The 141,378-nt window shown below is 41.2% G+C and overlaps 3 protein-coding genes and 1 long non-coding RNA gene across 40 annotated transcripts; 3 read left to right on the top strand and 1 right to left on the bottom strand.

The window, feature by feature from the left end:
* Window positions 1-5,214: 5,214 nt before the first annotated feature.
* smpdl3a (sphingomyelin phosphodiesterase acid like 3A) lies at window positions 5,215-11,031 on the top strand. The gene is made up of 8 exons (XM_046291529.1): window positions 5,215-5,457; window positions 5,792-6,005; window positions 7,232-7,376; window positions 7,662-7,758; window positions 7,959-8,122; window positions 8,342-8,522; window positions 9,902-10,026; window positions 10,712-11,031. The coding sequence occupies exons 1-8, from the start codon at window positions 5,355-5,357 to the stop codon at window positions 11,012-11,014; spliced, it is 1,332 nt and encodes a 443-aa protein (XP_046147485.1). The 5' UTR covers window positions 5,215-5,354; the 3' UTR covers window positions 11,015-11,031.
* Window positions 11,032-11,312: 281 nt separating this feature from the next.
* LOC123990717 lies at window positions 11,313-12,072 on the top strand. The gene is made up of 2 exons (XR_006830697.1): window positions 11,313-11,376; window positions 11,544-12,072. It is a non-coding gene; the product is annotated as an uncharacterized LOC123990717 (long non-coding RNA).
* A 13,568-nt stretch (window positions 12,073-25,640) lies between these two features.
* LOC123991605 (clavesin-2-like) lies at window positions 25,641-51,033 on the top strand. The gene is made up of 5 exons (XM_046293230.1): window positions 25,641-26,899; window positions 27,563-27,737; window positions 40,832-40,942; window positions 41,387-41,607; window positions 48,600-51,033. The coding sequence occupies exons 1-5, from the start codon at window positions 26,511-26,513 to the stop codon at window positions 48,691-48,693; spliced, it is 990 nt and encodes a 329-aa protein (XP_046149186.1). The 5' UTR covers window positions 25,641-26,510; the 3' UTR covers window positions 48,694-51,033.
* Window positions 51,034-54,185: 3,152 nt separating this feature from the next.
* On the bottom strand, window positions 54,186-133,020 carry LOC123990714 (triadin-like). Of its 37 annotated transcripts, none has more exons than XM_046291502.1 (58): window positions 132,578-133,015; window positions 129,021-129,230; window positions 120,841-120,897; window positions 118,153-118,287; window positions 113,673-113,699; window positions 112,579-112,686; window positions 112,220-112,246; window positions 106,612-107,742; window positions 104,680-104,766; window positions 104,171-104,458; window positions 95,008-95,046; window positions 94,610-94,675; window positions 93,951-93,983; window positions 92,954-92,980; window positions 92,107-92,145; window positions 91,898-91,939; window positions 91,500-91,544; window positions 91,025-91,069; window positions 90,862-90,909; window positions 90,582-90,638; window positions 90,050-90,097; window positions 88,754-89,032; window positions 88,405-88,452; window positions 88,280-88,318; window positions 88,028-88,063; window positions 87,902-87,949; window positions 87,768-87,815; window positions 82,060-82,107; window positions 81,918-81,956; window positions 81,772-81,840; window positions 81,379-81,522; window positions 81,228-81,263; window positions 81,052-81,078; window positions 80,886-80,933; window positions 80,748-80,786; window positions 80,602-80,670; window positions 80,406-80,453; window positions 72,397-72,444; window positions 72,259-72,297; window positions 72,113-72,181; window positions 71,977-72,024; window positions 71,720-71,863; window positions 71,569-71,619; window positions 71,226-71,273; window positions 71,088-71,126; window positions 70,942-71,010; window positions 70,746-70,793; window positions 68,155-68,202; window positions 68,017-68,055; window positions 67,871-67,939; window positions 67,479-67,622; window positions 67,328-67,363; window positions 67,153-67,185; window positions 63,259-63,291; window positions 62,383-62,433; window positions 61,562-61,606; window positions 57,803-57,847; window positions 54,186-57,692 (listed from the first exon to the last, which is right to left on the bottom strand). In XM_046291502.1, exons 2-58 carry the CDS (start codon window positions 129,208-129,210, stop codon window positions 57,532-57,534), a joined length of 4,911 nt encoding a protein of 1,636 aa, XP_046147458.1. In that variant the 5' UTR covers window positions 129,211-129,230; window positions 132,578-133,015; the 3' UTR covers window positions 54,186-57,531. The 37 variants fall into 37 exon arrangements, 36 of the variants coding, with proteins under 36 accessions (XP_046147458.1, XP_046147448.1, XP_046147449.1 ...); XM_046291492.1 differs by having other exon boundaries at window positions 132,601-133,015; XM_046291493.1 differs by having other exon boundaries at window positions 71,569-71,604; window positions 132,601-133,015.
* Window positions 133,021-141,378: the final 8,358 nt, after the last annotated feature.

The following is a 141,378-nucleotide window of genomic DNA, read 5'->3' as shown; positions in this document are numbered from 1 at the left end:
TCCGCCTGCCTGACCCTTCTGCCTGCCCTGACATTGAGTCTGTCTGCCAAGCTTTACCTCTTGTACTCAGTACTGGTTTTGACCTTTTTCCTGTCCACGACCATTCTCTTGTCTACTCTTTTTGGATTGTAAATAAACAACAAAGACTCTAACCATCTGCCTCCTGTGTCTGCATCTGGGTCTTGCCTTGTGTCCTTATAGTACGAACTGGCCATGACAGACCCAGCAGACTTGGACCAGCTCCGCCACGCTGTCTCCCTGCAGGGAGCCACTATTGGGAGACATGAGGAGCTGTTACAGGACCATCTGGATGGGCCCCGTTCCTTGACGGAACGACACAAGTAAGGGTTTAAGGAGATTATGGAGCAAATCAGGGAGTTACCCCGGCTCCCCGAGAACCCCGCTTACCTCCTCCGGAGCAATATTCTGGGAATCCTGGTATCTGCCAGGGTTTTCTGACCCAGTGCTCTCTCATTTTTGAGCTACAGCCATCTTTGTTTCCTTCAGACCGATCTAAAATAGCATATCGTATTACGCTAATGTCGGGAAGGGCTCTTTCCTGGGCTACGGTAGTTTGGGAGTAACAATCCGCCATTGGTTGTCATCTGGAGGATTTCATGGCAGAAGTGAGGAAGGTATTCGATTCTCTGGCATCGGGGAGAGAGGCGGCCAGTATACTTCTTGAATTACATCAAGACTCCCATAGTGTGGCAGATGACACGGTTGATTTTCGCACATTGGCCGCCGAGAGTGCCTGGAATCCAGAGTCTCTTTTCGATACTTTTCTTCGCGGATTATCTGAGGTGGTAAAAGATGAGCTAGCTGCTCAGGAAGTACCGGTGGACCTCGACTCCCTCATCGCCCCCACCATTAGAATTGATGGATGCCTAAGGGAATGCAGGAGTGAGAGGAGGTCTGGTCTCGGGCACACTCGTTCATACGCAGTGGCTTGCACACCTTCGAGAGGACCCGAAGCCACCCGAGCTCCCCCGAGAATCATCGATGACAGGTGACACTAGAACCTGTGGAACTGGGAAGAGCTAGATTATCACCTAGGGAACGTTCACATAGGCTGAGCTCCAACAGTTGTCTGTATTGTGGTGCTGCAGGGCATTTTCATTGCTACCTGTCCAGTGAGGAGACCTAGATCATTAGCAGGTACAAATACTCTGGTGAGTCAGACTGGGAATTCCCTAATTCATATTATCTGTACCCCTTTTGCTGTTATTCTGCAGTGGGGAGACCAGTCAAAGTCTTTTCGGGTGCTCATTGACTCTGGGGCTGATGAAAGTTTAATGACGCTACCCTGGTATCTGAACTAGGTATTCCCACTCAACCCCTTTCCATTACCATGGATGCCAGAGCACTGGACGGCTGTTCCATTGGCAGAGTCACTCACAGCACTGTTCCCATGACTCTGTGGATATCTGGTAATCACAGCAAGTCAATACAGCTGCTTCTCATTGAGTCTCCTCACATCCCTGTGATTTGGGCACCGGATTTATTCCCTGTCTGGCTCTGAGACCAAGGCCATGGAGGAGTATTCGTCCTTTGGCCTCTGCTCCCGGTGCAAAGTTCTTCTTTGTGGGAAAGAAGGACAAGACCCTGTGTCCATGTATTGATCACTGGGGTCTCAATGACATCACGATCAAGAACCGGTACCCGCTACCACTCCTCTCCTCGGCTTTCGAACCTCTCCAGGGGGAAACCATCTTTTCTAAACTGGACCTCCAGAATGCATACGACCTTGTTCAGATATGCGAATGAGACAAGTGGAAGACTGCTTTCAATACAGCAAGTGGACACTATGAGTGCCTGGTCATGCCGTTTGGACTCACTAATGCTCCTGCTGTGTTCCACGATGTGCTCCAGGACATGTTTGTTTTTGTATACTTCGATGACATCCTAGTTTTCTCCCGTTCTGCCCAGGAACACGTTCTCTTTGACAAGTTCTTCAGTGCATTCTGTTAAAACGGAGAAGTGAGAGTTCCACCGTTCCACAATCACGTTTCTGGGATACATCATCTCTGAAGGGAATGTTCAGATGTATCTGGAAAAAGTGAGAGCGTTGGTGGATTGGCCCCAACCCACATCCAGGGTGCAGCTACAGCAGTTTTTGGGGTTTGTTCATTTTTACCTCCATTTCATTCGGGGCTACAGCAACCTGGTGGCGGCCCCCTCTTCACTCACCTCTCCCAAGGTACCGTTCACATGGTCACCAGCAGCAAACAAGGCTTTTGTGGATTTAAAGCAACCACTGCCCCCATCCTCATCCATCCAAATCAAATCAAATCAAATTGTATTTGTCACATACACATGGTTAGCAGATGTTAATGCGAGTGTAGCGAAATGCTTGTGCTTCTAGTTCCGACAATGCAATCCGAATCCGACTCATCAGTTTGTGGTGGAGGTTGACGCTTCCGATGTGGGAGTAGGGCCTGTTCTTTCCCAGAGATCTGTCCAGGACCATAAGCTTCATCCCTGTGCCTTCATTTCCTGTCGTCTCAAATCAGCGGAGAGGAGCTATGATATTGGCAACTGGGAATTCCTAACAGTAAAGATGGCCCTGGAGGAGTGAAGGCATTTGCTGGAAGGGGCGGAGCATCCATTTTTGGTTTGGACCGACCACAAGAATTTGGAATATCTCCGCACAGCTAAGCGCCTTAACTCTAGGCAGGCCCGGTGGGCTCTGTCTTTGACTAGGTTTAATTTCACCATCTCCTACCGCCCAGGGTCCATAAATGTGAATCCGGACACCCTTTCACGCCTGTGCAGTTCCGCTGCCACACCCTCGGAATCAGAGACCATTCTCCCTGCCTCATGTTTGGCAGCTGCGGTTGTCTGGGGTATTGAGTCTTTGGTTCGCAAAGCACAATGTTACCAGACGAACCCTGGGGAAGGCCTGGATAACCTGGATGTTCGCTCCTGATTCGGATTGGTCCCAAGTCCTGGAATGTGCTCATTCCTCCAGGCTTGCCTGTCACCCTGGTGCTCGTCTTACCCTGGCTTTCCTCCAACAGCGCTTCTGGTGGCCAACCATGGCTCCTGATGTCTCGGCCTTCGTCGCTGCATGCATGGTGTGTGCTCAAAGCAAGACTCCGCGGCAAGCTCCGTCTGGTTTCAATGACGGCCTACCAAAAGGCAAAAGGCCTCATGCGGGGACAGGAGGCTGGGATTAATTTTTTTTAAATAAATTCAATAAAAATATAGGACAAAACACACATCACGAAGAGACAACACAACACTACATAAAAAGCATGATAACAACATAACATCACAACAACATGGTAGCAACACAACATGGCAGAAGCACAACATGGTGGCAACACAAAACAGGGTACTGTCAAGTCTGCTCCTGCTCCTCCCCTCCGGCGTACGATGTCGCCAGAGTACTAACCACCGGTCCCGGTCCTGGGATTCATCATTACGCGCACCTGTTAATCTTTATGATTCACATCTGGACTCCATTACTTTCACAATTTCCATTCTCCCATGTTCACTCACCAGTTGGTATTGTTCTTGTGTATCGGCGGTCTACCTTATGTTAATGTTGTGTTCTTTGTTTTGTTGTTTAATAAACGTTTCACCTGCTTCTGACTCACTCAACTGTCCAGTTTGAGTATTTGTTGCAGCTCGTTCCAGTCGCTAGCTGCAGCGAACAGGGATGTGTGTGCCTTGGGGACCTTTAACAGAATGGGTGTTGAATGTGGAGGATGAGGGCTGCAGTAGATATCTCAGATAGGGGGAGTGAGGCCTAAGAGGGTTTTATAAATAAGCATTAACCAGTGGGTCTTGTGATGGGTATACAGAGATGACCAGTTTACAGAAGAGTATAGAGTGCAATGGTCTGTCCTATAAGGAGCATTGGTGGCAAATCTGATGGCCGACTGGTAAAGGACGTCTAGCCGCTCGAGCACTCTTACCTGCCGATCTATAAATTACATCTCCGTAATCTAGCATGGGTAGAATGGTCATCTAAATCAGGGTTAGTTTGGTAGCTGGGGTGAAAAAGGAGCGATTACGATAGAGGAAATAAAGTCTAGATTTACATTTAACCTACAGCTTTGATATGTGCTGAGAGAAGGACAGTGCACCGTCTAGCCATACTCCCAAATACTTCTATGAGGTGACCTCATACAAGACCTTTAAACCCTCAGAGGAAGTAATCACACCAGTGGGGAAAGTGGCATTATTCTTACCAAACGACATTACCTTTCTTTTGGAGGTGTTCGGAACAAGGTTAAGGGGCAGAGATAGCTTGTTGGACACTAAGAAAGCTTTGTTGTAGAGTGTTTAACACAAAATCCGGGGAGGGGCCAGCGGAGTACAAGGCTGCATCATCCACATATAAATGGGGGAGAGAGCTTCCTACTTCCTGAGCTATGTTGTTGATGTAAACTGAGAAGAGCGTGGGGCCTAGGATCGAGCTTTGTTGTACACCCTTGGTGACAGGCAGTGGCTGAGACAGCAGATGTTCTGACTTTATACACTTCACTCTTTGAGAGAGGTAGTTAGCAAACCAGGCCAAAGACCCCTCCCCAGCCAAGCATACGCCTGTTGTATTCGGAGCATGTGATAAATTAAATTCGATTTTGATTCTTAGAAACAAACACACAGAGGAAAGAAAGGCAAACCAACGATGTAATGCAATGATGCAAAACATAAGGAAACTAACGCTAAGGGGATAGACTGTTGATATTCTTCAGTTTGCTGCCATTTTTTATGGTTACACATTTGTCTTCAGTGATCATAAGGTAAAATGTATCTAAAACAATTGTAATTTATATTTACAATACCCTTATCCAAAGGTTTACTCATTTACCTAGCTCTATCAATAGCTCTTCTCAATTTGTAAATTACAGTGCATGGATAATGATGTTATTTCATTGGAAAAAAGAAATATGTTGTTCCACTTGCAACCAACAGTTTGCTAGACCTTATTGAACGTTTCATCTCACATAAAGATAGTGGAATTATGATAGAGATAAATCAAGTCAGAATACAACATATCTGTAGACACACCTCCATTTCTATGATCTCCACCCGCAACGAGTAGCAGGTGAATGGCATGCTATTCTCATGTTAAAATTCATGGTCAGAATAGGAGTAGAGAAAAGTGCACAAAAAGGGAATTACGTTCAATTTACGCGCGTTTAACTCGGGTCAAAATCCCCCCCATGTGCTCTCTTGACTCGCTTTGGAATTTATCACGTGACCGTACTGTTCGTTTCAGACCTGGACAAAGCAGTCACATGAGCGCCGTACTTCCCGTTTGTAATCAGCTGAGAAAACGTCAATGATATATCCAAACAACTGCAATTTGTCTCACTGTTTTTTTTGTTTAATGTGACAATATGGGGGTCGTGTCCAATCTTCTATTTGGGCTGCTGTCCAACGTGCTGCTGATTTACGCGGCGCCTCTTTCACCTGTAAATAGCATTTACCTGCCAAGCATAGGTACGTTGTGTATAGCGTTGATTGCACCCATGGATTATGTTGAGTTGTCAAAATCATTTTGCTTAGAAAATGAAAGCGCATGCTGGTGTTTGCTGTTTGTGTTGTATTATATGCCCGTGTATTCTTGTGTTTAACGTTTAAACCAGATTTTACTTCAGAAAAGTTTTATAACCCAACCTACTAAAATGACATGTTTATTTTCTGGGGGAAAAAATAAATAGTTACCTAGAGTTAATACGTCCTGGTCATTTGATGTAACTAGCATGATTTACATCACCCCCTACATGTTATAAAGTAGATCGATATAACATGCCCAATAATATTTCAATTTCAGGGAGATTCTGGCACATCTCTGATCTGCATTTGGACCCCACGTACCATGTGACTGATGACCACACCAAAGTGTGTTTCTCCTCTAAGGGTGTCCCAGCCTCAAACCCTGGTCTGTTTGGAGATTTCATGTGTGATTCTCCCTACCAGCTCATCCTGTCAGCCTTTCAGCACATGAAACAAGTGGCCCCACAGCCAGAGTTTATGATCTGGACAGGGTTTGTAACTTTATATGTTATGAAGAGCCATATGTAGTGTGCCTGTGGATTTGTATCCCTATTTCACACACAACAACATTGCAGAAGTACAGTTTGAGAGGGTTAAAAAAACAAACAATAGTAAATTGCTTCCTCTTTCCTTTCATTGGATAACAAAAAATGATCTTGTCACCGATGGAATTGTTGTAACATAAGCAACAAATCAGTGATCTTTTGGAGTTAAGTTAAACGTAATCAATGTCTGTATAGCAGGGCTGCCCAATTCTGGTCCTGGACGGCCTCTCCTTCCAAACGGGGACACCATGGGAGTGCAATTAACTACCAGGTAGAAACAAAAACCAGAAGTGTTTTGGCCCTCCAGGACTGGTATTGGGCAGCCATTGTATAGTCATTCAGCTGGAACATTGGTGTAGCACACACTGCTGCAGTATATGTAAGGCGGGCCCACGATAAAATATGAACACGTCATAAGCCATGATTTTTTTGGAAGGGGGGACTACAGGAAATTAGCTTTAAAACTGGAGAAAAAAATCTCAGCCTCATGGCAAAATGTATAGAAAAGCAGAAAATGAGCTCTAAAACAGCACAATTCTTCTCTCAGCCTCATGGAAAATGTGTAAAATATGCTTGGACCTTACATTACGCCACTGGTCTTGAATCAGCTTTAAGCTGTGTGCGTCGCTATCCAAAATAAAATAAGTAATTTGCACATGCAGCCAAATAAACCATAAGTCATCAATACAAGACTTTCTGCTGATATGAAAATGAAGTGCTATAAAGTCATTAAAGCCAATGTGCAACCAGTGGGGGGAAGGACGACTCCGCATCAGATAGGTGTGCATACAGTATGAATAGAGTGAAGAGCGATGCATACGAAAGACTATTAAACATGAAGTAAATACTAAGCTAATGCCTGAAAACATGAATTCTACATCACATGAAGGGTTATGTACTGCATGTGTATGGTGCTTTGTCATTCCAACTCATAAATCTCCAGTTAATCAGTTAAGCCTGACATTTTATTGGCATGTATAATGTGTGTTAAGCAGAATTAATATGCTTTGGTGGAAGGCCCCTGCCACTGCACCTATATTAAAATGTGTGTTTAAAAAGCCAACCCCTGGATTACAGGGATTTAGGGGTAATACATGAGCACATAGTTGTTTTATTTGATAAATTATGTCCTGGGCTCTAATAAGTTATTAAAGCTGGCTTATCCCCTCCAGAGACAGCCCTCCACATGTCCCTGCAGGGGAGCTGTCCACAGACATGGTAATCCAAGTCATCAGCAACATGACTCAAACCATCAGGGAGTTCTTTCCAGACATGCTAGTGTACCCCGCCCTTGGGAATCATGACTACTGGCCACAGGTATTTTATTGACAGTATTCCACTTATGGGGAGGTGATTTGGTGGAGAAGTACCTGTGATGTATAGTCATCTGGCCAAATGCCGATTGTGGTAGACTCTGGGTCAAACCAGAGATTGAGTCTGTACATCTGAAAGATGAATGTTTTTTGGAAATAAAGGAATTTTTAGCATAAATGAAAGATGAGCAGCAGCAGTTTGTCATTTTCTCTCATCAGAATGTTTGTTTCATTTTTGTCAGTCTATATGCCTACTCTATTTCCATGACAGAGTGGTCATTCTTTTCAGGATCAACTTCCAACGTCCACTAATGATATTTACCAGGCTGCAGCCAAACTGTGGGAGCCTTGGTTAAAGCCAGAAGCCCTTGTAACTCTCAGAGAAGGTAAGCGGATTGTGTTTAGAACATGGGAACTAGTGTTAGGCCTGCTGATCAGGCCTCTTGGTGCCTGGTATTACTATGCATTTGCTTTTTGCATTGTTTTTAATCTATATAAACATGTACATATTGATAACCCTTCCAGAACTCACAATAACTTGATACAATAATCTTACTTGACCCTGAATTTGATGTCTTTTGTGAAGGTGGATTTTACTCTCAGATGGTGCAGCCCAAGCTGCGACTGATAAGCCTGAACACTATCCTATACTATAGCCCTAATAAAGTGACAGTAAATATGAGTGACCCGGCTGGACAGTTCCGGTGGCTGCAGGACACCCTGGAAGCATCTGCTCAGAGCATGGAGAAGGTAAATAGGTCATCGCTACATTACTCTGTAGAAGGAATATCTCTGTCTATCCAGGGGAGGATGGCTTCTGAATAGTCCTGCATGGATCCTAAGCAGCCTTCTACGGAAGACAGGATAATATAAAGCAAATAACATGGAAGACTGATTATATCTTTTTAAAAGCAATATTTTTCTCTTCTGATGCCTTAACATGCTGTTCCTCCTGTCGTCCCTCTGTAGGTCATTGTAATTGCTCATGTTCCAGTGGGTTACTTGCCCTTTGCCAGGAACACCACCGCCGTCAGAGAAGCCTACAATGAGAGACTTGTGAAGATCTTTCGTGACTACAGTGACATCATCTCAGGGCATTTCTATGGCCACACTCACAGAGACAGCATAATGGTCTTGCAGGACCAACAAGGTGAGTCACTGGCTAGTGTTAAAGCTCTGTGTTACTGTCAGCAAGAGATAACTGACTGGGTCAGGATGAGGTTTGAACATGATTTTTTATTATCTGAGATCAAATTATTACATCTCCATCCTACATATCAGTTGCCTGACGACTCATACTGAATTTAATTCCACTGCTCTATCACAACATGAATCTGAGACTGCCATCGTAGAAATCCTTTCTGCTGACATGAAATTGAGGGGCATTGTACAAAACATCAGCGATTGGATCATCTCTAACCAATCAAAATAAACACTGTTGAACGTTAAAATAGTGGAATTCACAAGGTGCAATTTCTAAAACTGGTTGTGCATCAGCAGTTTTCCCCATGTTATGTCACTCATTGGCAGTCACTCAATTAGCCCATATCAGTCAAACATTTTTAGATTTGTTAAATTAGTCTAGCTAGCTCTCTTATTTTGTAGTATTCATGGCCGAATTACCTCCAATTACCTTGCCTCCAGGTGGCCCCTATTGATTTTGATAGTCACACTCACTCAGATATCATATTAACATGGCATAAATCATGGCCAAATTTGTAGAATTGCATGGAATTAGCTTTTAAAACTTCTCCCTACCCCATGGCAAAATGTGTAGAATTTCAGAAAATTGGCTATAAAACTGCAACAATAAAAAAAGTTACCTTTTTGTTAATAAAATATTTTTTCTCTTACAGATCCCTTTGTACGTTTTAAATGCTAGGTTTTAATCCTGGTTCTGAGTTAATGTGTAGCGGCTAATTTTAAAGCTTATAGGCTATGTGTGTGTATATTAAGTGAGGTGAATGAAGCTACAGCCTCTAATGGGTTAATGGCTGGGGTCATTTTTACTTGTTTTTGCTGTTCTCCATAGCATTTTCGACCTCAGTATAACTCGGACCCTGGCTACAGCCCTGGGCCCAACCCTTCGGTTTCTGGGACCAATCAGATCGGCTTGAATGTGTTCGCATTCGAGAAGTCATCAAGGAGGAGAACAAATTTAGAATCATTCTAGAGAAGAAATGTTAATGGGCGTGGCGTTTGGCCAGAGCGATGTGGATTGGTAGCCAGACAAACACATCAGGGTGTGAACGAGGCATCATACACTGAGTAATCTTTTGTACCTTTCCAGATATGACGCATTTAGATCATGTTCAACACTGCCTCAAGTTACACAGACAATTCAAATCCACCTTTCATCTCCTATGGGTTCAGTGTTACAATGACTGCCAGTGTTGGCTAGAATCCCCACGGCCACGAAAGTGCATGTTTGTCTTAACTAGTTTAACTCAATGGAGGAGGGACTGAGGAATGAATGCTTTTAGCCAATTATTTATTTACCCAAATCATCCTCATTTGTTTGCTTTGAAGGGGAACCGGTTAATTCCCTGTTTGTCACACCGGCTGTTACTCCAATCAAGAGTGCAGAAGAGCCATACTCCAACAACCCAGCCTTCCGCATGTACCACTATGACCCGCAGGACTACAGGCTGCTGGTAAGTACAACCACCATTATCCAGTGGTTTTGGACAGGCCCCTTTCATTTGAACATGTTTGGAAATATCCATTGATATCATGTATTATCATCCTCATGTCTAACCTTATTAACTCTCTCAAGGGGATGTAGGTAGCCAGAACTATTTCATCATTCCCACGCAGAGGCCGATTTCATTTCTGCATTTTCATTTTCCCTCTTATCATTAAGGTCTGCACTGATCTGTCCTTGTCTTGGTTTATCAAAGTACAGAAATCCCCATGTGATTCTCGCTTATACAACATAGAGCTCAGAGTAGCTTACAGGTGATTTCAGCATCCCCCTTAGATGGGAGCTAGAACATGTTAGCACTGCAGTAAGCTCCACTGTCAACATTGGGGAGGCCATAGCCCTTAAATATCTACTAGCTCTACTTTCTGGGGTAATCTGTTAAGAAAATGCCAGGCGGAAAATAAGAGAGTCAGAAACATCTTGACTAAACTTATTAAAATTGGGACCATTCAGGTCAATGTCATTTAGGTAAATTAGCTCTCAACAGCTTAACCAGCCCCTAGACCCACAGCAATGATGTTCCTTCATGATTAATGGTGCTGTCATACATCACTACTTCTAATCAAGGTACTTTCTCAGAGTGGGGGTTTTACATGGCTTTTCATGGTTTTGAAATAGTCTTTCTCTCTCTGAAGGATATTTGGCAGTACTACTTGAATCTCACCGAAGCCAACCAAGAAAAAAGATCTGACTGGAAACTTGAATATGTAATGACTGAAGCGTTTGGATTAAAGGACATTCAACCACACAGCCTGTTTAAACTTGTCTTGAGTTTTGAAATGCAGCAAAGCAAAGCATTTCAAAAGTATTTTAGCCATTTTATGGTCAGCTATGATGATACCATTGTGTGTGATGGGGCCTGCAAGCTGACTCAGGTCTGTGCGGTGCAGTCCTTAGACCGTGCCTCCTATTCCAAATGTATTGAAAAGGGACATTAAAACAATTCTCTTCTTTTTTTTAGTGTGAGTTCATCTGAAAATTCAGGGATTTTATACGTGTAGAGATATTTCGTATGTTTTCACATGACCATGGAATGTAAATGTATTTTTTGTAATACTCTCAATTGAATAATTACAAATCAAATCAAAGTTTATTTGTCATGTGCACCAAATACAACAGCTGTAGAACTTACAGTGAAATGCTTACTTACAGGCTCTAACCAATAGTGCAAAAAAGGTGTTAGGTGAACAATAGGTAAGTAAAGAAATAAAACAACAGTAAAAAGACAGGCTATATACAGTAGTGAGGCTATAAAAGTAGCGAGGCTACATACAGACACTGGTTAGTCAGGCTGATTGAGGTAGTGGTCCTTCTGTAGCTCAGTTGGTAGAGCATGGCGCTTGTAACGCCAGGGTAGTGGGTTCGATCCCCGGGACCACCCATACGTAGAATGTATGCACACATGACTGTAAGTCGCTTTGGATAAAAGCGTCTGCTAAATGGCATATATTATTATTATTATATTAGGTAGTAGGTAGATATGGTTGAGGTGAATATGCATATATGATGAGAGAGTAGCAGTAGCGAAGAGGGGTTGGTTGGTAAGCGGGACACAATGCAGATAGCCCGGTTAGCCAATGTGCGGGAGCACTGGTTGATCGGCCCAATTGAGGTAGTATGTACATGAATGTATGTATAGTTAAAGTGACTATGCATATGATAAACAGAGTAGCAGCAGTGTAAAAAAGAGGGGTTGGAGGGGGGGCACACAATGCAAATAGTCCAGGTAGCCATTTGATTACCTGTTCAGGAGTCTTATGGCTTGGGGGGTAAAAACCGTTGAGAAGCCTTTTTGTCCTAGACTTGGCGCTCCTGTGCCACTTGCCATGTGGTAGTAGAGAGAACAGTCTATGGCTGGAGTCTTTGACAATTTTGAAACAAATATGTATATGATACCTTGAAATGATGATTATATAATTGCAAAAGGCCAGATATTTTGACAAACTTTCTCTCTGTGAAATGTTATAATCAAAGGGAAATAAATAACTAACTCCTATGCACATTGTCTGTTTATTGCTTTGAAAATATCTGGCAGTTATTGAATAAACTCTAAACTGAATTGCTTTGCTTGCAGTACAAAGCAAATTAGCTCCAAGTGAAACTGTTGCACAGAAAGTGAGGGCATTCATGAGAAAGATGTTTTAATTTATTTCAATGAACAGCTTGTTTATTTTTTTTTACAAATAAAAGATGTCACAACAATTTACTCTGCATTTGTAAGTTGTTCTGATATTATTTCTCTGAGACGCCTATCTGTTTTCTAATGTTACTGAGATCAAGCTCTCTGGATCAAAGGGGCCCTAGTTTTCCCAGCTGTAATGCCGCACTTCTCTTCATGTGCTCCCCAGCCCCTTATATAGCTGTACTGTGAGAGAGGTTAATGTATGAACTCGGAAATGCCTCGCTAGACCAAACCACTCTAGGGGAGATGGGGGTTGAGCGGATGGGAATCAGACAGCCCCAACCCCATTTGACCCCCTCTTCTCCTCTCCATCTCTTCCCCCCTCTCTCCTCTCCATCTCTTCCCCCATCTCCTCTCCCCCCCCCTTCTTCCCTCTTCCCTCTATTCCCTCTTCTTCTCTCCTCTCCTTCTCTTCCCTCCTCTCTCTACCTCTCCCTCTTCCCCTTCTATCATCCAAAAGGCGAGGTCAGTACAGGTGCATCAAAGCTGGGACCGAGAGACTGAAAAACAGCTTCTATCTCAAGGCCATCAGACTTTTAAACAGCCACCACTAACATTGAGTGGCTGCTGCCAACACACTGTCATTGACACTGACCCAACTCAAGCCATTTTAATAATGGGAATTGATGGGAAATGATGTAAATATATCACTAGCCACTTTAAACAATGCTACCTTATATAATGTTACTTACCCTACATTATTCATCTCATATGCATATGTATATACTGTACTCTACATCATCGACTGCATCCTTATGTAACACATGTATCACTAGCCACTTTAACTATGCCACTTTGTTTACTTTGTCTACACACTCATCTCATACGTATATACTGTACTCGATACCATCTACTGTATGCTGCTCTGTACCATCACTCATTCATATATCCTTATGTACATTTTCCTTATCCCCTTACACTGTGTATAAGACAGTAGTTTTGGAATTGTTAGTTAGATTACTTGTTGGTTATCACTGCATTGTCGGAACTAGAAGCACAAGCATTTCACTACACTCGCATTTAACATCTGCTAACCATGTGTATGTGACAAATAAAATATGATTTGATTTGATTTCTCCTCTCCCTCTCTCCCCCCCACTCTCCTTTCTTCTACCCCCCCCTCTTCCCTTCTCTCCCTCTCTTCCCCCTTCTCTCCTATTCTCCCCTCTCCACACACAATCTACTCCAGGATGACTATCTGCCCTTGCCTTTTGGAATTGGGGACAAAATCTTTCCACTCATATGCCCTCAACTGAGTTTAGTCATTAGCATTCAGGGGCAGAGAGTATGGAGGAGCCACAATACCCGGTGGAAGGGACTGTGGAAATGAAGTTAGCGGTTGACATGGTGATAAAGACTACTCCGGGGTAACTGCAGCAGAACTCTGGCAGGCCTCATTAATGACTGAGATCCACTAATGAGCGTGAATCCCTGGCCTGCCATTCAGATAAGCTGTTTCATCTCAAAGAACCAGCCACCGATGGAGTGAAAAAGAGAGAGATGGGTCAATATTTTCCCTGTCGCTGTGACTCCATTTGAGAATAGAATGGGTCTCCTGCTCTTCAGTCTTCACTACCCCGCTAGCCACCCAGGGCTGTCCTGAGTTCAGGCCAGGTTTTAAACAACAGTATAAATCTAGTAGGAGACAGTGACTGAGGGCCCCTCCTATGGTGGGCAGTAGTAGTGAATGCCTGGATTGGCCTCCTGTACACTGAAAGAGAGGCAATAATACCAGTTCTTATACACCCTCTGAACAAGGATTTTGGTAGGGTGGAACTGAGGAGAGAGCGGGATATGGCTGAGCCCAGGAAAGACACTTCAACTGTCAGCAGCATTCTAGGCATCTTATGAGAAGGGAGGCACGCTTTCTCAGGAAGCCTCCAAGCCTCTACATTTCAAACCAAGAATCCACTCAGACAATAGTGACAGAAGGCTGAGTTCTTAAGCCTCGGTGGACTTAATGCCGTTATATGCCTCTGACCTTCATATCACCTTAGAGATACAAGGAACTCAACAGCCTGCCTTGCTTATATAATGGAGAGTATTGCTTTACATCTTTTCAGTAATGTAAATAGTCTATGCTATAAAATGTACAAATCCAGAATAGAACACAAGTTCTATACGTCCATGTTTCTCTATCTGAATTGGATTCTATTTTGTACCTGTAGCCAATGAAGAAAGTAATAAGGCATGGTTAATGCTGTCACGTATGCTTAGACTTGTAGAGTGCTCTTTGCTTCCTGAAAACCTTAAGAGCTGTAGTTGTGAGGGACCCCTGCAGGTCAAGTCTATGCTAATTACCAGGCCTCATTATGGTCAAGTAGACTGTCATCAGTCGCCACACCTCACAGCACTTTTATTTCTGCTGGCTGGGTTTATGCTGCAAAACATTTAATCTGTGGGATTACTGTCAAGATTGTGTACCTGGGCAGGCCCTTGGGGAACTGGAATATTTGGCATATGACTGTTCATTTCAGGGAATGGAGGCAGAGCACAGAACCCACTCAACACAGAATACACTGTGCCACTTTGATCAGGGAGACTGTTGTTACTTTAGAGGCTTTTATTCAACACGGAGAGCAATGACACAATGTTAGGTAATGGTGTCGTACCCAGTCTTAATATCACTTAGAGCATCTGTTCAGTTATTGAGGAGTCCCTAGGGATTATTAAAAACGATTTAACATCCAAACATCCTCATGTCTCTTATAATAATAATACATGAGATTTTAAGTGCCTTTCAAAAAACAACAACAAGGAAGATCAACAGCAAAGAGTATAGAATAAGACAATTCTATAAAAGCTGCTTAGCTAGGGCTGAGTAAGGGGGGAGCTAAAATGAGGGGAAAGACAGACAGACAAACGGTGGGTTTTGAGATTGTTTACGTTAGATTACCTCACCCTCTCCACAGTCTTTCCATCTATGGCCATGGTGACTGAAGTGTTATGTGTTAGAGCCAGCTGTGCATTGTTTTGTTGTCCCATTTATCTTGGCTGTGTCTCCAAGACGCTCCGGGGATGCGGAGGAGGAGGCGTAGTAGCCAGTAATGAACTTGTTCAGGCATTAAAACTGCCACTGGGTGTCTAGTAACAATTGCAGCTCGTGGTTTTAGTGTGCATGGTTATTATGTGGAGGTGGAGTGTGAACGGGTCTCATACCCCAGGTCAATATTTCACACCCTCAGTCTAATGAAGAGACAAGCCATAAGCCATCTTGGTGAAGAGTAGTGCTTATCAGTGACCTGTCCTCACTTACCCTCCTCTCTATCACTTGATTTCAATGTAAGAGATTCTGATCTCATTTTAAAAGGACTTATTTTGCATGCAGCGACTAAAACCCAAAAGGGTGCCATTTAAAGTACAAAATAGCCTAAAAAACCGTGGGTCTATTCCAGCAACAAGTACTTTGTGCTTGTAGACAATAAATTATGTTTCAAATCAATGTTGTAAGTTGTAACATTGTTGGATGACTCAGATGTGACTTTACCACAAAATACCAGCCACATCCAGTAGGGTCCCATTACAGATAGTATAGATGCAGAGCCAGTTGAAGACCAATACAAACCCCTTGAATCATGAGAAGTATTTTTATTTCATCGTAATTTAACGAGGCAAGTCAGTTAAGAACAAATTCTTATGTACAACGACGGCCTACACCGGCCAAACCCGGACGACGCCGGGCCAATTGGGTGCCGCCCTATAGGACTCCCAATCACGGCCGGTTGTGATACGGCCTGGATTCGAACCAGAGTGTCTGTAGTGATGTGTCTAGCACCGAGACGCAGTGCCTTAGACCCGCTGCGCCACTCGGGAGCCCAAGTGTTTTATTACCTACTGAGAGTGAGAGATGGTCTGGATAGACGGTCAGACCTTTTTATAGTCACACCTCTATTGGGGCTCATCTTCAGGAGCTCTGTCAACAATGCATAGCCTTGGTGTTGAATCTGTGTCAGCAAGGATAAGAGGGGTCTGGTCTGTGACTGCTAAGTAACCTCTCTCTCCCCAGCCTGGCAATCCTCCTGTGGGAAATTCCTGTGGTTTGTAAATACTGCTTACTGTTCTGCTTATTGGCCAGTTCACTGTCTCGTTCCCAGCTTTGTGTTTTATTCACCGGAAAGTAATTGAGACTAGTATTGTTGGCCTACAACAAGGCTCAACCCTATGTAAGTGTTGCTTTGTTCCATTCAGGTTTTATTTTATTCATCAAGTATGGACATTGATTAATCACTTTTTACCTTAACTCACAGGAGGTTGAAAATGTTTGTAAATTCACAGGAATGGCAAGTGTTTTATTGTTTTTAAGTGGTGAAATGCAAGATAGCCATTGCCACTTCTATAAGCATTTAGTAAATCAAAAGTAAATCTAAAGTCTAATATAACTCTTTGTATAGCCAAATTCCCCCTGTGGACCAACACAATGTTCTATTCATAGAGTTAACCTCATGTGATGCTAGCTCTCACACCCTACTCCTTCTCCTACAAAATATAAAGAGACTTAGTGAAACAGATTTTCAAAGCCAAACTTGGCACAGACCAGCCATTGAGAGGGAGGCATGGTGATTGTGCAATCCAGCCTATTTCCACAACGATGGGGGTAAGAGGGGGGGTCTGGAAGGGGGAAAGGGCCAGGGGTGAGAGAGAGAAGGGGAGCAGGCAGAAACCCGACCAGGGGGGTTCCTTTCGTCTCATGCTTCAGTGGCAATTTGTCAGCCAGCATGAATGGCCGTCTTTATGAACCCACAAGACAGCAGTCGGGGTTCAGATCTGATTGAGCTCTAAGCCGATTGTACCCCGTTCCTTTGTGGGCCGAGCATAGCCCGTTCCCCCTCAGCCAATCGGCATCCAGCTAGGGCATTACCTCATGATCATATGATGTCTATGCCAATCACCCAGAAAAACACTCCCTCTTTTCCCCTTTGAGAGGAAGAAAGGCACTCTGGGAAAATAATGAAACTCCATCAGGCCTTCCATGAGAACCACTCTCTCCAGGAATACATTGACAACGGAGTGTAGAGAGAACAAAAGACAGATTTCTGCAGGGAAATATTTTACAAAGTGGCGTGTAGGCAGTCATGATTGAGGGAGTGTTTGGAAGTAGGCCAAACATACAGGGAAGATCACCATTATGGAGACTACTGCCAATTAACATGTTCCCCACTGGGCTCGGGCTGGAGATTCCCATGATACACTAGGGTTAAGCTATTGTCTTCAGACACAAAGCTCTGATTATGGAAGTGGGAGCTGTAGGTATGCGTGCAAGAGACAGTGGTCTGCAAGAATGTACAGAAGTACACTGATGTGAATTTAAGTCGTTTCATTTGGAAAGAATAAAACTGACATTCTATTTTGCATGACAGAGTGAATAAAACTTCGAGCTGTGACTAGTTCTCGAACCAATTTGTGGATTGTTTCTTGCTTCATTAACAGTAGGGTTTACACAAAAGTGAATAAATAACATGACACTTACGACAGTAAAATATTTCCAAAATATTTTATGAGACTATGGACAGTAGCTCGAATAGTTTTCAGCCTAACATCATCTGAGAACAACATGGTAGATGTTAATTAATAAATGACCTACAACCCATAGTAGGAATGATCAAATTATTGATAAATCTATTCCTTGTGAGTTACATCTGTTTGGCATCCTATTTTTATTTCCCTCATCAGAGGTGACTTACCTAACAGACTAACATCCTAAAGGATCATGTTCTAGCTACCCCCACCCTGTAGCTTAATCTAAAAACAGTTCCTTCAGAAAGTTCAGCCCTTTACCTTTTTTTATTTTTTTTGTGTTACAGCCTGAATTTAAAATGGATTAAACTGAGATTTTCTGTCACTGGCCTACACACAATAGACCATAATTAGATTTATTTTAATTTGATTTTTTTTTACAAATTAATAAAAAATTCAAAGCTGAAATGTCTTGACCCTTTGTTATGGCAAGCCAAAATAAAGTTCAGGAGTAAACATTTGCTTAACAAGTCACATAATAAGTTGCATGGACTCACTCTGTGTTAATTAATATTGTTTAACACAGGGTTTCCCAAACTTGGTCCTTGGGACAAATAATCAACTAATCATCCAGCTTTGAAAATGTTAATCAGCTGTGTAGTGTTTGGGCAAAACCAAAACATGCACCCCTTGGGATCCCGAGGACAGAGTTTGGGAAACACTAGTTTAACATGATTTTTGAATGACTACCTCATCTCTGTACCCCACACATACAATTATCTGTAAGGTCCCTCAGTTGACCGGCGAATTTCAAACACAGATTCAACCACAAAGACCAGGGATGTTTGCTAATGACTCGCAAAGGGCATCTATTGGTAAAAAAAGCAGAGATTTGAATGTCCCTTTCATCATGGCAAAGTTATTCATTACAATTTTGATGGTGTATCAATACCACCAGTCACTACAAAGATACAGGCATCCTTCCTAACTCAGTTGCTGGAGAGGAAGGAAACCGCTCAGGGATTTCACCTTGAGGTCAATGGTGACTTTAAAACAGTTACAGAGTTTAATGGCTGTGGTAGGAGTAAACTGAGGATGGATCAACAATTGTAGTTACTCCACAATACTAACCTAATTGACAGAGCGAAAAGAAGGAAGCCTGTACACAATACAAATATTCCAAAACATGCATCTTGTTTGCAAAAAGGCACTAAAGTAATACTCCAAAACAATGTGGCATAGCAATGATTTTTTTTGTCCTGAATAAAAAGTGTTATGTTTAGGGCAAATCTAATAGAATACAATACTGAGTACCACTCTCCATATCTTCAAGCATAGTGGTGCCTGCATCATGTTATGGTTATGCTTGTAATAGTTAAGGACTGGGGAGTTTTTCAGGATGAAAAGAAACAGAATGTAGCTAAAACAGGCAAAATCCTCGAGGAAAACCTGGTTCAATCTGCTTTCCACCAGCCACTGGGAGATTAATTCACCTTTCAGCAGGACAATAACCTAAAACACAAGGTGAAATCTACACTGGAGTTGCTTACCAAGAAGACAGTGAATGTTCCTGAGTTACAGTTTTGACTTAAATTTACTTGAAAATCTATGGCAGGACTTGAAAATGTTTGTCTAGCAATGATCAACAACAAATTTGATAGAACTTGAAGCATTTTTAAAAGAATAAAGGTCAAATTTTCCAGGTGTGGAAAGATCTTAGAAACTAATCCAGAAATACTCACAGCTGTAATCGCTGCCAAACGTGTTTTTACAAAGTATTGACTCACGTGTGAATAGTTATGTAAATGAGTTGTTTCTGTATTTAATTTTCCAAACGTTTTCAAAAATGTCTGAAAACATTATTTCACTTTGTCGTTATGGGGTATTTCGTGTAGATATGTGAGAAAAAACAGATACTTCATCCATTTTGAATTCAGGCTGTAACACAACAAAATGTGGAAAACGTCAAGGGGTATAAATATATTCTGAAGTCACTGTATGTGGACAGAAGGACATATTTCGAAGTCAGTAATGATTTTCTAAAGACAGGCCTAAACCGATTGTGTGCCTTTGCTGCAGGTTTCCTTCCTTGGCTTTATCCTTGGTTTGTAGTGGGGCAGAGCCTCAGTAGGCAGCATTAAGTAGTTCAGGGTCAATGGTTTTGCCCAGGATTGAACATGTTGGCCAAGGTCTTTGATCATGGTGGAGCCTGGGGGTCATGACCCCTTTTATTCCACATGATAACAACTTTACTGACCCATGATACTATGTCTGTGTCCCTAATGGCACCGTATTCCCTATGTAGGGCATTATGTTTGACCAGGGCCTGCACTATGTAGGGAATAGGGTGCCATTAGGAACGCACAAAGCCCAACAGATGACCCCGCCTGCAGTTTAGGGGCACAGAGCTGGTTAATTTCTAAAGTCAGGTTTCCTCATTACATTTAGCCCCTGCTAACTGCCTTTTGAACTCTTGATGTTCACCATTGTTACATGCATTAACCAGGCTAGTTTGATATGGATATGAACAATTGCTCTGAGAAACACTGTACAAATAGTACTTGAAATGATTCACAGTAGAAACACTATTCTGACAACCTCAATATTGTCAATTTGACTTTGAATTCCCAAGATATTGTTTTTCCGCCCTTAGTTTACACAGTCCACTGTTGTATGCATGATACAGTATATTTCCATCTTCATTGCAATGGCCTGATGTTCTACAACACAATGGATGGAGATGATGTGGTGTGGGAAGGTTGGCAGGACATACTTTAACACAATCAGACCTGACTTATGCATTCTGCTCATGTGGAAAATTGATGTTTAGGTTTAGTTTTAAACTGGCTATTCAATTGTTTAAACGTACTCATTATGATCATCTTCTGTGTTATCATATTAGCATTAAAACTGTGCAAGCTATCTGTAGTTGCTGACCAAAATGGAATACACTACTCTGTGACAAAGGGGTCTGAAAAGGTGGTAGACTGCAGATTAACTTCTACAACAGTGCCATCATGTGACATTATATGTTCATTGCATCCTTCTGAATAAAATCCTGCCAACAGTTTTGTACTTTTGTTGGTGGAGTGCATTGGTCATCTGTAAATATGGGGGTGTTCTTTTTATTTAATCAGGTCATTTACACCTGGAAACTTGTGATGTGAACATTTAAATGAATGGAATCATAAGAATAACAATAAACATGTCAGAACCTTAATATAATTAAATTACATTCCTGATATCATATGAATGAAGTGGTATGTTTTATTATATTATAGTTAATGTGACAAAGGAGGTAATAACAACGGCAAAGGCTTTTTCAATTAAATATGTTCAAATAACTAATTGAAAAGCACTTCCCTCCCACATAAGATTATACAAGTGATTCTGGGATAAATGTAGACAAAGTGACATATAACCTCATTTTCCCCCTAATGTTCCACAGAAAAAAACAAGGTGTAGGAACAGATTGTAATATTTTGTAACATAATCAGTGAACATGACATTATTGGTCTCCTGGGACCTCATTCATCATTCATGCGTAGGCACAAGTCTGTGTGTAAACCATGCGTGGGATCATTTCCACGCAAAATGCGAGATGTAACAATATGAACGTTGGCTTGAGAGTGTGCCATGACCATGCGTACACACAGTGCCAAGTGGTAGAATAAGGGAACTGTTTGTCAAGCGTAGTATGGGGAAAATATACTGTATGTTGGAAATGTGTGAGCCTGTGAGAGTAATCATGAAATCGTTTTTAAACGTAATCGTATTTCCATTTCCAAAACCCATTTTTATAGGATTTTTGCGAGGATGTAAGACTAACCTTAAAAAAGGCATGCCATTCCGGTGCACATCCAAGTGCTATCCACCCTCCGGGTTTTGGCAACCGGTACTTTACAGCGGGAGCTTGCCAATTCGCATCTCACAGCTCTCGATGAGCCAATGTTTTGGATGCAATCATCAGCAAAACGAACAGTAACACATACCATTTCCATAAACCATCGCACAACAGGTTGACGTCAACAGGGGTTTCTTTGCCATGATGCCATCAATGGGTTCCCAAATACGAACGGATCAATAGATGGCACCCACCACATCGCCATAAAATCACCATCACAAAACGAATTCAACTATGTGAACAGAAAAGGCTTCCACTCTTTATGTGGTGCGCAAAAGACGCTGCTGAATGTTGTGACAAGAAGGCCAGGTGGAATGCACGACATGTTTATTATGCAAAACAGCATTGTTGGCCTGTATGCCTGCAGAACAGCATTATTGGCCTGTATGCCTGCAGAACAGCATTGTTGGCCTGTATGCCTGCAGAACAGCATTATTGGCCTGTATGCCTGCAGAACAGCATTGTTGGCCTGTATGCCTGCAGAACAGCATTATTGGCCTGTATGCCTGCAGAACAGCATTGTTGGCCTGTATGCCTGCAGAACAGCATTATTGCCATATATGCCGACAGAAGGTAGCCGTTGAGGATGGATGGCTTATTGGTGAGTGTTGCTTAATCAGTACCTATATTTTGCCATTGCTAAAGCAACTTGACTTGTCCTAATGGTCCTCTCTTTGTAGCTATGTTTTTATTTTTACTGGGCAAGCCACAACTGAGCAAGACAAATAAAACATGTTGGTTGTACTCACTCTCTGACAGTAGCACCTCTATTTAATGTATTATTATTTTTTTCTTACCTTTTTTTGGGTGCACGGTTGTATTTCATGGTATGGCGTCTTGCAATCCCCACGGTTTAAATGGACCACGTGGTTAATTAGGGCCGTTTAGAAAAGCAAACGGCTACGGTCGTGCTTGAGCACTGATGCAGGGAACAGTTGGTATTTGTTTATCAATGGTTATCTCCTAACCGTGTGCATATGACGCTCATAGGTTTGTTTGACAAATCACACTTTTTCTATGCATAAGACAATTCTAAATTCCGTTCGTAAGTGGTATGCTATGACAACATCCCTCAACCCCCAGACTATTAATTGAACCTGTCGCCACTAATAACACCATGTAGGCTGGGTCTGACAAGATGCCAGATAGTGAGATTGGTTCAGGCCTTAAACACGGGCCGTTGCGCCATATGGCGTGTAATTTATCATGAGTTATACCCTACAGCAGCTCAAGCATATTGCTCCATCTGAACATTAGCGGACACGCGGCCACCATATTGGCAAAGGCCCTGGACAAGCCTCCGATAAACCACTAGTCCATTAGATGGCATCTGAATCTCTGTCTGTACGAGCGAGCACACCCGGCCTGGCAGCACTGATGCTACTTAGCACTGGGCGCCATGTTGAACCCACTCACCCATTTCTCTGAACTTGCTGGGAAGGGGAACTGGGAGGCTAAGAAAAACGTTTTAATGAAAATTCTTCATGACAGTTCTCGAGAATGTTTAATTAAACGGCAATTCGGGTAATTTGTTAACATTTCTGTTGTAGGCCTAATAGGCTACGTGCTTCCATTCCCCCCATAGATTGTTCAGAGATCCACCATTCCCTCCACCATCTGGCTATTGAGATAAGCTCCTGGGTATTGGCTTGATGGGCGCCTGCCCCATCTAATATTGAAGCAGTACCAGACCAGGTTTTCACACAGCCATGCTTATGGACCAGCCAAGGTCAGAGGCAGAGGCAGAGGCCCCGGGCCTATAATTATTAACATGACTGTAGAAAATCAAAACTCAAGCTAAAAGCACTGTCTTTCCATTAAGATGTGCAATTGAATCATCATTGATATTCGAGTTGAATAGGCATGCACTTTACAAAATAGCAACTCATGGCATCTTTCCATGCACTGATGTACTGAGTGTTCTGGACTATATGGTCCCGTGTTGTTTAGTAAGTAGCCTGTTTTGTCTCACTACTGTATATTTGGAATGTTTTAAACTTGACATCTATACCCCAATCTAAACATTTAAAATAATGTTATATCGCCGTCATTTAAACCAGCGACACCAGTTTCCAAATACCTCGCAGAGCTAGAGCATATTCAACAAGGCGCTGTCCACTCACCTGGTGCTGAAACGGCCACCGGGCAGCACTGGAGTGACTGGACGCGTGAGTTTGGTCAAGGTCACTAATTTCATGACACCTTTGTGATCTGGCTCTGTAATATTAACCATTTTGTAAACATCCAACCTGTCTTACCAGGTAGCTGCTGAAGCCTACATCTCCAGTGTTTTGTAGATAGGGGTAATTGTCATCGAGCATAGATAGCCAAATGCCATTCTGAATGCCATCATGCACCAATACAAATACTGAAAACTGAGTTCTAACATCTTAAGCTACGATTTTTTAAATAATCAAGGAATCAACCATCGAAAGACCAAATGGCCTATTCACAGAGCAACGTGAGAGAGCACTTCAAAATGACAGCTGCGCCTTCACAACAAAGGTAATTTGCTATGCAGGTCCGTCCATTCAATTCATTTCCTCCACACACCCGTCAGAACAGAGTGTAATTATCGTCTGCCCATTTCCCTCTCCCTCGGGAGTCTATTTTTCCACCCTGTCACTGCTCAGATGTCAGTCCTGTGCTCCCTCTGGCCCCTCACGCTACATAAAATTAACCACGCGCTGCAGCTTATCTCCCGCTACATCCTCACCAGTGTCGCGCTCGAGCTGGGGGAGCGGTTGAGTGATGTCCAGAATATCTGATGTCTAACTAACACTATGAATCAGTTAACGAAATAACCAATTAATAAACCCCACACAAGCTCTGCAGAATAAGAGACTCCAGAGGAGATTCACAAGCAACAATGCATAATTGGTTCGACTTTGAGTGAGTGGGAGGACATTTCCTTTGTTGCACTAGGTTGATAAGCTCTGAAAATTGAGCCTTTTATATCTATAAGACTTTGAACTGAATGTCTCATCATCGCACATTGCACAAGGAAGTGTATGTGCATCTCAGTCTGACTCAGACAACAGCACCCATTAGATTATTATCCAGGTTGGCAATTAGAATATAGGCCTACACAGGTTTGCGCACCATTATAAGGGCTTCAATCACTAGCCATGATGCGGATGGTACCTCAAAAAATCACATTGATTGGACCCCTGTCAAGTCAAGGGGTCCCCGGCTGTCTGCGCGCGTGTGTGCACCGGTGCGCATGCCAAGTCCTCCTCAACAGTGTGCGCCATTGATCCTCACTATCAGAGCTTGGAAGCAATTTGGGCAACCTTTGTAGCACAACTTGTAATCACATTTGTTTGTACATGGGGAGAGAGCAACAAACGCAACAAATGCTGGAACAGACAGGTTGGTATTTTTTATTCAAATGAGCGGCCAGTGGCCCCGCCCTGAGTGGGAGGACCAGGAGGACAGTGTGCAGCCGTAGACCACCACAAGACATAATTCATTGCCTTACTGAAACAAAGCCCACGTCGGGATACTGCTGCAATCAATTAAATAGATATATCAAACCAATTGTGTTGCCTGTTTGATTCAACATTGTAAACATTTTGATGTAAAGTGTCACATTAATGAAAGGGAGGGCCATAGGAATAAACTATTTAATAAACTAAAGAGAATGAAAATTACCCAAGAAGTCAAAAGACGTGCATTTTTTTCGGTTGTAATTGTAGGCTATAGCCATATGACCTAATGCATTTATAGCCTAACGCAAAATGGGTTCCACAATGCAATGCTAAATGACATAAACATGGTTGAATGGTTGGAGGTCGTTTCAAAAATATTATTTATACAGCACTAGAATAGCCTATACGTTAAAATAAAATAAATAATTCATGAACCCACAAATTGATGACAGATTGAGATTGAGACGACGATAGAAGAGGAATCAGCATAAATTCGAATGTAAAATCAGAGTGGGCAGCCTATGTCTGGTCTGGTCACAGCCAATGAGCAGGTGGTGTTTGGGTGCGATGAATAGAGAGTGAAGAGAGGGTTATTCTCCCTCCTACACCATGTGATGACGGCCAGAGTGACTATAACACTGGAGCGATGGTTTTTAGTCACTTTCAACAGCAACAAAACGGCAACAGCATCACTGACGTAAAGCAACCACAAAAAGAACCGAAGCAGCACCGCGCTCAGAACAACGGGAATTGGACTTGGTCACCCAATATTGGGACCAAACACACAGAATGGAAATAGACAGCATACTGGATGGAGTGAGGATGTCGACGGAATATGTCGCCTTGAGTCTTTGACAGTAATTTCTAGCAGTCGGCGACAGCATCTTTCTGATTCTGAATTACAATGCATTCGGTAAGGAGAGTTATGACAGGAGTTACTGCAGGGTGCCGCATTGCCTGACCGCTTGAAGGTAGCATAGTGTAATGATTTTATGGTAATTGTAATGTTAGATTAATTTGGGTGGGGATGGATGATAACGGTTGTCTCAAAATTGTGTGTTTAGGCTTCCAACGTAGCCAGGTTAGAGATGCAATCGGTGACTGAACATAGGCTATTCATAGACCTAATTGGGAAGTCAGCAACAGCCAGTATTGCGTCTGATTTGAGAGCTATAAATGTCAACATATGAGAAGAAAGTTGGAAACAGAAGTCAGATGTTAGATAGGTACAGGTGGAAACATAATGGCGCTGTCCAAAAAGTGAATGCAGCCAATGTTGCACCTTCTATCACAGGCCTACTCAGGAGGACCCAGGACGATATCTGAAGTCAGGCTTTGATTTTAGGGAACTGATTGAGTGGGTCCAATAGGCATATACGTGACGCATTCATTGTTGGAGGTTTTGGCTCCATCGACGGTAATATTTGACCAACCATTCAATATTGGCCGTGGAAGCAGGGACAATGGCTCACTTGCAAGCGGGGTTGTCTCCAGAAACCCTGGAGAAAGCCAAGGTGGAGTTAAAGGAGAACCCCGACACTCTGCATCAGGACATTCAGGAGGTGAGGGACATGATCATCACCCGCCCAGACATTGGCTTTCTTAGGACAGAAGATGCTTTCATCCTGCGCTTTCTCCGAGCGAGGAAATTTAATCATTTCGAGTCGTTTCGCCTCTTGGCCCAGTATTTCGAATATCGTCAGCAAAATCTGGATATGTTTAAAAACCTCAAAGCAACCGACCCGGGAATCAAGCAGGCTCTCAAAGACGGATTTCCGGGGGTGCTGACCAACTTGGACAGATATGGCAGGAAAATACTGATTCTCTTTGCTGCTAACTGGGACCAGAGCAGGTAATGTCCGTTTGATATTTGGGAGCTGTCCTTTCAGAACTACTGTAACGCCACTTGACAGTTTGCTTTTAGTCGACCATCTATATATTTTCCCACAAATCTGTGGCATTGGCTTTGTTATAGCCTAGTCTCATGAATTTAACCGAAACATAAATTGAACTATTAACCAAAAGGCGAGCCCTGTCAGTGTCTCATTGATGTAGGCAAGGGAATGGGCATAGACTAGGCTGCACAGGTCAGTAAAAATGCTAGCACCCCACTAGTGAATGAGGACTGTAAGTGTTGAACCAGATACAATCAAATTATGTTTCACCACATTACTTTAGAGATTTGAGTTTGTGATTTCCTTTACTTTAGGGGCCCACTCATGTGATCTCCATAGTCACAATGAAAACACATGAGTAATTTCACACAATAGCAGGCTGTGATAAACACACAAAAGGCCATCAGGGGTGTCCATTAACTTAATGACAGCACTCATACAAGTCAATCTGCAATCTGGATCTCTGTGTATTACTCTCCTGAATTAAAAGGTTAAAGAGTCACATTCTGTATTTACTGCCAAACAAGGGTATGCTGGTTACATTTCATTTTTACAGTTAACTATTTAACTGGGATTACAGTACTAGAATAGTCTCCTAATGCTTTTGCTCACCTCTATAGGTATACATTTGTGGATATACTGCGATCTATTCTGTTGTCGCTGGAGTCCATGATAGAAGATCCAGAGCTACAGGTAAATGGATTTGTCCTGATCATCGACTGGAGCAACTTCACGTTCAAACAAGCCTCCAAACTAACACCGAGTATGCTGAGACTGGCCATAGAAGGTCTACAGGTAACAGTCTCAACATTCTTATAAACCTTCTCTTTGCTGGGCTCCACATCACTCAGTTCCTAGCTACTTTTGACAATAAACTCCCATTTACTGAGATTACCCAGATTAGAGGGGTTTGCTACATTTACTGATTTTAGTGAAGCCTAAAACAATAAAGGTTTTGGGGGATTTTGAATACACCAGACACTTGTCACTCTTGCAGTGTGGAAGTGCAGATCTTCGTTGTTGTCATGGTCGGTTATAGAAGTATAGCACTACTGCTACTAGTTTATATGGGGGGAACATTAGCGACAAGCTATATATAACTGCACATGTTTCTGCACACCTGGGATGCTTGCTGGAGTAGTGGGACAAGTCACCGAATCTTACTGAAAAACAGTTTCTGACCAACTTTCTTATCATTCTCTTGGTGGCGTGACAAGCTGTTATAATGTAAATGCACATCCACTCAATAATCACTCCTCTGTACTCTCAGAAATTACTTTACAATCAAAGACTTGCATGAGAAATTAATTATGACATTTCCATTTTTATTTCTGAGCCTATGATTGCAATCTTCAGCAGGTGATGAGACTCAAATTTGAACAACATTCCTTTGACCCTGTTCAATATTTTCTAATGGAATACAAAAGACAAGGTCTCTGTCCAAGTTTATCCTTTGGGAGGTGGCCAACCAAATTATAAATATGATGTGTAGCCTAATAACAAAATGCATACAGCAATTGCAAATGACATTTTTGTCATTTAGCAGACACTCTTATCCAGAACGACTTATAGGAGCAATTAGGGTCAAGTGCCAAGCTCAAAGGCATAGAATGATTTTTCACATAGTCGGATCTGGGATTCGAATCAGCAACCTTTTGTTTATTGGCTCAATGCTCTTAACCGCTAGGCTATCTGCCAACCAATTCCTCTGTAGTCCATCATTCAAATGTTAATGTATGGAAAGTTAAGATAGGCTAGTTCCGTAGCTATGTAGCCATGTAATATGTAGCCATGTAGAGCGTAGGCTGTTATCACCAGAAAGGTTCATTGACTGAATATCAATGGAGGACCATGATCAGGCCATTGCACATTCCACTGCCTCTCCAGACACAGATTAGACTGTGAATAATTGATCACTACTATTAGTATCTCTGCCTCCCAATGTGCCGCTACCAAATCATGCGGGAACACTGTTGTCATCCTTTGAATGGAAAATAAAATACAACCCAACAGAAACATTGTACTTACTAATGGAATCAGCCACATAATCAACAGTTACTGGCTAAACATTTCTCCCTGTCTGAGTCGGAGACGAAAAGCTCCAACAGAAACCCATTTCAATCTGAGCAAGTTTATATCGACAGTACATAATATATGATCATCGGTTCTACAATAGTAGATACTTCATAAGGTATATATGCTATTTATTATATGGTATGGTATCTTCAACTATTGATTTTCCACCTCAGACACAAAATGTGTTGTCCAGTGCCTGACCCTTCTCCTCATAATGCTTCTCTCCAGTGTAATGGATAGTGGTGACATCCTATCTGTGAGCCCGCTTGACACTGAACACTGAGAGCATCTCAGGGTGTTGTGGCCCTCTGGTGGGTTGTGTAATGACATGGAAGGGCTCATGTGTGCCAGCCCGCCTCATGATTCACTATGACTGCCATGAAGGGCCTGATCTGCTAAAGAAATCACACACAAAGAAAAGCACATTCAAGACATCAACATTAGGTTTTCATCCTCAGCTGAGGTTAACACTCGTTGCCTCAATGGGTATTGATTTTTGAAATTGCCAAGAAGTCAAGATGTTGTTGTTTTTTATTGTGAAGGACATGTTATAGCTAATGATTTATCCATATTACATATCATTTGTACTTGCATCAGGTGCAGCTCACTGTTTGCTGCCCACCAGTGTGTTTGTGTGTGTTTATTCCGGATCTCGGTTCAGCTTCTTTGTCATTTTCTGTCAGTACATTTGTTAATGCACGTGGGTGGTGTGTTCAGAATAACATGATGAAATTCAACATTACTAACAACAATTACATTTTTTTAAACACTTTCACTGGCAACAATGAAAGCACTCTGCTTACAGAATTTGAAACAGATTATGGAAGATTATGAAGCTTATCAGAAACATGAAAATTAACCGAAAATCTGAACATACCCAATAAGGATATTTCAAAATGCATCTCCAACTGTGTCTGCTAAATAACTCAATTGTAATTGTCAATGTGTGATAATTCAGTTTCCTATTCCCAAACTGACAGTCCCATCTATTGTTGTTGGAATAGCTAATACACAGAGCACAGCTCTAGTACAGATTTCATTGCATATTGCAAAACAAAGAGAAAGAAATTAACACTTGTTTAGAGTGTGGGTATTCTTGGCAAATCAATACCAAGAGAAACAAATGGTTGAAATGAGTAGAACACTCCATGCTGGCCTTGGTTTCCCCAAGCTATGCTTTGTTATCTTAGAGCCTCTGTTGTTTCCTCTTACTCACCCGTCCGCCCGCCCGCCCTCCCGCCCGCTCTCTCTCTCTCTCTCTCTCTCTCTCTCTCTCTCTCTCTCTCTCTCTCTCTCTCTCTCTCTCTCTCTCTCTCTCTCTCTCTCTCTCTCTCTCTCTCTCTCTCTCTCTCTCTCTCTCTCTCTCTCTCTCTCTCTCTCTCTCTCTCTCTCTCTCTCTCTCTCTCTCTCTCTCTCTCTCTCTCTCTCTCTCTCTCTCTCTCTCTCTCTCTCTCTCTCTCTCTCTTAGCTATGCCTTTTGTCCCTCTTAGTCTAGAGAATAACCTGTGTTCGGCAGCCAATCACAAAAGACCAGTCTTCCCCATCCCATCCCACAAGTTTCCGTGGCAACCTGTCCAACCGCCATGCTATGTACTCTCCAGATGGACTGTGCTGCTAGATGAGAGAAACACACTTCTGCCATTCTCTCTCAGAGTGGGTGATGATGTGTGCATTATTTCTGTGGTTTTAAGACAGATTGGGGGACAAATGTTTTACATGAACATAATTCTGCAGATGTAGGGCTGTAGTCAGTCCCTCTCTTCATATGATCTGCTTCTCCATAATTATGTAATTTGGTGCAATGGTGTTAATTCACATCTTAAAAGGTGACAGCTTAAAACCCATTTAGCCAGGCTCAATCAATTAGTTATATATGATCAATAAAATACATATGAGTGCAACACATTTTTTAAATGCTCTTACATTTTTAAATTTGAGCCATTTAGCAGACGCTCTTATACAGAGCAATTTACAAGAGCAATTAGGGTTAAGCTCCTTGCTCAAGGGCACATCGACAGATTTTCACCTTGTCGGCTTGGATTTGCACCAGCGACCTTTCGGTTACTGGCACAATGCTCTTTAACCGCTAGGCTACCTGCCGCCAAATCTTCATCACTGTTATTAATGATTGTGGGAGATCGCCAGTGAATTAATTGGAACTGCGAGAGGTTCATGCTTGGAGCTATTTTTAGAGCTCATTTTTTGAGCACTCTATAAAGTATTCATATTGCATTGCCATTTTTTTCTAAGTGTATAGTGGTGAAAAACGACATTTTGTTCATTCACAAACGAATGTGTTTTTTCCCCCTGCATATGGCTAATAGACTTATTTCTGTAGCAGCAGATAATGCCGTGTTGTGCTTTGAGGACAGTGGCTGTAGTTATACAGTATATGATGTTCTGTCTGAGGCTTGGGAGAAGGAAAGTCTTCTTTTGTGAAGAGGTGTAGTATAAATATGATTTATGGCTTTATCCTTTACAATTAAAGTGCTAGATAATTTGATGGAATAGTTATTTTTTTGCTGTGCATTAACTTGGGCTTTGCCTGAGCTTGGTGTGCCCTTGAGAGTGGTTCAATTGATTGAAAGCTGTTATCTCTGTCTGTGTCTTTTCCCTTTGTTATCTAACATCTAATCCCTGAGATTATATATCTATTAGATGCCCAGTCAGTCTCTCACCCATCAATACTCTTCTACATACTGTAGCTACACATTGTATATACACTACATGACCAAAAGTATGTGAACACCTGCTCGTCGAACATCTCACACCAAAATCATCTGCAGTAATGTGGAGTTGGTCCCCCCCTTTGCTGCTACAATAGTCACCACTCTTCTGTGAATTCTTTCCGCTAGAAATCGGAACATTTCTGCTGGGACTTGCTTCCATTCAGCCACAAGAGCATTAGTGAGGTTGGGCACTGATGTTGGGCGGTTGGGCCTGGCTCGCAGTTGCCATTCCAATTCATCCCAAAGGTGTTAAATGGAGTTGAGGTCGGGACTGTGCAGGCCAGTCAATATATTCCTCACCAATCTCGACAAATAATTTTTGTATGGACCTCGCTTTATGCACGGGGGCATTTTCATGCTGAAACAGGAAAGGGCCTTTCCCAAACTGTTGCCACAAAGTTAGAAGCACAGAATAATCTAGAATGTCATTATATGCATCGCGTTAAGATTTCCCTTCTTTTGAACTAAGTGGCCTAGTCCTCCACCAAACCTTACAGTTGGCACTATGCATTTTGGCAGTTAGCATTGGTGAAGTGTGATTCTTCACTCCAAAGAACGCGGTTCCACTGCTCCAGCGTCCAATTGTGGCGAGCTTTACACCACTCCAACCAACGCTTGGCATTGCATATGGGGATCTTAGGCTTGTGTCCGGCTGCTCGGACATGGAAACCCATTTCATGAAGCTTCCTATGAAGAGTTACTGTGCTGACGTTGCTTCCAGAGGCAGTTTGGAACTCGGTAGTGAGTGTTGCAACCGAGAACAGACGATTTTTACGAGATACACGCTTCAGCACTCGGCGGTCCCGTTCTGTGAGCTTGTGGGGCCTAGCACTTTGCTGCTGAGCTGTTGTTTCTTCTACACATTTCCACTTCACAATAACAGCACTTACAGTTGACTGGGGTAGCTCTATCAGGGCAGAAATTTGACGAACTGACTTATAGGAAAGGTGGCATCCTATGAAGGCTCTTCAGTAAGGCCATTCTACTGCCAATATTTGTCTATGGAGATTGCATGGCTGTGTACTCGATTTCATACACCTGTCAGCAACGGGTGTGGCTGAAATAGCTGGATCCACTAATTTGAACGGGTGTCCACATACTTTGTATATATTGTGTATGTGTCAGGGTTAGGGTCAATTCAGGATGTACACTGAAATTCCAATTCCAATTATCCTCAATGATTTTCAGTGAGGGAAAATGTGAAGTTTCGTTTACTTTCTGGATTGACGGGAATGGAAATGGAATTGACCCCAAACTCCGTTATGTAGTAATGAAGGGAGAAAACCCTATTCCCAGACAGATACCTCTTACAATCCACTGAGCAAAACATTTTGGTCAGTATTCTTAGTCAACTCAGTGTTACTGTTTTTTTTGGATGCAAACTATGATTCATGCATCGATAATGATGTCATTACAGGTGGATAAAATAGCTCTTGATAGCCCTTTATTATTATTATTAAGCCCACCCACAGGATGGATGAATTGAAAGCAGCAAACCGCTCAACATGGTTCTCTAAGCTTGCCGATAACACAGTGGACTTGCTCCATGCTATTCAAATTCTATTTATGAATTTAGTCCTGAACTAGAACCCTTTCAATGTGTTTATCGCCAAAGTATACCCAATAGCTGTGAAATATGGATTTGACCTTCCTTCAGTCGAGTCTGGAGTTTTATCAAGGGCGAGTCTGTATAATATTTATAGATTCGACCTGTTAACACATTTTGAGTGATTCAGAAGAACAGAGCCTTTCCTCAATGAGAGGTCAGGGATTATGCTGTGCTGTGCTCAATAGTGCAGTATGTACATGTAACAAGTCCAGGGGACTCTCAGCTGGCTGAGGAATCAGCAGCAGACATACACTATTTTGGACCGAGGGGCAGAGGAAAACCAATTGTTAGTTTGCTTGCCTCAGATTCCGATTCCGCCTGACACTCTGGAGTTGTAATGTTGTTTCTCCTGCAGAAGAACTGTGCTGGTCTAGTCTGTAACGGAATGTGGTTTTGCCAATAAGTGGAGCTTCATCCCTCACAATGAACTTTTCCCCAACTTTTTCACTTTACTTTTCCCCAAATTAACAGGCCGTATCTGGCAGGTGCAGATAAAGTGTCTCCTGTGGTGCCTACGTTATTGACGTGACCTATCGTTTGTAACTGTCTCTCTTCTCTCGCCTTTCATCCTCTCTCTATTTCCATGGCTACGTATTAATCCAGGGTCTGTCTCTTCAAAGAAAGCAGAGAATGGCTTTATGTCATTTTCAATTTTCACTTAATGTAGCTCTCAATCAAAAGCCTTCCCCAGATAGCCTACTACAAAGTGCTGTGGGCCTGTTTATATTGTAGTCTGCTGTTAAACTAGTGCATATGAAGAGGCCTCATTCCAGTACAGGCAGAGCCGTGGGAAGAAAGGGTGCTGAGGGGGCTGCAGCACCCCCTGAAAATCATAATAATAAAATATAGATATATATATAGATATATATATAAAATGGGGAAAAATATAAAAATCCACAAAAGTGGGCCTTTAATAGTGCTGTATTAGCGGACCAATATAGCGTCTGTTGCATGGGCCAAAATATTTTTTATGCGCCCTCTCCCTTGAAAATAAATAATGATAAAACGCAACATCCCCACCCCCAAACTACTTCCAGTGGCTGTAAGTAAAGGTATATAACAAAGTAGCATCTTCACTTTAGGCTACATTTTCTTTTTGAAAAGGACTCCACTAAATTGACGTTTTCTTTTTTTCATTTTCACAGCAGGATTAATTCACTCCATCCTTTATCAATGACTCCTGAAAAGAGCAGAGCTGAATTTAGAGAGCTCGTCAAGCCTATCCTATGAAAAGAAAAGTGAATCCAGGAAAAGATGGGCTTCACAAAAAAATTATGTGAAAACATGGGAGTCCTTTCCAGAATTTTCAACTTCAACAGTAGTGAAAAAAGCACAGATTGACAATTCATGTATCCTGGTCCTGTAGCTCAGTTGGTAGAGCATGGCGCTTGTAACGCCAGGGTAGTGGGTTCAATCCCGGGGACCACCCATACGTAGAATGTATGCACACATGACTGTAAGTCGCTTTGGATAAAAGCGTCTGCTAAATGGCATATATTATTATTATTATTATTATTATTATTATTATTATTATATTATTATTATTATTATTATTATTATTATTATTATTATTATTATTATTATTATTATTATGTAATCAGATTGACATATTATAGGCTATAACTTTTAGTACACCATCTCATCTCTTGGGTTTGCATGCATATAGCCTTTTGTCATGTTTACGAATCAGTTTCCAAATTCATTCCAGACCATGAAGCTCAACTTCAAATGAGATTCATTCAAAATGGGGATAGTGCATTCACTGTTGCAATCGGGCTAATCAGCATTTTCTGGTTGACAAATCACATGTCATCAGTGTATACCATTGAGTCCTTGTGGAACAACACATTCTGGGATTTTGCCAGTATGTGTTCATCAGTGTTCACTGAGGGGTTTGACAGCTTGGCTTTATAGGCTTCTATTGCCATCAGTGCCTCTCTGCAATGCAAGGAAAGTCTCTTCAGAAATCTCTGCCTTGTTAGGTGGGCTGCCCTTGAATCTCTGCCCTAGTTTCTTGCTTTTGTTGCTTGGGAAAATCTATGAGGTAACATCAGGCAACCTATATGTTTTCAACAAAAGGACAAGTATATCAGGAGGCTAAACTGTGACATAACAGTCACCAAGAGATAAACAAATATATATGTTTGGTTATTAACTAATACATCTAAACAGAAGCTAATAAATCAATTGAACTGTTCTTGTGATAAAAGATCTTTGGAGCCCTGCAAAATGGCCCACGTATGCCCACGTCCATCTGTTCATGTTCCATGTTGCTGGCTTCCGATGATGCTTGGATGTCATTTGCCCTTTTAGTTGCTCACAGTTAAAGATGCATATGCATAAATCGCTCCGGCATTTCCTGGTTGCTAAAATTCTTATAGTTCGCCTAATTTCAGTTTATGTGACAAAACAATCACATATAGTATAGATAATCATTGTACCATCTAAACTGCTGTGAAAGGTATTGTCCATAATCAAAAATGTTGTATTTTCAGCTGTTTGAAGCTGGTGTACAAAACAGAAAGTAAAAGACACAAAAATGAATCTTAAAAACAGGTAGCATAGAAATAGCACACATATAACAGATCTATCCCTTCCTAGACTTGCTTTCAATGAGAATGACAGATGTTTAACACACATTTCTATGTGAATTTGGTCTGGTCACCCAAAAAGTTACATATTGCAGCTTTAAGCTTCATGCTCTCTCAATTATGGAAGTTTTCCTCTCCAAATGAAAAATGTAGCAGAAGTAGCTTGTAGCTAGAATACATCAAAGAGGGCAGCAGTGGTTTTCTATTCTTCCCCTTTCCCTCCTTCCTCCAACATTGCACTAGAGGTACAGACCAACAACAACCAGAGGAGGAAGACCAAGTCTCCATCCTGCATTCTATTTTGTGTTTCTTATACATTCAGTGTATAAAACATTAAGAACAGCTGTTATTTCCATGACATAGACTGACATAGACTCAAATCAAATTAAATCAAATGTTATTTGTCACCTGTGCTGAATACAGGTATAGACCTTACAGTGAAATACTTACTTGCAAGTCCTTAACCAACAATGCAGTTTTAAGAAAATACCTAAAAAAAAATAAAAAAAGAGATAAGAATAAAAAATAATTAAAGAGCAGCAGTAAATAACAATAGCGGGGCTAAATACAGGAGGTACCAGTATAGAGTCAATGTGCAGGGGCACCGGTGTTGCACTGTTTTTTCCAGGTGAAAGCTATGATCTCTTATTGGTGTTACTTGTTAAATTCACTTCAATCAGTGTAGATCAAGGGGAGGAGACAGGATAAAGAAGGAATTTTAAACTTTGAGACAATTGAGACATGGATTGTGTATATGTGCCATTCAGATGGTGAATGGGCAAGACAAAAAAATGTAGGTGCCTTTGAACGGGGTATGATAGTAGGTGTCGGGCGCACCGGTTTGTTTCATGAACTGCAACGCTGCTGGGTTTTTCACACTCAACAGTTTCTCGTGTGTATCAAGAATGGTCCACTCTAGTGGTTAGAGTGTTGGACTTGTAACCGGGAGGTTGCAAGTTCAAACCCCCAAGCTGACAAGGTACAAATCTGTCGTTCTGCCCCTGAACAGGCAGTTAACCCACTGTTCAAACCCCCAAGCTGACAATGTACAAATCTGTTGTTCTGCCCCTGAACAGGCAGTTAACCCACTGTTCCTATGCCGTCATTGAAAATAAGAATTTGTTCTAGGCCATTAATGCCCTGTTTTAAAAATTAACAGCTATCTGGTTATCTGCAAACTATGCATAGCCAAGAGGCAAGATCTATCTCAAGCTGCAAGGATACCCTCTGACACTTCAATGTTTTGTCTGAAAGTGTGATAGAGAGAATTAGTGTTGAGAGTTGATTACCATGCTTAGTAGAAGTATACATCCAGCTGGGTAGATAGGTATAGCACAGCTTGTGTTATTGAAGAATTCTCAGTGTTGGTTCTCTGAGCTGGGAGGAAAAAACTCAATAATAGCAGTCTGAGACATATTTAAGAGGGAAACCCTACTGGAAAAAAACATAATAGCCTAATTTTCAAACTGGTCCACACTGGGCTATGTTGTCCATGCAGGACGGATTGCTGGTCAAGATGGTCTGACCAGCATGGTCTAGCTGGTTAGGCTGGCCAAATAGCTGGTCAAGCTGGCGATGCTGGTGAACAGCTCATGCTGGTATGCCGGTGATTCTGGTATGCAGGTGACCAGCTCATGCTGATGTGCTGGTGATGGTGGTATGCTGGTGACCAAGCTGGTCCATGCTGGTCTATGCTGGTCCATGCTGGTCTATGCTAGTCCAGCATGGTCTAGCTGGTGAAGCTAGTCTGCAAAACCACGCCCATCATTATCATATTTCCCAGCATGCTCATTGCTGTTTGATTTTTGGAATTGTTTTTTTCAATATCAGTATTTTTGCATGTACTTGATTGATTAATCGAATTAAATTATCTTATGCTACACAAAGATAAATAACATTTTCTAAACTAATCCAATCTGTTAGTTGGAGTTATTGCACCTGTTACCGAAATGGTTGTTCCAGTTTAGGTGGTTACAGTATATTTGGAACTTATTCAGACCTCTTGACCTTTTCCACGTTTCTTGCAATACAGCCTTGTTCTAAAATGGATGAAATTACTTTTTTTTTCCATCAATCAACACGCAATGACAAAGCGAAAATAGGTTCTTAGACAATTTAGCAACATTTGTATTTATTTAAATACCCTATTTATGTAAGTACTCAGACCTTTTACTATGGGACTCGAAATTGAGCTCAGGTGCATCCTGTTTTCATTGATAATCCTTGAGATGTTTATACAACTTTATTGGAGTCCACCTGTGGTAAATTCAATTGATTGGACATGCTAAATATGTCTAATGACCTGTATTGTGTGTATATTGATGAGGGAAAAAACTGTTGAATACATTTTAGAATAAGGCTGTAATTTAACATCCCTTGGGGCGGCAGGTAGCCTAGTAGTTAGAGCGTTGTACTTGTAACTGAAAGGTTGCAAGATCGAATCCCTGAGCTGACAAGGTAAAAATCTGTTATTCTACCCCTGAACAAGGCGGTTAACCCACTGTTCCTAGTCCGTCATTGAAAATAAGAATTTGTTCTTAACTGACTTGCCTAGTTAAATAAAGGTACAATCTAATAAATAATATTTGGAAAAATTCAAGGTGTCTGAATACACTGTAGGTAGTGTCATTTATTAATACTTCTAACCCGGATAGTCATTCTGAATGCAGATTTTAGGTGAATGAAAGTTCCAATTGTTGGATATCCCCAACCTGTCAGGATTCCAATAGGAATGAAACATTACTTTGCAAGCCAGTATAATGTGACTTGATGCTGGTTATGTTGGTCACTAGTGTCCAAAACACAGTGAAGGCTGGTCAGCAGCAAATCACAGCAAAAGGCTGATCACCAGCGAAAACTAAGCAAAACACCAGCAAAAACACGGGGAGGAGACCAGCAAAAACCAAGCGAATGCACCAGCAAAAGAACAACGAAGGCACCAGCAGAAACACAGCGCATGGCTGATGACCAGAAAAAAACACAGCAAAGGTTGATCACCAGCAAAAACACAGCGAAGGCTGGAAGGCTGGTGACCAGCATGATCAGCTTTTCTATGCAGTGTTTTTTCAGCAGGGAAGCTACAATGAGCTAGTAACACCATTGTCAACTACCTCCATTAGCTAATTCAATTAATACAGGTAGCCATTACACCAGTCTTAAACTTCAGTAAAGTCTGCAGAACAGATGGGAACCACACTTACACATGAAACTGAGGCATTACCAACTTGTTAAATGTTGTGAGACTATTGTGTATTTTGAGCTTTCCTGGTGATTATCCTCCCACGGGTTTGACTGTAGCTGTGATGTTGCTCTGCCGCGGTGCCTGTGTGAGATGACTTTACCCTAGATTGTGTCACTAGATTACAGGGTGCACTCTGGGTGTTCCTCCTGCGTCCTCCTCACAAACTATTCCCTAAATCATCAGATTGCTCCTTTACATGAACTTCTCCCCAGGGACACAGTTCTGCTGCTCGTCAGCCAACCCTGTTATATCAGTGTATAATCTCAGAATACTCCCTGTGTCCAAATTATAACAGACCAGTATGATAATAATGTTCAATCTACAGGGCCTTAGGAAAGTATTCAGACCCCTTGACATTTTCCACATTTTGTTTAGTTACAGCCTTATTCTAAAAATGGATTAAACATTTTTTTCAGCAATCTAGACACAATATCCCATAATGACAAAGTGAAAACAGGTTTTTAGAATTCTTTGCAAATGTATTCAGAATGAAAACATAAATACCCTATTTACATAAGTATTCAGACCGTTTGCTATGAGACTCGAAATTGAGCTCAGGTGCATCCTGTTTCCATTGATCATCCTTGAGATGTTTCTACAACTTGATTGGAATCCACCTGTGATAAATTAAATTGATTGGACATGATTTGGAAAGGTACACACCTGTCTAGATAAGGCCCCACAGTTGGCAGTGCATGTCAGAGCAAAAAACTAAGCCATGATATTTTAACGGAATTGTCCGTATAGCTCTGAGACACGATTATGTCGAGGCACAGATCTGGGGAAGGGTACCAAAACATTTCTGCATATATGAAGGTCCACAAGAACACAGTGGCCTCTATCATTCTTAAATGGAAGAAGTTTGGAACCCCCAAGACTCTTCCTAGAGCTGGCCGCCCAGCCAAACTGAGCAAATGGGGGAGAAGGGCCTTGATCAGGGAGGTGACCATGAACCTGATGGCCACTCTGACAGGGCAGAATGGGAGAAACTCCCCAAATACAAGCTTGTAGCGTCATACCCAAGAAGACTTGAGGCTGTAATCGCTGCCCAATGTGCTTCAACAAAGTACTGAGTAAAATGTCTGAATACTTATGTGTTTCTATTTTTTTCATATACATTTTCTAAAATTTCAAAAAAAACTGTTTTTGCTTTGTCATTATGGGGTATTGTGTATAGACGGGTGAGAGGAAAAAACAATTTAATCGATTTTAGAATATGCCTGTAATGTAACAAAATGTGGAAAAAGTCAAGGGGTCTGAATACTTTCCGAATACACTGTATGTCTCAAACCTGCATGGTAATGTACAGCACGGAAAAAGCCAATGTAAGTGCAATATTGTAACATGAATGGACTGGGTGATTTTCAATGCGCAACATTAACATAAAGCCAATAATGCCCATATGCAAACCCATCAAGATAAATCTGTGACGTTGGACAAGGAAATGAAAAAGAACAGAATTACCTTCTATTTACATTCTACAAAACAATGTTCAAATCCACTCTCATTAGCCAACATACCCTCCTCATAATGTAGTTTGATAGAATAAAACAATATATACTCTTAGTGAAAACACATCAAAAGTGGATTACCATACCAACAGGTAGAATAGTGAGTGTGTTTGTGTTTTGTTTTGCCCACAGGACAGCTTTCCTGCCAGGTTCGGAGGAATCCATTTTGTGAACCAGCCGTGGTACATCCACGCCCTGTACACTGTCATACGACCCTTTCTGAAGGACAAGACAAGAAAAAGGGTAAGATGTGAGGAAGTTGACTGAACATTCTGAAAAATCACTTTGACAGAGACCAACAAGTCAACTGTGTTGCTGTAACCAATGAATGTCAGGTCATTCTATTCAACATATAGCATCGGTTATCATACTTTCTGAATAGCTGCTGTCATAAACATTGTTCAGGTCAGGACTTTTGCTTTTCAAAAGGGCAAATCTATCCACTCCAACAAACTGTAGACTTTTATAACGTGCTCTAAGACAGTATATACTCATTATCTATCTGTGTCAATGTTGTTGTTTTGTCCAGTGCTTGACTTGGAATAAAACAGAAGCTCCACAATACTTTTGAGCTATTATTCTGTAAGAGGAACATGATCTAAAGTAGTAGAATGTTCAAGGTGCCGGTACTCAGTTCCGGTGAGCTCCTGCCCAAGTCAACCACTGGTTTTGCCCATCCCGCTCTAGATCTTCATGCATGGGAACAACCTGAACAGCCTTCACCAGCTCATGCACCCTGAGATCCTGCCCTCTGAGCTGGGTGGGATGATGCCCCCCTACGACATGGGCACCTGGGCCCGCACCCTCCTGGACCACGCCTATGATGAGGAGACTGAGTACTGCCCCGAGTCCTACTCCCTGTCTGTCAAAGACCTGGAGAAAGACCTGTCTCCCAAAACCATGAAGAGGTCAGTCTAGACTCTGGACAGTCATGTTATTCATGTGTGTCAATGTGATAGACTGTGTTTTGTGTGTCTTCATACAAGATAAGGTGGAGGTGTCTTCTGATAAAGCGATATGTTAGTCTGTCAGATATGTCATAACTGATGCATTGTTTCCATTTATAAACCGGATGGTTCCAGCCCTGAATGCTGATTGGCTAAAAGCTGTGGTATATTTAAGAAATAATTAGAGCGTAATTAGAGATTAAAAATAAGTGTTTTGTCATACACGTGGTATACGGTCTGATATACCACGGCTGTCAGCCAATCAGCATTCAGGGCTCGAACCACCCAGTTTATAATAGACCATATTCCACTGCTATGACAAAAAAAATACTATTTACTGGTCTAATTTAGTTGGTAAACAGTTTATGCGTCGTGTCGTGCATAAGTTCAGCCCTTAGCCGTGTAATATTGGTCATTTACCACACCCCCTCGGGTCTTATTCTTATTGCTTAAATATATCATAGAGTATATGGTTCATGTAATAGGGCAGATATGTAATATACTGTACGTAGGGCTTCCTAAAGCTAAAAGAGTAAGTAGAGCTTCCTAGGGCTTCCTAAAGCTAGAAGAGTAAGTAGGGCTTCCTAGAGCTAGAAGAGTAAGTAGGGCTTCCTAAAGCTAGAAGAGTAAGTAGGGCTTCCTAGAGCTAAAAGAGTAAGTAGGGCTTCCTAGAGCTAAAAGAGTAAGTAGGGCTTCCTAGAGCTAGAAGAGTAAGTAGGGCTTCCTAGAGCTAGAAGAGTAAGTAGGGCTTCCTAGATCTATACAATCTATGGAAAACACATCCTACAGTAAGAACAATCCTTCATTAAATTGCACTACACGTGTAGTTCGGTGGAAATTATCCAACCATTATGTAGAAATTATGTTGAATATAATAATAAATTACATTTATCAATCTGACTCCATTATTCTGTGAGAAAATGCAACAGGCCCTGTACGTCTCTGGAGGAATCTAGTCAAGGTAGCTAGCCTTACATCTCCTCTCAGTATGACTATAATGATCATGTGTCTAACTTGCAACATTATGCAATTATTAAGAGACTAGATACAAATAGCTAATCCTGGCAACCAATGTTGTAGCATGAATTTATTCAGACAAGCAGATCAGAGATGTCAATGTGTTACCCAAACGTGTAGTGTAAATAACAACTACAAATAGACCTACTAAATGATGAACATGTAGTCAATCAAAGAATTACTCTGTAAAACGAGGAATGTATTTACTCAATTCAGCTAATATAACATATTAGTCACAAAATAACTAATGCTCAAACAATTACATGAAATACATGATCCATTGCAGACTAGCACAGTAAATTACTACAACCAATAGGATAAGACTTAACGTGGTTATACGTCTTCAATTCAGAATAATCTCTAAACAAATCAACTCAATTTAAATGATTGGAGCCCACCCCTGTGTCACTCCCTCTTTGAACTACCCGTTGTCCGATGAACAAAATAACAGTTTCCCAGTGACAATAAATCCATAGCACTTACAGTACAATAAAACATATATATGGTATCAAAATTCATAGCTCTTTACGATCTCTTGAACAATCCAAACATGACAATTTAATTCACACAGGAACATTAATTTAGTCGATTTCACATTTTCATCTAACTTCACATCTCCAAAGGTGTCTGTGCTCTCAGGGTTCTGTGGGAATTTCCCTCCCCACAGAAAACCACAGATAATGTGTTTTTGAGCCCTGTAATAGCCCACAGATGGTCATTCATCCAAACAATGTCATAAATCGTGATTGAGTCATCACGCTCGGCCTCGGCGCCTTCAAGTCGCCAGTCCCGAGTATCACCTTCTCTCATTCTTCCACTACACATGGTAGTGCAGAGCACAAAGATCCATATGCTTGTTTGTGTGTGGGGTGTATTAATTCCCTCTCACTGGCATAATTTAGTTGAATTGCGAGAGAGATAAGCATTGAAAATTGTATACTTGGAGATGATCTTATTTTTTCACTATTCAATATGCTAAATATTGTTCTGTGTGTTTCATTAAGGTGAGTAGTTTAGGAAATCCTCCTTGACATATACACTACCGACCAAGTTTTAGAACACTGACTCAGGGTTTTTCTTTATTTGTACTATTTTATACTTTGTAGAATAATAGTGAAGACATCAAAACTATGAAATATCACATATGGAATCATGTAGTAACCAAAAACATGTTATACAATATATTTAATATTTGAGATTCTTCAAAGTAGCCACCCTTTGCCGTGATGATAGCTCTGCACACTCTTGGCATTCTCTCAACCAGCTGCATGAGGTAGTCACCTGGAATGCATTTCAATTAACAGTTGTACCTTCTTAAAATTTATTTTGTGGAATTTCTTAATTCTTAATGTGTTTGAGCCAATCAGTTGTGTTTTGACACGGTAGGGGTGGTATGCAGAAGATAGACCTTTTTGGTAAAGACGAAGTCCATATTATGGCAAGAACAGCTCAAATAAGCAAAGAGAATCGACAATCCATCATTACTTTAAGACTTGAAGTTCAGTCAACATGGAAAATTTCAAGAACTTTGAATGTTTCTTCAAGTGCAGTCGCAAAAACCATCAAGCATTATGATGAAACTGGCTCTCATGAGGACCGCTTCAGGAATGGAAGACCCAGAGGTACCTTTTCTGCAGAGGATAAGTTCATTAGTTACCAGCCTCAGAAATTGCAGCCCAAAATAAATGCTTCACGGAGTTCAAGTAACAGACACATCGTAACATCAGCTGTTCAGAGGATACTGTGAATCAGGCCTTCATGGTCAAATTGCTGAAAAGGAACCACTACTAAAGGACACCAAAAAAAAGAAGAGACTTGCTTGGGCCAAGAAACATGAGCAATGGTCATTAGACCGGTGTAAATTTGTCGTTTGGTCTGGTCCAAATTGGAGATTTTTGGTTCCAACCGCTGTGTCTTTGTGAGACGCGGTGTGGGTGAACAGATGATCTCCGCATGTGTGGTTTCCACCGTAAAGCATAGAGAAGGAGGTGTTATTGTGTGGGGTGTCTGCTGGTGACACTGTCTGTGATTTATTTAGAATTCAAGGCACACTGAACCAGCATGGCTATCACAGCATTCTGCAGTGATACGCCATCCCATCTGGTTTGGGCTTAGTGGGACTATCATTTGTCTTTCAACAGGACAATGACCCAACACATCTCCAGGCTGTGTAAGGGCTATTTGATGAAGAAGGAGAGTGATGGAGTGCTGCATCAGATGACCTGTCCTCCACAATCCCCCGACCTCAACCCAATTGAGATGGTTTGGGATGAGTTGGACCGAAGAGTGAAGGAAAAGCAGCCAACAAGTGCTCAGCATATGTGGGAAGTCCTTCAAGACTGTTAGAAAAGCATTCCAGGTGAAGCTGGTTGAGAGAATGCCAAGTGTGTGCAAAGCTGTCATTAGGGCAAAGGGTGGCTATTTGAAGAATCTCAAATATAAAATACACTGCTCAAAAAAATAAAGGGAACACTAAAATAACACATCCTAGATCTGAATGAATGGAATATTCTTATTAAATACTTTTTTCTTTACATAGTTGAATGTGCTGACAACAAAATCACACAAAAATGATCAATGGAAATCAAATTTATCAACCCATGGAGGTCTGGATTTGGAGTCACACTCAAAATTAAAGTGGGAAAACCACACTACAGGCTGATCCAACTTTGATGTAATGTCCTTAAAACAAGTCAAAATGAGGCTCAGTAGTGTGTGTGGCCTCCACATGCCTGTATGACCTCCCTACAACGCCTGGGCATGCTCCTAATGAGGTGGCGGATGGTCTCCTGAGGGATCTCCTCCCAGACCTGGACTAAAGCATCCGCCAACTCCTGGACAGTCTGTGGTGGATGGAGCGAGACATGATGTCCCAGATGTGCTCAATTGGATTCAGGTCTGGGGAATGGGTGGGCCAGTCCATAGCATCAATGCCTTCCTCTTGCAGAAACTGCTGACACACTCCATCCACATGAGGTCTAGCATTGTCTTGCATTAGGAGGAACCCAGGGCCAACAGCACCAGCATATGGTCTCACAAGGGGTCTGAGGATCTCATCTCGGTTCCCAATGGCAGTCAGGCTACCCCTGGCGAGCACATGGAGGGCTGTGCGGCCCCCCAAAGAAATGCCAACCACACACCATGACTGACCCACCGCCAAACCAGTCATGCTGGAGGATATTGCAGGCAGCAGAACGTTCTCCACGGTGTCTCCAGACTCTGTCACGCCTGTCACATGTGCTCAGTGTGAACCTGCTTTCATCTGTGAAGAGCACAGGGCGCCAGTGGCGAATTTGCCAATCTTGGTGTTCTCTGGCAAATGCCAAACGTCCTGCACGGTGTTGGGCTGTAAGCACAGTGTTGGGCTGTAAGCACAACCCACATCTGTGGACATCAGGCCCTCATACCACCCTCATGGAGTCTGTTTCTGACCGTTTGAGCAGACACATGCACATTTGTGGCCTGCTGGAGGTCATTTTGCAGGGCTCTTGCAGTGCTCCTCCTGCTCCTCCTTGCACAAAGGCGGAGGTAGCAGTCCTGCTGCTGGGTTGTTGCCCTCCTACGGCCTCCTCCACATCTCCTGATGTACTGGCCTGTCTCCTGGTAGCGCCTCCATGCTCTGGACACTACGCTGACAGACACAGCAAACCTTCTTGCCACAGCTCGTATTGATGTGCCATCCTGATCCTGGATGAGCTGCACTACCTGAGCCACTTGTGTGGGTTGTAGACTCCGTCTCATGCTACCACTAGAGTGAAAGCACCGCCAGCATTCAAAAGTGACCAAAACATCAGCCAGGAAGCATAGGAACTGAGAAGTGGTCTGGGGTCCCCACCTACAGAACCACTCCTTTATTGGGGGTGTCTTGCTAATTGCCTATAATTTCCACCTGTTGTCTATTCCATTTGCACAACAACAACAAATTTATTGTCAATCAGTGTTGCTTCCTAAGTGGACAGTTTGATTTCACAGAAGTGTGATTGACTTGGAGTTACATTGTGTTGTTTAAGTGTTCCCTTTATTTTTTTGAGCTCTGTGTATATTTTTATTTGTTTAATACTTTGGTTACTACTTGATTCCATATGTGTTATTTCATAGTTTTGATGTCTTCACTATTATTCTACAATGTATAAAATAGTCAAAATATAGAAAAACCCTTTTGACTGGAAGTGTATCTTCTTTTGACAGTCTATTGTCTCAGTGAGTTTTTTTCAGGGCTGTGTCTCTTACGACTTACTGGGTCATGAAATGAGCATTAGGCAAAAAAATGAAATGATGCACTGATCTGCACTCAATTGACGGAGCTCTGACTTCTTCTGAGTGCGCTAGCTACTGTAGCTACCTTCTAGAGCATGAACAGAAGTGATGGAGTTTTACCTTCGGCAAAAAGCTCAGTTCCACTCCTGCTGCCTCACAAAACCCTCTGACTAAACCTTTACAGACATATGACATTGTCATGAAGGCAGGCCTTCTTGCCTTGGGGAAATTGGCCTCTCTAATGTCCTTTTTTTGAGAGCCATCTCAATTTTTCAAGTGTGTTTGTGTCTGTGCATGCATGCATCTATGTGTGTATGTGTGTCTACCTGAAAGGAAATAAATGCACTTCCACCGTTCATAGCACAGACTCTTTAGTGAAAACATGTCTGGATTCAGCAGATTTGAATCAGTGAAATTAATTCTCATTGACATTTCTGCTTACCAAGGCAGTAGACCGACACAGCAGGCAAAGAATTGAGAGATACAGCACAGTATGGGATGTTCATAAAGAACATAAACGCATTTAATAATGTCTTTATTCCTATTGTTAAGCACTCTGTTGCTCTGCACTGCCCCGTATCTGTGACAGAAGAGCATTTGATTTGGTGAGTCATAGTATCCTGGCCAGGGTCCTGATGTATGGTGAACTAAAGGCTGTAATCACCAGCAGCCATATAGTCTGAAGTTCAGACTTCTTTAGTCAGTGCTATTATCTTCCCACTGTACACTGCCATTCATACACTCCACAAAGTTCAAGGAAACATTACCTCATTTATTACTTGATTAAAATAGAAAAATTGTGTATGAGTCACTGTTAGAGAAGTATATGTTTTGTGTGATGAGCCACTCTGTCATGGGGACCCCATAATGACGAAGCCATACTGTACTGTGTGACTATGATGTCTGTGAGTGGAGGCAGATCTGTTTTACTTTACTGCTGCAGTAATGACATAGCTCCCCGCTAGCAGCAGTAGCTGTATGAACTTCTAAATGTTAACCTCACTGAGGCTGACGTGATTGAGTTCTACTATTCATTCCTATGGTAATTTAGCCCCTGTGTTAATTTAGCCCCTGTGTTCATACATTTTATTTTGTTTTGGGGTGTTTTTTTGCCACAGGTGAATGAAGCTCTGGTTGTTGACTTAGTTATCATCATCAGTCATATGAATCTTTCTCTGTCACGGTAGACACAGGAGACCAACCTGTCCCAGATTTCTGCATGATGAATGATAGCTCCCGTTCCCCAAAGCAGCTTAGGCTTTTATTAGAGAAATACATCAAAAATAGGTCAGATCAGTGTCTGAGGGTGACATTTTGTGATCAACTTTTCGGGCTCATGTACTAGACAAGATAACACCATTTATTTTTCTAGGAGAAGATCATTTTATTGATGGTTTTGTGTGCTTGTGCGTGTGCATGTGTGTGCATTTGTGTGTTTGCATGTAACCCAAGGCCTCTTCTAAAACAATTCATGCGGAGGGATTTTGGGATGCATTTATGAAACCCAACTTATATGACCCCCATGTGTGCTACCTGCTCTGCAGGAGGCAAGGGGGCTCTGGGGCTCACACCTTTTCATCCCACTCCTTTGTACTTGAGTAGGTGAGAAGTCATCAGTGATAATGCTTGACTGAGCACAGGCCTCTCGGATACCAGTCATCTTTTATTTATATCCACAGGTCTCAGTCGGTGGTGGAGCCCGGAGTTCTTAAACGGCCAGAAAAGGTGAAGAGTGAGGAGGAAAACATGCAGCCACTGCTCTCGCTGGACTAATGTAGAGTCTGACACAACACAAACAGCCTAGAAAACATTGACCCTCAGACAGACAGAGACAGACAGAGACAGACACAGACAGACAGAGACAGACACAGACAGAATGACAGGAAAGAAGGCCCTTGTTCCCCTGAAACCAAAAAAAATAACACCGGTATAAAAAGGAGGTGAGGAGCAGGGAAGAGATTGGAGAACGAGAAGAGCCTGTTCTGGCATCATAAAGATGGCCCGACCCACCATTTTGAGGGATATTTCTAAAAAAAAAAAAAAAAAAAAAGGAATAAGAGTTACTAGCAGAGTTCCATATGTTATTGTTAAGTGCCAATTCAAAACTGTAAATACACTTCTGATCTAAACCCCAGGAGAATGGGGAACTCATTGTGACAGAAACACATCTAGAGACTGCTGTTAATATTCTGTATGTGCTTGTGAAATATTTTGTGAAAAAATGGTACCTTAGGAGGTTGATGGAAAATCATGCTTAAAGAGGATTGGGAGCTGGGGACTTTCGGTACAATTTCTAAAATGTCCAAACCGGCAAGTGCAGCTCAGGATTAGTTCTAATAATGATGAGGTTCTCTTTAAATGTGAAGCAGAAAGTGTCTGACTGCTTGCACAGCAAGGCATGTGGCTCTTTCATTTGAGGAATTCAAACAGACGTTCAGGTTTCTCTATCTAAAAGCAAACTCCCCTTTACTGTTCAAGGCTCAATGAATTATGTGTTTTTGTCAGAGACCACATTTTTTGTTTGGTCTGAATCTTGCTATTGGAATACTTTCATCCAGAATGGCTTCTTATCTATGGTTATCTATGGTTAAATTTGGCAAAACATTGTCTTCAAACCATTACATTTTTCAACATTTATGAATCATGTGTCAAGGTTAGGTATTTCATATTGCATTTGAGACAAGATACACAGTAAGAAGTGCGTACAGTACCATGAAACAATTCTGCAACAGCAAGGTCACATGACAATTGTTTTATATTTTGAGATGATTTAGTATTAGCTATTGGTTCAGCTCAGAAGTGTTAAGAATGTTTTCTCTGTGTCATGTGATTCCAGAAATGAGTTCTCGTTTAAGATGTATTAACTACACTTGCTTTGAGGATTATCTTGAAACTAGTTGTTTCAATAGGAGTGAAGATGTCCACAACAGCATGGCTACACCTACTTGAAAACCAATTTAGATACAGTATTTAAAATATATAGACATTATTTTCTTATATCTTATTTTATGATGGTGGAAGTTAAGATATAATGTAGACTTATATACCGTGTGATAACAAGCTTTTGTAATGGCTGCAAGGGTACAGTCAGGGTATGCCACTGTGTGATCATCCGTTGCCAGCTCCTTTGTTTCTCCCTGCATGGTGGTGAAGCTTGAGGCCATGTTCAGCTCTGGAGCCCCTGAGCCCTCACACAGTGCTGCCTTCCTGTTATGACACTAACATGGGGTGAGTTTGTATATTCACTCTGGAGTGGCTGCCTGCTGCCCAGAACTAGGCCAGGCAGACAGACATTCTTAATACCCAGTGAACACAGTACCGTAAACCGTACAGGAAATGTCAGCTCCAGCTCAATGACTGAGTGAGTCGGGCTTTCAACTGCTGCAGACCCATGGACCTTTTTGGTTGCTTTGGTGAAGAAAGGGTGCCATAAGAGCTTGTCAGTGTTACCCACTCTGTCTGTAGTAACCGTATGTGTGAGATGTTACAATAACTTGATAGCTGAACAATGTAATTTTTTAAATCTAAAGCCTCATTATCAGATGGTGCTGTCTGTGTGCATCACCCTGGTATATTTTTGTGTGATGTTCATCAGTATTTTAAGGCATTCATGGTGCTTGTTTGTCCTGTGCACTATTCAGATCATGCAACAAGAGCAGCAGCGTTTTTGAGAATTGAATATGCTTGTTTAGCATTTGGAATGTTCTTCCAACTGTTTTCATGTATCCAGCCTTGCCATTTCAACCAAAGCCACCCATTGACAAAAGAAAGATTTTATTGTATTATGCTTTACTTAATAACAATCCATGGCTTGAAGGTAAAGCAACGATTTATTACGACAATGTATTATTTTTCATGAAATGAATGCATATTATTGCTTTGAGTTAAGTCTTTGGTGTCATGTTTTCATGTCACTTTGATTGTATATACATGTAGGAACAGATGGCAGAGAAACTCAATTTAGAGGTCTAGTCAGATCTCAGATTATTCAAAGAGGACGTGTTGGGCAGAGTGTTTTAATGTTTAAATGTCCTTAAAGAGAACTTGCTGATTTAAATGATGTAACTGAATCAAACATGTCCTGAGCAAAAAAACAACCAATAAATATGGACACACTTGGATTGGTATCGCTCTGCTCTCTTATTTACTGTTCTGCACTCCTGTATGCTGCAGAGTATGTTTACATCGAATGAATGTCCTAAAATGGAAGCCACACTCCTGAGCGCACACCAATTTCACCTATAGGCAGTAAGGCATGCGAGTGAACTAAACAGTGTTTACGACCAAGGTAATACTGAAGGTATTTACGGGCACTTTTGTTAATAAGGGGACCTCTGCTGTTGAAGTATGATTTGCAGACCACTGAATAGAATACAATAAGATTACAGCGGGTAATTGAGAGACCCTCAAAGCTTTCAGTAAGCAGGTCGCATTCAAACGAGAGCGCGTGTAAACACGTGTATTGGCAAAGGGACCAATGAATACATTAAAACCTCTGAAAGATATCAAAAGCTGTCTGCTCAGGGTAATTGGTTGGGTGGAAAATTACTTCGGAATGAATACCTCTAGGTCGCGTTTCAGAAAAATGCAAGCATCTGGTGTGCGTGTAGAGAGCTAATATGAGGAATTGTCGCAGCAGGATGATTTTTCCGTCCCTGCCTATACTGAGTGTCTACCAGCCACACTGGGTTTACCCCCCACTGAATACACACAGCAGCAAACCCACCAGCTTTCTGAATTATTCATTGAAAAAGCCAGCGTTGTTCCCTCCCACATGACCATCACAGTGCTGTCTGTTTGGCTAGTTGGCTCACCCAGTCAGAGCCCATACTGACTGAGACAACAGATGTGGTTTGATTTATAATTTAGGATCCTCCACTTTCAGAGATTGGTCAGAATGATGGATGGACTTGACTGTGTATGAGTCTTCTGCTCATCCCTAATTGAGTTCAATGTGATAGCGTAGCTAAAGCTATGTTTTTCCTGTGGGGGAGGCGTTTCACTGTCTGTTGAGAGAGTGAGGGGCCAGGGCTATTACAGGAGTCGTCATCACACTGCACAGTGGAACCAGCAGCTTCCATATTGCCTTGCTTTGCCCTGGTCCACTCCCATACAGCCTCTTATGGAGATGGAGCTCTGATCCTGGCCTGAGGTGGATTCTGGGAGCTGCCTGCGTGTTTAGGATGTTGATTCTGGAGGGAGTTGTGTTGTGGAGGGTGCTGTGGCCAGACAGGCAGAGATGAATCACACCTCTTTACCTCATGACTCTTACCATCACACACATGCTGCTCTGGGTACGTGGGAAGGAGCAACGTTCTCTCTAATGTCTCTGTCTGCACAGTGGTTATATCAGAAATTCAAACAACCCCCACAGCGTCATTCATTTCAATCTGTTTTCAACATAAACTCCACGGTAGCTTCAAACCAAAGACAAGTGGCAGCATTACTGAGCATGTGGCACATTGTACTAATTTAGTGCTCTGGCTGACCTAGATCTCCTGCCTCATCAGTTGATGATGTGGCCTAGCTAGCTAGCTTGTGCTTCTCTCTATCTATCTCTCACTGCTACTGTAGCTCAGGCTGCATGGGGCCCCACACCTCTGCTCAGATTATTGCGGCTGTAGAGCCATGGAGAATTAAGCCTTTAAATAGTGTACTGCTTTTAAAAAATAGAAAATGGGTTCAAGTAGCACCATTTTATCGTGAATTAACCCAATGTAAGATAGGAATTCACTGGATTCTATTTTTGTTCCCTGCCCTGTTCGGAGCAGATTTGATTCAATTCCTTTTATGAATGGCTCAGGTGTGGGCTGGGCTGTCTGACTCCTCTTGTTGGGCCAGATTGTGAGGAGTCTTGAGAGAAAATGGTAAGCACAAACCCACAAATCAAATTATACAGTACCACTAAAGTACTTTGGCATACAGTAGCAGATACTCATACTGTATCTTTGGAACTGACTCAATTTGATCTGCACTGCATGCTATTTAGGCAATTACACCTCAAGTACAGATGGCATATCTTAATTAGATCATCCTGTTGTTGCAGGAATTTTCCTGCACGGCAGGGATGCCAACTTGTACTGTATTCAAGGTTTAACATTTTTTCTAAAGTTAGTACATTTCAGACTTGATTTGCCCTAATGAAAAATGTAGAAAACACTACAAAAATGGCTATTAATTATAATCCACATAACAATTCACATTTCCTGTTGCTGCAGGAGTATTTTCCTGCTCTGAGAAACTGGGTCAAATTAAGATACAGCATTTGAACTCTATTATTGCCTTGTTTTTATTTCCTCTCAGGCCTGGGAATGGACTATGTATCCTGGGAGTCGTAAAGGCTGCTTGTGTGGTAAAGTTTCAGATAAACAACACATCTGCAATTGAGGGAAGCACTCGATTGCAGAACATAAGGTTGCCTTCCTCGTAACTGTGGTAACAAAAGCAATGAAAACGTCAAGTATGATTATCCCTCTGTTGCAGAAACAGTATTACCGTTGCTGTTTTAGCCCCTCCAATATTAGTCCTTGCCTATAAGGACTGATGTTACACAGGGGAAAATGGACATAAGAGGATTTGACGTGATGAACAGTCTTTATACCCACGGTTGGGCCTCAGAATTTGATAACATTGGGTCGTATGATGTACCCAGTGACTAATGGAAACTTGCTATGTCCTTATTTAGATTTTAGAGACGTTTTTAATACACCTTGTCTATACACTTTTGTAATATTTATGAAATGCATATTGTTATATTTGGTAGCACTTATTTATTTTTCCTTTGCCTCCAGTCCCCTTCGATGTGTAGAACGGATGTGGGAGGGGCCAGGTCCACATAATGGTGCAACTTTCAAAAAATCCCAAAAGCCGTGTGGCCGATACGTAAGCTTATTAAAGATCGGTGATAATATCAAGAGCAGTGTGCGGTTTCCTTTTTCCTTCAAAGATGGTACAAAAAAAATATATAGTTGTTTTTTTTTCTTTGTATTATCTTTTACCAGATCTATTGTGTTATATTCTACTACATTCCTTTCACATTTCTACAAACTTCAAAGTGTTTCCTTTCAAATGGTTCCAAGAATATGCATCTCCTTGCTTCAGGGCCTGAGCTATAGGCATTTAGATTAAGGTATGTCATTTTAAGTAAAAAGTTAGGCTAATCCTTAAGAGGTTGTAAGTGGTTAACACACAAACAAATCTTCCATGACTAGAAGACATGGATTGGAGGATTGGAGGAAAGCCCATAACAAAATCAAACAGACTTATTTTTGTATTTTTTTGACATGTTTACTCGATTTGTAACGCTAACATTGCGTTGCCATGTGCAGTCCACGTTTTGCTAAATGTATACACAAAAATGAGGTTAACAACAAAATAAGAGCACCTTGTTCTGAAAACAAAACAAAAAAACCAATACATTCTTATAAATACTGCAACAATTGATAAATGCTTTAAAAAAAATCAGTTATCAGTTGTTTTATGAACCATGTACAACATACTTTAAATATATATTTCTGGGCATTGATTGATGTGTTGTTGCGTTGCTGTTTAAATTATGGTTTGAACTTTGTTAAAACTGCAACAACAACAAACTACAACTTAAGAACAACATCAGTCAATTACAGAACATACAGTAGCTACAGAAGGCAAAACATAGTTTAGAAATAGTCTCAGAATCTATTAATGGAGCATTGACAAGATAAATATCTATAAAAAGGAATAGCTCAAAATAAAGTATGTATTTTTGGAAAGACAATTAATCTGGGATGTAATTAGTCTTTGGGAACATATCTGATATTTAAGGCTGAGAGTTTGTTTTCCTCTGTGCATGTTAGGAAACTCTTCTGTATAAGTGGGAAGTCTCAAATCAACAGAGCGTACACATCTCATAGTAAAGCTATCTATATCCATCCTTTACAGCTCAACTGATGTCTGACTGAGATATGATTAAAGCTAATATTTCAAGTCCTACAGTGCTCACCAGAGTGTAACTGAGACATAGAACCAGAGACAATAACTGACAAATGTTTTGTCTTTTTTTAAATAATAGTCATGCATAATACACAGGAAATTACCAAAAATGAATCGTCCAAAAGAACAAAACAACACAAAATATATTTAGTTTGTGAATAATTGTCATTAAAATGACATTGTATCAGCTAACATAATCAGCACAGAATCCGTGCTTATTAATCATGTATATCTGAGGTCTGTATTCTGTCAAGACATTCCACAATGTGCCAGGGGCAATGTTGTAAATCAAGTAAACATCAGGTATTTAAACATCATACTGTACGGTTGTCTAGTCAATGCTTTGTTATACTTAATGACTGGGAAGGTATGATGGTATGACCGAGCTCATAATGAAAGAGCAGTCAACCAACAAGTCCATTCTGCCAAGAGTAAATACGTTTCTCTGACAAAAGAATAGAAAGGTAAGACATAGTTATAATTATACAAATATATAATTAGTGTAATCTCTGTTGTTGCATTGTAGATAAGTGTGGGGGACTCTGCCTCCATCAGTCAGATCCACAGAAAACAACACACAGCAGACAGACAGCAGCATTTCCCCTGGTGGTACAGGAAATGGTGCACTGGAACTTCAAAGTCAAGGTTTTTTCCTTTGGCCTACTTCACAATACTTTGTTGAGCTGTTGTTGCGGACTGTGGATGCATGTGACACTGCAAAACGTATGGATAGATAGTAGATACCATACAACAGGCTGAGACAGCTACAGACAAAACAAAGTAGAGTTTCTCGGCCTTCCCTCTCATGCTTTCAATAGTCTGGCTACCAGTCTTTTTAGCTAACATTCCACTCCTTGCCACTCCTGTCATTTACCAAAGCTGGCAAATGACAGGAGTGGCAGAGATTGGAATGTAATAGCTGAATAGAGAAGGTAACCAGGCTTTCACAGTATGGGCTCTCAAACCACCACTTACTGAGCATTCTTATATTCCCTTCTACTGTTTAAAGGACATCTGATCTCAGGCCCAATAGTTTCTTTCACATGGTCTTGAAACATGGACTCCTGACACCAGTCTTTAGTTGAGTAAGACAACAATGGATACGCTGGACTCAGCACAGCAGCACCATTATCAGAATAAAGGCACTCCTACTTGAACATGATTCAGCAGTAGGCTGCTGCGCATGGCAGCAAGCGCCATGGTAGTAACATGACCGCGATGATAAAGTCATCCACACCTATATATCACAGGATGACGTCATAACACCATCTCACGAGAATCATTGTAAGTTGTAAAAAAAAACAATTGTGTGGACAGTCATTGACTTGATCTAGTGTTGCATTCTCAGTACACACACACACTCCTCAGGAGAGAGAGAGAGAAGAGGTTATTCTGGTTAACAACGGGAGCTTCCATGAGAAATGGTACCAAAGTCATCTTCCCACAATTCTTTACCAACATGCCAAGCAGCAAGATACAAGCTGATGCAGTTATTTACATGGAAGTAGCATATCAAACAAAAATTACAACATAACATCACCTTGCTTTACAGTGTGTGTAATGAGTGATAATGCAGTGTTCTTAAGCTATGTGTTTTATGCAGATCTGGTCAGATAACTACAGTTAGTGTTAACATGCCTTATCTAATAACATCTGACAAGGAGTAGAAACGTTTACTGTAGGTGAAAACTTCTTGTCATCTTTGGCAGGCAAACTAATTTGATGAATATTAAAAATAAAAATTAAACAATATTCTTTCTAAATACCAGATATATTCAAATCTAAAATATCAATTTCAGCAATTTTTATACAAATATCGATCCTCTTTCATGATCAAACTGTGATGCACACAATTTCTAAATTATTATGATGTTTGTCACTGTTTATTTAATGCTCAACTATTACAATAGTCTTAAAAAATGGCTTAGAATTTCCTGTTCCAGCAATAATGGCAGGGTATGTCACACATCAACAGAAGCCTACAGACATGGACATGTTCGGAGAAAGTGAGCTATATTGTTCATTTGTTATTGTATAGCATGTTCAATTTGTTTCCTTAATAAAATAGAATCAAAACATGAAATAAAAACTAAACTCAATTTTAATCACAGTGCCATTGATAATGTACAACCCTAAAATCCATTTACAGCTGTTTTGTCATTCTGAACTCACTATGAATGTCATTATGAATGTTGTGGTAAAAGTAACAAATGAAAAAATTATAACGTGAAGTAATTATTCAACAAATGAAAATGGCAGGATGTTGATATCACATGTACATTATATACATTGAACTTGAGCCTAATTACAATTTATATGCATATGTACATTGAATTTGGTTGAAATTTACAGAAATGATCAATTACATTTGCTTAACTTACACTCCTTTTCTTCTAAATAAATCTGTTGAAAAACATAGATCACAAAGGACTCAGCACTGAGCGCTATCAAAAGCGGCAAAGCCACAGGTAAAAGAAAATAGTTCATTGACTTAACTCACGGGAGCTCGACCGGTCATAGAAAAATAAATAATACTGTACTGTACTGTCCATCCATCCTTCCCCTTTAGTCCCTGATTATCCTGGTTAAGGCTGTCGTGCAGACTGACTAGAGGGAGCAGCATGGAGGTGAGGAGCTAGTCTACTGCCCCGCCGCTCTGGCTTTCTGCTGCTGCGCCTGCTGCAACATCATGGACCGCATGGCTGGGCTCATCGACACAGGGGTCATACCAGGGGTGGAAGGTCGCAAAGGGTAGTGGGCATTCTTTCCAACCATTAAAACACACTGCAATACTTTCTGACCTGTAAGATACGGTGTGGAAATAAGGAATCAATTAAGGATTTTTTTTATAAAGGAGTATTTTTGCATGGTTATCACAGTAAGAAAAAGTTAAGACAGAAATGTATCTAACCTGGCTTCTTCTTGTCCATGGCATTATCGTCAGTCTGAGATTCTTCTGATGAGGGAAGAGAAAACAGGGAATGAGAGATAGACATGTGTGAGAGGGAGAGAGGAGAAAGACTCCTGGTACCCAATGTATATATTATCCTTATATAAGTACACAATGTGATGGCTCTCTCTAGATTTCCTCTATCCAGGGCTCCCGAGTGGTGCAGCGGTCTAAGGCACTGCATCTAAGTGCTAGAGGCATCACTACAGACCCTGGTATGATTCTAGGCTGTATCACAACGGGCTGTGATTGGGAGTCTCATAGGGCAGTGCACAATTGGCCCAGCGTCATCCGGGTTATGGTTTGGCTGGGGTAGGCCGTTATCGTTATTGGGGGCGGCAGGGTAGCCTAGTGGTTAGAGCATTGGACTAGTAACCGAAAGGTTGCAAGTTCAAATCCCCGAGCTGACAAGGTACAAAATCTGTCGTTCTGCCCCTGAACAGGCAGTTAACCCACTGTTCCTAGGCCGTCATTGAAAATAAGAATTTGTTCTTAACTGACTTGCCTAGTAAAATAAAGGTAAAATTAAAATTTGTAAATAAGAATTTGTTCTTAACTGATTTGCCTAGTTAAATAAAAATACAATTTATAAATAAATTACCAAAGGATATGAAGGGTCTTTCAGAGTAGACCCTTTCAATCCCAATGGGACTTCTCCAGCCCTGTGAGAACTACCGGGATTTGGGAAATATGTACTGCTGTGCTGACAGGGAATTCTGATCAGGAAGTCTATTATAATCCACTGGGGAAAATGGGCTCTGGATTTCAATGATACAGGTGACCTTAAAAAATACTGTGATGGATAAAGGAATGAAGGAGTATTATTTCCCCATTGGAAAGAGGTGTTTCTTTCTAATCTATTTGTTTGGTCGCCAAAAATAGTCCTCTATCCATAGTTTTTGCAATTTTCGAGGGTCTCTGACTGTCTAGTGATTATTATCGATTTGGACAGTCAAGAAACTATGAATATAGGTCCATTTTCTGTGCACAGTGATTATTAGCGAGCTGGACAGTCAAGAAACTGTGTGAATATACTTACATTATCATTTCTACACAGCTTTGATTTGTTTTTAGTCATTTTAAAGTTCACTGCTCAAAAAAATAAAGGGAACATTTAAACAACACAATGTAACTCCAAGTCAATCACACTTCTGTGAAATGAAACTGTCCACTTAGGAAGCAGCACTGATTGACAATACATTTCACATGCTGTTGTGCAAATGGAATAGACAACAGGTGGGAATTATAGGCAATTAGCAAGACACCCCCAATAAAGGAGTGGTTCTGCAGGTTGCAACCACAGACCACTTCTCAGTTCCTATGCTTCTTGGCTGATGTTTTGGTCACTTTTGAATGCTGGCGGTGCCTTCACTCTAGTGGTAGCATGAGACGGAGTCTACAACCCACACAAGTGGCTCAGGTAGTGCAGCTCATCCAGGATGGCACAATAATGTGAGCTGTGGCAAGACGGTTTGCTGTGTCTGTCAGCATAGTGTCCAGAGCATGCAGGTGCTACCAGGAGACAGGCCAGTACATCAGGAGACATGGAGGAGGCCATAGGAGGGCAACAACCCAGCAGCAGGACCGCTACCTCTGCCTTTGTGCAAGGAGGAGCAGGAGGAGCACGGCCAGAGCCCTGCAAAGTGACCTCCAGCAGGCCACATATGTGCATGTGTCTGCTCAAACGGTCAGAAACAGACTCCATGAGGGTGCTATGAGGGTCCGACATCCACAGGTGGGGGTTGTGCTTACAGCCCAACACTGTGCAGGACGTTTGGCATTTGCCAGAGAACACCAAGATTGGCAAATTTGTCACTGGCGCCCTGTGCTCTTCACAGATGAAAGCAGGTTCACACTGAGCACGTGACAGATGTGACAGAGTCTGGAGACGCCGTGGAGAACGTTCTGCTGCCTGCAATATCCTCCAGCATGACTGGTTTGGCGGTGGGTCAGTCATGGTGTGTGGTGGCATCTCTTTGGGGGGCCGCACAGCCCTCCATGTGCTCGCCAGAGGTAGCCTGACTGCCATTAGGTACCGAGATGAGATCCTCAGACACCTTGTGAGACCATATGCTGGTGCGGTTGGCCCTGGGTTCCTCCTAATGCAAGACAATGCTAGACCTCATGTGGCTGGAGTGTGTCAGCAGTTCCTGCAAGAGGAAGGCATTGATGCTATGGACTGGCCCGCCCGTTCCCCAGACCTGAATCCAATTGAGCACATCTGGGACATCATGTCTCGCTCCATCCACCAACGCCACGTTGCACCACAGACTGTCCAGGAGTTGGCGGATGCTTTAGTCCAGGTCTGGGAGGAGATCCCTCAGGAGACCATCCGCCACCTCATTAGGAGCATGCCCAGGCATTGTATGGAGGTCATACAGGCACGTGGAGGCCACACACACTACTGAGCCTCATTTAGACTTGTTTTAAGGACATTACATCAAAGTTGGATCAGCCTGTAGTGTGGTTTTCCACTTTAATTTTGAGTGTGACTCCAAATCCAGACCTCCATGGGTTGATAAATTTGATTTCCATTGATCATTTTTGTGTGATTTTGTTGTCAGCACATTCAACTATGTTTTTTTTTATGCATCAACAGTTACTTTAGAGAGAAGAGTTAGAGTATATTTACTATGTTTAATTAACTTTAAGTGCAGAGAGTGGGAAGGCCATGGCGGTGAACACAAGCATGACTACAACCCTTATGTCAAATGAAGTAATTGCAGCCCAGGTCTCAAAAGACATGTATATCACTTTTGCCTTGATGTAATACATACAGTAGATAGTCATCATATTGAGGATAGTGATTGAGTATTGCTTGATGTCCCTTCACTGTGAGACAAATCACACAGAACGTGAGGAGAGAGTGACTGGGAATATGGGTAAGGAAGAGATGGGACTAGAATATCAAGACTCCACAAGTTCAGTCAAGAGAACATCACCCTAATGTCTTTGAAGCTGCTGGCTTTAACTTAAATCAATCCAATAAGTGTTGTTACTATTTATCACTAGGAATAATCTATTTTAATAACTAAATGTTTCTCCTTGAACAATTAACATGGTTCATTTACTCCCCAAAACCCCTCAGAGAGCAATATCAGCAAAGAGTCATTGAATCCTAGTTTTATTGTGTTGGCCAGTGGAGGGGAAGGTATAGCTACTACCGTAGTCATGAATAGGAGCTAAAGAAGATTCTGCCCCAATCTCTGGAAACATATAATAATTTTAATGGAAAATTGCAAGGGAAACATTTGCTACAGTAATTAATTCCGATCATATTGGTTATTATCAAGGCGATATCACTTGTATAAATGAGGTATAAATATGCAGTTATTTAAAAAAATGATACAAATCATATGATTCCACCTTCCAGAACACTGTAGCAGTAAACATTTTTACACATTTATATTTTACTAGTGCAGGATCACACATTGAGATAATCCTCAATAGTAAGTGCAGCAGACAACCCAAAAAATGATTGGGTTAGAAAGAGCACCACCATGTGGGGCCTAGTGAACATGGCTGCATTAAATCTAACAGCACCCACTGCTACATCCCTATCTCTTATTTGAAACACAGACACAAGGCATTGGTCTTTCTCTGAAATCAGAGGCGGGGAAAATCATCAAGCATAAATAATCAATGGAGATCAATAGTAATGTATCAACCATTTATGAGGAAAGGTACCAGTAATAAGAGTTATTTGATACTTTGACGTACCTTTAGCCTCCTTCACAGCTTTCTTCTCAGTCTTCTCAGCTTTATCTGTGAGAGGAGAAAAATACATTTGTCTACATGCCATTTCACCTGTTCTTCAAACTCTGTTTATAATCTCAGTCGTATTCTCTTCAAACTAACACAAAGTGACATGGCTGTAATTGCAGTTTTACCATGCATACATTTCGGCTCTAATCATGTTACGAGTGACTGGTTTCATTTTTCATGGGTTGTGAATTTTTCCCAACCAATGTATATAATAAGTGATGTGAAAGGGAATCATAGGAACACTTATTCAGAACTGATCTGCCTAGTAAACAAAGTCATTCTGCCTGGCCTTTGTCTAAAGCCATGCCATTTGACAGATCCAATTTCCAGTTGTCAACTAGTGTTTTGTGTTGATGAAGCATGAGAAAGATAACTGATGCTGGCATGTAATCAACCAATCACTATCATAATATATTATTATGCACGATATACTATTCACAAAAAAAAAAACGTGCAGCTTTACAAGAGAGTGTCCAGTCATTAAGAGCATGACATTCACAAGGCTGTTCCATGGACAAGGAGCATCTCAACAAAACAATGAATAATTAAAAAGACATTTGATGGCTATTTAGCATGACAAATGTATTCAAAACCTTGAAACCACTCACTCTTATCTACTCAAGTTTTAGGCAAATAAATAATTAATTAAGTCCTATATATACACATTTCTGTTAAAAAAAGAAACTGACCTACTTATCAATACAAACAAGATTTCTTGCTCAGCGATTGATTGGATATGGTCCCTATGGCTTTGATTTAGTTTTCTGTTTACTTACGTGGTTGAGTGGGCTGGGCTGTCTTCACAGAGAGTGTGGTTTTAGCTTTGGCTACAAGACAAAATAAACCAAAGTACTTTTACAATAACCTTTAGTACCAGGTTGAGGGAGCATTTAGTACTATATACGCTGGGATATAGCTTTTGCACCAACTACATTATTCAGTAAGAATGCATTATTCAACTTTAATTATCTAAACAGCTTTGAATTAGTTTTAATGGGAACAAATTGTACGCAAAAAGCATTTAACCCATTTAATGACCAACGATAAGTCGATCTGTGTATAAAATCGGGTTTATAACACTTCCTGTCTACAAAACTTGAGAAATGAACTATGCATACACTAAACAGTGCTAGTGCTTCCACACATACAGTATGTCAAGGAAGGACTGAAATAACACAGAAAAAAACTCAATGCTGCACCATAATCTGTTGATTGATCACTCTAGTTGGCCGGGGGTGATTAATAGTTCAATTGAGCCATTTGCCTCAGGTTTATTGATTAAAAGTGTTCTCCAGCCACACTTTGCGATAGGCTACATTTCAAATGGTCAATACCAGATTTTACTTTTATTCAGCCTAGTTCATTACTGGAATCTAGTGCTGTTGGCCCGTGCAGTAAAAGGCTGGAGCCCATCTCAAATACCCATTAGTCAGAGGATGAGGCATAGTCAAGCAAGGATTGCAGTATCTTATCACTCAATTGGAGAAAAAAAGGAGAAGCTTTTTTTAGTTGTGTAAACAGACATACTGCAAAGACACTCCTATGGTAGCTAAGTTTGATCAAACCTAATCCTTTTTTTTATTCAATAGCAGCATCTATTCAATTCATACTAGAGCAATGTATTTGCATATTGTTATATGAACCGAACTCACCATCTGATGTCTTCACATCCTTTACCTTGTCTTCTTCTCGTGCAAGAAGGAGGAAAAATGTATATGAGTGGTATGTATTCCTCTTATCTAGCTGGAAGGTTTACACATCAAACAGTAGAAGCTTGAACATCTTAGCAGTCATTCAGGTCAATCTATGTTACAAACCCAAATAGATTCTTGTCTCTTTTAAAACGGGATGAAGATGATATTACACATACTCTACTCATATTTCCATACCCTTGTGTGGAAACGTATACATCAGGTTCAGTATTGTACACTGGGTTGCCTGCAGTCCTGTAAGACATACAGTAGGAATCTGGGTTTTGACTCCAATAAAATAATCAAATCTAAGAAAGGCCACAAATGCAAATCTCCTTCATAGCTACCGGTCTTGCCTACACAACATTCTACAATATCACCAGCATGTGATCATTCACAAAATACGTTTCAGCACGAAGCTCTACAAAACAATAATTCAAGTTGAATTTGTAAAGGGCCTTTAAAGTGTATCTTTGGTTGGTCTAAATTATTTCACCCTACTGTAGGCCTATCATCAATATAGACAAAGTAGAGCAAATTAAGTGTCTTGAGTAATGTAACTTGATTTAAAAAAAAATTCACCTAGTTTTAATATTCTATAATAAAGAGCACATGTTCAACTTAATAAAAAACACTTTTCCACCAGATCTAAAAAAAATACTACAGTACAGTGCCTTCAGAAAGTATTCATACCTCTTGACTTATTCCATATTGTATTGTGTTACAGCCTGAATTCAAAATTGATTAAAAAAAATAAAAAATCAATACATGTCATTGACTTAATCTTTCTGGGTAAGTCTCTGAGATTGTTGCACACCTGGATTGTGCAAATATTTGCACATTATTCTTGAAGTTATGTCAAATTGCTAGTCAGCCATAGATTTTCAAGACGATTTGAGTCAAAACTGCAAAAGCTTTTCTAGTAGAAATAGGAGGAAGGGAAGCGCTACTAAGGTACACAATAGTACATTTTGGTAGATAGAAGGTGCTCTTTGGTAAAAGGGGTAAATTGGTCATCAAAAAGAAAGGAGGACCAAGGCACTCTTCATATAATTAATTTAAATGCCTTTATTAGTATGGCATGTTTAAACTCTCCGAGAATTACCCGGAAAGATTAGGTCAATGACATGTATTTTTTAAATTATTTTTTAAAATCAATTTTGAGTACTCCCTGAGGAAGGCCATGTAGCCGAAACACGTCGGTTTAAAAAAAAACATTGTTTCTATTGAACATGCCATACCAATAAAGGCATTTTAATTCATTATATGAAGAGTGCCTTGGTAAAATCTTTTCCTCTATGATTTTGCCTGTGCCTAGCTCTATTCCGTTTGTTTTTCTCCTAAAAAAAACTCCCTAGTCCTTGCCGATGACAAGAATACCCATAACATGATGCAGCCACCACTATGCTTGAAAATATGAAGAGTGATGTGCTGTGTTGGATTTGCCCCAAACACAACACTTTGTATTCAGGAAATAAAGTGTATTTCTTTGCCACATTTTTTCAGTTTTACTTTAGTGCCTTATTGCAAATATAATGCATGTTATGGAATATATGTATTATGTACAGGCTTACTTCTTTTCACTCTGTCATTTAGGTTAGTATTGTGTAGTAACTACAATATTGTTTACTCCTATCACAGCCATTAAACTCTGTAACTGTTTTAAAGTCACCATTGGCCTCATGGTGAAATCCCTTTCCTTACTCTCCGGTAACTGAGTTAGGAAGGACGCCTTTATCTTTGTAGTGGCTGGGTGTATTGATACACCATCTATAGTGTAATTAATAACTTCACGATGCTCAAAGGGATATTCAATGTCAGCCAAAAAGAGTAGAACCTGCTCACCTGATTTTACACTTTGATTTGACTAGATGTTAAATGTCTCTTTGAAAAAATATTTCAAAAAGGAGTTCAGTTCACGTAACAGGGTTTACCTTAAAATGAGGGATAGTTATTTTAAATTAATCACTAATAACATGAAATAAAAATCATCTTCAGAAATAACTTTAAATCTTCCTAGAAATCACAGAGGATGCATGGAGGGACAGGTCAAAATGCTGAATTTTGGCACTTTAACATGTCTTTATTCATATAACAAAAACAGATTTATTGAATTGTCCATGTGGTCTATATGAAAGGGAACTTCATTTAATATACCAGGCTTTTAAAATTCAATGTGTGGGTACAATTTCTCTTAATATCAATATCAAAGGGCACTCATTTCGTGAAACGACCCATATATTGTTAACCATATTTGTTTTGTTAACACAGATGTGCCAGTGTTTGTGTTTCATTTTAGGGTTCAAGTCCTTGAAGGGAATTACATCTGAATGTTGTTTTTCCAAACACATTACCCAGTTAAATAAAACACCACTTTGCTCTACCATGCAGACACACCGCAGGCGATATAGAGATGGAACCCACTGTAATGGTCTAGATACAGGGAGGAAACGAGGCGTTGGGGTGGGTGGAGCAGAACATATGTTGAATGGAGACTGAGAAGAACTGCCAGGTTAAAACTTGAACTCTACATATAACTAGTCAGGAGAGTGTTGACAGTCAGGAAGCCCATATGACAGATTCCAGCCTGCACTAACCTGATTGCCCCATGCTCCGCAGAATATGAAGACAATGTATCATGTGTTTTAATATGTGTGTGTAACCTTTATTTATCTCGGCAAATCAATTCTTATTTACAATGATGGCCTACACCGGCCAAACCCGGACCGCACTATGGGACTCCCAATCCCAGCCAGATGTGATGCAGCCTGGATTCAAACCAAGGACAGCAGTGGTGCTTCTTGCACTGAGACACAGTGCCTTCGACCGCTGCACCACTCGGGAACAGTACAAATGGAGCATGTTAATTTGAGCCAGTTTGCTAGAGCAGGAAAATAACTCTGCAGCAACAGGAAATGTGAATGATTATTATTAATGGACATTTTGGTAGGGGTTGATACATTTTTATAAGGGAAATGCTGTTTGAAAATGCAAAGTGGCAATTACAAACATCAGACGCTTTTACAAACATCAAATACATGTCTACAAGTTGTTACAAGTTTAAAATGTCCTGCCCCTGAACATGGCAGTTAACCCACTGTTCGTAAGCTGTCATTGTAAATAAGATTTTGTTCTTAACTGACTTGCCTAGTTAAATAAAGCTAATATATAAAATAATTAAACCTATCTATGTTATGGGGTTTTCACTAGCTTCTATAGCCACAAAGTCAGATTCCACTGCCACAAAGTCCAAAATGTGTTTTCTGGTCTTTATTTAAGGTTAGGGTTAAGCACAAGGTTAGCAGTGTGGTTAAGGTTAGGAATAGGTTTAAAATCATATTTTAAGAAGATAAATTGATGAAATGGACAGGGTTATGACTTTGTGGGTATAGAAACTAGTGATGACCATGTTATGGGCTTCTCTTGGGGTTGCTATAGTAACATGACGGAGGCTTGTGTATGTGATAATGGTTATCACCAACATGGGAAGTTGAACAGCACAATCTTATTAACATCCAACAATAGAAGGAAGAAATACTGGACGTATTACAGATGTTGCAGCATCGTTCTGAAGGACTGTGTCAATGAAACATGCATACTATACAGTAATCAAAATAAATAGCTGCCATCAGTAAAATAGTGAGATATTATATATTGTGTAAAAAGCAGAGCTCCCACTCCACTAATAGGAGTAATCGTTCAGGGTTGAATGGCCATTACGTACATCACAGGAGAGAACTGATTAACTGCTGTAGGTCACATGTTTAACACTCTACTGTTTGAAGTGTTAACCTGTTTGACTCCGCTGGCAGGACATGAGTTGATCCACTCAAAACACAGGCAAATCATTCTTACCTTTTTTCTCTGCCGCTTTTGGTTTGTCTTTTGCTGATGGAAAACGTTTTGATTAAGTTAGTGTTCAGTAAATTACATTCAAAAGAAAAATAATGAAAGACGATATACTGTTTGTACAATACTGTTAATGCTGAGTTTCTGCCCCACACACACCGTTACGACGGATACATTTTACCTGTCTCAGGTTCTTTGGATAGCTTCTCCTCTGTCACTGCAGGAGATAAAAGTGTTAGAACAGTTAAACAGCTTGTTTCCAATTGTCATTGTATCTAACTGAAAATAATCTATATTTAGTTTGATGAACTTTTGCATTGCTGTTTGGTTACCTTTTGTTGTAGGGATGGGTCTTATAGCGACAACTCTAGCCATGGCTTTTACCATTGGCACCACTACATTAGTGTGGTTCCCTTTCCTCATAGTGGGGACTCTCGGAGTGGCTTTCTCTTTTAGGGGCTCAGGTTCTGAAACAACTGGTGCAGAGACAAATTAAATTATTACATTATGTACTCATAAAGCATACCAATAATCATCTCCTTGATTGAAAAAGTTAATTAAGACAAGTTGGGATTAAGAAGCGCTATACCATTTTAACAAACGACCGTTCAGCTTTGACTTTTGCAGCACGAAGTTCTGAGATAAACAAGACATGTGAGAAGTGTTTCACTAGAACTAATAGTCAGCATCTACTCAAGTTAACATTTGTGAAATACAATATTACCTTTCTTGGAAGTGCTTGTGGTTGTCTTGGTAGTGTTTGTCTTCACTTTTTCTTTGGAGATTGCAGGCTCTAAAACCATAATATATCTACAGTTAGAATGTATGTTAATTCATCAAATGAAATTACTTGATCGAAGTTCTTGTTACCTTTCTTCATAGGAGTTATATTGTCCTTTTCCACAGGCTCTGAAACAATGAAAATAAAAAATATGCTCATCATTCAAAATACAGTATTCATACAGATCAATGTTGCATTGTGAATCCCATAGCAACTATATTCATTACCTTTCTTGGCAGGTGTTGTTTTAGCTTTATCTTTGGAAACAACAACCTCTGAAACAAAGAACACAGACCAAACACGTAATTTCACCCACTGAACATCTCTAAAAGGAAAATGTATACAGTGACTAAGGAAATAATTCTGACCTCTTCACTATTTCTACATTTTACTAAATAAGTTACAGGCTTATTCTAAAATTGATTAAATATTATTTTTCCCCCTCATCAATCTACACACAATGACAAATCAAAAATAGGTTTTAAGAATTTGTTGCCAATTTATATTTAAAAAAACATTAATATCACATTTACATAAGTATTCAGACCCTTTACTCAGTACTTTGTCAAAGCACCTTTGGCAATGTTTACATCCTTGATTATTGGGTATGACTCTACAAGCTTGGCACACCTGTAGTTGGGGAGTTTCTCCCATTCTTCTCTGCCAGGTTGGATGGGGAGTGTCGGTGCACAGCTATTTTCAGGTCTCTCCAGAGATGTTTGATCAGGTTCATGTCCGGGCTCTGGCGGGGCCACTCATGGACATTCAGAGACTTGTCATGAAGCCACTTCATGTTGTCTTCGTTGTTTTTTTAGGGAGGTTGTAATGTCGGAAGTTGAACCTTCACCCCAGTTGGAGGTCCTGAGCGCTCTGGAGTACGGTTTCATCATGGATCTCTCTGTACTTTTCTCTGTTCATCTTTCCCTCGATCAGGACTAGTTTCCCAGTCCCTGCCGCTGATCAACGTCCCCACAGCATGATGCTGCCACCACTGTGCTTCACCGTAGGGATTGTGCCAGGTTTCCTCCAGATGTGGCGCTTGGCATTCAGGTCAAAGAGTTCAATCTTGTTTTCATCAGACCAGAGAATCTTGTTTCTCATGGTCTGTGAGTCTTTAGGTGCCTTTTGGCATACTCCAAGCCGGCTGTCATGTGCCTTTTACTGAAGAGTGGCTTCAGTCTGGCCACTCTATCATAAAGGTATGATTGGTGGAGTGCTGCTGAGATGCTTGTCCTTCTGGAAGGTTCTCCCATCGCCACAGTAACTCTAGAGCTCAATCAGAGTGAACATCGGGTTCTTGTTCACCTCCCTGACCAAGGCCCAACTCCCCAGATTTCTCAGTTTGGCCAGGCGACCAGCTCTAGGAAGAGTCTTGGTGGTTCCATACTTTTTCCATTTAAGAATGATGGAGGCCGCTGTATTCTTGGGGACGTTCAATGCTGCAGAAATGTTTTCGTACCCTTCCCCAGATCGGAGCCTCAACACAATCCTATCTCGGGGCTCTTCGACCTCATGGCTTGTTTTTTGCTCTGACGTGCACTGTCAACTGTGGGACCTTATATAGACAGGTGTGTGCCTCTTCAAATCATGTCCAATCAATTGAATTTACCAAAGGTGGACTCCAATGAAGTTGTAGAAACATCTAAAGGCTAATCAATGGAAACATGATGCACCTGAGCTCAACTTCAAGTCTCATAGCAAAGGGTCTGAATACTTAGGTAAATAAGGTATTTCTGTTTTTTACATTTTTATAAATTTACTTAAATTTCTAACAATCTGTTTTAGCTTTGACATTATGGGGTCTTGTGTGTAGATTGCTGAGGATTTTTATTTATTTAATACATTTTTGAACAAGGCTATAACATAAGAAAATGTGGAAAAAAGTAAAGGGGTCTGAATACTTTCCAAAGGCAGTGTATAAAACAAACGGTGCCTAGGCGTAAGTTGCGCGTCATTACTTCACAGGAGAGCCATTTGAATGTAAAATAAAATAAAAAAAATCTAAATATGTTTTTTGGCAGAAATGTCTTCTGGAACGTGTGGACTTTCATGTGTCTTTATAACAAACTTGTATGCCATCTGTATATACAAATACAATTGTTAATTAAGAGCCTAGTTGGTTTAGCCATGAAAAAAGATAGGAACCTTCCCGTTAGGCATGTTTGGCTGAGATAATGGGTGGGCTGGACATGCCGAGAGATGAGTTTGGATAGGTCTGCCATGTAGCTCGCTCCTGTCTATAAGAGAAGCTGGTCAGTATGTGTAGGTAATCCTTTCTAACGCTGCTTTTTTCAAAAGATATCACAAAGTGGAATTGAAAAGGTGTTCACTTTCTGGAGGACCGAATTTTGAAATCAGTGGAATGCCCGGTGGAATTGGAGTATGATGGCTAAGAATATGGAGACATTTCTGCCGTTTGAAATGGAGTTGAAAAGTGGAAAGGGAGTTGAAAAGAGGACACAGAAGACTGTTGCATAAAACACCTTTCTCCGGATTACATCTTCAAACTAAGGGCAACCATGGCATCCGTGACAGAGAGGGAGAAACGTCCATCCATGTTCAGCTCTTACTTCTACGTATTTTTTGATTTTCCGTCCCTTACTGTTGTTTTGGGTCATCCCTGGCTAGTATGTCATAATCCTTCTGGTCTAGTTTCGACGGGTAAGATAGTCTAGCTAGCTACATTTTCAGATATTGCACGTTTCTAATTTTGTCAGAAAGTTATTTTAATTTCAAGTTAAAGTATATTATTAGCTTGCTAACATTAGCTCGCTAGCTAATGTTAGGTGAAATATTATTACAACATGCAATAAAGTACCTTTCTTCATTGTGATTGGTTTTGTCTTTTCTTTGGAGACAACAGCTTCTGGAATGACAACATCATGCTCAATATTTTACAATAAAAGTCAAGCATGCAGTTAAGTTATTAATAATGCACTACAAAACCACAAGCTTTTAACTACAACTAATAGTAAGCATCTACTCAAGTTAACATCTGTGAAAAACAGTATTACCTTTCTTGGAAGTGCTTGTGGTTGTCTTGGTAGTGCTTGTCTTGGCTTTTTCTTTGGAGATTGAAGGCTCTAAAACCATAATATATCCACAGTTACAATATATGTTAATTCATCAAATTGAATATCTGGATCTAAGTTCTTTTTACCTTTCTTTGTAGGAGTTATTTGGTCCTTTTCTACAGGCCCTGAAACAATGAAAAATTGGAATATGCTCATCATTCAAAATACATTATTCATACAACTCAATGTTGCATTGTGAATCCCATAGCAACTATATTCGTTACCTTTCTTGGCAGCTGTTGTTTTAGCTTTATCTTTTGAAACAACAACCTCTGAAACAAAGAACACAGACCAAACACGTAATTTCACCCACTGAACAACTCTAAAAAGAAAACCTATATAACATGTCTGGAAATAAATCCACTCAAAACACAGTCAAATTATTTACACCTTTTTTCTCTGCCGCTTTTGTTTTCTCTTTTGGTGATGGAAAACGTTTTGATTAATTTATTATCCAGTAAATTACATGCAAGATTTAAAAAAATGAAAGACGATATACTTGTTTGTATAATATTTCTAATGGCAGGTTTCTGCCCCACACACACCGTTACGACGGATACATTTTACCTGTCTCAGGTTCTTTGGATAGCTTCTCCTCTGTCACTGCAGGAGATAAAACTGTTAAAACAGTTAAACAGCTTGTTCCCAATTGTCATTGTATCTATCTGAAAATAATCTATATTTAGTTTGATGAACTTTTGCATTGCTGTTTGGTTACCTTTTTTTGTAGGGATGGGTCTTATAGCGACAACTCTAGCCATGGCTTTTACCATTGGCACCACTACATTAGTGTGGTTCCCTTTCCTCATAGTGGGGACTCTCGGAGTGGCTTTCTCTTTTAGGGGCTCAGGTTCTGAAACAACTGGTGCAAAAAAACATGTTTTTATTACATTATGTACTCATAAAGCATACCAATAATAATCTCCTTGATTGAAAAAGTTAATTAAGACAAGTTGGGATTAAGAAGCGCTATACCATTCTTTACAAGCGACCGTTCAGCTTTGACTTGTGCAGCACGAAGTTCTGAGATAAACAAGACATGTGAGAAGTGTTTCACTACAACTAATAGTCAGCATCTACTCAAGTTAACATTTGTGAAATACAATATTACCTTTCTTGGAAGTGCTTGTGGTTGTCTTGGTTGTGCTTGTATTGACTTTTTCTTTGGAGATTGCAGGCTCTAAAACCATAATATATCCACAGTTAGAATGTATGTTAATTCATCAAATGAAATTACTTGATCTAAGTTGTTGTTACCTTTCTTCATAGGAGTTATTTTGGCCATTTCCGCAGGCTCTGAAACAATGACGATACATAATATGCTCATCATTCAAAATACAGTATTCATACAGATCAATGTTACATTGTGAATCCCATAGCAACTATATTCGTTACCTTTCTTGGCAGGTGTTGTTTTAGCTTTATCTTTGGAAACAACAACCTCTGAAACAAAGAACACAGACCAAACACGTAATTTCACCCACTGAACAACTCTAAAAGGAAAATGTATACAGTGACTAAGGAAATAATTCTGACCTCTTCACTATTTCCACATTTGACTAATTATGTTATAGGCTTATTCTAAAATTGATTAAATCATTTTTTCCCCCTCATCAGTCTACATACAATGACAAATCAAAAATAGGTTTTTAGAATTGGTTGCCAATTTATATAAAAAGTAAATGGAATATCACATTTACATAAGTATTCAGACCCTTTACTCAGTACTTTGTTGAAGCACATTTGGCAGTGTTTACAGCCTTGATTATTGGGTATGACTCTACAAGCTTGGCACACCTGTAGTTGGGGAGTTTCTCCCATTCTTCTCTGCCAGGTTGGATGGGGAGTGTCGGTGCACAGCTATTTTCAGGTCTCTCCAGAGATGTTCGATCAGGTTCATGTCCAGGCTCTGGCGGGGCCACTCATGGACATTCAGAGACTTGTCATGAAGCCACTTCAAGTTGTCTTGGCTGTTTGTTTAGGGACGTTGTAATGTCGGAAGTTGAACCTTCACCCCAGTTGGAGGTCCTGAGCGCTCTGGAGTACCGTTTCATCATAAATCTCTCTGTACTTTTCTCTGTTCATCTTTCCCTCGATCAGGACTAGTTTCCCAGTCCCTGCCGCTGATCAACGTCCCCACAGCATGATGCTGCCACCACTGTGCTTCACCGTAGGGATTGTGCCAGGTTTCCTCCAGATGTGACGCTTGGCATTCAGGTCAAAGAGTTCAATCTTGGTTTCATCAGACCAGAGAATCTTGTTTCTCATGGTCTGGGAGTCTTTAGGTGCCTTTTGGCAAACTACAAGCAGCTGTCATATGCCGTTTAGTGAAGAGTGACTTCAGTCTGGCCACTCTACCATAAAGGTATGATTGGTGGAGTGCTGCCGAGATGGTTGTCCTTCTAGAAGGTTCTCCCTTCGCCACGGTAACTCTAGAGCTCAATAAGAGTGACCATTGGGTTCTTGTTCACCTCCCTGACCAAGGCCCATCTCCCCCGATTTCTCAGTTTGGCCAGGCGACCAGCTCCGGGAAGAGTCTTGGTGGTTACATACTTCTTCTATTTAAGAATGATGGATGCCACTGTGTTCTTGGGGACATTCAATCCTGCAGAAATGTTTTCGTACCCTTCCCCAGATCGGAGCCTCAACACAATCTTATCTTGGAGCTCTTCGACCTCATAGCTTGTTTTTTGCTCTGACGTGCACTGTCAACTGTGGGACCTTATATAGACAGTTGTGTGCCTTTTCAAATCATGTCCAATCAATTGAATTTACCAAAGGTGGACTCCAATGAAGTTGTAGAAACATCTGAAGGCTGATCAATGGAAACATGATGCACCTGAGCTCAACTTCGAGTCTCATAGCGAAGGGTCTGAATACTTATATAAATAAGGTATTTCTGTTATTTAGATTTTAAAAATTTGCTAACATTTCTGACAAACTGTTTTAGCTCTGCCATTATGGGGTTTTGTGTGTAGATTGCTGAGGATTTTTATTTATTTAATACATTTTTGAATAAAGCTGTAACGTAAGAAAATGTGGAAAAAGGTCAAGGGGTCTGAATACTTTCCTAAGGCAGTGTATAAAATAAACGGTGCCTAGGCGTAAGTTGCGCGTCATTACTTCACAGGAGAGCCATTTGAATATACACTTTAAAAAAAAATCTAAATGTTTATTGGCAGAAATGCCTTCTGGATCATGTGGACTTTCATGTGCCTTCATAACAAACTTGTATGCCATCTGTAAATACAAATACAATTGTTAATTAAGAGCCTAGTTGGTTTAGCCATGAAATAAAGTTAGGAACCTTCCCGTTAGGCATGTTTGGCTGAGATAATGGGTGGGCTGTGTCAGGATTTGGCCAGGGTTGTTCCGGTTTTTGGTCACTAGATGCCCCCATTCTGCCTTTTGAACTTTTTTTCCCCCTTGATCCCCATTATTATTTGCACCTGTGCCTCGTTTCCCCTGATTGTATTTAAACCCTTTGTTTTACTCAGTTCTTTGCTCTGTGTTTGTATGTTAGCACCCAGCCCTAGTACTCTGTGAGCTCTTGTTGATCCCGGTGGACTCTCTTGTGGAGTTCTGTTTTTTTGTTCTTGTTTGTTTGTTTTTGAGTATCTTTTGAGGCTTTTTGTGCTGTGCCTTCCACCTTGTGGATTTGCCTTTTTGTCTTGGAGGATTGCCTTTGTTCTTGTGGAATTCCTTTTGAGATTGTGGAGTTACATGTTTTCCTGAAGAACTTCACTTTTTACTTCATTAAATACACCGTCTCAAGTACTGCTGTGTCTGCCTCATCTTCTGGGTTCTGCTGACTATTCGTGGCTCAGTTGGTTTAGTGACTGTTTCTCACTCCGGAGACCCGGGTTCGTAACCGGGTCCTGACAGAAACACAGAGCCAGAAATGAACCCAGAGGAAGCCAGTTCCCAGGACCTTGTTGCCATGCTGTCCCACCACCAGGAGACTGTCCAACGCCACGAAGCTGCCCTGGTTCAGGAAGAGGCCTTAATGGCTAGACATTCTCATCTTCTGTCAGAGATGCTGACTTCCATAAAGCAGATATCTGATCGACTTACCCTGGCAACAGTACCCGTCCCAGTACCTCAGATTCACGTATCCATGGCAGTTAACCCTCTGGCTGAACCTCGTCTTCCACCTCCCCGACGGTTCTCAGGTGATCCAAGTGCTTGTAAAGGGTTTCTCACCCAATGTTCTCTCTCCTTCGAGCTGCAACCCTCGTCGTTCCCCACCGACCGGTCTAAGATCGCATATATCATCACCCTGCTGTCAGAAAAAGCCCTGGTCTGGGCTACTGCTGTGTGGGATGCCCATAGTTCCTGCTGTGCCAGCTACTCTGCCTTTGCTGAGGAATTCAAACGAGTGTTTCAAGGCCCAAGCAGTGGTCCTGACTCAGCCAAACAGCTCCTGACTCTCCACCAAGGTCGGCGCAGCGTGACGGACTATGCCATCCAGTTCCGCACGGTGGCAGCAGCGAGTGGCTGGAACAACGAGGCGCTCACGGTGTGCTTTCTGAAAGGCCTTTCCGACACTATCCAAGATGAACTGGCCACTCGGGAACCACCGGACAATCTCGAGTCCCTGATCAAGTTGGCCTCACGCATTGACCAGCGTCTGAGAGAGAGAGAACTCAACCGTAGACCTCTAGCCCCTATCAGTCCCAGCTCCGAGTCCCCACCTTTATCCTCGCTGGCTCCACCGGAACCCATGCAGATTGGACGCATCTCCCAGGCTGAGAGAGACCGCCGGATGAGGGAGCGACGCTGTCTATATTGCGGCAAACCGGGACATTTCCGTTCCACGTGTCCCGGGCTCCAGGGAAACGCTCTGTCCCGTACAGACCGGGGGGAACTGTAACGGGAAACATAACCTCCTCCCATCCGTCCAACTCCCGTCCAACTCCCGTCTGCTGTATCACCGCCTGGTACGGCAACTGCTCCGCCCTCAACCGTAAGGCTCTCCAGAGGGTAGTGAGGACTGCACAACGCATCACCGGGGGCAAACTACTGCCCTCCAGGACACCTACACCAACCGTTGTTACAGGAAGGCCATAAAGATCATCAAGGACATCAACCACCCGAACCACTGCCTGTTCACCCCGCTATCATCCAGAAGGCGAGGTCAGTACAGGTGCATCAAAGCTGGGACCGAGAGACTGAAAAACAGCTTCTATCTCAAGGCCATCAGACTGTTAAACAGCCACCACTAACATTGAGTGGCTGCTGCCAACACACTGTCATTGACACTGACCCAACTCCAGCCATTTTAATAATGGGAATTGATGGGAAATGATGTAAATATATCACTAGCCACTTTAAACAATGCTACCTTATATAATGTTACTTACCCTACATTATTCATCTCATATGCATATGTATATACTGTACTCTACATCATCGACTGCATCCTTATGTAATACATGTATCACTAGCCACTTTAACTATGCCACTTTGTTTACTTTGTCTACACACTCATCTCATATGTATATACTGTACTCGATACCATCTACTGTATGCTGCTCTGTACCATCACTCATTCATATATCCTTATGTACATATTCCTTATCCCCTTACACTGTGTATAAGACAGTAGTTTTGGAATTGTTAGTTAGATTACTTGTTGGTTATCACTGCATTGTCGGAACTAGAAGCATTTCGCTACACTCACATTAACATCTGCTAACCATGTGTATGTGACAAATAAAATTAGATTTGATTTGCTTATTCCAGTCATCCTTTCCTGGGACAACCACAAGCTTCACCTTCAAGCCTTGGTAGACTCTGGAGCCGCAGGTAACTTCATGGATGGTGCCATAACCGTCCGTAACCGTTACCCGCTACCCCTTATGGCCACAGCCTTCGAGCTGCTCCAGGAAGCAGTTGTTTTCACTAAGCTTGACCTGCGGAACGCATACCATCTTGTGCGGATCAGACCTGGTGACGAGTGGAAGACCGCTTTCAACACGCCTACTGGTCACTATGAATACTTGGTGATGCCCTTTGGCCTGACCAACGCCCCAGCGGTGTTCCAAGCGCTCATAAACGATGTTCTTAGGGATATGCTTAACATATTTGTGTTCGTTTACTTGGATGACATCCTCATCTTTTCGAGCTCTCTTCAAGAACACACAAAGCATGTCAGACAAGTACTCAAACGCCTCCTAGACAGCCATCTGTACGTTAAGCCGGAAAAATGTGAATTCCATTCATCCCGAGTACAATTCCTGGGATTTGTAGTGGAACCCGGTCGAGTCCAAATGGACCCCAGGAAGGTAGGGGCGGTAGCGGATTGGCCCACCCCCAAATCCGTTAAGGAAGTTCAGCGTTTCCTGGGCTTCACTAACTTTTACCGCAAGTTCATCAAGAACTTTAGCTTGGTGGCAGCCCCTCTCTCAGCTTTAACCAAGGGTGGCAATGCAAGGTTTTTGTGGGGAAGAGAAGCTGAGACTGCCTTCCAAGGACTCAAGCAGCGCGTCCTCTCTGCTCCCATCCTGATACTACCGACTACGGATGAACCGTTTGTGGTGGAGGTAGACGCCGCAGAGGTTGGTGTTGGAGCTGTCCTGTCTCAGAGGGGTGAAGACAAGAAGCTTCATCCGTGCGCTTTCTTCTCACACCGGCTTACCCCGGCTGAGAGGAACTACGATGTGGGGGATCGTGAACTCCTAGCGGTTAAGATGGCATTGAAGGAATGGAGACACTGGCTCGAGGGGGCTTCTCACCCGTTTCAAGTGCTTACGGACCACAAAAATCTGGAGTATATCCAGCAGGCGAAGCAGTTGAACTCTAGACAAGCTAGATGGTCTCTTTTCTTCAATCGATTCCAGTTTATCCTCACCTATCGGCCCGGGTCGAAGAATCTCAAACCGGATGCCCTGTCCCGAGTCTACGCTCCTGCCATTCGAGATGACACGGACATGCCTGTCCTTCCTGCTGCTAAGATCGTGGCTCCGATCTCGTGGCAAGTTGAGGATACCGTGAGACGAGCTCAAGCTATCGAACCGGACCCGAAAGGAGGTCCTGCCAATCGGTTGTTTGTCCCCAAGGCAGTGAGGACTCAGGTCCTTCTGTGGGGGCACTCCTCTCGCCTCACCTGTCACCCGGGCGTAGGTCGCACCTTGGAGTTCATCCAGCGTAAGTTCTGGTGGCCTACCATAAGAGAAGACGTTGCCATTTTCGTCAATGCTTGCCCCGTGTGCTGCCAGGGCAAATCTTCTCACCTCTGCCCTCAAGGACTCCTTCACCCTTTACCTGTTCCCCACAGACCCTGGTCCCATATCTCGTTGGACTTTATTACTGTCCTTCCTCCATCCCATGGCAATACTACTATCCTAGTCATAATCGACAGGTTTTCAAAGGCGGCCAGGTTCGTCCCTCTGACTAAGTTACCTTCTGCCAAGGAAACGGCTGAGTTGGTAATTAATCATGTGTTCCGAATCTTTGGCATTCCTCAAGATATGGTTTCTGACAGAGGTCCCCAGTTCGCCTCAAGGTTTTGGAAGGCCTTCTGCCAACTCATGGGGGCTTCTGCCAGTCTATCTTCAGGGTACCATCCGGAGTCCAACGGCCAAACAGAGAGGATGAATCAAGAGCTGGAAACCACCCTCCGATGTATGACTCGTAACAACCCGTCCACATGGTCATCCTTCATTGTTTGGGCCGAATACGCGCACAACACCTTGCTCTCCTCCTCCACTGGTATGTCCCCGCATGAGTGTCAGTTTGGCTATGCCCCTCCATTGTTCCCGGACCAGGAGGCAGAAGTCAGAGTGCCTTCAGCCTTGAAGTTCGTCAGACGCTGTCGGCTTATGTGGAGGAAGACCCGTCCTAATCTTATGCGTTCCTCACAGACGTACCAACAACAAGCCAACAGACGTCGCCGTCCCGGGCCTACCCTGCACCCCGGCCAGAGAGTCTGGCTCTCCACAAGAGACTTACCACTACGGGTGGAGTCTCGCAAGCTGTCCCAAAAATACATCGGTCCCTTTAAGGTTGCCAGGAGAGTTAACCCTGTTTCTTATCGCCTACACTTACCCAGATCCCTTAAGATTAATCCCACGTTTCACATTTCCTTATTAAAACCTGTTGTTTTTTCTCCCCTTGTCCCGGCAGACAGACCTCTCCCTCCGCCTCGTGTCATTGGAGGCCAGCCGGCTTATACCGTCCATCGGATACTGGATTCCCGCCGGGTGCAGCGGTCCTGGCAGTATCTGGTGGACTGGGAAGGCTACGGTCCCGAGGAGCGCTCCTGGGTTCCTGCCAAAGACATACTGGACCCTGACCTCATTCGTCAGTTCAGGGCCCTCCACCCTGAGAGAGCTGGTAGGAACGTCAGGGTTGTTCCGGTTTTTGGTCACTAGATGCCCCCATTGTGTCTTTTGACCTTTTGTTTTCCCTTGATCCCCATTATTATTTGCACCTGTGCCTCGTTTCCCCTGATTGTATTTAAACCCTTCGTTTTACTCAGTTCTTTGCTCTGTGTTTGTATGTTAGCACCCAGCCCTAGTACTCTGTGAGCTCTTGTTGATCCCGGTGGACTCTCTTGTGGAGTTCTGTTTTTTGTTCTTGTTTGTTTGTTTTTGAGTATCTTTTGAGGCTTTTTGTGCTGTGCCTTCCACCTTGTGGATTTGCCTTTTTGTCTTGGAGGATTGCCTTTGTTCTTGTGGAATTCCTTTTGAGATTGTGGAGTTACATGTTTTCCTGAAGAACTTCACTTTTTACTTCATTAAATACACCGTCTCAAGTACTGCTGTGTCTGCCTCATCTTCTGGGTTCTGCTGACTATTCGTGGCTCATTTGGTTTAGTGACTGTTTCGGAGACCTGGGTTTGTAACCGGGTCCTGACAGGCTGAACATGCCGAGAGATGAGTTTGGATCGGTCTGCCATGTAGCCCGCTCCTGTCTATAACAGAAGCTGGTCAGTATGTGTAGGTAATCCTTTCTAACGCTGCTTTTTTCAAAAGATATCACAAAGTGGAATTGAAAAGGTGTTGCTCTCCACTTTCTGGAGGACCGAGTTTTGAAATCAGTGGAATGCCCAGTGGAATTGGAGTATGATGGCTAGGGATATGGAGAAATTTCTGCCGTTTGATTGAAAATATGGAAAGGGAGTTGAAAAGAGAACATAGAAGACTGCTACATATACTCCTGTCTCCGGATTACATCTTCAAACTAAGGGCAACCATGGCATCCGTGACAGAGAGGGAGAAACGTCCATCCATGTATACGACGGGTAAGATAGTCTAGCTAGCTACATTTTCAGATATTGCACGTTTCTCATTTTGTCAGAAAGTTATTTTAATTTCAAGTTAAAGTATATTATTAGCTCGCTAACATTAGCTCGCTAGCTAATGATAGTTGAAATATTATTACAACATGCAATAAAGTACTTTTCTTCATTGTGATTGGTTTTGTCTTTTCTTTGGAGACAACAGCTTCTGGAATGAAAACATCATGCTCAATATTTTCCAATAAAAGTCAAGCATGCAGTTAAGTTATTAATAATGCACTACAAAACCACAAGCTTTTAACTACAACGAATAGTAAGCATCTACTCAAGTTAACATTTGTGAAAAACAGTATTACCTTTCTTGGAAGTGCTTGTGGTTGTCTTGGTAGTGCTTGTCTTGGCTTTTTCTTTGGAGATTGAAGGCTCTAAAACCATAATATATCCACAGTTAGAATATATGTTAATTCATCAAATTAAATAACTAGATCTAAGTTCTTGTTACCTTTCTTTGTAGGAGTTATTTTGCCCTTTTCCACAGGCTCTGAAACAATGAAAATGCAAAATATGCTCATCATTCAAAATACATTATTCATACAACTCAATGTTACATTGTGAATCCCATAGCAACTATATTCGTTACCTTTCTTGGCAGCTGTTGTTTTAGCTTTATCTTTGGAAACAACAACCTCTGAAACAAAGAATACAGACCAAACACGTAATTTCACCCACTGAACAACTCTAAAATGAAAACCTATATAACATGTCTGGAAATAAATCCACTCAAAACACAGTCAAATTATTCACACCTTTTTTCTCTGCCGCTTTTGTTTTCTCTTTTGGTGATGGAAAACGTTTTGATTAATTTATTATCCAGTAAATTACATTCAAGATCAAAACAATGAAAGACGATATACTTGTTTGTATAATATTTCTAATGGCAGGTTTCTGCCCTACACACACCGTTACGACGGATACATTTTACCTGTCTCAGGTTCTTTGGATAGCTTCTCCTCTGTCACTGCAGGAGATAAAAGTGTTAAAACAGTTAAACAGGTTGTTTCCTATTGTCATTGTATCTAACTGAAAATAATCTATATTTAGTTTGATGAACTTTTGCATTGCTGTTCGGTTACCTTTTGTTGTAGGGATGGGTCTTATAGCGACAACTCTAGTCATGGCTTTTACCATTGGCACCACTACATTTGTGTGGTTCCCTTTCCTCATAGTGGGGACTCTCGGAGTGGCTTTCTCTTTTAGGGGCTCAGGTTCTGAAACAACTGGTGCAGAGACAAATTAAATTATTACATTATGTACTCATAAAGCATACCAATAATCATCTCCTTGATTGAAAAAGTTAATTAAGACAAGTTGGGATTAAGAAGCGCTATACCATTCTTTACAAGCGACCGTTCAGCTTTGACTTTTGCAGCACGAAGTTCTGAGATAAACAAGACATGTGAGAAGTGTTTCACTACAACTAATAGTCAGCATCTACTCAAGTTAACATTTGTGAAATACAATATTACCTTTCTTGGAAGTGCTTGTGGTTGTCTTGGTAGTCTTTGTCTTCACTTTGTCTTTGGAGATTGCAGGCTCTAAAACCATAATATATCCACAGTTATAATATATGTTAATTCATCAACTGGAATAACTTGATGTAAGTTCTTGTTACCTTTCTTCGTAGGAGTTATTTTGTCCTTTTCCACAGGCTCTGAAACAATGAAAATACATCATTTGCTCATCATTCAAAATACAGTATTTATACAACTCAATGTTGCATTGTGAAACTCATAGCAACTAAATATATTTGTTACCTTTCTTGGCAGCTGTTGTTTTAGCTTTATCTTTGGAAACAACAACCTCTGAAACAAAGAACACAGACCAAACACGTAATTTCACCAACTGAACAACCTTTAAAGGAAAATTTATACAGTACCTTAGGAAAGTATTTAGACCCCTTCACTATTTACAAATGTTTTACGTTACAGCCTTATTCTAAAATTGATTAAATTGTTTTTTCCCTCATCAATCTACACACAATACCACATAATTACAAATCAAAAACTGTTAAAAAAAAATTGTTGCCATTTTATGAAGAAAAAAAAGAAATATCACATTTACATAAGTATTCAGACCCTTTACTCAGTACTTTGTTGAAGCAACTTTGGCCATGATTACAGCCTCAAGTCTTCTTGGGTACAAGCTTGGCACACCTGTAGTTGGGGAGTTACTCCCATTCTTCTCTGGTAGGTTGGATGGGGAGTGTCGCTGAACAGCTATTTTCAGTTCTCTCCAGAGATGTTTGATCGGGCTCAAGGACATTCAGAGACTTGTCCCGAAGCCACTCTTGTGTTGTCTTGGCTGTTTGCTTTGGGTCGTTGTTCTGTTGGAAGGTGAACCTTTACCACAGGTAGAGGTCCTGAGCTCTCTGGAGCAGGGTTTCATCAAGGATCTCTCTGTTCTTTGCTCCGTTCATCTTTCCCTTGATCCTGATTAGTCTCCCAGTCCCTGCCAATAAACAATGTCCCCACAGCATGATGCTGCCACCACCGTGCTTTATTTTTTATTTTGTATTTATTTAACCAGGTAGGCAAGTTGAGAACAAGTTCTCATTTTCAATTGCGACCTGGCCAAGATAAAGCAAAGCAGTTTGACACATACAACGACACAGAGTTACACATGGAGTAAAACAAACATACAGTCAATAATACAGTATAAACAAGTCTATATACGATGTGAGCAAATGAGGTGAAATAAGGGAGGTTAAGGCAAAAAAAGGCCATGGTGGCAAAGTAAATAAAATATAGCAAGTAAAACACTGGAATGGTAGATTTGCAGTGGAAGAATGTGCAAAGTAGAAATAATAATAATGGGGTGCAAAGGAGCAAAATAAATAAATACATTAAATAAATACAGTAGGGAAAGAGGTAGTTGTTTGGGCTAAATTATAGGTGGGCTATGTACAGGTGCAGGAATCTGTGAGCTGCTCTGACAGTTGGTGCTTAAAGCTAGTGAGGGAGATAAGTATTTCCAGTTTCAGAGATTATTGTAGTTCGTTCCAGTCATTGGCAGCAGAGAACTGGAAGGAGAGGCGGCCAAAGAAAGAATTGGTTTTGGGGGTGACCAGAGAGATATACCTACTGGAGCGCGTGCTACAGGTGGGTGATGCTATGGTGACCAGCGAGCTGAGATAAGGGGGGACTTTACCTAGGAGGGTCTTGTAGATGACATGGAGCCAGTGGGTTTGGCGATGAGTATGAAGCGAGGGCCAGCCAACGAGAGCGTACAGGTCGCAATGGTGGGTAGTATATGGGACTTTGGTGACAAACGGATTGCACTGTGATAGACTGCATCCAATTTTTTGAGTAGGGTATTGGAGGCTATTTTGTAAATGACTTCGCCGAAGTCAAGGATTAGTAGGATGGTCAGCTTTACAAGGGTATGTTTGGCAGCATGAGTGAAGGATGTTTTGTTGCGAAATAGGAAGCCAATTTTAGATTTAACTTTGGATTAGAGATGCTTGATGTGGGTCTGGAAGGAGAGTTTAGAGTCTAACCAGACACCTAGGTATTTGTAGTTGTCCATGTATTCTAAGTTAGAGCCATCCAGAGTAGTGATGTTGGACAGACGGGCAGGTGCAGGCAGCGATCGGTTGAAGAGCATGCATTTAGTTCGATTTGTATTTAAGAGCAATTGGAGGCCACGGAAGGAGAGTTGTATGGCATTGAAGCTTGCCTGGAGGGTTATTAACACAGTGTTGAAAGACGGGCCAGAAGTATACAGAATGGTGTCGTCTGCGTAGAGGTGGATCAATGACTCACCAGCAGCAAGAGCGTCATCATTGATGTATACAGCGAAGAGAGTCGGTCCAAGAATTGAACCCTGTGGCACCCCCATAGAGACAGCAGACCCTCCGATTTGACACACTGAACTCTGTCAGAGAAGTAGTTGGTGAACCCGGCGAGGCAATCATTTGAGAAACCAAGGCTGTCGAGTCTGCCGATGAGGATGTGGCGATTAACAGAGTCGAAAGCCTTGGCCAGATCAATGAATACGGCTGCACAATAATGTTTCTTATCGATGGTGGTTAAGATATCGTTTAGGACCTTGAGTGTGGCTGAGGTGCACCCATGACCAGCTCTCAAACCAGATTGCATAGCAGAGAAGGTATGGTGAGATTCGAAATGGTCGGTAATCTGTTTGTTGACTTGGCTTTCGAAGACCTTAGAAAGGCAGGGTAGGATAGATATAGGTCTGTAGCAGTTTGGGTCAAGACTGCCCCCCCCCCCCTTTGAAGGGGGAAGACCGCAGCTGCTTTCCAATCTTTGGGAATCTCAGATGACACGAAAGAGAGGTTGAACAGGCTAGTAATAGGGGTGGCAAGAATTTCGGCAGATCATTTTAGAAAAAAAGGGTCCAGATTGTCTAGCCCGGCTGATTTGTAGGGGTCCAGACTTTGCAGCTCTTTCAGAACATCAGCTGACTGGATTTGGGAGAAGGAGAAATGGGGAAGGCTTGGGCGAGTTGCTGTGGGAGGTGCAGTGCTGTTGACCGGGGTAGGGTAGCCAGGTGGAAAGCATGGCCAGCCGTAGAAAAATGCTTGAAATTCTCAATTATAGTGGATTTATCAGTGGTGACAATGTTTTCTTCAGTGCAGTGGGCAGCTAGGAGGAGGTGTTCTTATTCTCCATGGACTTTACAGTGTCCCAGAACTTTTTTGAGTTAGTGTTGCAGGAAGCAAATTTCTGCTTGTAAAAGCTAGCCTTGCCTGTGTATAATGGTTTCTAGCTTCCCTGAACAGCTGCATATCACGGGGGCTGTTCGATGCTAATGCAGAATGCCATAGGATGTTTTTGTGTTGGTTAAGGGTTAAGGGCAGTCAGGTCTGGGGAGAACCAAGGGCTATATCTGTTCCCGGTTCTACATTTCTTGAATGGGGCATGCTTATTTAAGATAGTTAGGAAGGCATTTAAAAAAAAACAGGCATCCTCTACTGACGGGATGAGGTCAATATCCTTCCAGGATACCCCGGCCAGGTCGATTAGAAAGGCCTGCTCGCTGAAGTGTTTCAGGGAGCGTTTGACAGTGATGAGTGAAGGTCGTTTGACCGCTGACCCATTACGGATGCAGGCAATGAGGCAGTGATCGCTGAGATCTTGGTTGAAGACAGCAGAGGTGTATTTAGAGGGCAAGTTGGTTAGGATGATATCTATGAGGGTGCCTGTGTTTAAGGCTTTGGGGGGGTACCTGGTAGGTTCATTGATCATTTGTGTGAGATTGAGGGCATCAAGCTTAGATTGTAGGATGGCTGGGGTGTTAAGCATGTTCCAGGTTAGGTCGCCTAGCAGCACAAGCTCTGAAGATAGATGGGGGGCAATCAGTTCACATATGGTGTCCAGAGCACAGCTGGGGGCAGAGGGTGGTCTATAGCAGGTGGCAATGGTGAGAGACTTGTTTTTAGAGAGGTGGATTTTTTAAAGTAGAAGTTCAAATTGTTTGGGTACAGACCTGGATAGTAGGACAGAACTCTGCAGGCTATCTTTGCAGTAGATTGCAACACCGCCCCCTTTGGCAGTTCTATCTTGTCTGAAAAAGTTGTAGTTTGGAATTAAAATTTCAGAATTTTTGGTGGTCTTCCTAAGCGGAGATTCAGACACAGCTAGAACATGGTGAGTGTGCTAAAGCAGTGAATAAAACCAACATAGGGAGGAGGCTTCTAATGTTAACATGCATGAAACCAAGGCTATTACGGTTACAGAAGTCATCAAAAGAGAGCGCCTGGGGAATAGAAGTGGAGCTAGGCACTGCAGGGCCTGGATTCACCTCTACATCGCCAGAGGAACAGTGGAGGAGTAGGATAAGGGTACAGCTAAAAGCAACAATAATTGGTCATCTAAAACATCTGGAACAGAGAGTAAAAGGAGGTTTCTGGGGGCGATAAAATAGCTTCAAGGTATAATGCACAGACAAAGGTATGGTAGGATGTGAATACAGTGGAGGTAAACATAGGTATTGAGTGATGATGAGAGAGATATTGTCTCTAGAAACATCATTGAAACCAGGTGATGTCATTGTATGTGTGGGTGGTGGAACTAATAGGTTGGATAAGGTATAGTGAGCAGGACTAGAGGCTCTACAGTGAAATAAGCCAATAAACACTAACCAGAACAGCAATGGATAAGGCATATTGACATTAAGAAGAGGCATGCTTAGTCGAGTGATGAAAAGGGTCCAGTGAGTAGTGAAGTTGGTTGGGGTCACGGCGATTCAGACAGCTAGCCGGGCCATCGGTAGCAAGCTAGCATAGGATGGAGGTCTGTTTTTAGCCACCTCGTGCGTTTCCGTCGGTAGCATTAGTGGGGTTCCGTGTGGTAGAGGGGATCAATCCAATTCGCAAAAAAACTAACAATAGATATAGTTATAGAGGCCCAAGAAAAAATAAATAAAAATAAAAATATCCCGGTAGGTCTATTCAGATAGCAGCCGATAAGACAGCTAACGATTAGCGGACCGAAGATGGGCGTTCAGGTAACGTCGCGACAGAGGAGCCAGCCGGATAACTCCCTCGGGCAGATAACGTCGGTAGTCCAGTTGTAAAGGCTTCACCGTTGGGATGGTGCCAGGCTTCCTCCAGACGTGACGCATGGCATTCATCGTCAAAGAGTTCAATCTTGGTTTCATCAGACCAGAGAATCTTGTTTCTCATGGTATGAGAGTCTTTAGGTGTCTTTTGGCATACTCCAAGCCGGCTGTCATGTGCCTTTTACTGAAGAGTGGCTTCAGTCTGGCCACTCTACCATAAAGCTCTGGTTGGTGGAGTGCTGCTGAGATGGTTGTCCTTCTGGAAGGTTCTCCCATCGCCAAACAGGAACTCTAGAGCTCTGTCAGAGTGATCATCAGGTTCTTGCTTACCTCCCTGACCAGTTTTGCTGGGCGGCCAGCCCTAGGAAGAGTCTTGGTGGTTCCAAACTTCTTCCATTTAGGAATGATGGAGGCCACTGGGTTCTTTGGGATGTTCAATGCTGCAGAAATGTTTTTGTACCCTTCCCCAGATCTGTCCCTCGACACAATCCTATCTCGGAGCTCTTTGACCTCATGGCTTAGTTTTTGCTCTGACTTGTTTTGAAATCAGTAGAATGCCCGGTGGAATTGGTTCATGATAGCTAAGGATATGGATAAAATTCTGCCGTTTCATTGCAAATATGCAAAGTGAGTCAAAAAGAGAAAACACAGAAGGCTGTTGTATAAAACACCTGTCTCCAAATTACATCTTCAAACTAAGGGCAACCATGGCTTACATCTTCAAACTAAGGGCAACCATGGCATCTGTGACAGAGAGGGAGAAATGTCCATCCATGTATACGGGCAAGATAGTCTAGCTAGCTACATTTTCAGATATTACACGTTTCTAATTTTGTCAGAAAATAATTTTCATTTCAAGTTAAAGTATACTATTAGCTAGCTAACATTAGCTCGCTAGCTAATGTTAGGTGTAATATTATTACAACATGCAATGAAGTACCTTTCTTCATTGTGGTAGGTTTTGTCTTTTCTTTGGAGACAACAGCTTCTGGAATGACAATATCATGCTCAATATTTTCCAATAAAAGTCAAGCATGCAGTTAAGTTATTAATAATGCACTACAAAATCTGTACCTTTCTTTACAACAGCTGGTTTGACCTTCTCTTTGGACACCACAGCGTCTAAAATACAAGGCAAGAGATAATAACTGTGTTCAAATACAGAAAGTAATGATACAGTTCAACTGTACAAATTTTTACCTTGCTTCTTAACATTTTCTTTAGGGGGCTCTGGCTCTGGAAAAAATACATTATTGACAAAATATCAGTAGAAAATCTTATTGATGTGTATATGCTTTGGTGTAACACTTCTAAGCAGCTATATTACCTTTACCTTTAGGTAACTTCTAACACTGAAACCCTTACCGTTGAGTGCATTTGCATAACAGTATATATTCAGTACATGTTTTCAGTAAGTGTGAAGGATGATTTGGTATGTAGAGAGTCTCTTACCCTTCTTTGGGGCAGCTGCCTTGGTCTTTTCCTTTGGAACTGAGGGTTAAAAAATAATGTGTTCAGATCAAACAAGATCAGGTTATGTAAGTGTATCCCTTTGAATCAATACAATATGTTCATACCCTTCTTTATGGTGCCAGCCTTCTGCTTTTCTTTGGGAGCCTGTGGTTCTTCAATGACAAAACAACATCTGTTAAGAGTATCCTTTCAAGTACAGTATCAAGGGTCAATAAATCGAAATAGGACATCAGATATGAGCATTTTCATGTACATGGAGAGAACAGAAGATGACTGTTTTCCTCACAAAGTATTATGTCTATCTGTGTGGAGAAGCAATATACATACATTTTATTCTATTTTATTGTATAATATACATTTGATTTGCAAGCACTCTGTCCCTTTAGTGAAAATGACCTTGTTGTTCAAATATGACCAACTAAGTTAGAGCTTAAGTTCTGAGAGAATAACTACCTTGAGTCCATGAAGCTGGTTGAGTTGTCGGTGCAAGTCCAGGTGCTGGTGCTGGTTCAGTTGGTTGAGTTGCTGGTTCAGCTGGTGCAGGTGCTGGTTCAGCTGGTTGAGTAGCTGGTGCATGTGTAGGTTCAGCTGGTTGAGTAGCTGGTGCAGGTGCTGGTTCAGCTGGTTGAGTAGCTGGTGCAGGTGCTGGTTCAGCTTGATAAACTTGATACGCTGGAGGAGCTTGATAAAATGACTGAGTTCGATGAGCTGTTGGAATATGCACCGGAGATGCTGAAAAAAGTTGTACCTTCGTGTATAATGCAAATTTGGATAAAACATGTGAATCAAACATATTAGCCAATTAAAATGGCATCTGATGACAAGGATAAAAAAAGTAGCTGAGGTGTTGAGCCACAAGGAAAAAACAAGGTGTGTTAAATAAGGTTAAACAGCAGGAAGACTTCCCATTACAGTGTCTTTTCATTGGATGCTTGGTAAAGTTATAAAAGTCATAAATAAGACAGAATGTATTTTAAAATAATATAGGGCATATTGTTGATATTTATTTAGAAAATGTACAGTATATGTCTACTGTTTGTTTTAAGTTGTAATCACAAGACTTTTCCGGTGAGACACACCAGGAAACTGCTAGGAAATGTAACTAGAGGAGCTACTGACACAATAGGACAATAAAGGAACATTGGGCAGAGCAACTTAAAGATGGAGATCTTTAGTATTTTCAAAATGGTTATTGTTAACAACACATCCATGTTTACCAAGAGATAATAATTAGAAACCTATACAAGGACATAAAGAAATACAGGTGTAGAAACTTAATTTGATCACCCTGTTGCAGGAGAACATTGTTGCAATGCAGGACATTTCAAACTTGTAGTTTATTGTTTTTTGGTTTAAAAAAGGCTTCTGAAGTTTGCAATTTCCACTTTGAAATTTCAGAGTGGATTTTCCCTTATGTAAAGGCACCAACACTTACAAAAATGTACATGAATTGTAATCTATATAATAATTCTAATTTCCTGTTACTGCAATATTATTTTCCTGCTATAGAACATTGGCTCAAATTAAGATCCTACATCTGTACGGTAAATGGTGGGTGTGGAAAAGGCTGTGAAGTAGATAACCTAGTAACTAGGGGTCGGAGGTTTTATTGGTCTAGTTACATGCTCAGGATGAACTCCTGGCCATACTTACAACACTGAGCTCTGCAGACATATCAGACACATTTAAATGGTGTTAATGTTAGCAATTCATTACCTCATTGGAAATCATTAAAATAATACCAAATACCTGTCATAGTTGTAGGTGGGAATGGATTGTCTGTGAATATGTGATGCACTGGAAGAAAAATTGATTATTTTCAGTCAGGTTTGAGAAGGACATACTATACTGGACATATACAGGATATATTATACTGGACATAAACAGGATATATTAACCTGGACATATTATACTGGACATATACAGAACATATTATAGTAGACATATTATACTGGACATATACAGGATATATTATATTGGACATATACAGGACATATTATACTGGACATATACAGAATATATACAGGACATATTATACTGGATATATACAGGACATATACAGAACGTACACACAACTTATTATAGTAGACATATACAGGACATATTAAGGAATGTATGAAGGATGGTATTATTACTGTAATAGAAGAGTGACATGCAGTATACAGAACAACAATTACCACTGATATGAATATGTATGAAGCAAATAATAAAGTTATTATTATTATTACTATTGTTATACAGTATATTTAGGAGGTGCTTCAGAGTGTAAGTGCATACTTACGATACCAGCCAGGAGGTGATGATGGCCAGTAGACTGGTGTGGGTTGACAGGTGGGAACTACAACATACAACATCACACATTCATACAGAACATGCATGCTATGAAATGTCAATTTATTGAATAATCTGTTGCTTTAAATAGTGTTTCAATGTACAAGATAGAAAGACAACATACTCAAAATATGGTCTGATTCTTGTCTACTGGATGTTCCCTCGTATTGCGATGTGTCCTAAGATGAGACAGTGCTATCTGAACAGTGCCATGAAGAAGACACATTTACCTGGTGCAGGTGCAGGTAACCCCGCATCTACATGTTGAGAATCTGATACTATGATAAAAAGAGGACAGAAATAAAGACATGAGGTGTTGGACAAACATGACACAAGTCCTGGTACAGACTCTGACTCTTAAAAAAAGCTTTAATTCATACGTGACTGAGTTACCTTTCTTTGTGGACTTCTCCTTCTCTTCCTTTTTAAGTCTGAGTTCTAAGGAGGGAAAGGGACAGCGGGGTTACATCTGATAGGTGACTTTGAAGTATTTTTCCACCTCAGCCACTCTAAAGACCTCACTCTCCATACTAGGAGAACTGAGGAGAAGAGGGTGATCTCCACACATATTTGACTGATTTGAATTCAATAAAACTGGGCAGTTTAAAACCGGACGATTTACTTTCTTTACGCAGTGAGTGCTATGTGTGTCTTTTTTCCTGAATTGTAAGACACTGGGAAAATAATAACTTTTATCATTGAGTATTTTGTTCTGTATCCATCAAACTATATCGAAGTCTGTACTGTTCTGCACTGTACTGCTCAGGGGCATTGACAAATCATTGAATATATAGTTTATATATCCTTTATACATATATACAGCTAAGTCATTCAACTTGGGCCTGTACTGTATTTAAAAATACTGTACCTCTCTTTCTGATTGCCTCTTCCAACTCCAATTGCCTTGCAACCTCTGGTTCAATGACATTGTTAGAGGAGTTACAGAGAGATGTTCAACCACACATTCAAAGGTGCAAAGCAATCTTGGAATATTTTTTATTTATTCATTGTTGCGTTTTGTTTTATTCACATAACTTGCAAACAGCATTTACATTTACATTTACATTTAAGTCATTTAGCAGATTTCACTTGTGTGTAAATCTGTTCTTCATTTCAAATACAAACAATATAGTAGGCTATTGCATAAGTTCACTGTACTTGCCATTCAACTTAAAGAAATATTTAAAAATTGCAACCATCTCCTCAAGATGAAACATTTGTCTTTCAGAGATGTGATAATAAGCTGAAGAGGATGATTGGTCCTACCTTTCCTTTTTGTGTTCTCAACTGGCTTGCACATGTCTCGTTCTTTATAATAGAAAAAAAATCACAGAACAATATGACTGTATATCAATAAGATTGATAAATAGAGCAACTACTACCTTCAGCATGTTTCTGCATTACCTAATATGATGTATTATCAACATTGAAATACACAGTAAATGTACAGAAAATACATTGTTTTCCAACAGTACCTCTCTTAGTTCTCACCACTGGTTCCTTTTTAGGGGCCTCTGAAAATGAACACAGAATACATGACACAAGAGAACATTGAATACACATTCTTGCTTAGTGCTGTAGTTGTATGCCAAAGCTGAATGCCAAACTTTTAGAGAACACGTTCAGGAATCATTGGCCACTTTAATAAATGGATCACTAGTCACTTTAATAATGCCACTTTAATACATATCTTACATACTCATCTCATATGTATATACTGTATTTTATACCATCTATTGCATCTTGCCTATGTCTCTCGGTCATCGCTCATCCATATATTTATATGTACATAATCTTATTCCACTCCTTTAGATGTGTGTGATTAGGAAGTTGTTGTGGAATTGTTAGATTACTTGTTAGATATTACTACACTGTCAGAACTACACTGTTCGCTACACTCGCATTAACATCTGCTAACCATGTGTATGTGACCAATAACATTTGATTTGATTTGATTTGAATGTATAGCTGTTTTAAAATAAAATCATATTACAGAAAAATGACTGAAAATGTCAAATGTTTGAAAATAGCAATAGCTTAGATTATAATTGACATAATCATACTGTACAGCTAACTACTTCTGACAAATGTGGCTAAACGGTGAAGCGGATAAACCATCAAGAATCTACAATTCAATCTCTGTTTCATCTTTAACTTTAAAAAGATCTCTGATCAAATTGGAAGTGAATTAAAGATTCTACCCCTTTAAAGATGAACAGCTTTGCACTAAGATTGAAGTGGTTCATCAAACCTCTCTAGTCTCTAAGCTACTTTCAAAGCTACATTCAAAGCAACATGATATGTCAGCTTCACAACACATACTCTTCCGGTCAGGAGTGGCCTTTTTAGCTGTGGATGAGGAAATGGTTATGGTCAAACAAGTCATAAAGTTGTATATGTAAATGTATATTATTCGTTCATTTTAAAATACTCTCAGACTCAACTAATATGAAATTGTTACAGACCAGTGTTCATTTTGATTGCCTAAACCTTTTCTCTTACACCATGCTTGAGACACTACAAAGTCAACAACTCAGAGTGCATACTGTATCATGCAATGCTCATGTCATGTGCATATCTAGCATAGAGCTATCAAATAGAAAACACATTGACACATTGTATAGAGATGTATAGATGTAGGATACATACTCTATATCAGGTGCATTCAATTCTTCCCCTACGAGGTCTGATGCCTGCTCGTTTTCTGTTCTATCTGGTAGTATTAAATGAATTGCACCCACCTGGTGTCCCAGGTCTAAATCAGTCTCTGATTAGAGAGGAACAATGAATGCAGTGGAACTGGCTTCAAGGTCCAGAGTTGCATTTGAGGGCTCTATATCTGTTACCAATGTAGATTTGCCCCTTTTCAAACAGCAGGGGCCAGTATTATGCCTATTGAGGCAAGGTTCAGTACAGCCATGCTTTCTAAGGTCTCCACATGCTCCCAGTTACAAACATGGTAATACACCAAACCACACTTCATCTCAAAACTTCCACTGAGCATTTTCTCCAAAATTGCAATTAAGATGGCTATGTTAATAGAAGAGCTGCTTCTATAAATATACAGCAGGCAACAAAAGTGAGATCATCATCACTGGCGCAGCAGTATACATGGATTACCACAGTTTACAGTACTTTCTATATGGTGCAGTTACACATTAAGAGTGCTGTTTAGGGCCTGTTAAGGGCTTTTCATTTCTCTACTTCTATATAAGCTCTTACTTCAACAGCAACCACCACCCTCCTTGGGGAGCATGAAGCGATGCACTACTGTGCTGCTATTCCTAACCACATGAAGGATAAAGTGACTCTAACATACCTTGCTTGGCTACTTTCCTCTTGACATGTTTAGCTACATATGACACAGATATATACCAGCCATTAGAAAATCGCACCCTAATGCATGGCTTATCTAAACTTCTCCACTAGATGGCGACTTTGAGAAGCAAAACAAAAGAAACGCAAACCATAAGTCAAAATTGAGTTACTGGGGAGTTACTCACTACTGAACTTTTATTAATCTATGTTTGGTGGAAACACTGCAACCCTGCAGCACATATGGGTCAAGTTGTAGCAATGGACTTTGGATTACTTGATAGTTAGTATGTCTACAATAACATTTAAGCCATAAATGGAACTTATAACACTGATATCATTAAACCAACGTTTTAAGTGTTGCTAATAGCCCAATAAGTCAGAAGCAGAAAAAGGTGTTAAGTCTACTACACGTAGGCATCCTCTAAAAGTCACAAGACACTTTTATGTCAGCCAGTTCTACATTCAAGGCTATATTAAGCAGAATGAATCACTCCAATAGTTGTCCTATACAAATACATTTGACCCATAGGGGAACACAGCCCTACTCACAGAAATAAGGTCAGCCAAAAGTATGGTAAAGATATGAAGGGGTTAGTAATGAACAGCTCTCACTTCTCCACAACCATGCATGATATTGATCTATTAGCGGTATATCAATACCTTTTTCCTCCGCTGGCTCAATTTCAGGTTCTTTTGGTTTTGATGAATGCATACAAGGGCACACTACTGTAAAATAGAATGCACAGCTTTAAGCTTTACGATAGATCTTTGTATTTACATGTCACTATTTATTTGTTATATTTATTCAATATTCAGATGCAGGGGTGCAACTTTGGTTTTAGAAGTGAATTTTTTAAATAAACACTCCAAACAGCCTACCCGACCGCTTGGAGGCATCCGCATGGTCCTAAAGCACACTTTTGCCTCGTTTTGTATCACATTCCAGTGATAAAAATGACATTTCAGAATGTGGGGGGAGGGAGGGGGCATGTCCCCCCTGTCCCCAGTGAAAGTTGCGCCCCTGTTCAGATCAATAACCGACAAGGCTGTTGATATACCTTGATGTGCAGGAGTAGCAGCTTGCTGGACCTTTACCTCTGAAAAAGAAATGGATTCACTGATCAATACAAATAAATATGTAAACAGCCAAATGGTCTGGTATACTAAACCCTCTTCTAAATAATCAATCAACATAAATGTAAGATGGAGCTCTTTTCCTTTGATGTCATACAAATATATCCTCATAAAAGACCTGTAGTGACATGCTTCAATAGCAGGGGGGAGAGAAGTTAGGTGAATCACAAACAAAGAATATAATTAATTCTTCAACCAAGAGGGTGATTTTTCTCCTCAGAAAATCAATATTCAAGCAAAAAGGGGATTTTCTGAACTAACAATACGCATGTTTCCTTCATTAAAAGTCAGATCTCTTGTACTGTAGTGTTTACATTATGCATTCATAAATCAAAAGGTTAAGACTGAAATTCATTTGAAAAGTGGCAAGTGTAAGTTACAGGATGCAAATATGACAGCTTTATTAGAAATCTGAATTGCTTGAATTTGTCAGAATTAATGTGACACATTTTGATTAAACAGTAACCTTTCACTTGAGAGATAGGATCTTTACAGCAAACCTATGCAGCTGAATCTAGCATCCATTGACAAAGTTGCAAATAACAGAAAAATAATGGTGGTTTGCCATAGTGCTTGAGGCCATAATCAGTGGGGAAATATAATATAAGGATACCACAATACTTCCAATTTGTGTAAATCAAAAGATCATGCTGCAGAAATCAAATTTGGAGCTGCTTCTCTGATGCTTTCGGGGACATTGAGACTGATCTCATTTGAAAGCTTTTAGCCAAAAATGCTAATTCCTTCCTTGATTCTATTCAGCCCTGCGGTCAAGTACATGATCTGTGTTATTAAACAATTATTCCTTTATCTTATTTTTTTCTGTTTGTAATGTATAAGCTGATTAAACAAAGCATTTCTCTTTATCCTGATTGAAATCATCAGGGATTGCAAGAGAAACATATTTCAAAAGATGGAGGTTTAATTGTTTCAGTCTTATCCTCCTTTTGCAGTTTGAACACGAATGCTGGAGAATAAATGTCAACATGTAAAACATGCTTTAGGGCTGTAGGACAAAACAGGACAATAAAACTAGAAGATCATGATGTCACGATCAGCTCCTTTTCTGGATCCTTTCTGCAATATATCACTGATCGATCCATTAGTAAATATATCACTGATCCATTAGTAAATATATCACTGATCCATTAGTAAATATATCACTGATCCATTAGTAAATATATCACTGATCCATTAGTAAATATATCACTGATCCATTAGTAAATATATCACTGATCCATTAGTAAACATATCACTGATCGATCCATTAGTAAATATATCACTGATCGATCCATTAGTAAATATATCACTGATCCATTAGTAAACATGTCACTGATCCATTAGTGAATATATCACTGATCGATCCATTAGTAAATATATCACTGATCCATTAGTATATATATATCACTGATCCATTAGTAAATATATCACTGATCGATCCATTAGTAAATATATCACTGATCCATTAGTATATATATCACTGATCCATTAGTAAATATATCACTGATCGATCCATTAGTAAATATATCACTGATCCATTAGTAAATATATCACTGATCCATTAGTAAATATATCACTGATCCATTAGTAAATATAAAAGTATAGAGTAAATAGATATGTCAATATATAGTGTAGTTTCCCATTCTATCAAATTAAAATATATGTTATTACTCATACTGTAGTCTGAACAGTGTTCTTCTTTCTCAGCCAGATACAAACACAAAATAACATATACAATAGATGCTCAGTTGGACACTATTCAGCTTGAGGAGAGACAAAGATTGTGCAAGACATGACAAAAATAAACAGTTGTCAACCAATCCTGTTCCGAGGCTTAAGGCCAAACCGCTTCACGAGACAGACGAAAAATCTGTTCCACAGACTTTAACATAATACTTTTTGCTGTGGCAAGGTGTCCTCGGATTCTGAAGAGAATTAATAACTCCTACAGTACACTGTAAGTGGCCAGCTGCACTTAGTGTATAAGAGTATTGCCAACAGGAGTGATTGATATACAGAGGGGTTTGAAATTATTGACATATTTCATTCAAAAACAATGAGAAATTATGTTACTTTATACTAATGCAATTGCTCAGAGAAAAATATTTTGTTTGATAAGTAATGCTTTTTTGTCTCAAAAAGTTAGGGGTCAGAAATATTCTGTAGGATTCTCTGTGTTTAATACCTCACCTTATGAGGATAACGGCACTGAGCCTTTTCTAAAATGTTTTATGAGTTGGAGAACACATTGGGGGGGATTTCAGACCATTCCTCCATGCAGAATCCTTCCAGATCCTTGATATCCTTCATCTGTGCTTATGGACTACCCTCTTCAATTCAAACCACATGTTTTCAGTCCAGAGACTGAGATGGCCATTGCAAAATGTTGATTTTGTGGCCAATCAACCATTTCTTTATGGATTTTGGCAACCTGGAAACAAGGTTTTTGGATACAATATCCTGGAACTGGGTCAAATTCATGATGCCGTTGACCTTAACAAGGGCCCCAGGACCGTTGGAAGCAAAATAGCCCGATAACACCAAAGATCCACCACCATATTTTACAGTAGGTGTGGGGTTACTTTCTGCTCATGCCATTCTCATTTAGACACCAAACCCATCACTGGTGTGTGTGACCAAAGAGATCTATTGCCATGTCATTTAGACACCAAACCCATCACTGGTGTGTGTGACCAAAGAGATCTATTGCCATGTCATTTAGACACCAAACCCATCACTGGTGTGTGTGACCAAAGAGATCTATTGCCATGTCATTTAGACACCAAACCCATCACTGGTGTGTGTGACCAAAGAGATCTATTGCCATGTCATTTAGACACCAAACCCATCACTGGTGTGTGTGACCAAAGAGATCTATTGCCATGTCATTTAGACACCAAACCCATCACTGGTGTGTGTGACCAAAGAGATCTATTGCCATGTCATTTGGCCAAAACACTGGTTCCAATCCAAGTGCCAGTGCAGTTTAGCAAACCCCAATGTTTTTACATTTGTTGGATGACAGGAAAATAGATCTCTTTGGTCACACACACCAGTGATGGGTTTGGTGTCTAAATGAGAATGGCATGAGATGGCCATAAACAATGACTGGTAATGTTGTTTTAGAAAGGTCTGGAACTCACCTTTCTGGTTAAAAATAGATTTCTAATCTAAAATCGAATATAATTTTTTTCCTATTCAAGAAAAGTGGGGCAATAGGGCTTGACATATCTGAAATGCTTTTTAAATATAGTAACATTTAAATTATAAATAACATTAAGATTTCACCTTTCTTATAAATGGAAAATAAATATGATCATTCTTAGTGACGTACAATATTGGCAAGATTTCATACACAAACAACAGAGGATTTATTAAGATCAAAAGCATGATGAACTTTAGCCAGTACCAGGATATTTGAACCAAAAACCTGGGTGCCTCTGCCAAGAGGCTGAAACTTTGCTGCAGGTGGATCTCCCAGCAAGACAATAACCACATTCAAATCCACAAAGAAATGGTTCATTGGCAGACAAAATCTACATTTTCCAATGGCCATCCCAGTCTCCGGACTTGAAACCTATTGAAAGCCTGTGGTTTGAATTGAGGAGGTCAGTCCATAAGTGCAGACGAAATGATATCAAGGATCTAGAAAGATTCTGTATGGAGGAATGGTCTAAGATCCCTCCCAATGTGATCTCTAAACTCATAAAACATTTGAGAAAAAGGCTCAGTGCTGTTATCCTTGCAAGGTCAGGTATTTACATCTATTGAAAACAGGGTTGTCAATCCTTTAGACCCCTACCTTTGAGAAGAAAATAATTACTTGTTAAACATCATCTCTTTCTCTGAGCAATTGTATTAGTTTAACATCATTTAATTTCCCATTTTGTTTGCACACAACATAGCTCAACATTTGAATAAATGATTTTATACATTACAGTCATTCTTGTTCATGTTTATGTTTATGTTCATGTCAATCATTTCAGCCCTACACGATCTAAATGTATACATGTATGGAAGCTAAGTCCATCTCTACAAAGTCCATGTTGGCATGAGCTGTATGAGAATGGACAGTAAATCTACATCAGTGTTATGATGTCATGTTTTTAAGACAGCAGCAGGAGCAAAGGGGAGTGGTTCCTCTCAGGCTAGCCTACAGGAAGTTCCTGTTAGGATGTTCATTGTGTAGATTCAGAACCTAGGCTTCCATGTAGTGCATCATGGGGGCAATAGGGCAGGAGTTCCCAGCCTTTTTCTACTCTCCAAATTAACATGAAAGAATCGCTATGTGATTATATTTGCAAAATTCCACCCTACCCCAGGTTGCCTCAACACATAATAATGAAATCCATGTGTATTCTAACAGTGTAAAATACCCTTTGTTGAATTGATTGCATATATTGTACCAATGCAAAGTAAAACATTTTAAAATGATAGATTTTCTCAAGGGACCACATTTCAATAGCAGCCACGTTTGGGAAATGCTGACAGTGTATTTCTGTATTTGTGCCTCACTGACAATAACAAATATTGTGGTGGTATGGATGATTTTCTATGGCTTATAAATTATGCAAATGTTTCGAAACTAAAAATATCTTTAACAATTGCTAGAATTTGGCACTTACACATCCTACTTGACTTGATCATTCAAAATAGCTTGAGAGGCAATGGCATTGACCTTAAATATAATGAAAGTCATGCCATCAGATCATCATCCAGTAGCATGCAACAAGTGTTTGCATAAAAGGCCATCATTACTCTGAATCTCTCTCATACTATTGATCCTGTTTTGCCTTTGCATACTGTAGGGACTGACTGTGCAGACTGCGTCCTCTTCCTCTTCCACAGGAGAATTGGCTCCTATGCAATCCTGTGGATTTGTCTCCAGCCTCTATGGTGTGTACATCTAGACCTCAGAGCTCACTACAGCGCTAAGCCTTGTGGGAGCTACACTGTCATTTAGAGACCTTGGGACAATAATGTTCTATTTGACAAGACATCACAAAACAGCTCTAAGATCTGGGACGTGAAAAATACAAATGATTTCAAAACCATACATTTTGCAGATAGAACCTTATAGTCCCAAGTCCTTGATTATTCACAACATAGGCTATCGTTTCTTTTGCAATTGCTTAGATTTTCTTTTCACCACTTTTTCAAAAGAATAGCCACCACTTAAGCTCTTTATGGTAAAAACAAATACATACAGGAGCCTTAGAGCATGTTTAAGGTGCATTGGAAACATACCGCAATTGACTGATAACTATCAAGTAGTTTACTGACTTCGGGTGTCAGAGACCAGAAAAATATATCAGTTTACTCATCCAGAGCTAAGCTTTAGCAAATTTGCTAGTTCTCCATAGAATATTGTGTATTTGTCATTTTAGTGAACTATCGCTTTAACAAATGTGTGATGAAAACGAATTAATATATTTGATGATGTGATTAGAAAGAAGGAAAGATATTCTCTTTATTACATCATTAAATGTCTGTACTTTTCTATTGAAATATAAATAATTGTAACATTCTGTGCAAGATGGAATCTTATGGCTGAACCCAGATTTCAGAACCATAAGGTTCTATTTGTGTTTGCACCCCCCTAAAAAAAACGGATTTACAAATGTCTACGAATGTTGATACTCTGCACTTGAGGTACCTTTAAGGTAAGGACCTTAATGTTTTTGGAAAGAAGAATTCACTACAATACAGTTTAAAGATCTGGGATGTGGAAAAGTTAATGCTCAATGTCTCAGAACTATGCTTTGCTCAGATAGATCCTTGTCGTCCCAAGGTCACAATTTCCAATTGCACTTCTGTATGCTACTCTGGGGCATTATCTTACGTGAGATAGCGCGTCAATTCCGCCTGCAGTGACGTAAAACAATGACTCTGGGGTAATCTGGGTATATTGTTTTGCTCTTAAAACCCACAGGAATCTACATACTTTGCCTCAATGGCAGTTATTTAAACTTCTGTCACGTCACATTTCCCTACCATTGCAGATTAGATCATGATAATCGATAACTTCAACAAGCAATTCTCAACGGCTGGTCATGCCTTCCTCCTGGCTACTCCTACCTCGGCCAACAGCTCCGCCCCCCCCCCTGCAGCTACTTGCCCAAGCCTCCCCAGCTTCTCCTTTACCCAAATCCAGATAGCAGATGTTCTGAAAGAGCTGCAAAACCTGGACCTGTACAAATCAGCTGGTCTTGACAATCTGGACCCTCTATTTCTGAATCTATCCGCCGCCATTGTTGCAACCCCTATTACCAGCCTGTTCAACCTCTCTTTCATATCGTCTGAGATCCCCAAGGATTGGAAAGCTGCCGCAGTCATCCCCCTCTGCAAAGGGGGAGACACCCTGGACCCAAACTGCTACAGACCTATATCCATCCTGCCCTGCTTATCTAAGGTCTTCGAAAGCCTAGTCAACAAACAGATCACTGACCATCTTGAATCCCACCGTACCTTCTCCGCTGTGCAATTTGGTTTCCGAGCCGGTCACGGGTGCACCTCAGCCACGCTCAAGGCTCAAGGTACTAAACGATATCATAACCGCCATCGATAAAAGACAGTACTGTGCAGCCGTCTTCATCGACTTGGCCAAGGCTTTCGACTCTTTCAATCATCCATATTCTTATCGGAAGACTCAATAGCCTCGGTTTTTCTAATGACTGCCTTGCCTGGTTCACCAACTACTTTGCAGACAGAGTTCAGTGTGTCAAATCGGAGGGCATGTTGTCCGGTCCTCTGGCAGTCTCTATGGGGGTGCCACAGGGTTCAATTCTCGGGCCGACTCTTTTCTCTGTATATATCAATGATGTTGCTCTTGCTGCGGACGATTCCCTGATCCACCTCTACGCAGACGACACCATTCTGTACACTTCTGGCCCTTCCTTGGACACTGTGCTATCTAACCTCCAAACGAGCTTCAATGCCATACAACACTCCTTCCGTGGCCTCCAACTGCTCTTAAACGCTAGTAAAACCAAATGCATGCTTTTCAACCGTTCGCTGCCTGCACCCGCACACCCGACTAGCATCACCACCCTGGATGGTTCCGACCTAGAATATGTGGACATCTATAAGTACCTAGGTGTCTGGCTAGACTGTAAACTCTCCTTCCCGACTCATATCAAACATTTCCAATCTAAAATCAAATCTAGAGTTGGCTTTCTATTCCGCAACAAAGCCTCCTTCACTCATGCCGCCAAACTTACCCTAGTTAAACTGACTATCCTACCGATCCTCGACTTCGGCGATGTCATCTACAAAATAGCTTCCAATACTCTACTCAGCAAACTGGATGCAATTTATCACAGTGCCATCCGTTTTGTTACTAAAGCACCTTATACCACCCACCACTGCGACCTGTATGCTCTAGTCGGCTGGTCCTCGCAACATATTCATCGCCAGACCCACTGGCTCCAGGTCATCTACAAGTACATGCTAGGTAAAGCTCCGCCTTATCTCAGTTCACTGGTCATGATGGCACGCGCTCCAGCAGGTGTATCTCACTTACCATCCCTAAAGCCAACACCTCATTTGGCCGCCTTTCCTTCCAGTTCTCTGCTGCCTATGACTGGAACGAATTGCAAAAATCGCTGAAGTTGGAGACTTTTACCTCCCTCACCAACTTTAAACATCTGCTATCTGAGCAGCTAACCGATCGCTGCAGCTGTACATAGTCCATCGGTAAATAACCCACCCAATTTACCTACCTCATCCCCATACTGTTTTTATTTATTTACTTTTCTGCTCTTTTGCACACCAGTATCTCTACCTGCACATGACCATTTGCTCATTTATCACTCCAGTGTTAATCTGCTAAATTTTAATTATTTGCCTACCTCCTCATGCCTTTTGCACACAATGTATATAGACTCTTTTTTTCTTTTTTCTACTGTGTTATTGACTTGTTTATTGTTTACTCCATGTGTAACTTTGTGTTGATGTCTGTTCACACTGCTATGCTTTATCTTGGCCAGGTCGCAGTTGTAAATGAGAACATGTTCTCAACTAGCCTACCTGGTTAAATAAAGGTGAAATAAAAAAAATAAAAAGATCATTCATAGCATGTCTCCAAACGTAAACACAATTGGCAATGGCAGTTCTAAAACAATGAGGATGGAATGATATCTTGACCGTGTGATGAGTTAAATAAAGGTTAAATAAAAAGAAAGAAATCCAATAAAAATGAGTGTCCTGAATGTTAAAACAGAATTACAACAAACATGTTCTAGTAGTTGGATGCTTCAGCTGTTCTGTTTAAATGTGACCATGACCATTCTGTATAATGCACAATATCACTGGAGGGAAAAACATGTGCCAAGCCTCTTAGAGTAAACATGGCACATCAAGCAGCAATAACATTCCTTTGATCACAACTCAGCCATATAAAAATGATTATATTTTTATCTACCAGAGCAGATAATAAGGAATTTCAAGCTGAGGTACCTCAACGGAATGCATACATACTGTACATAGCTTTTATATCATTCTGACAAATGTTTGATTCACGTATTTGTGAGGGGATAATTTTTTTGTCATATTTTCATTAGCCTTTTAGAATGATGTTGACCTTTAGCTTTCGCAGTGAACTAAAGCTGAAAGGGTAAATAAATAAACTCCAAAACAAGACCATTGTTATTGAACATTCTCTATGGTACAAAAAAAGGTTCCAGAAGGGTTCCAGGGTCTCCATAGGATAACCCTTTTGGGTTCCATGTAAAACCCTCCGTGGAAAGGTTCTACCTGGAACCAAAAATGGTTCTTCAAAGGGTTCTCCTATGGGGACAGCCAAGGAACTCTAGATAGCAACTTTTTTCTAAGCGTATAGTGAGTGGCACAGTCTCATGCAGGCATGCCAGCCACCGAGACATATACTTAATATTGATAAAAAGGAACAGATGGGAAAATGAGTAATGGAGAAGACGGAGAGAGATCAAAGAATTAGCCTAAGGCTTTCCTCTCCTTTCCCACCTCCCTGCTCCTCATACTCTACTCTCTCTCTCCTTATCCTTACCTCACCCACATCTATTCAAACACTCAGACTGTGTCTAGCATCGTCCCACTCTTTTTATTTACCTTTGACTGCAGGTTCTACCTCCTCCTCGGGCTCAGGAGCTACCTCATCTTCCTCCTCGGCTTCAGGCAATGCTGCTACCACCACCTCTTCAAGTTCATGCTCTGGTGCTACCTCCTCCTCCTCTTCCTTGGTATCAGTGATGGGTTCTACCTCCTCCTTGGATTCGGGCTCTGCTGTCTCGTCCCCCACTACCTCTTCTTCCAAAGCTTCCTCTATTGTCAGCTCTGGTTCAGCAGATGGTTCCTCAGTCTCCTCCTCCTCTTCTGGTGCTTCTGGAGGGATGATCTCTGTGAATATATACTCACAGCTGCAACTGAATAGCTTTGCGAGGTTTCAATGCATCAATGAGGAACCTGACTTTGCATTAGAGCATATTACCCAGTCATTGTAAGGGTCATGCTGACTTTCAATGGATTCATTTGGTACTAACATCAGTATGTTACACAACATTTGGTACCCATTTGAACTCTAAGAGTGAGAGAAGCATGGCATGATGGGAAGTTTTCACCTTGGATCTCTTCTGTCTTTTCCTCTACTTCAGTCTCTTTAGCCTCTTCAGAAAGTGGGGTTATTGTTTCTTCAACAGGTGGCGTTACTGTAATGCATGCAATTAGTTATATCAGAAAATCAAATGTTGGCAACATATTATGAAGGCATTTTGATCGGATGAATGGCATCTTTTGCCATTCAAATAATGAGAGCTTCAATATGAACAGGCTTACCTTTGAGCGCTGGTACATTGAATGATAACGTTTAAGTTTAGCCAATTATATTTTACGTTTTAGTAGACACTCTTATTCAGAGCGACTTAGTGAGTGCATACATTTCATAAAATGTTTCTCCACACTGGTCCCACATGGGAATTGAACCCACAATCCTGGCGTTGCAAGCACCATGCTCTATTAACTAAGCAACACAAAATCTGTAAATTCTCTGTAAAGTATTTACATAACAAATTCAAGATTCAACAGATTTACAAAGAAGGCAGAAACTAAGTATCTTTAATCAAGCCGGCACCATTAGTAATCTACTGATGTGATAGTACTACTAACTATTAAACTATTACTAACTATCAAAGCAAGGCTATGGTGACATATTAGTGAAAGCTGTGCATGTGGTGAGTAATGTGGTGGTATACTAACATGATATAAGATGACGAATGATAAATGCATTTCAATATCATAAAAAAAACAGTGTCAATACTATTGTTTCTACATCACTTCCTACATAAACCACCACTATTTCAACTGCTGATGGAAAAAAAATGGACTGTAGCCAAAACTGAACTGTGAGAAATCACAAGCCCTTGACCGACCTCCCGGAGGATGTAACTAGCTACAGGAGCTTGATGAGTGTCAAGTTCACACATGAAAACTGCCTCTGGTACCCCCTGCCTTACAGAGGTACTGGGCTGGCAACCCTACAGAGCAACAGCAGATGCTACCTTCTGATCTACCCAGTATGAAGACGGGGATCTCCATCACAACCCCCAGAACATGCATGGCCACACACACCTCCTCGCCTGATTTCATCAATATTCATGTCTAGGTTGGTCCGTTGCCAAACCTAACCAGTGTATCATCTGGAAATAAGACCAACATTATTCTAAACCAAGTCATTTTTCTAAACTAGAACATTAAACAATGTGTGTCATGAAAACATTCATGTCTTATAATTTTTCCTGGTTTGTTGTGGAGGCACCTTACTGGATCAAATTCCACCCACACAGGCCTTGCTACAGAGGGACAACAAATCCTATCACCCCGTAACCACCATCTTCTTTGTACTGGAGTGTCATTGAAAAGTGTAATTTCGTTGTGCATTGAGGAGCAGAAGTATTTACTGTCTACCTGGTCCACTCTGGTTGACAATTACAAAACCAATATACAAATCAAGTGTACTACTACATCACTCTATTCATGCGTCTTCCATCCTTCCATCATTGGGCTTCCTTACATGCGGTACTGTATATTATCTTTGCCAAATATCATAATTTATGCCATTAAGAATATCACAGGCAGTCGTAAGGTAATAATTCCTACTGAATGTATCAATATGATTTAAGGCCTTGTTACAAGGAACAATACATACTGTACTGTGTTAAGTACATCATCAACCATCACTCATGGGTAAAAAAAGGTATCTTTGTGATTCTGTATAATGTGACTCAGAGAAAGCTTTAGTTTCAAGGCAGATCGTTCTATTATGGATCTGCAAAAAGTGTAGACTATTCAGACTCATTTGATCTCTTATCTATACTGTATATCAGATTTGAGTGCAGTATAAATAATGAATGGTAAAATCAACGTACCATCTGAAACATACAGCTAGTTTTAATTCTGACCAGTTAGTTGATAATGTATGAATGTTATTACCTTCTCATGGACAGTACTACACATGATGATGAAACATCAGCGGAATGAAAGTTACTGCTCAATACCTGTCAAAAGAAGGTCATCAATGCCATCATCATCCTCCTCTTCTTCATCCTTGGATAGATCATCTTCCTCAGGAGCAGAACTATCAAAGGCTTCTGGTGTGATGTCAACATCTTTGCCAATCACTTCAGCTGCATCCTTCCCCTCATCATCATCATATGCTGTGTCACCAGAAATGTCTGCGACATCACAAACAGTCTCGCCTGAATCCTCCAGTGTTTTGTCAACTGAATCAACGATGGCACCACTGTCCTCATTGACAATGTCGTCGTCGTCATCATCAGTGTCCTCTAAACTATCTGTAGAGTCATCAGTTGTATCCTCAGCTAATGTGTCTGAGATATCAATACCCTCACTATCAGCAAGATTGACCTTGATATCATCATCGTCATCATCGTCATCTTCTAGGTCAATGGGTTTAGCATCATCATCTGTTTTGTCATCATCTATGCTATCATCTTCCTCATCATCTTTATCCTCATCATCATCATCTGCAGAAGAGGCAACAGCATCTACTTGTTCTGCAACAATATCAATGTCATCGTCCTGGATGTCATAAACAACATCTTCTGTGACATCAATTTCCTCCTCTTTACCATAATCATCATCGTCATTGTCATTTGCAGTAGAAGCAGGAGCATCCTCTGTGACTTCAGCACTGGCATCATTGGTTTCATCCTCTTCATTATGGTCATCATCACTGGAAGCACCAGCAGTATCACTGGCATCCTCATCTGTAATTGCTTCAGTTTCAGCTTCAGCTGTGGTGTCATCCTCCTCTCTGTCATCATCTCCAGCAGAAGCTTCTGTCTCTGTGTCATCAACATCAATCAGAATGGGAGCCTCATACTCTTCATCATCATCATCCTCATCCTCATCCTCATCTATATCAACCTCAGCTGCTGCTTCCTTGTCCTCTTCTTCATCTTCTTCCTCATCCTCATCATCAGCTTCTTCTTCTTCATCCTCATCTTCTCCCCCTTCAACCTCATTCTCATTCTCCTCTTCTTCTTCATCCTCATCCTCATCATAATCTTCCACTTCTTCCTCATCCTCCTCATCCTCGTCTTCATCTTCTTCTTCGTCCTTTACTTTAGCAACTGGTTCTTTTTCCTCTGCAAACATCCCTGCAACTACAGAATTAACTGTGTATCTTAGCATGGTGAGAAAAACGTGAATGAAAAGTGACATTTAGTGCACTGAGCCATAACCAAAGAGACCCATAATGCATTGAGAGTTTTCAAGACAACACAACACACTGCACAATATCTTTATTGTGTACTCATAATGCTTACACCTGACAAGCTGCTCTCTGCTCACCTAAACCACATACATCTAGTGGCGTGTATGTATACTACCATGATCCTTATTCCATACTATCGATATGTCGATATGTCCAACATAATGCGTTCTCTATATTACATTGCAGCATGTGGTATAAACATAATGACAGTGCTCCATGCTGCAAGACACCACAAAGACTGACTCACACAGGTTGACTTGTTTGAGGAGAAGTATAGGTTAGAAATTGTCAATCCACAAACAGTCTGTCAGTGAAGAGTTGTTATTTTCTGTGGTAGTGAAATGGAGACTCGTAGTACCAACAGTCTCCCCTTTAAGAATCCTCTCATTCTCTCATGGTTATGATGATGCTGGGTATGAACAGCAATTCAAAACCATTAAAACCCCAGACCGAAAAGAAGACGGAACCGAACAAAACAAAACCCTCAAGACAACAACTCACACTTACTGTATAAACAGTATGCACATGGAAACACATGCTAGAAGATGCAGTACTGGTGAATTCATGTCCATAAAAATTATGTCTGTTCTTAATTAAAGGTCCAATGCAGCCGTTTTCATCTGAATATCAAATAATTTCTCAATAACAATTTAGTACATTACTGTGATTGTTTTCAAGTAAAATGGTTAAAAAACAACATTTTCTTCTGAGCAAAATGCAATTTCTCAAGCAAGAATTTAGCTAGGACTGTCTGGGAGTGTTCAGAGAGAATGGCCTAATTGTAGGAGCCTAATGGGAGGGATGTGTCACCTGAAAACGATCTGTTATTGGCAGAGAGGGCAAACTCTCCTTGTTATTGGCCTATTAACTTATACCGCCTGGTATGAGTAAAAGAATCCCACCCAGCCAAACAAGCTGACATTTCAGGCAGTCTACTCAAACAACTCTTACACTAGGGGCACTATTTTCGGCTGGCTTTAAGGTGGTGCTAGTGTCAAATGCACGTTAGTTTTCTATTTTGTCATGTAAAAACTGTCGCACTGGCATTTTCCAGCCCTAAAGCCAGGTTCAGCAATTTACCTGTCTTTTATCAGCTCGCTTATGCTCAGATGGGAGGGATGGAAATATTTGAGGTGTGTCCTTAAAAACATGATCCGAAGTGCTAATTTCAGGCAGCGCTGAGAGGGATATTTAAGACCAACCAAAAGCTGGTTTTGGTAACGCAGTTAGTTATGGCATGAATTTTGACAATGGAAACACAGCCTATCCAGCCGTGACACACACTGCCGGTATGGGCATGGAACAAGAGTAGACTATCTGCTTTCTTACTATGTGTTTAGCAAAATAAAAAACAACATTTTTTTCCCATTTTGTTTTATTTGATTAAAAGCATAGCCTCCCCTCCTCTGTATGAAGCCTTTTTTAACTGTTCATTGTAGTTGCAAAGTAGTCAAGACTGTTGATAAAGGGTTTGACTCCTGAGACGACTTGGAAATAAAGGGTTTGACTCCTGAGACCACTTGGAAATAAATCTTAATCACCAAAGCTTTATGAAAATATTCAGTTTGAGAGGAGCAAAACAGTGAGGAGACATTCCCTTTTTATCTATGCATTGTAAGCAGGCCCACATTATTTTAGCCATGCAGGTCCCTTGTTTAGGCTACAAAGTCCATCCATTTAGTATGTTCAAAACCCAAGCCCTCCCTTACCCTAGGCCCAACGAAGGCTGGTTCAACAGCAATGCCTGTCTTTTTCATCCAGACGTCTTTATGATATAATTACCTTTCACATGTATTTATTGTTGTTGTTGTTAAAACAATGTTAAAATGTTTAATCTTATTACAACTAAACTTATTGGAATTATTCACCTTCCTGGTTTTATGGAGACAACTCTGTGGCACACCTGCAACTCCTGTAGATGTGTGAATATGATCTGATCTGTAAGATGGTTCTGATTATGTTCAGAAAACATATTAGGTCGCCGTATAAGATAAATCTACATTTGCCAAATTATAACGGACTAACATTGGAATTGTTGTTGATTCCAAGGCAATACATAAATGACCCTAAATACACAACTTGAAGCAACCACATATTTGGCCATGGAGCAAGTTCTGATTGGCCAGTGAGGGGCCAGCCAAGCCTCGATATACCGACAACTTGTTTATTCATCAAAACCCAGCCTTTTCACGTCAAGGCCAGCAAGTGCACCAATAATTGTAATAGTGAAAATAGCAAAAATATGAACCTATTGCCTACTGCCTGCGCTTAGATTTACCATTGTGTTAGGTTTGTTAAAATAGAGCCACTAGATTTACCATTGTGTTAGGTTTGTTAAAATAGAGCCCGTAGATTTACCATTGTGTTAGGTTTGTTAAAATAGAGCCCCTAGATTTACCATTGTGTTAGGTTTGTTAAAATAGAGCCCCTATATTTACCATTGTGTTAGGTTTGTTAAAATAGAGCCACTAGATGTACCATTGTGTTAGGTTTGTTAAAATAGAGCCCCTAGATTTACCATTGTGTTAGGTTTGTTAAAATAGAGCCCCTAGATTTACCATTGTGTTAGGTTTGTTAAAATAGAGCCACTAGATTTACCATTGTGTTAGGTTTGTTAAAATAGAGCCACTAGATTTACCATTGTGTTAGGTTTGTTAAAATAGAGCCCCTAGATTTACCATTGTGTTAGGTTTGTTAAAATAGAGCCCCTAGATTTACCATTGTGTTAGGTTTGTTAAAATAGAGCCCCTATATTTACCATTGTGTTAGGTTTGTTAAAATAGAGCCACTAGATTTACCATTGTGTTAGGTTTGTTAAAATAGAGCCCCTATATTTACCATTGTGTTAGGTTTGTTAAAATAGAGCCACTAGATGTACCATTGTGTTAGGTTTGTTAAAATAGAGCCCCTAGATTTACCATTGTGTTAGGTTTGTTAAAATAGAGCCCCTAGATTTACCATTGTGTTAGGTTTGTTAAAATAGAGCCCCTAGATTTACCATTGTGTTAGGTTTGTTAAAATAGAGCCCCTAGATTTACCATTGTGTTAGGTTTGTTAAAATAGAGCCCCTAGATTTACCATTGTGTTAGGTTAAAATGTTAGGTTTGTTAAAATAGAGCCACTAGATGTACCATTGTGTTAGGTTTGTTAAAATAGAGCCCCTAGATTTACCATTGTGTTAGGTTTGTTAAAATAGAGCCCCTATATTTACCATTGTGTTAGGTTTGTTAAAATAGAGCCACTAGATGTACCATTGTGTTAGGTTTGTTAAAATAGAGCCCCTAGATTTACCATTGTGTTAGGTTTGTTAAAATAGAGCCACTAGATTTACCATTGTGTTAGGTTTGTTAAAATAGAGCCCCTATATTTACCATTGTGTTAGGTTTGTTAAAATAGAGCCCGTAGATTTACCATTGTGTTAGGTTTGTTAAAATAGAGCCCCTAGATTTACCATTGTGTTAGGTTTGTTAAAATAGAGCCCCTAGATTTACCATTGTGTTAGGTTTGTTAAAATAGAGCCCCTAGATTTACCATTGTGTTAGGTTTGTTAAAATAGAGCCCCTAGATGTACCATTGTGTTAGGTTTGTTAAAATAGAGCCCCTAGATTTACCATTGTGTTAGGTTTGTTAAAATAGAGCCCCTAGATTTACCATTGTGTTAGGTTTGTTAAAATAGAGCCCCTAAATTTACCATTGTGTTAGGTTAGTTAAAATAGAGCCCCTAGATTTACCATTGTGTTAGGTTTGTTAAAATAGAACACTAGAAGTGCATTATCATAATTTTCACAATTTTACAGTATCATTTCAACCTCATGGTGTGGAAATATATATAAAACACAGAAAATCTAATTTTTGTCTGAACTGCCTCTTTAAGAGTACTTGTACCATAGTACTACCAAATATTAAGTCAGACTGAGATGAACTGTAATGGTCTATTTATAACTGCAAACAACTATGACATTTGAAATTCGAATTCACTGAAATTAATGGTACTATTATATTTTATCTTACTACAATATCAACAACCAGAAGACGTGTAATGACCATGTATTACAGCGATCCATAATTAAGGTAAATGGACCAGTTGTCTGTAGTAGCTTCTGGGAGTATAATTACGGTGTCTGGGAACAAATTGAGCAAGTAATCACAAACAGGTACAGGCTAGTAATATCACATTATATAGCAATTCATGACAGCAGAACACACATTTGCCATAAATTACTCTGGCAACAGTGCAAATGACCACTTATAGACATCATGCAGCAAAATGCCTCACTCCCATGTATCAATCATCAATACATGTCTAATGTTATTTCATATCTGATTCATTCTCTATATGAGCAAATTAAGAACAGGAAGGCACAGACCTTGTTTTCTGGATGGTAGGAATGCAGCTATGAGGTAGGAAGGAAGGTGATTTCAGTAGCAAGAGGTTAAACACAAAGAGTGATCCATGTCCCTTGACACGTACACAATGTGTGACTATGGATAAGAAGTTAGTAAGAGTACTGCAAGTAACCAAGTTAATACGATGGTTATGTTAATAAAATGTAAGCATTTTAGCAAAGCCACAAAACAACAAACCATTTAATAGCGCTGCTGAATAGCTTGGTTAGAGTGATATACATTGATTTTGCTTACTAGCATGTGCATTTGCTATGTGCCATTCTAGTTTAACTACATTAGATCTAATGTAGTTTAAATATGGTAAACATCGTATGTTTACCTATAAACCTGGAAAGCATGGCCATGGTGCCTTCTGTTCCACCCTTCTCACTTTCAGCATGATGATCCTCTTCAACGTACCATCCTATATCTTTTGGGGGCGGTTTTACTGTTATGTGACAAGGTGAACATCCACAAAATCAACCCCCATTAACCTCAGCCTATGTCATCTTTTCAGATCATTGGGACAGCCTACCTACCTTAATTAAACGTTTGGTCCTAAAAAAACGAAAACAAGCATAATTTCATCTTGTGTCAAGGTTTAATTTTGCTCATCTGTTTTGTCACTGATGTGAGGCTCCTAAAGAGTGAGGGGAATTGCATAGTGGAGATAGGTGGTGGAAAAATATGCAGTGATAGCGGGGCAGAATCCTTAGGTATTAGACAGCTGTGTGTTAGATTTAGAGATTTAGAGATTTGGAGAGTTTATTAGTCACATGCACGTGGTTGCAGATGTAAATGCAGGGTACAATGAATATCTTAAGCTCCGAGCTACAACAGTGCAAGTCAAAGGGAAGTGAATGAAACAATAGTATTTCTCAGTATAAGAGAGATTTAGGCTTTGGTTATGAGGTCATTCTGTTAGGGTCTCTGGCACAGCCAAGCATGTATAGCCTACTAGATAGAGCTAAACCATCGTATAGTGCATCTTACACTACAGTCGATTACAAATGCTGTAGGTCTTGTAGGTAACTCCATGCAGTGACCTGCATTTCAGCAGCAGGTTTGGAGTGACGAATCGGCACGTCTAAGCACTTGCTGAAGGAAACAAGGCTTTGACTTCGAAAGCTTCATTAGTGGCCGGATGAGTTAGATTGTTATCTCAGGCCTGCTAAGCTGTAAAGCCAAGCTTGCGTCCCTCACAGTAACCTGTAGCTGAGTCCTTTAAGGGCACAGGAAGTAGCTGGCAGAAGAGCTAGCATTCACACTGACAGGAAATAGCGCTATTGCCAGGAAGCATTTCTCAACAAATATGTTTTTTTCCCTTTCACAAACATCTATGTTATAAAGAGTATGAAGGAAACAGCTATTATAAAACATTGACAAATAATTAAAAAAGTAAATAAGTAAATTAATAGATACATGAAAACAAACCTTTTTTCTTCACAGGATGTAGCTCACCTAAAAACAGATTGGGGGGGATATGTTATTGTAAGAAAGGAACCAACGAAGTAGATCTAGTGAAACATTGATGAAGGCAGAATACATTATGAATGTGGATCAGAGTGGGAGTAATGCTCTTCTCCAGCTGCAGGCACCTTACTTTTACCTCTTAAAAATCACTAAAGGCGCTAAAGAGTATAAGTCAACTCAATGAGAGGCAGTAGGCTACACAACAACAGCAACAACAGCTTGTACATTTGTTTACTATGAATCTCAGAGCAAAGGTGGACGATTTAGTGAAATGTATTCCTGTTAAAGAGCCTGGGAGTGGTAGCAGAATTATGTCTAACATGTCAGCTGTGTTATGCTAAGTTTGTGTTATGCTAAGTTTGTGAGGAAAACAAGTGTGAACTCCACAGAAGTCAGTAGACAGGTTTAGTTTCTGCAGAGCAGTTTGATTTGACGAGTCAGCCGTTCTTCAAGGGAGATGTGAAAATACACCCACCTCGTTTGTGCTAAACTGGCTCTAGCTATGAATAGCATATATTCACATTTGGGATTTATTTTTTCTCTCAGAAGTTAAATGAGAGGAAAATGCTAATTCTGAAGGGTGTGTTTGATGTTGTGGGTTGCGTTTTGAAATATACTGTATCTCTAACTGCAGAGAGAAGGAGGTCCTTTCAAACCACATTAGCCTAAGAGATAAAGTTACCAGGTTGTATAAATGCATTAAAGCAACAAATAACGATTAAAGCTTATTTATTTAATAATTTGTTATTTAATGCTATGAATCTGAAGTATTAAGAAGGTGCCAATGCCATGGAGTCACAAAACCTGGACACTATGTTGTGCCTGTATGAGTGGTTAAAGTGTCTACCCTACAGTAAGACAGAAATAGTCTCTCCCCTTTGAGTCGTAACTCACAGACAGCTGTCAGACAGCCAGGCAGGTCAGCATCTATCTGCATTTCGTCCAGTGAGCTATGCATAGCCACCATGGGACAACCCTTTCTTCTTACTCTCTCTGTCCCTATAATCTCCATTTGTCTTGCCTTCCATCCCTCCATAGACTCACTCTCTCCATCATTTAACAGGGAGCAGAGGTCACTGTTACTGTCACTGTCACTATTACCATATGTGTCTGTGTGTGTGTGTGTGTGTGTGTGTGTGTGTGTGTGTGTGTGTGTGTGTGTGTGTGTGTGTGTGTGTGTGTGTGTGTGTGTGTGTGTGTGTGTGTGTGTGTGTGTGTGTGTGTGTGTGTGTGTGTGTGTGTGTGTGTGTGTGTGTGTGTGTGTGTGTGTGTGTGTGTGTGTGTGTGTGTGTGTGTGTGTGTGTGTGTGTGTGTGTGTGCGTGTCAAGAAGGGATGCAGTGGGTTCAGTTAAACTTTAGTCTGTATGGCAAAGACTTCTGTACCTTTGGATGATATTGTAGATGTGTTTGGAGGTATTCCCATGCTGCCATAATGAATGTCTCTATGCATGTTGTATTGATAACTAAAATGTGTGCATAATGTGCCTGTCTCGTAAAAAAATGTTTTTAACCACTACTGTACCTTGTAATTCACTCTTTCAGCCTAGGCAGAAAGTATTGCTGATCACCAGATAGTAAATACATTTACATTTTAGCAGACTCTCTTATCCAGAGTGAGTGCCTACATTTTCAGATCATTTATTATTATTAGTATTATTTTTGTCCTCTGTGGCAATCGAACCCATAACCCTGGCGGTGCTCTCCCAACTAAGCCATACTATCATCTGAAATACCTGCCTTATCAAAGTTACCTATAATATTGTATGCATCCTGATGATGCATAGCACATTATATGTTTTATAAATACAACAATATTACATCAGAAGCTGCCTGTGTAACAGCAACTTTACAGCAACCATACCTGGGCGCGAACCAGGGACCTTCTGCACACATCGACAACAGTCACCCTCGAAGCATCGTTACCCATCGCTCCACAAAAGCCGCGGCCCTTGCAGAGCAAGGGGAACTACTACTTCAAGGTCTCAGAGCTAGTGACGTAACCGATTGAAACGCTATTTAGCGCGCACCGCTAACTAAGCTAGCCGTTTCACATCCGTTACACTCACCCCCCTTTTGACCTTCCTACTTTTTCCGCAGCAACCAGTAATCCGGGTCAACAGCATCAATGTAACAGAATAACTTTACGTCCGTCCCCTCGCCCATACCCGGGCGCGAACCAGGGACCCTCTGCACACATCAACAACAGTCACCCACGAAGCATCGTTACCCATCGCTCCACAAAAGCCGCGGCCCTTGCAGAGCAAGGGGAACTACTACTTCAAGGTCTCAGAGCTAGTGACGTAACCGATTGAAACGCTATTTAGCGCGCACCGCTAACTAAGCTAGCCGTTTCACATCCGTTACACTCACCCCCCTTTTGACCTTCCTACTTTTTCCGCAGCAACCAGTAATCCGGGTCAACAGCATCAATGTAACAGAATAACTTTACGTCCGTCCCCTCGCCCATACCCGGGCGCGAACCACGGACCCTCTGCACACATCAACAACAGTCACCCACGAAGCATTGTTACCCATCGCTCCACAAAAGCCACGGCCCTTGCAGAGCAAGGGGAACTACTACTTCAAGGTCTAAGAGCTAGTGACGTAACCGATTGAAACGCTATTTAGCGCACACCGCTAACTAAGCTAGCCGTTTCACATCCGTTACACTCACCCCCCTTTTGACCTTCCTCCTTTTTCCGCAGCAACCAGTAATCCGGGTCAACAGCATCAATGTAACAGAATAACTTTACGTCCGTCCCCTCGCCCATACCCGGGCGCGAACCACGGACCTTCTGCACACATCAACAACAGTCACCTACGAAGCATCGTTACCCATTGCTCCACAAAAGCTGCGGCCCTTGCAGAGCAATGGGAACTACTATTTCAAGGTCTCAGAGCTAGTGACGTAACCGATTGAAACGCTATTTAGCGCGCACCGCTAACTAAGCTAGCCGTTTCACATCCGTTACACCTGGATGACAACTATAAAGTTAATCCATCTGTATGTTTTCATTGATTCACTCCAGCTCTAATTGTGAGTGTGTGTACATGTGTGTGTGTGTGTGTGTGTGTGTGTGTGTGTGTGTGTGTGTGTGTGTGTGTGTGTGTGTGTGTGTGTGTGTGTGTGTGTGTGTGTGTGTGTGTGTGTGTGTGTGTGTGTGTGTGTGTGTGTGTGTGTGTGTGTGTGTGTGTGTGTGTGTGTGTGTACATAATACAACTACATTGCTTTCTTCAGTGAGTTACTATTGGGACTGACATTCGTGCTACTCTCCTGCATTCACTTTATTGCACAGCAAAACTATTAGTCAAATCTAAGTGAGGTTTGCTTACATTATATTGTTGTACTGTATAACAGCTGCTGAACTGTACGTGTGGTGCTGCTGTTAAATTAACTATACACATTTGCTTTCCCAAATCACACTGATATGTGTTCACTTCTCTGCCACAAATCATTACTGTTCCGAGGAAGTTTGTCCCTGAACTGTGGTACTGTAGTTATCCTCCACACAAGGGTATACTTAGAGCTCCTGTTATAAGAGCTGGTAAATCGCTAGGTTGCCATTGGAAAGGACTATTGATATCAAGTTCCTTCCTGGTTCAATAAGGCTGTTAGAAATATATCTTAATACCCAGCTGAATCACAGGCTAAGCTACGGAATGGAGACTAGCTCCTTGGCTGTTTTAGATGTCCTTTAGCTAACTGTAAACTGTATGTGCTGATGTTGTTGTGAGGGAACATACACTGCTGAGTGTGTGTGGAGCAAGCCTGGAGATGAGATCTGAGAGAGAGAGAGAGAGAGAGAGAGAGAGAGAGAGAGAGAGAGAGAGAGAGAGAGAGAGAGAGAGAGAGAGAGAGAGAGAGAGAGAGAGAGAGAGAGAGAGCAGAGAAGATGTGTGGTTGAATTCAATTTCTTTTTTCACAGAGATCTGGTACAGGAGTTAAAGGTATCACGCTGCAGGTCGAGAGCATTGTTCTTCCGTTTCAAAACTCTTCTGTGTGAAAGGCTGGAAAAAAGTGTCCCATTCTTTAGTTTGAAGTTTGGAACGTTGTTATTAGCTCTATGTGGATGGAGCTCTGTATTTAATATGACAATACATCATGTAATATGAGATTTGATAAACAGGCTCAGGTTGATATGTATGGACCTTCTTTCAACATACTGTGATTTACAGTATATATAGTATTGTGTAGTGTTTAGAAGACCACAGGCTAGCCTTGGAGATAAGCCCGTGGCTGCGCTATGGTTCACAGGTTCTCAGTCTGACAGATTTATCCTGCATCCATGAAGTTGAATGAGGCATGACCTGCCAGGTGACTCATCAAATCAAAGTGGGCCCTTTTTCTATTTCTTTTAGAAATACCATGGTGTTCTGTTTGTTATGTTACTGTTGTTGCTGTTCTTTGGTCTATTAGTAGGGTAGTATGTGTGAAGTATACCTTCCATTTCCTCCTCCTCCTCAGGTGCTACCAGGTTGGAGGCAAAGGTCAGAAGCAGGTTGCCCCAGCCAGTGGACTCCTCCACCGCCTCGTTCACCACTTTCATGGGATCTGAGTTGATATGCTGAATGCTTCCTGAGAGTGTGGTGAACAGGCTGTGTGAGTTAAGACCCTGCAAAACATAGCTACCTTACATTTACACACTCACTTCTAGAAACACTCCACTCAAAACTAGGCTAAGGAATATTTAAAGAATACTTAGTTTCCAATGTATATAATTGCATTCTGTTATAGACAATAAAATATTAATTTAACAATATGCTGTGCTTAATCTGTCAAATGGAATCCTACACCGTTCAAATGTTCTGTATGTAGGTAAATGCATGAGAACAAGCAAATCCCAGCAACAGAATTCATACCCAGAAACAAACAGAGAAATTATATGAAGATGAATGTGTACATGACTATAAACAATAGCTTATAACTAAATGACTATAAAAATGTGATGTAGTATAACATTCCATCCATGGTCCAATGGGTTACTTCTAACTTCTGCTGGCGTATACACTGTGGAGATGACCACCCGTCTGTCTGTCTGTCTGTCCTGTCTTTGTCTGTCTGTCTGTCTGTCCTGTCTTTGTCTGTCTGTCTGTCTGTCTGTCTGTCTGTCTGTCTGTCTGTCTGTCTGTCTGTCTGTCTGTCTGTCTGTCTGTCTGTCTGTCTGTCTGTCTGTCTGTCTGTCTGTCTGTCTGTCTGTCTGTCTGTCTGTCTGTCTGTCTGTCTGTCTGTCTGTCTGTCTGTCTGTCCATCGGTGCAGGGAATCAGCATGAGACATACATTTCCATTTAGTCGTAGGTAAAGACACGCAGTAGGAATGACATGCAAACATGCTACAGTACAGACTACAGGACATGTCAGACACCCCTGCCAGCATATTGTGTTAGTGACAACTCTCAGGAGAGTCTGACTGACTGGTCTTTAGAGATTGCTCTATAGACTGTTTAGTGCTCATTAGCGAGCAATTACCAAAGCAGTATAATGGATATTCAGAAGAGAGTGGTTATTAGTTACATAATCTATAGTAGTGCTGAATTAGCATGAGTGGGCTAAGGAAACATGGTTAATATAGCCATATTCAAGAAAGGACTTTTTGTTTCCTGGACTTGAAAATATTTAAGTGGGAATTTATTTTCTATGCAATTCTGAACAAATGGACGTTACAGCTATCGACAATATCAAAATGCTTATATCAAAGGTATTGAAAGATACACAATATTGCCGAAAGTATGTGGACACCCCTTCAAATTAGTGGATTCGGCTATTTCAGTCACACCCGTTGCTGACAGGTGTATAAAATCGAGCACACTTCCCTGTAATCTCCATAGACAAACATTGACAGTAAAATGGCCCATACTGAAAAGCACAGTGACTTTCAACGTGGCACAGTCATAGGATGCCACCTTTCCAACAGGTCAGTTCGTCAAATTTCTGCCCTGCTAGAGCTGCCCCGGTCAACTGTATGTGCTGTTATTGTGATGTGGAAATGTCTAGGAGCAACAACGGCTTAGCTGTGGTAGTCCACACAAGCTCACAGAATGGAACTGGTGAGTGCTGAAGCAAGCGACGCATAAAAATGTCTGTCCTCGGTTGCAACACTCACTACCGAGTTTCAAGCTGCCTCTGGAAGCAACGTCAGCACAAGAACTGTTCGTCTGGAGCTTCATGAAATAGGTTTCCATGGGCAAGCACACAAGCCTAAGATCACCATGTGCAATGCCAAGCAATGGCTGGAGTGGTGTAAAGCTCGCTGCTATTGGACTCTGGAGCAGCAGAAACGCGTTCTCTGGAGTGATGAATCACACTTCACCATCTGGCAGTCCGATAGACAAATCTGGGTTTGGCAGATGCCAGGAGAACGCATAGTGCCAACTGTAAATTTTGGTGGAGGAGGAAAAATGGTCAGTGGCTGCTTTTCATGGATCGGGCTAGTCCCCTTGGTTCCAGTGAAGGGAAATCTTAACGCTACAGCATACAATGACATTCTAGACAATTCTGTGCTTCCAAATTTGTGGCAACAGTTTGGGGAAGGACCTTTCCTGTTTCAGCATGACAATGCCCCCGTGCACAAAGCGAGAGAAATGGTTTGTTGAGATCAGTGTGGAAGTCCTTGACTGGCCTGTACAGAGCCCTGACCTCAACCTCATAAAACATTTTTGGGATAAAATGGAACGCCGACTGCGAGCCAGGCCTAATCGCCCAATATTAGTGCCCGACCTACTGTAACTAAATGTGTTTGTGGCTGAATGGAAGCATGGCCCCGCAGCAATGTTCCAACATCTAGTGGAAAGCCTTCCAAGAAGAATGGAGGCTGTTACAGCAACAAAGGGGGACCAACTCCATATTAATGCCCATGATTTTGGAATAAGATGTTTGACCAGCAGGTGTCCATATACCTTTGTCCATGTTGTGTATTTATCATGACATGAGTTAATGGACCAATTAGTTGCTATATTAGTTGTTAATAGTCAATTGTATTATATATATTTTTTAAATTTTAAACAAATATATGAATTTGTTTGATCTACTCATCTAAAGTTAGTTGCAACGTTAAGTCAACTCAAACTCACTAAGGGCCTCAAAGGCCTCTAATCATCACAACAAAGTTAAAAGCATATTATAATGGCTTGCCTCTAGACCTCCCTGCCTCCTTAATTGCTTTCCTGACAGCGGGAGGTGGGGGGACCCCTGTTAGAAGCAGAGATATATAAGCAGTGACACAGGGACAGGGACAGTGAACAGTCTCCATCACATGCACATGATCAATGTGGGGAGAAGAACAAACTCCAGAGTGATGCGTCCTGGGAGGAGGAAACGGACTGTCTTACCACAACAACCAATGGCACAGAGACACAATTACTCACAATTCACAATCAAAGTATGGTGACAGAAGAAATAAAGGTCATCACAAAGACATTCATCACAATGGAAACAAAGATCGACATGACCATAGTGTAGAGAACACATCAACATACAGTGCCTTGCGAAAGTATTCGGCCCCCTTGAACTTTGCGACCTTTTGCCACATTTCAGGCTTCAAACATAAAAATATAAAACTGTATTTTTTTTGTGAAGAATCAACAACAAGTGGGACACAATCATGAAGTGGAACGACATTTATTGGATCTTTCAAACTTTTTTAACAAATCAAAAACTGAAAAATTGGGCGTGCAAAATTATTCAGCCCCCTTAAGTTAATACTTTGTAGCGCCACCTTTTTTCTGCGATTACAGCTGTAAGTCGCTTGGGGTATGTCTCTATCAGTTTTGCACATCGAGAGACTGAAATTTTTTCCCATTCCTCCTTGCAAAACAGCTCGAGCTCAGTGAGGTTGGATGGAGAGCATTTGTGAACAGCAGTTTTCAGTTCTTTCCACAGATTCTCGATTGGATTCAGGTCTGGACTTTGACTTGGCCATTCTAACACCTGGATATGTTTATTTTTGAACCATTCCATTGTAGATTTTGCTTTATGTTTTGGATCATTGTTTTGTTGGAAGACAAATCTCCGTCCCAGTCTCCATCAGGTTTTCTTCCAGAATGGTCCTGTATTTGGCTCCATCCATCTTCCCATCAATTTTAACCATCTTCCCTGTCCCTGCTGAAGAAAAGCAGGCCCAAACCATGATGCTGCCACCACCATGTTTGACAGTGGGGATGGTGTGTTCAGGGTGTTGCTTTTACGCCAAACATAACGTTTTGCATTGTTGCCAAAAAGTTCAATTTTGGTTTCATCTGACCAGAGCACCTTCTTCCACATGTTTGGTGTGTCTCCCAGGTGGCTTGTAGCAAACTTTAAACAACACTTTTTATGGATATCTTTAAGAAATGGCTTTCTTCTTGCCACTCTCTATAAAGGCCAGATTTGTGCAATATATGACTGATTGTTGTCCTATGGACAGAGTCTCCCACCTCAGCTGTAGATCTCTGCAGTTCATCCAGAGTGATCATGGGCCTCTTGGCTGCATCTCTGATCAGTCTTCTCCTTGTATGAGCTGAAAGTTTAGAGGGACGGCCAGGTCTTGGTAGATTTGCAGTGGTCTGATACTCCTTCCATTTCAATATTATCGCTTGCACAGTGCTCCTTGAGATGTTTAAAGCTTGGGAAATCTTTTTTTTATCCTAATCCGGCTTTAAACTTCTTCACAACAGTATCTCGGACCTGCCTGGTGTGTTCCTTGTTCTTCATGATGCTCTCTGCGCTTTTAACGGACCTCTGAGACTATCACAGTGCAGGTGCATTTATACGGAGACTTGATTACACACAGGTGGATTGTATTTATCATCATTAGTCATTTAGGTCAACATTGGATCATTCAGAGATCCTCACTGAACTTCTGGAGAGAGTTTGCTGCACTGAAAGTAAAGGGGCTGAATAATTTTTCACCCCCAATTTTTCAGTTTTTGATTTGTTAAAAAGGTTTGAAATATCCAATAAATGTCGTTCCACTTCATGATTGTGTCCCACTTGTTGTTGATTCTTCACAAAAAAAGACAGTTTTATATCTTTATGTTTGAAGCCTGAAATGTGGCAAAAGGTCGCAAAGTTCAAGGGGGCCGAATACTTTCGCAAGGCACTGTACATAAAGTAAACACCCACAATGCAATAGGTGTGAAAAACGGGAGAGAACAACAAAATGCTGTGCCGTAACTATAACGAGCACAGTATGTCGTTCACTCTTTATTGTATCTGACATACTGTAGCAACACTTGGTTTGACTTGTTTTATACATTTTTATTTCATCCCAATGACTTGATTGATTTGTTCCAAAAGCTAATGTGCAGTAATGACATACTGCTGTGGTTTGTATGATTTGTTCCAAAAGCTAATGTGCAGTTATGACATACTGCTGTGGTTTGTATGATTTGAAGCATACCAATGAAATACTGATTATTCAGTGACATTTGCTTGATTGGCACTTCAACCTACGTCATGTAAATGAACAAATATCCCTCAACACTGTTGCATTTCAACCCCTCTATCTCTATTCTCTGTCGACACTGATTCCTGGAAGGATGACTTCAACTAAATACATAGAAATAAATAACATATTACCCTAAAAGAAGTGGTAAGAAGGCAAGGGACTTGGGAGTGGAGTGGAATCAACAATCAAAACTAAGTCTCTCATTATGGGAAGACTCGGTGGTTTGTTCTAAAACACATTGGAAGGTTTAGGTCTCTCTCTCTCTCTCTCTCTCTCTCTCTCTCTCTCTCTCTCTCTCTCTCTCTCTCTCTCTCTCTCTCTCTCTCTCTCTCTCTCTCTCTCTCTCTCTCTCTCACACACACACACACTCTCTCTCTGTAAAGGAAGCAGTGGTGGCATGACAATAGATTTGGTTCAACTCCAATTGGTCGCCTCCCGGGCTATGTGGTGCACATCAAGGGGAATAAAATATCCTCACAGTCAACACACTCTGCTCATTGTTACAAAATGTCGGCTAAGTATTTAATTTACTGAGTGTTGCCCTTTATTGAAATGTCATGGTGGGACAAATTCCTATTAAAAATGCAGTCATACCCAATTGCTGTCCACTAAATGGCTGTGTTATGGCTAGGTTCATCATTTCCAAGGCCAGCAAAACAAATCCAGTGCCTTCAGAAAGTGGTCTTTCCTCATTTTGTTGTGTTACAGCCTGAATTTCACATGATCAAATGTAGATGTTTTGTCACTGGCCTACACACAATACCCCATAATGTCAACATTTTTGTTTTTTGCAAAAAAAAAGAAAAGCTGAAATGTCTTGAGTCAATAAGTATTTAACTCCTTTGTTAAGGCTTAACAAGTCACGTAATAAGTTGCAGGGACTCACTCTGTGTGCAATAATAGAGTTGAAAATTCTTTTTTTGTACTAGCTCATCTCTGTAACCCACACATACAATTATCTGAAAGGCCCTCGTTCGGGCGGTGAATGGATTCAACCACAAAGACCCAGGAGGTTTTCCAATACCTTGCAAAAAAGGGCACCTATTGGTTGAAGGGTAAAAATAAAAGTTATAAATTGAACTTTGGATGGTATATCAATGCACCCAGTCACTACAAAGACACAGGCGTCGTTCCTACCTCAGTTGCCGGAGAGAAAGGAAACCCCTCAGGGATTTCACAATGAGGCCAATAGTGACTTTAAAACAGTTAGAGAGTTCAATGGCTGTAATAGGAGAAAACTGAGGATGGATCAGCAACATTGTACTTGCTCCACAATAATAACCCAAATGACAGAGTGAAAAGAAAGAAGCTTGTACAGAATAAAAAATATTCCAAATCATGCATCCTGTTTGCAACAAGATGCTAAAGTAATACTGCAAAGAATTTGGCAAAGCAACAAAACTTTTTGTCCTGAATACAAATTCTAATATACATTTTCAAGCATAGTGGTGGCTGCATCATGTTATGGGCATGCTTGTAATTGTTACGGACTGGGGAGTTTTTCAGAATAAAAAATAAACACAGGCATAATCCTAGAGGAAAACCTAGTTCAATTTTCTTTCCACCAAACACTGGGAGATGAATTCACCTTTCAGCAGGACAAGGCCAAATCTACACTGGAGTTGTTTACCAAGAAGACAGTAAATGTTCCTGAATGGCCGAGTTACAGTTTTCACTTAAAACTATGGTAAAACCTGAAAATGGTTGTCTAGGAATGATCAACAACCAATTTGACAGAGCTTGAAGAATTTCAAAAATAATAATCTGAAAATGTTGCACATCCAGGTGTGGAAAGCTCTTAGAGACATACCCAGAATGACTCACAGCTGTAATTGCTGCCAAATGTGCTTCTACAAAGTATTGACCCAGGGGTGTGAATACTTATGTAAATTAGATATTTCTGTGTTTTATTTTCAATAAATTTGCAAACATTTCTAAAAACATGTTTTCACTTTGTCATGATGGGGTATTGTGTGTAAATGGGTGAGAGAAACAATTTGTCACGAACGTTGTCAGGGAAATGACCGGACCAAGGTGCATGGTGGTGAGCGTACATTATACTTTATTTTAAATGTCGCCAACAAAACAAGAAACAACCAAAAACTAACGTGAAGCTTACTAGGGCTATACAGGCCACTAACAAAGTCAACTACCCACAACTAAGGTGTAAAAACAGGCTGCCTTATTATGATTCCCAATCAGAGACAACGATAGACAGTTGTCCCTGATTGAGAACCATACCCGGCTACAACATAGAAACAGAAAACATAGAAATAAAGAAACTAGAATGCCCACCCTAGTCACGTGACACAATTTAATCCATTTTGAATTCAGGCTGTAACACAACAAAACGTGGAATAAGTCAAGGGGTATGAATACTTTCTCATCACACTGTATTCTGTCTCAGGGCACACAGCCTTTTGTTTTACATATCGATTAGTTTGTGACCTTGTTGAAATTAATTTAGCATGTTTCCCTGTTACTGTATGTCTCGGTGTCAAAAATGGAAAGTACTGAATGTGTATATGGGCGATGAAATTAGTATGAAAAAAAGTGGACTTTCTGTCACTTATCACTGTCTTCAAAATAAAATAATCATTCCAAAACTCTATTGGATATTCATTTGGGTCCACTAGCATACATATTTGGTATGAAATTATGAGTGGCATGTACTCATAGCTATTCCCCTAAATTCCAATGTCTCTGGCAGTCTCTTTTCTGACAGTGAGGGGTTCAAATGAACAAAGAGGACCAGTCTATGAGGGAGTCTAGTGACACAGTCATCCTTCACAGAGAGAGATGATACCACTCAATATCCTACAGGTGACCAAGTGCTACAGTAGCTGCCTGTCCTGACAGACGGTTCTTAAAAGCAAGGACATGAGACTTGCTTTCAGTATTACTCTGATTCAGCATGTCGTCAAAGATTGTGGCTTCAAAGGCACTTTTTTTAAAGGTTTATATGATATGGGTATATTTACATTTACATTATACTGTATGTGTACAAATTCTACTCACGGCAAAAAGTGTTAAAATTTTTTGGTCCTCTAGTAATTGTCTATTTTTGTTCTTTCATGGGTTAATCGATGGTGCCATGGTTTTGTGTGGTGATTATCACCCTCCCATTCCACGTGTTGTCCAGGTGCCATACAGTATCCCCTGGGATAATTTTTACCAACCTTAACCCCCCTTCCCTAATCAAATTTAGGGATGTGTGACCCCAATGTAGCGCCTTTGTTTTCATTAATAAGGCTACTGTTTAAGAAATTGGTTTAGGGTATAGTTTAGCTGTAGTTTGACTACTAACACCTAATAAATAAAAAAATTAAACTCATGCCAAGGCTGAGAGGCTTCGGTAGAAATAGCCACAGCCTCAATGGCTTCCCATTATTTCACGTGGAATGGTTTAGGAGGTCATTCCTCCATAGATGACCATTGGTATTGGCCACATTCAATGCTCGTTATTATGCATGGTAGATGAAATCTATATCTCTCCTTGCAGGCTTATCTGCAACATACAATATTGATTCAGAAATATTAAAACCCATCAGATTGGTGTCTCCTTCTCAACAGCAGCACTCAATCAAAGAGAAAGACATTGTGCATGATCACTATTTAATACAATACAGTTAACAACACAGACTGATGTGGTTTCAATGTACGATTATTTTTTATTCATTTATTGTATTTCACATTTATTTAACCAGGTAGCCCTGTTGAGAAGAAGTTTACAACTGCGACCTGGCCAAGATAAGCAAAGCAGTACGACAAAAACAACAACACAGAGTTACACATGGGATGAACAAACATACAGTCAATAACACAATAGAAAAATCTGTATACAGTGTGTGCAAATGAAGTAATGAGGTAAGGCAATAAATAGGCCAATAGTGGCAAAGTAATTGCAATTTAGCAAGTGATATAGTGATATATGTGCAGATGAGGATATGCAAGTGGTAATACTGGTGTGCAGAAGAGCAGAAAAACAAATGTGGGGATGAGGTAGGTAGTTGGTTTGATGGGCTATTTACAGATGGGCTATGTACAGCTGCAGCGATCGGTAAGCTGCTCTGACAGCTGACGCTTAAAGTTAGTGAAGTCTCCAACTTCAGTGATTTTTGCAATTCGTTCCAAGCATTGGCAGCAGAGAACTGGAAGGAAAGGCAGCCAAATGGTGTGTTTGCTTTGGGGATGACCAGTGAAATATACCTGCTGGAGCGAGTGCTACTGGTGGGTGTTGCTATGGTGACCAGTGAGCTGAGGTAAGGCGGAGCTTTACCTAGCAAAGACCTATAGATGGCCTGGAGCCAGTAGGTTTGGCAACAAAAATGTGGCGAGGACCAGCCAACAAGAGCATACAGATTGCAGTGGTGCGTAGTATATGGGGCTTTTGGGACAAAACGGATGGCACTGTGATAGACTGAATACAATTTGCTGAGTAGAGTGTTGTAGTTAGTGAACCAGCTAAAGCAGTCATTAGAGAAACCAAGGCTGTTGAGTCTGCCGATAAGAATCCGGTGATTGACATAGTCAAAACGCTTGGCCAGGTCGATGAAGACGGCTGCACAGTACTGTCTTTTATCGATGGCGGTTATGCTATCATTTAGGACCTTGAGCGTGGCTGAGGTGCACCCGTGACCAGCTCAGAAACCAGATTACATAGTGGAGAAGGTGTTAGCATGAAGGCAATTGTGTATAAATTGAGACAGAAAAGTCAACTGAATTGACAGTTGTAAGTTATCATAGGCTGGATGCATGAAAGCAATTGTCACACAATTTAATGGGATGATTTTGCCTGGAAATAAGCCCTTAAAAAAACTGTCAAATAAATCACTTAAGAGTTAAAAGCTCATGTCAAGACTAATAGTGAAATCAGGTGAAAATATAGTTTTTTTGTTCTTTAAGTGTGGTCTATTTTGCTCTATTACTTAAGCTGCACAAAAAAACAAGCAAAACTCAAATTATTTTATTGTTGAGATTGAGCTATTGAAGACATTTAAACTATTTATGGAAAGATTAAGAAATATTTACAGCTTTCTATTCAATAGCACCGACAAGTGTTTGCAACGGTAATGAATTATATTAATCACAAGTCTGTGATACAATAACATCCCTACTGACTGAAGCAAAGCATCTCAAATCGTATCTACCAGTACATATTTTGACTCATCCAAAAGTAAGCTATTTCACTCAAAGCTGTTTGACTGGGACAGGGGCATGGCTATTTCTGCTCACCCTCTCTTAGATAACTGTTGACTGTAACCGAACACAGCTGTTGCTGATAGTTCCCAGGCCCAGTAAACTGCAATGCTACACCCTATCTGTCTTTGTCACTGTCGGTCCTATCAGTAACCAGCCAATGAGCTCCTGGCTACCCTGAGAGCCCGCACACCGTTGGTAGAGCAGTGGCACTTCAGATAAAGTAGTGCCAGCCTGGAAACAACACTACTACTACAAGCTACTGGGCCTTATCATGCTCCCTGAGCTCACTGCATCCCACATCGGCTGTTTTAGCCATTATCCATGACCTTGTTTCACCCAGGCTAAATGTTAAGGCTAAATTAATGAACAAACCTGAGTAGAGGGGCTGTTTATAATTGGACCAAATCTATATCCACATCATTAAAAACCAAAGCCTAAATGACCAAGATGGATGATTACTCAATGCATGATGCATCACATAAACTACTGAGCAGCACTAGCCCCTTTTCATCCTAATTAGTACAAAGGAAAGAGGAAGTCTAGCTCTAACCTACAGAGGCCTTTGAGGAATAAGGTAGAATCCTAATGCAAAGAGTAAGTCTAAACTTGAACCTAACACAGACCTAGAAGTAGCATCCCAATGCATGATGGGTGGGAGCAGTAGGGGGACAGGTTCAGGACCTACCTGTGATGCCCTTGTAGTTCATCAGGTCAAACATGATGATGGCCACGCAGGACCAGGTGATGACCAGGGCTAGGACCAGGATCCAGGCCATGGGGGAACTGAAGGTGGTGTACAGGTCGTCAGTCACAGTCCTCTTAGACACCCTGACTAGGGGCTGTCCTGCCTCCCCGTTTTTGCTCTCTATGACCATGGTTGTGGTGGAGGATCGCGCTGGAAGAAAATAACCAAAGATAGGTTGGTGGCCTGATGCTGAACCAATCACGAAGACCAAGTGATTGGTTGAGTTTGTTTGTGATTAAACTGCACTGAGACAAGTTTCTGTCATGTGAATAGCTAGACTGTGAAGGTACTGTATTGTAGTATACATGGTGCACAGTGTCAAAGTAATCTAATGTCTTGTATGGAATGTGTTGTCTCTGTGATCTTTGACTTAGCCATAAAAAAAAACATCTGTACAAATGAATATAAATCTCTGTAAAGTGGTGGATTTGGTGTTAAATGGAGAGAGCTTCCTTACAAACAAAATATATGACCTTTATGTGCGCCATTCATTTGACAAGGCTACTCATCGATTTACCTGAATGTGGCAGACTAGGTCAGAACAAGCCATTGATTGTTGTGCAGCTGCAGTAGTTAGAATGCAGTGTTCATTTTCTCAAATTGTATATGCTGCTGTAAAATCAGGTCGGTGCAAATCAGAGAGAAGCCCTGGCTTGCGACATGGTCTCTGGTGTTTTCTCTGAATCGGCCCATGACAGCGATAGTATCCGACTGAAATGCTGCTCCAGCCATCATGATTTGTGTGCATGCATATGTATGAATGCATGTACAGTACCAGTCAACGTTAGGACACACCTACTAATTCAAGGGTTTTTCTGTATTTTTACTATTTTTCTACATTGTAGAATAGTAGTGAAGACATCAAAACAATGAGATAATACACATGGAATCATGTAGTAAGCAAGTGTTAAACACATCAAAATATATTTTATATTTGAAGTTCTTCAAAGTAGCCACCCTTTGCCTTGATGACAGCTTTGCACACTCTTGGCATTCTCTCAACCAGCTTCATGAGGAATGCTTTTCTAACAGTCTTGAAAGTGTTCCCAAATACTGAGCACATGTTGGCTGCTTTTCCTTCACTCTGCGGTCCAACTCATCCCAAACACTCTCAATTGGGTTGAGGTAAGGTGATTGTAGAGGTCAGGTGATCTGATGCAGCACTCCATCACTCTTCTTCTTGGTCAAATAGCCCTTACACAGCCTGGAGGTGTGTTGGGTCATTGTCCAGTTGAAAAACAAATGATAGTCCGACTAAGCGCAAACTAGATGGGATGATGTATCACTACAGAATGATGTGGCAACCATGCTGGTTAAGTGTGCCTTGAATTCAAAATTAATGACAGACAGTGTCACCAGCAAAGCACCCCCACACCTTCACACCTCCTCCTCCATGGAGATAATCACATACTCTGTGTCTGATGAGTCAAAATTGCAAATTTGGACTCATCAGACCAAAGGACAGATTTCCACCGGTCAATGTCCATTGCTCGTGTTTCTTGGCCCAAGCAAGTCTCTTCTTCTTATTGGTGTCCTTTAGTAGTGGTTTCTTTGCAGCAATTCGACCATGAAGGCCAAATTCACACAGTGTACTCTGAACAGTTGATGTTGATATGGGTCTGTCACTTGAACTCTGTGAAGCATTTATTTGTGCTGAAATCTGAGGTGCAGTTAATTCTAACAAACTTTTACTCTATAGCAGAGGCAACTCTGGGTCTTCCTTTCCTGTGGCGGTCCTTATGAGAGCCAGTTTCATCATAGCACATGATGTTTTTTTGCATCTGCACTGGAAGAAACTTTCAAAGTTCTTGAAAATGTCTGTATTGGCTGACCTTCATGTCTTAAAGGACTGTCATTTCTCTTTGCTTATTTGAGCTGTTCTTGCCATAATATGGACTTTGTCTTTACCAAATAGACCTATCTTCTGCATACCACCCCTACCTTGTCATAACACAACAGATTGGCTCAAACGCTTTAAGAAGGAAAGAAATTCCACAAATTAATTTTTAACAAGGCACACCTGTTAATTGAAATGCATTCCAGGTGACTACCTCATGAATCTGGTTGAGAGAATGCCAAGAGCGTGCAAAGCTGTCATCAAGGCAAAGGGTGGCTACTTTGAATAATCTCAAATATGACTTTTTTGGTTACTGCATGATTCCATATGTGTTATTTCATAGTTTTGATGTATTCACTATTATTCTACAATGTACAAAATAGTAAAAACAAAGAAAAGTAGGTGATGAGTAGGTGTGTCCAAAAGTTTGACTGGTACTGTAGGTCAGTGAATGTGAAAGAGCAAGAGAGAGAGAGAGAGAGAGAGAGAGAGAGAGAGAGAGAGAGAGAGAGAGAGAGAGAGAGAGGGAGTGCTTGTGCTTGTGCATGTGCTTGTGTATTTGTCCAGCCTGGCCCAGTGTGGGATCAGGCCACCTGTTGGGTCTCTTCACCATTGCCTGCACCCCGTTGTCAGCCAAGGGGGATTATTGGGTACCCATGTCCCCTCAAACTGCTGACTCAAGAGGCTCTGCAGACAGACACCATATGTCCGGCTTCCTCTCACTTTGATTCAACAAAATACAATACACAAGTCATACTGTGACTTGAACAGTGTGTGTGTGTGTGTGTGTGTGTGTGTGTGTGTGTGTGTGTGTGTGTGTGTGTGTGTGTGTGTGTGTGTGTGTGTGTGTGTGTGTGTGTGTGTGTGTGTGTGTGTGTGTGTGTGTGTGTGTGTGTGTGTGTGTGTGTGTGTGTGTGTGTGTGTGTGTGTGTGTGTGTGTAGTATGTGCACTTGAGTGTGTTTGTCAGGTTTACAGTAATGGTATTCACAGTATGGTATTATCCTGGACTACAGGATTAGTGTGGAATGATGGAATACATCACACAAATATGCTGTGCTGTTAAACATGTATGAAGCTCCAACACATCTACTTTCCCTCTCTCATGACCCATCACTGCCTGAAGTTGACGTTCCTGTCTTGGGAACCCTTAGTAGATATCCATGACAACTCATCTCAGGACAGTAATAGAGTCAGATAGAGTCAGCCAACAAAACTGATCTGATTTATCCTCTCCTGGGTGCTCTCAAAATAGTCCCTTCTAGGTCAATTTTAAGTTTTGTCACCCTGGCTCAGGTTAAATCAAATCTGAGCCAGGTACTCAAACTGACTGAGGGAAAACAAGGTAAACCAGAAATAATTATTAGTTTGATTCCCAAAAGTCAGATGACGTCTGTAACAGTAATAATGGAGGTGGATTATGCACCTTAAGTGCAAGACACTTAAAGCCGTGCTATCATCACAACTGTTTCAAGGCTGCAGAGCAAATAGCCAATATGATATGCTACATGATATCCAGTATTTTTAGAAGCCGCCAATCATGAGATTCCTTTACAGAGCAGGTTCCAAAATGTCTGCTGAGCTATGTTACACATCTGCTTTTAACATTTAAAATAACAATTTAAGTTACCCATAATAAGGAAGTAAAATGTAAAGACATACTTAGACTTGTGTAGATACTGTACCTTCGACTCCCTCAGTCATGCTGGTTTGAATATGTAATTTCAGCAATTAATCCTTTAGGGCAACAACAACAAAAAAGTTGTCGAGAAAAAAATAACATGGACTGCCACCTCCCTAATCCTGTTTGAGTCCTGATCGTCAAGGATGAGTCCTTGCACAGAGCCCCTACAAGGAAGAACAGTCACAACCAAAATATATTCAATTCCCCTGAAGATGAAAAAGGATAAATATACCAAAGGGTCACCGTGACGGTGACCTAAGGTTCTCTGAAGAGGGTCAATTAAAGTCCAGGAGAGGGAGAGCAAAAATTGAGGAGGAAGAAAGTTCCAGGGCTGACCAGAGGAGAGGTGCAGATGCAGCCTAAAAGTTTTCCCTGCCCATGATGGGTGAAGATCAGGAAGCATATAGGACAGGAGGGGGGCTTCAATGTAACTGTAGCCCAGGCTATTCTGCCCTGCCTGGGTTATTTTTAGAGCTAGCCACACCAGCTGTATTCTGCTTTGCCTTTTTAGGCTAGGGGCGTGACCCCCTCCAACAGACCTGTACTGTCATGGAGTGGGGAGCAGAAGGGGCATAAGTATTCCTCTCCCGAACAGCCCCCTCCCTCTGCTGGCCTGGGAATGGGACTGGCAGACACGCAAGTCACGTCACTCACAGTGGAGTGTCCACAGGCAGGAAACTGAGGAAGATGTTTTTAAAGCTGATCTACAAATGAAATAATAATACAAGTCACAGTCCGGAGCTGTTCATCTGTCACAGGATGCCAGGCTGATTGCAGCCAAAGTACTTTGTTTACCTTTGTGAACATGAAATAAAAGATACAGACTGGATTTACTGCCCTTTGGGACTGCATTACCTTTGAAGCGCTGTGCCCACATTATTATCTGGGTGCCAGCTGGGTCAGTCACTGCCCACTCAACAGACTGGCACCTGGCAGCCTGATTTAAGCATGGTTAGTCCAATTATTCATAGATTATCTTTACAACTGTAAGACCCAAGCATATCTGATATGATGGTTGGAATATAACCACTGACATTGTATGATTCCCAGATTCATGTACATCTCAAAACATGAATCAAAGTCACAAAAGAAATCCACGACAACGGATGCTGCTGTTTGATTTTGTCCGTCAAATGCCCCACAAATCTGGAGGAAAAATGTTGCAAATGTAAAATGTAATGCATTTGATCTTTCGGGAAGAAATGTCATGCATTTTAACCTCCCTCCTCTCTTGGCAACCACACACCTCTGCTGAGAAGCCTTTTTGACAAGCTAAAGCAGTTAACTGCTGATCCCTGAGCCCACATAAAGGGCTGAAAAGACACATTACATATGAGGATGTTGAGTATAGTATCCCATGAGATTGTTTTACAAAGAGATGGACATACGGCTGGATGTGTGTGTGATCTACACAGCGATCTGTCCTTTGATTCAAATGGCAGACATTTAGACTAGAGACAAATAAAAAATAGAATTTTTGTCTTAACATGTCGTTATTCCTCCATAACTAGTAACAGTCATTATATTGACATCATTGCACAGTCAGCTCCCACTGTTGAGATAATACAGAGAGGCCTGCTGATGAAATCGTGTGCAATCAGGGGGAAAAACATCTCACCATGCCGAGTGACGCACTGTTGTGCTAGGCACACACTGACGTTTACGACTACTGCCTTTCTTACAGATCTACTATGACACCTCCAGGCACACTTCAGGCACACTTCAAAACCTCAAAAGTGTTTTGAGAACTTTCGAGAACTATAAATCATGTCCTGGCAGTGATAGACCCAAATGTGGGACCACTATAACCACCTCTCGATCAGTCTTACAGCATAATACTCTCAATGCAACTCTATCTCCATTGCTGCCTATGTCATACATTCGTTTTTAAAAATCTGGGACTTCCACGAAATTGATGAAAGAAATGCAAACATTGCAAACATGTAATGACAGAAGTTAGGCTAAAACTAGAAAAGTATATTTCCTGAAGAAAATAGGGTGTGGATTTATGGTTTTGAAACAAGTTATAGTAGTGGTATTGACTGCAGTAGTAATGGTAGTGACTTGAAAAAGATTGATTTATCAGTTGTTTAATTGGATAGAATACGGAAGGATAGCCTGAACATATGACATTGTGGATTGGTGTCTCTAGCCTGAACAGTTCATTAGTTACTACTAGTGTCTTATTTTATGCTAATGTATGCACATTTCTACAGTTATAGTTTATACTTTATAAAGTAAAAAAATAAACCAAGTTAGGATAGCCTGAACATTATAAAGTTGAACTTGTAGCCTAAATGGAAAACAATATTGATGGAAATATTGATTGATTGATTGGAGTGATTGATCAATTGGATGATTGATGAGATGGAATATCCTGAACATGAGAAAGTTGGTCTGGTGTCTCTAGCTTGAAAGGTTCATGAGTTACTTAAGCTTATAAGAAATCCCGCTATGTCCTCCGACGAACCATCAAACAGGCAAAGCGTCAATACAGGAATAAGATTGAATCGTACTGAATCGGCTCAGACTCTCATTGGATGTGGCTTGCAAACTATTACAGACTACTACTACAGCTGTCCAGTGACACGAGCCTACCAGACGAGCTAAAGTACTTCTATGCTCACTTCGAGGCAAGTAACACTGAAACATGCATGAGAACATCAGCTGTTCCGGACAACTGTGTGATCACGCTCTCCACAGCCGATGTGAGTAAGACTTTTAAACAGGTCAACATTCACAAGACCACAGAGCCAGACGGATTACCAGGACGTGTACTCTCAGCATGCGCTGACCAGGTGGCAAGTGTCTTCACTGACATTTTCAACCTCTCCCTGAGTCTGTAATACCAACATGTTTCAAGCAGACCACCATAGTCCCTGTGCCCAAGAACGCTAAGGTAACCTGCCAAAATTACTACCGACCCGTAGCACTCACGTCTGTAACCATGAAGTGCTTTGAAAGGCTGGTCATGGCTCACAACAACACCATCTTCCCAGAAACAGATCCACAGGTGATGCAATCTCTATTGCACTCCATACTGCCCTTTTCCAAAAGGACAAAAGGAATACCTATGTGAGAATGCTATTCATTGACTACAGCTCAGCGTTCATCACCATAGTGCCCTCAAAGATCATCACTAAGCTATGGACCCTGGGACTAACACCTCCCTCTGCAATTGGATCCTGGACTTCCTGAAGGGCCGCCACCAGGTGGTAAGGGTCGGTAACAACACATGCGACACGCTGCTCCTCAACACGGGGGCCCCTCAGGGGTGTGTGCTCAGTCCACCTCCTGTACTCCCTGTTCACTCATGACTCTAGGGACAGGCACGACTCCAACACCATCATTAAGTATGCCAATGACACAACAGTGATAGGCCTGATCACCAATAACGATGAGACATCTTATAGGGAGGAGGTCAGAGACCTGGTCGTGTAGTGCCAGGACAACAACCTCTCCCTCAACGTGATCAAGACAAAAGAGATGACTGTGGACTACAGGAAAATGAGGACCAACGGGGATGTAGTGAAGCAGGTTGAGAACTTCAAATTCCTTGGTGTCCACATCACCAAACTAAAATGGTCCAAGCCCACCAAGACAATTGTGAAGAGGGCACAACAAAACCTATTCCCCCTCAGGATTGGCATGGGTCCTCAGATCCTCAAAAGGTTCTACAGCAGCACCATTGAGAGCATCCTGACTGGTTGCATCACTGCCTGGTACTACTCCTCCGACTGCAAGGCACTACAGAGATGTAGTGTGTACGGCCCAGTACATCACTGGCGCCAAGCTACCTGCCATTCAGGACCTCTATACCAGGTGGTGTCAGATGAAGGCCCTAAAAATTGTCAAAGACTCCAGCCACCATCGTCTTAGACTGTTCTCTCTGCTACCATATGGCAAGCTGTACCGGAGCGCCAAGTCTAAGTCCAAGATGCTTCTAAACAGCTTCCACGCCCAATCCATAAGACTCCTGAACATCTAATCAAATGGCTACCCAGACTATTTGCATTGCCCCCCCCCCCATTACACTGCTGTTACCCTCTGTTATTATTTATGCATAGTCACTTTAATAACTCTACCTACATGTACATATTACCTCAATAACCTCGACTAACCGGTGCCCCCGCCCACTGAATCTGTACCAGTACCCCCTATATATAGCCTCACTATTGTTATTTACTGCTGCTCTTGAATTATTGGTTACTTTTATTTCTTATTGTTTTTTTTGTATTTTATTTTAACTGCATTGATGGTTAAGGACTTGTAAGTAAGCACTTCACTGTAAGAATACACCTGTTGAATTCGGGCGCATTTGACAAATAACATTTGATTTGATTTGAGATAAGAACTGAGAATTATATTAGCAAACCCATCAATGACTAATGAGTTACATAGATAAAATATGCTACCTGGACATTTGAGATCAACCAAATACAAGTAGTGAAAGGCATTGAAATGTGTTCCGATCTGGATGGTGCAATAAAGACACTTAATCATTTCCATGTCTTCTTTCAAGACACACAGAATTTACTCTGAGATGCTATCACTAAAGGGCAAAGCAAAGAGCTTGCCATCTTCACATAAGTATGTAAAAGTTCTTCTGTTGAAAAATGTGTTATTACTAACCTGGCATTGTACGAAGCCCCAGCAATAAGATATTCATGAGTCCTCAATTGAAAGAAAACATGCACTGACAGATAGAGAGACACTCTCTTCTACGGCTGTTTGAACTCTGAGCACTGTTTACTTCCACACTCATTGGTTTCTCTGAGTTTGTGTGGACGAAGCATAATGTCGGACACCCCTAACTGATCAAGGAATACAGCGTCTGCAGTTCTGCTGCTGATGTAGTCATTAAGACTTACTGGCAGCAGGCCTCAAGAGCATTAACTACTCATGCTAAATGACCATTATAGAGAAAGGGGTCAAGACTTGACGATCAAAAGTAACTGTTGATGTACAATTGACTCCACAATAACATGTCATGATTTTGTTGTGGATTAGCCTAGCAGACACAGTAACAATACTCCAAATGGGGTGGGCCACAGTTTTGCTGTGTCAAGCCAAATCATACGTTTGTCCTGCCAGATTTAAGTGGCCATCTGGATTCATGCTGCATCAAGTAATGACCGAGCTCAGCGCTACGGGGAAACATCTGAAAACACAAACTAGCTAACTGAGCTCTCAGACAACACTAAGGCTATATGGACCTAATAGTGTTGCACGGTATACTGAAACTTCTGTACTTTCTCAATACTAGAACATGAAATACGTCTCACGGATCAAGTATGTATCAGCGTAGCCGATGTCCCCCTTAATGCCACGTTCATGTGCAAGTCGGAATTAGGAAACTGACATTTCCGACATGCTACCTGGTTGTAGTTATACACGTTCAACGAAACATCAAGTCAGAAATGTCTGACTTTCCTAGTTCCGAATAGCATTTGAATGCGGCATAAGCCTTGTTCACATTACTCCACTCCGTCACATGGCACCGGATGTCATGCATTTCAACGAGAACATCCATAGCAGAGTGGAATCGCAACGCCCCCTTGTGGTTGAAGGCTCCGTTGCGAGAAGGACTCTGCATACTTTGACATTTTCCAAACTTTGTGTCGTCTTCAGTACAGCCAGTGTCCGTCGAAGAACAGGAAGTTACCAAACCACAGAAGAAGATGAAACTTTATGGTTTTTGGTGATGGCTTTATGGGATAGCTAGCTAACCCAAGAGTGTTCATCTGTGTCATTTACTGAGGGGCAAATGAAGCAGAACAAGCAAGGAGGTGGACAAAGCCAAGTACGAACTAGCAAGATCCTATTGGTGCATTGTAGCATGTATTAGCAGATTTACGTTAGGGAACACCGCTTATTTGAAGTGTGAGTGTGCACAAACTCAATTCAACCTTGGTTTCCTTCTAAACCACACAATTTTTTGCAACTTTGGCAAAGCGTCAAGTCTATAAAAGTTAGTGGGAACAGAAAAAGACATTGAGATCAGACGTTTCATCGATAAGAATATTTGCAGAATGTAGTTACGTAGTTCCATCCTCTCCCTCTACCCATGACTGGACTTCCTCTTATTTTCATATTTGGTGGTCAGAAAATGTTCTAAATGGATGTTTCAGTTTTATAGCCCCTGTGACATTGTCATGTTTTGTCATTTATTATCTTGTCTTGTCCCTGTGCTTCCCATTCTATTCGTTTCCCTCTGCTGGTCTTATTAGGTTCTTTCCCTCTTTCTATCCCTCTCTCTCCCCCTCCCTCTCTCACTCTCTCGCTCTCTCTTCTCTCTATCATTCCGTTCCTGCTCCCAGCTGTTCCTATTCCCCTAATCAATCATTTAGTCTTCCCACACCTGTTCCCGATCCTTTCCCCTGATTAGAGTCCCTATTTCTTCCTTTGTGTTCCGTTCCTGTCCTGTCGGTTCCTTGTCTAGAATTCACCGTGCTGTGTTTGTGTATCGCCCTGTCGTGTCGTGTTTTCCTCAGATGCTGCGTGGTGAGCAGGTGTCTGAGTCTGTCTGGTTCAAGTGCCTTCCCGAGGCAACCTGCTGTTCACCTGCTGTTCAAGATCGAGTCTCCAGTTTGTCCTCGTCATTTCGAGTGAAAGTTGTGTTTTTTGTTTGTATTTACTTTACTGGATTAAAGACTCTGTTTTCGCCAAGTCGCTTTTGGGTCCTCTTTCACCTGCATGACAGAAGGAACCGACCAAGGAATGGACCCAGCGACTTCAGACGCTCGTTACACTGCCGTCGAGATCCAAGGAGCCATGCTCGGCAGACACGAGCAGGAATTGTCTGTGCTCGCCATGCCGTGGAGAACCTGGCCGCTCAGGTTTCCGACCTCTCTGGACAGTTCCAGAGTCTACGTCTCGTGCCACCTGTTACTTCCTGGCCTGCCGAGCCTCCAGAACCTAGGGTTAATAACCCACCTTGCTACTAGCCCACTGAGTGCCGCTCCTTTCTCACGCAGTGTGAGATTGTGTTCTCTCTCCAACCCAACACATACTCTAGAGAGAGAGCTCGGGTTGCTTACGTCATTTCACTCCTTACTGGCCGGGCTCGAAATGGGGCACAGCTATCTGGGAGGCAAGGGCTGATTGCTCTAACAAGTTCCAGAACTTTAAAGAGGAGATGATTCTTTTTGACATTCTAGGGCCCTGGCTTCCTTATGCCAAGGTGAACGGTCCATAACATATTGAGTTTCGCTCTTGCTGCCTCTAGTGAGTGGAAGGCTCGTTTTCTGGAGGGACTCCACGCAGTGGTTAAGGATGAGATTCTCTCCCGGGAGGTTCCTTCAGATGTGGACTCTTTGATTGCTCTCAGCCATCCGCATAGAACGACGGGTAGATCTTCGTCACCGGGCTCGTGGAAGAGAGCTCGCATCAACGTGTTTCCCTGCTCCGCATCGCAACCATCTCCCTCCTCTGGCTCAGAGTCTGAGCCCATGCAGCTGGGAGGGATTCAACATCTCGACTAAGGAGAGGGAACGGAGGATCACCAACCGCCTGTGCCTCTATTGCGGAGTTGCTGGACATTTTGTTAATTCATGTCCAGTAAAAGCCAGAGCTCATCTGTAAGCGGAGGGCTACAGGTGAGCGCAACTACTCAAGTCTCTCCATCAAGATCCTGTACTACTTTGTCGGTCCATCTACGCTGGACCGGTTCGGTGCTAATGTAGTGCCTTGATAGACTCTGGGGCTGAGGGTTGTTTCATGGAAAGCATGGGTTCGGAAACATGACATTCCTTTCAGAGAGTTAGAGAAGCCTACGCCCATGTTCGCCTTAGATGGTAGTCATCTTCCCAGTATCAGATTTGAGACACTACCTTTAACCCTCACAGTATCTGGTAACCACAGTGAGACTATTTCTTTTTTGATTTTTCGTTCACCGTTTACACCTGTTGTTTTGGGTCATCCCTGGCTAGTATGTCATAATCCTTCTATTAATTGGTCTAGTAATTCTATCCTATCCTGGAACGTTTCTTGTCATGTGAAGTGTTTAATGTCTGCCATCCCTCCCGTTTCTTCTGTCCCTACTTCTCAGGAGGAACCTGGCGATTTGACAGGAGTGCCGGAGGAATATCATGATCTGCGCACGGTCTTCAGTCGGTCAACCGGTCGTTGATTGTAGTATTGATCTCCTTCCGGGGACCACTCCTCCTCGGGGTAGACTATACTCTCTGTCGGCTCCCGAACGTAAGGCTCTCGAGTTATTTGTCTGTGTCTCTTGACGCCGGTACCATAGTGCCTTCTTCCTCTCCGGCCGGGGCGGGGTTCTTTTTGTTAAGAAGAAGGACGGTACTCTGCGCCCCTGCGTGGATTATCGAGGGCTGAATGACATAACGGTTAAGAATCGTTATCGCTTCCCCTTATGTCATCAGCCTTCGAATTCTGCAAAAGCCAGGTGCTTTACTAAGTTGGACCTTCGTAACGCTTACCATCTCGTGCGCATCAGAGATGGAAAACGGCGTTTAACACTCCGTTAGGGCATTTTGAGTACCGGGTTCTGCCGTTTGGTCTCGCCAATGCGCCAGCTGTTTTTCAGGCATTAGTTAATGATGTTCTGAGAGACATGCTGAACATCTTTGTTTTTGTCTATCTTGACGATATCCTGATTTTTTCTCCGTCACTCGAGATTCATGTTCAGCACGTTCGACGTGTTCTACAGCGCCTTTAGAGAATTGTCTCTACGTAAAGTCTGAGAAGTGCTCTTTTCATGTCTCCTCCGTTACTTTTCTCGGTTCCGTTATTTCCGCTGAAGGCATTCAGATGG

This window comes from Oncorhynchus gorbuscha, linkage group LG12, assembly GCF_021184085.1.
Source record: "Oncorhynchus gorbuscha isolate QuinsamMale2020 ecotype Even-year linkage group LG12, OgorEven_v1.0, whole genome shotgun sequence".
NCBI classification, from domain to species: domain Eukaryota; kingdom Metazoa; phylum Chordata; class Actinopteri; order Salmoniformes; family Salmonidae; genus Oncorhynchus; species Oncorhynchus gorbuscha.
Note: the sequence above shows the minus strand (reverse complement) of the source record. Positions and strands in the feature narration are given on the sequence as shown.

Coding starts and splice junctions, on each gene's coding strand:
- LOC123991605 (XM_046293230.1), top strand. CDS start 26,511: ATGGCTCACTTGCAAGCGGGGTTGTCTCCAGAAACCCTGGAGAAAGCC. Junction 26,900..27,562: donor GCTAACTGGGACCAGAGCAG/GTAATGTCCGTT, acceptor TCACCTCTATAG/GTATACATTTGTGGATATAC. Junction 40,943..41,386: donor AGGACAAGACAAGAAAAAGG/GTAAGATGTGAG, acceptor ATCCCGCTCTAG/ATCTTCATGCATGGGAACAA.
- smpdl3a (XM_046291529.1), top strand. CDS start 5,355: ATGGGGGTCGTGTCCAATCTTCTATTTGGGCTGCTGTCCAACGTGCTG. Junction 7,759..7,958: donor CCTTGTAACTCTCAGAGAAG/GTAAGCGGATTG, acceptor TCTTTTGTGAAG/GTGGATTTTACTCTCAGATG. Junction 8,123..8,341: donor CTGCTCAGAGCATGGAGAAG/GTAAATAGGTCA, acceptor GTCCCTCTGTAG/GTCATTGTAATTGCTCATGT.
- LOC123990714 (XM_046291492.1), bottom strand. Junction 94,676..95,007: donor TGCTACTCCTGCACATCAAG/GTATATCAACAG, acceptor TCTATTTTACAG/TAGTGTGCCCTTGTATGCAT. Junction 70,794..70,941: donor CACAAGCACTTCCAAGAAAG/GTAATACTGTTT, acceptor TTGTCATTCCAG/AAGCTGTTGTCTCCAAAGAA.